The sequence below is a fragment of the Pimephales promelas genome, chromosome 11 (genome assembly GCF_988280905.1).
Source record: "Pimephales promelas chromosome 11, fPimPro1.hap1.1, whole genome shotgun sequence".
Classification (NCBI taxonomy): domain Eukaryota; kingdom Metazoa; phylum Chordata; class Actinopteri; order Cypriniformes; family Leuciscidae; genus Pimephales; species Pimephales promelas.
Window position 1 is genome coordinate 17,011,365 of NC_142779.1, and position 103,174 is coordinate 17,114,538.

At 36.8% G+C, this 103,174-nt stretch overlaps 5 protein-coding genes and 1 long non-coding RNA gene across 10 annotated transcripts in view; 4 read left to right on the top strand and 2 right to left on the bottom strand.

Annotated features, from left to right (window-relative positions):
• The window catches only part of cxcl12a (C-X-C motif chemokine ligand 12a), an 8,324-nt gene extending 2,165 nt beyond the window's left edge, over positions 1 to 6,159 (top strand). Inside the window, exons 3-4 of the mRNA XM_039672180.2 lie at positions 2,215 to 2,298; positions 5,077 to 6,159. Coding sequence (XP_039528114.1) covers positions 2,215 to 2,298; positions 5,077 to 5,107 — 115 coding nt within the window. The 3' untranslated portion in view covers positions 5,108 to 6,159. The remainder of the gene's footprint in view (positions 1 to 2,214; positions 2,299 to 5,076) is intronic.
• A 28,037-nt stretch (positions 6,160 to 34,196) lies between these two features.
• Positions 34,197 to 40,549, bottom strand: LOC148977158 (uncharacterized). Of its 2 annotated transcripts, none has more exons than XR_016145648.1 (3): positions 40,438 to 40,549; positions 34,462 to 34,617; positions 34,197 to 34,336 (listed from the first exon to the last, which is right to left on the bottom strand). It is a non-coding gene; the product is annotated as an uncharacterized LOC148977158 (long non-coding RNA). The 2 variants fall into 2 exon arrangements; XR_016145647.1 differs by having other exon boundaries at positions 40,434 to 40,547.
• A 765-nt stretch (positions 40,550 to 41,314) lies between these two features.
• Positions 41,315 to 59,769, top strand: ercc6 (ERCC excision repair 6, chromatin remodeling factor). The gene is made up of 20 exons (XM_039671763.2): positions 41,315 to 41,467; positions 41,924 to 42,319; positions 42,438 to 42,558; positions 42,734 to 42,845; positions 43,485 to 44,190; positions 45,770 to 45,901; positions 46,853 to 47,011; positions 48,749 to 48,884; positions 49,674 to 49,844; positions 50,220 to 50,396; positions 52,163 to 52,279; positions 52,519 to 52,614; positions 54,314 to 54,532; positions 54,972 to 55,082; positions 55,186 to 55,305; positions 55,428 to 55,522; positions 55,947 to 56,092; positions 57,429 to 58,095; positions 58,575 to 58,653; positions 58,744 to 59,769. Exons 2-20 carry the CDS (start codon positions 41,934 to 41,936, stop codon positions 59,173 to 59,175), a joined length of 4,182 nt encoding a protein of 1,393 aa, XP_039527697.2. The 5' UTR covers positions 41,315 to 41,467; positions 41,924 to 41,933; the 3' UTR covers positions 59,176 to 59,769.
• A 1,732-nt stretch (positions 59,770 to 61,501) lies between these two features.
• On the top strand, positions 61,502 to 66,600 carry drgx (dorsal root ganglia homeobox). Its single transcript, XM_039671768.2, has 7 exons — positions 61,502 to 61,744; positions 61,869 to 61,964; positions 62,452 to 62,552; positions 63,113 to 63,214; positions 64,879 to 65,048; positions 65,144 to 65,256; positions 65,527 to 66,600. The coding sequence occupies exons 2-7, from the start codon at positions 61,907 to 61,909 to the stop codon at positions 65,844 to 65,846; spliced, it is 864 nt and encodes a 287-aa protein (XP_039527702.2). The 5' UTR covers positions 61,502 to 61,744; positions 61,869 to 61,906; the 3' UTR covers positions 65,847 to 66,600.
• Positions 66,601 to 69,772: 3,172 nt separating this feature from the next.
• c11h10orf71 (chromosome 11 C10orf71 homolog) lies at positions 69,773 to 80,794 on the bottom strand. 3 transcript variants are annotated; one of them, XM_089117110.1, is made up of 4 exons: positions 78,103 to 80,794; positions 77,183 to 78,012; positions 76,617 to 76,632; positions 69,773 to 76,107 (listed from the first exon to the last, which is right to left on the bottom strand). In XM_089117110.1, exons 1-4 carry the CDS (start codon positions 80,792 to 80,794, stop codon positions 70,445 to 70,447), a joined length of 9,201 nt encoding a protein of 3,066 aa, XP_088973236.1. In that variant the 3' UTR covers positions 69,773 to 70,444. The 3 variants fall into 3 exon arrangements, with proteins under 3 accessions (XP_088973236.1, XP_088973235.1, XP_088973234.1); XM_089117109.1 differs by having other exon boundaries at positions 69,773 to 75,855; positions 76,405 to 76,623; positions 77,125 to 80,794; XM_089117108.1 differs by lacking the exon at positions 76,617 to 76,632 and having other exon boundaries at positions 69,773 to 76,109; positions 77,145 to 80,794.
• An 8,698-nt stretch (positions 80,795 to 89,492) lies between these two features.
• Positions 89,493 to 100,440, top strand: vstm4a (V-set and transmembrane domain containing 4a). 2 transcript variants are annotated; one of them, XM_089117111.1, is made up of 9 exons: positions 89,494 to 89,682; positions 89,969 to 90,254; positions 90,459 to 90,854; positions 97,046 to 97,099; positions 97,589 to 97,696; positions 97,853 to 97,886; positions 97,985 to 98,109; positions 99,078 to 99,136; positions 99,942 to 100,440. In XM_089117111.1, the coding sequence occupies exons 2-9, from the start codon at positions 90,212 to 90,214 to the stop codon at positions 100,101 to 100,103; spliced, it is 981 nt and encodes a 326-aa protein (XP_088973237.1). In that variant the 5' UTR covers positions 89,494 to 89,682; positions 89,969 to 90,211; the 3' UTR covers positions 100,104 to 100,440. The 2 variants fall into 2 exon arrangements, with proteins under 2 accessions (XP_039527698.1, XP_088973237.1); XM_039671764.2 differs by lacking the exon at positions 89,969 to 90,254 and having other exon boundaries at positions 89,493 to 89,682.
• Positions 100,441 to 103,174: the final 2,734 nt, after the last annotated feature.

A 103,174-nucleotide genomic window follows, 5' to 3' on the forward strand; every position in this document is an offset into this window, starting at 1 on the left:
TCCGTTGAGTGAAGTGTTCAAAATAGCTGCTTTATTTGGATTTTTTAACAAGATTAATGGCAGTGGCTTGTCAAACTCCATTACAAATGTCACTTATTTTTCCATACCATAAATGCTCGCCAAGACATAAACAAAGACTTAAACAGTGTCAAAGGGTCAGCGAGATAAAAACAGCTGGTTAGACTCAAAAATCACAAGCCGACAAACGATTGCCACAAAAGCCATTGGCGAAACCCTGGAGAGCAGATCAGAACCTGAATCCCAAAGCTCAAGAGCCCTTGATACTTCAAATCTGCACTGATGAGTGATGCTGGTAACACTATCTACCAGTGTTTGCTGTTGGCCTTGGCTTGCTGTGAGGTAATTACTACCTGCTGTTCGCAGTCCAGACCCTCTCCAACTCCCGCTGACTAGATCGAGATATACCAACAAATGCCGGGCCCTGATAAGCTGCAGCTACTTCAAAAGAGTGAGCTAACCAAATTAGAGGGGATCTGTGAATTGAAGATAAGAACTGATTACTTTAATGATACCGATATGTTGATAGTGGACTCATACTTTAAAGCTAATCTTGTCTCAGATGAATGTTCTTATCCTCATCAACTTAAAAGTATTTACATTATGTAGTAAGAAGAGTAATATCTGCACACAGATTCAAAAACATAAATAATTCTTCATAAACTGGTGCCCGGTGAAGACCTGATGGTCAAAACGTTGCACTGTTACTTCTGTGATTGTCATCTTTTTGTCCTGCGTCTGAACCCAATTAAGGTTTGGGATGTGCACACCTTTTTTTCTTACTTTATATTATGTAGTGCGGTGGCTCCTTAAGGAATGTGTACTCACAGGATTATGAGAACAACTCACATTCAGCTCGGTTCAGCAAACCGTTTGTGTGAGTGTGTGTGTCACATCCAAATCATCACATGAACTATAATGTATGAACTTTTCATAGTAAGCATTTATAGCATCAACACACGCATCTAAAGAAGACAAACATGTATACAAAACTTTTTTTTTTTTCAAAAAAATTTAACAAAAACAAGATGCTAATAATAGTAATTATTACTATTATTAATACATTCATCCATATCAATTATCTAAAAAGTTTAAATCATTTATTTGATAAATTAATTCCAATTATTAATACAAACACAATATTACTTAACACTTTACAATAAGGTCTCATTTGTTAACATAAGTTAATGAAAAAAACTGTAAAAAAAAAAATATGTATTACAACATTTTTTATTTTGTCAAATCAACTTAAATAATTTATGTGGTTCAGGTAACATGACATTTTGAGTTTCTGATGAATAAATCAATCTCCTTTATTGTATTAACTCAATTTTTCCATTTCAATGAACTTAAATTTTTAAGGCAACCAGGTTACTTCATTTTTTAAGTTAAACCAATATTTTTTTACAGTGTGTATTTGTTCATCTTTGTTAACATTAGTTATTAAAAATACAGCTGTTCATTGTTTGTTCATGTTAGATCACAGTGCATTAACTAATGTTAAACAAATTCGACTTTAGATTTGAATTATGTATTAGTTAGTAAATGTTGAAATTAACATTAACAAGGATTAATAAATGCTGTAGAAGTGCAGTTTATTATTAATTCAGGTTAACTAACTAATGTTAACTAATGGGATCTTATTGTAAGTGTTACCAAAAAATGTTGGTTGTTAAAATTTTAAAAATGGTATTTTAACCTGATTCATTTTTACTTTACATTGGAAAGAGTTTAATGATTTGTTTTTGTCAGTTGTAGACAATTTGAAAACAAATGGTTCACCTGTGCTGACAAGACACCTATAGTTTAATCTTTTTGCTGAGAGCTACAAGGAAGATTGTGATCTGACAATCTGTTAAGACCTGTTGGGAAATAGGGAATGCAGATGCAGGAAAAGAATACCTAGGGTGATGAGAGAGTGCAGTGTAATATCACTTACTAGAGAGAGGAGTGACTGAGAACCAACTGCTTGGCTGAGCTTGAATGCACAACTGTTCTGCCATTGTATGGCTGATGCTGACTACGGAGTTTCCTTTGTATTGCATTCAGAATCTGCTCACAATGGGCTCTTGGAGCTTTATACTTAGCTTAGCTATGATTGCTTGCTTATACTGCAATTTGAATGTCTAAAAAGTTCAAATTTCAGCACCGTGATTCAAAAAAGATATAATGAAAACTTACACTTTTCACCTGCAGTGCCAAACTGAAGAGCAACAAGGAAGTGTGCATTAACCCAGAGACCAAGTGGCTGCAACAGTACCTGAAGAACGCCCTGAACAAGTAAGGAAACCTTCTTGACAAACAGGAGCTGAGAAATGGGAGAAACAGGAGAGGCAATACAGGGAGACAATGTTTAATTTGTTTGAGTAAACTGACTCTGCAAGGCTATTCATATTGCATTTGTGGTTCACAAATGCAATATAAATAGCCTTGCAGAGTCAATTACAATTAACCAAATTAGACTTTTAGACAAATTTTAATTAGTCACCCAAAAGTCACCCACACTTTAAAATACTGGTCTTTCTTGTTTCTCACACATCTCTAAATGGTTTGTTTCTCAGATTTCTTTTGAATGTTTTTTGTCAAGTTATAGTGCTCTGAAATATTTATCTGAAGTTGATGTGCAAGATTAGCAGCTACTGCAGAGCTAATGAAAAACATGTCCAGGCTTTTGCGGCCTTGCCTTAATAGTTCCTCCGCTGATTGTTATCGTGAATGTCCAAACAAAGTAAAACAAGCTTTTGTTGCACTGAATTCATGAGAAGAAGGAAATTTCCCACATTTGATCATGAGCTTGATGTATTAGATCATGGGACTGGTTGCCATCATCTTTCATTTCACTGCTAGCTGGAATATTGAATTTGAGAGGAGGTGGGTGAATATAAAGCGTATGGAAGTATGGCAAACCAGTAGGCGCTGCCTTCATTGGTGTTGTTCTGCCTCTTAAACAAAAAGCATTGTCTAAAGAGGTAGAAAAGTGTGAACTGTCCGGTCTGCACAACAAAACATTAGTAGCTAGAGACGAACGATGGCTCCTTGAGGGCTGAACACCCATGAATGGTCTCTGGACGCTAATGAGCACATACTGTGCGGTCTTTAGTACAGCTCAATAAGTGAAAAAGGAAGTTGTACATCTGCAGGTAGTGAGGGAGGTTTCTGCCATCTGCAACACCTCTGGTCAATGAGCTACAAAACAGCTCAGACATTACGGTCATGTGACTTACTTTAAAAATGTAATTAAAAAAAATTGAGATACATTAAAACACTTATCAAACCTAATATTTTGAGACTGTAGGTACTGGAAGCCTTCTTTATAAGTTTATTCACCCAAAAATGAAAATTAAGTCATTAATTACTCACCCCCATTCTTATGACCTTCGTTCATCTTCGGAACATAAATGAAGATATTTTTGATTAAATTTGAGAGCTGGATCACTACCACATTGGAGAGACTTCCTTAGATTTCCACGACGCATGCGCGAGAATTGCGATCTCCTTCAACTAGTTCAGTTCAGTTCTCGCTCATGCGTCGTGGAAATCTAAGGAAGTCTCGTTTCAGGCCAACAAGGAAGAAAAGGAATAGTCGAATAAAGTCGCTATTTTTGTTTGTTTTTTCGCACAAAAATTATTCTCGTGGCTTGATAAACTTATAGTTGAGCCACTGTAGTCACTTGGAATATTTAAACATTTTCTTCATTGACTTTCTGGGCCGTCAAGAGCCAGTCCCTTAGGCAGCCAATGTGGTAGTGAGACAGATCTCAAATTTAATCAAAAATATCTTCATTTGTGTTCCGAAGATGAACGAAGGTCTTACGGGGTTGGTACAGCATGGGGGTGAGGTTTTTTTAGGTGAACTAACCCTTTAATAATTTTCAGGCAATCTCACCCCCATGCAGTACCAACCCCGTAAGACCTTTGTTCGTCTTCGGAACACAAATGAAGATATTTTTGATTAAATTTGAGAGGTGGATCACTGCTACATAGGCACCCTAAGGGATCGAAACGTGACGGCCCAGAAAGTCAATGAAGAAAATGTTTATGTGACTACAGTGGCTCAACTATAAGTTTATCAAGCGACACAAATACTTTTTGTGTGAAAAAACAAACAAAAATAACGACTTTATTCGACTATTCCTTTTCTTCCTTCTGGGCCTGAGACGAGAGTCCAAGAGATTTCCACGACGCATGCGCGAGAATCGAACTGAAGTAGAGTTGAAGAAGATCGCAATTCTCGCACATGCGTCATGGAAATCTCTTGAACCTACTGTACATCTCAGGCCTACAAGGAAGAAAAGGAGTAATCGAATAAAATCTTTATTTTTGTTTGTTTTTCGCACAAAATAAACTTATAGTTGAGCCCCTGTTGTCACATGGATTATTTAAACATTTTTTCATTGACTTTCTGGGCTGTCAAGTTTCAATCCCTTAGGGTGCCTATGTAGCAGTGATCCACCTCTCAAATTTAATCCTCTCAAATTTAATCAAAAATATCTTCGTTTGTGTGCCGAAGACGAATGAAGGTCTTACGGGGTTGGTACAGTATGGGGGTGAGTAATTAATGACTTAATTTTCATTTTTGGGTGAACTAACCCTTTAAGTTAAGTAAATAAACTTCATGCGTAATTGAAAAAATTAAGTTGTGGAATTCAAATAACTTAAATTTTTCAATCGCATGAAGTTTATTTACGTAATAATTTTAAGACAACAGGTTTCCTCACATTTTTAAGTTAAGTCAAAGGATCACTTTTTCCATTTCTATAGTAAAAAATTTAAAAATTCACTTCAGCTTGAAATTAGAGAATTTTTAAGAGGCAGCTTCAGCCCAATTAAAACTAACAGCATGTAGTTACTTATAGAAACTGCCTATAAAAAGTGCAGACATGTCTGTTACATTCTTGGCAGATGCAAAGGTTTATTGTTTTAATCACTGTGGAGATAAAGACTATTTAAAAATGTCCTGCTACTATTCACGAGTCAGTTAAAATAAGCGTAATCAAATAAGTTCAATGACTGTGTGTGACTTGTCATATTGTAACATTTTGAGTCTCTTCATTTCAGAATGAAAAAGGCTCAACAACAGTCGAACTAAGAAGTCTGGCAGATGACCCGGGAATCTGACAGCCCACCGTCACAGATATGTACCATATAGTCCTCTGGCATGCTTGCTGATCCAGCACTTAACCAGCCAAAAATGCATCCCCAGTAAATGACTCAGCAAAAGACCACCAGTCCATCATCACCACCCATGTAGTCTCCTCTGTTAGCGCCAAGTGCAATTATATATGTATGACTGTGTTTTCTTTTTTACGTATGATATGTATATACAATGTTTTTTTTATATCGTCTTAAAAACAGTAAAGAGATATTTTTGGAGTCGTGTTTGCTCCTTTGTTTGTTGTGTTATGTTGGGTTAGGCAGAACAGCATTGAGATAATGAGGTATTTTGGAGCAAACATTCAAAACTCTGAATATATATTTTAATCTTAGATGCAAAACAATATGTGACTTCACATTAGCAGGAATGAAGTTCTGAAAATTCATATGCATGCAAGTTCTTTAACAAAAAACAAGAAGGGCATTGATTTTTACCTTGATTTTTGTTATATATTTACATAGTTCATAATTTAGATATCTGTAGCAGCATAAACTGCTTGTAAACTTTATATTCGGAAACTGGAAGGCATTCGTGGGCCAATAGAGAGTCTTTTGCAATGTTCTGTTGGTACAAAAACATATATTTCCTTAATTGACCAATCTGAGTGTGCGTAAATCACTCAGCAGAATTATGACATTAGAGAGAGTTGTGCTTCAAAACAAAGTTGTACATCAATTAACAAAGAAAAAAGAGGTTGGAGAATTTACAGCCAAGTACCGAAAAATGTTAGGCATGACCTTTTAAAAAAGCAGTGTTAGTGGAACATCTGAGGTAGACCTTGAAACAGAACTAATTGACATAATTACTACCTATATATAGATATATAACAATGCACTTTATAATCCCTTGTGACATTTATGGGAAAAAATCTGATTGATGATGTCCACTACATAATGAATAGTTCTAGAGCCTAAAGTTTTCTGTGTTTAGACATAGTTATGACTGTATTGCCAAATTGATTAAACATTTGTATCTTCAGCATCAGATTTTATTATTTTGAGTGGGTTTGTTTTTAAATATTTTGTGGATTATTTCACATCTACGTTTAGGAAACAGTCAGATTATTCATTTGAACTTTAACAATAGCTGAATAACTGACATGTACATCCCACTTTTCATGTAAATACATTTTTAAAAATCTAGCTAGCATGATTTGTGATTTGATATCTGACTTTTGAAATAGAGGCACAAAAATATTTCACCCGAAAACACATCTCAAAATCCTATCAACATTAGGGATGCACCGATATAACATTTTTATGAAACTTTTTACCAATAACCATTTGTATTTAAAAGCTGAACCGATTTATTGGCCGATAAATCTAAATCCACATTTTTTGATAATGTAATAATGTTCTCATTAGAATTTTATGACAGACTTGCGCTGCACTTAAACTTATTTTCGATTACGATAATATTATACAGATATGGTGGTTGATATCTTGCATCCCCAATTTTGAACACAACTGTTTGGTCTAGGAATACACATAACGTGAACACCAAACAATTAGCAAAGTATGTCAATGCCTTGTGCCTCTCCAATGAAAATTAGAGTATGGAATTTGTCTGTTACTACTGCCAATTTCATAATGTTGAGCAGTAAAAAGCACCAGGCCTCATTTACAAACACAACCCCGGGGCACAAAATCTATAAGGAAACTTAATGCCTACTCTGTGCTTCCACTGGAGCCTGTGTGCTGGGCAAAGGGTTAGAGCCCCACGCTAGAAAGCTGCATTCCTATCAACATGGAGGGGAAAGATATCTTGCAAAAATATAAAAAAAATAAAATAAAAAAAAAGATATTTCAGAATGTGTTTTTTTTTTCTTTTAAAAAACATGCCCCAATGTAGTGATGGCATTAAATTTTTCTTAAACATTCCATCAAGTTGTCTATTTTCAACACTGTATAGTTAACTGTAGCATATCCTGTCCTTCCATTCTTTTTCCCACTTAATGTGAAGATTACTTCTATGTATATGGCAGCTTATGACAGCATAAAGCACATCTGTTGTTATTTCTTTTGTAAGTCTGTACATTGGTTTGAGTTAGTCCCTAAGTGTTTCTTTTGAAATAAATCATTATGAAGAATTCTGTATGACGTTTTACTAATGGATGCATATGAACATCAGTCATGTCACCTGTGATTTGGTTCACACCAAGAGAAAAGGGGTAACCTTCCACCTATATTTCTCCAACCATTAGAATCTAGATGTTAAATGAGGAAAGGGGAAATTAAGATTTCAAATAGGGGTCAAGAATTGCAGGCAGACTCAAAAATCACACCTTGGTTTCACACAGCTCTTATAAATAATCCTGGGAGCACTTTTGAGATTTACATGAGACACCGAACGACTTGTCCATACATCCAACGAGTTTTAGTGTAAAATCAAATATTTGCCTTGTACATTTTATAAGCCGTCATATTCAATTTCCCTTAAAAATAGAAAAAGAAACCCAATAAAACCCTTACTCTCAGAAGAAATAATCTCTTGCACAGCAGGGAAAATGCAGTCATATTACAGCTTCATATAGCTGTCAAAATCAATATTCGCAATAAGGGCAAAGTAAATTAATAATATTGGCAGTCATATAATCTGCTACAGAGTTGTTATGAAACACGTATACTCTGAAAGGTGCAAAAGATATTAAATCACATTTATATTATAGATACTGATTCAAAACAGAAATTGAACTGATGATCCTAGCATGCTATAAAAGGACATCTTGTACTACATACATTATGCCATTTGCATAAAATGTAAAGCTTATAAGGTCAGATTTGTTTAATATGTCTAATACCTTCTAAACAGATACTTTGACATAAATATATAGATATATACAATAGATATATGGGCCAACAATAATTTCGAAAAGACAAATGGGATGCAAAACTAAACAATATATGCACAATGTGATATGAAAACTGTAGAATGATAAATTACCAAAAATGACAAGAGATAACATAATTCAGAATGAAAAACTTTTTTTTTTCTTATCCTTTTAACAACTAAAAGCTTTATGGACAATTAGAAGTTTTAGTTCAACGCAACTTCTGACATCAATCTCACTAAAGCCACAGGGAGACACTTAAAGGCTAATTTGATGCTTCTAAGGCCCCGTCCACACTAAAAATGGAGAATTAAAAAAAAACTACGATCTCCGTCCACACCAGCATTTTATCTGCGTATTAGAACTGATCTCTGTCCACATTAAAATGACTGAAAACTTGGATCACGTGACCATTCACCAACACTGGGCATGCGCGTGCCGGCTGACAAATCAGGGAAGGACACGTCATGACTGATGACACCCAATCATAGAGCCGAGCGTGAGCCTCTGCATCGGCGTTTCTAAAGTCCTCCGTTTTGTCCCGTCTTCACTAAAACGCCCTCCGGAGATTCAAAACGCAAAATGAAGCTGCAGCATTTCTAAACTTCTCCGTTTTAGGTCTTTGTTTTTTCCGTTTTAGTCTGGACGGGAGATGCAAACATAGCAAAAGGTTTCTGTTTTTAAACGAAAAAGCAGTAGAGTGGACAGGGCCTAAAAGGTCATAATAGTTGAAGTCTCTAGAGATTAGCTGATAGATTCAGCAATAATTCTTTGAATTAAAGGAAAAGTTTTAAATTGAATACAGGAACTCAAGTTTGCCTGAGCAACTCCGAGTAAGAATAATACACCAAGCTATTTCGAACTAGCATAAAAATGAGGACACTTAGGCCGCATTTAGACTGCCGGATACCCAGTTCCATTTGTTGACAATCAGCTTACATCTTTTAAATGTGATTTATTTGTGAAATCTGCATTTACAAAACACACTTGGAAAAACAACCAAAGGTAGACGTACTAACCCAGAAAAGCTTAGGCTGAAAAAGAAGCAAAAGCGGTGCGATCTGCAATGAAAAGCAGACAAAATGATAATACAAGACTTTGCTTTGCCCACCATCTTTAAAAGTCAGCAAAACATTAAGTTGAGCCTTCGTCCCTCATTGCGCCATTGAAAAAATTAATGTGATCACGGTTGGTGTCCATCTGAGTTGACTTCATTCAGCAGAATCGACACCGTGGTTTCAATGAAACGACTAGCATTGTCAGGGGAATATACAATCTGTCCACTTACATGGTAGATGCACATCCGATTCATATCAGATTTATTTCCAAATATGAAAGAGGCCTGAAACTGATCTGAGAGTATTGGAATCCATGAGCTTTTTTCCTCTTTACGTTCACTGTTAGAATTATTATTTTTTTATTATTTTTTTTAGTGCAATAAACTTGGATGTTTAAGTCATTTGAACTTACTGGTACATTACATTAAACTGACTTAAAAAAAATGTTGAATCTTGTATATAACTAATAAAAAACCTATTTTGATGTGTTAAAGCAATTGTCATAACTTACATAATCATACCATTTTATACACAAATGGATCCATGTAATGTAAAAGCGGCCTTACAGTTAAAATTGCTAAAATTGACTTCTTGATGAAATCACATGCAAAAATGCATAGAAATCCTTCACAGAAGATAAAATAATTATTAAACCAACAGAAAAGTCAATACGTGTTCATTAATTCCTAAAACTTGCATGTATAGTGAAAGTGATTGATTTAAGATTATTGATCAAGTTGTCGTTGCGTGGTGAACATATTTATGTCAGATCTACAGTCTAAAGTTATTGTGTAAATCTGTTTGAGGATGCCTCATTTTACAGCCTATCATTAACTACGTGGAATGAGTTACAGTATTCAAAGAGGAAGCTACAAGATAACATCAACCAGATCAGTGGTTTGTGTGTTGCTGTGAAGACAGATAAGATGAATTCGAGTGTCAGTTTAACTACACCGCAGGGGGTAAAGAATGTACTTCAAAAGGTGATAAAATAATATGGTAAAGAAAAAGTTATATATATATATATATATATATATATGAATATATATTCAGTGTCAATATTTTGTTTAATCACTGTTTGCAGTAATAACCATTTAACTTTCATTTTCAATTAAATCTTTTGATGCTTGAATTGTGCCATTTAATACTCTCGTTACTGATATACTTAAAAATAATAGATAAAATCTCACTTTTTAAAACTGCTATTGTTCCACTACACTTACTTTAATATTTGTTTAACACAGCAGTCAAAAGATTGGCACATTTAGGATGGCAAAACCACTGATTAAGTCCCAAGAGAACAAAAAAAAAATCTGTCACTCCGAACATAAGTTAGCATTTGAATGTGCAAAACAAGTCCTGTGAAACAATAACAAAAAGCTGTCAAAAATATGTTTAAAACTGAAAAAGCGAATGTATCACATATACATGAAGCATAAATGTATAATAATTCCACATGGCATTAGGAGTCAGCAACAGTTTGTCAAATCTCAAGTCAACATTTTATAATCTATTTCATTACATTTCTAGAGAAAAGGCGACGGCACAAATACTAACATGCATCATGTCTGAAATATTCGTTAAAAAGCTTTTACCGCCATCTAAACATTTGTACTCTATTTAGAGGAAGGAAATACGTTATACAAGTTCAAAGAAACAAAGAAGTGTGTCTGTTTTACATAGTCATCATCAAGCTAGCTTTGCTAATTTCCAGTTCCTGTCACTTGACCTCACAAAACAAGCAGTTAAGGTTCTACAGTAACATGTAATATAATCGATAATATGTTTTGTATCATTCCTGAATTAAAACGAATTTGAGCATGCGCTTGAATTATTACAAAAAATTAGCATGGTAAAAATTATTCACATCAGTGATAGTTCACAGCGGTTAATTCTCATATGGTTTCTGCATAAACCCCAGCGTTACATTTTGTCTAATCTTTCAAATAGTTTGAAAACCCTTCTAATTCGTTCCCCAGAGGACAAACAGCAAGGGCTACTGCACTTTCTCATCACAATCTCTCTGAAGTTGTACGACGTGGCCTATGGCCATTTAACTTACTCCATATCATTGCCTTATTGCAAGCATGTGCTCAAATACTTACACAAGGTTGTGTGACAACCACTTAGTCACAATCCACGGGGGAATCGCTGCGCATTGGCGAGCACTTATTGTTTCAGTATCTGATGACCCTTTATGATACAGCATGCAAACGCTTCGCTGAAAAGGGGCAATAATGGTTCCGGAATGGCTCCATTTGAAACTTTTCCTGATTGTACATAGCTGAAAGCCCATTTAATGCCTTTAACTGTGCTCACACTGGATAGAAGACATAAATCAATTCTAGAAGGAAACAATTCTGCTGAATTTCTCCAGGGAAGAGCGACGACTGAACAGTGTTCTTGTACATAACATCTGCAGTCCCTTCACTCTCAGAAAAAAAAAAAGGTACAAAAGCTGTCACTGGGGCTGTACCTTTTCAAAAGGTAAACTTTTAGGTGCTAATATGTACATTTTAAGTAATATGTCAAATTTAGTTGCTAATATGTACATTTTAGGTGTTAATATGTACATTTTAGGTGCTAATAAGTACATTTTAGGTGTTAATATGTACATTTTACGTGCCAATATGTACATTTTAGGTGCTAATATGTACATTTTAGGTGTTAATATGTACATCTTAGGGGCTAATGTCCATTTCAGGAGCCAATATGTCCATTTTAGGTCCTAATATGTACATTTTAAGTGTTATGTACATTTTAGGTGCTAATATATCCATGAGCTAATATGTACATTTTAGGTACTAATATGTACATTTTAGGTCCTAATATGTACATTTTAAGTGTTAATATGTACATTTAGGTGCTAATATGTCCATTTCATGAGCTAATATGTACATTTCAAGTGGTAATATGTACATTTTAGGTGTTAAGCACATTTTAGGTACTAATATGTACATTTTAAGTGTTAATATTTAGGTGCTAATATGTCCATTTCATTAACTAATATGTCCATTTTAGGTGGTAATATGTACATTTTAGGTGTTAAGTACATTTTAGGTACTAATATGTAAATTTGAGGTCCTAATATGTACATTAAGTGTTAATATGTACATTTAGGTGCTAATATGTCCATTTCATTAACTAATATGTCAATTTTAGGTGGTAATATGTCAATTTTAGGTACTAATATGTACATTTTAGGTGGTAATATGTACCACTAAGGTACCAATATGCAGCCTTTGGGTACAAAAGTGTACCTTTTGAAAAGGTACAGCCCCAGTGACAGCTTTTGTACCTTTTTTCTGAGAGTGTTCAAAATATAATAAAAAAGCACCCAATAGTTGATTTAGCTATATTTCAAGTGTTATTGGAGGTTATTAGATTTAATGCCACACATTTCCATAGTATAGAGTCCGAGGGATTAAACACTTGTGGGCTTCAACAAGGGTGAACAGAGGTTGGCGAGAGGTCTGAACTTCAGACAAAGCAATGCACAGCCAGATTCTTTTGGAGTGACTCAGGCTCTGATGGAGATTCCCCATCCTCCAACCATGTGAAATCCCTCTTTCAGATGGCTGGTGTTCTTTTTTGATCACAGATATTCACAAGACAATACATTCTATTTCATGTGGTGAAGCGACCAATAGAAAATGATTACTGAGGGGCCTAACGAAGGGTGAGGGGTCCTGTTTTTGCTTCCCTACACACCTAAAAAAAATCTGAAGCCACACTGAAATTACTCTCTATTCATTCATTCCACTGTACTTCATAGCAGTAATAGTAGAACATATTCTTGTGCTATCGTGACTCGAAATCTCAAGAGGGTGAAAACAGTGAGAGCCATCGGTGACTAAACCACTGCTGTCTAGACTAAGTACTGGTGGTCTTATGTGATTTTTGAAACATTATCCAAAGAAGCTTTAAATCATTAGAATCAGAAACAGGCAAAGATGTTTGCCTGTTGGACTGTATTATGTCTGGTCACGAAATTACCATGTTAAGACTTTTCAAGAAGGATCAATTTGTTAACTAATCAGTTCATTAGGTACCACAAACTAACAATGAACAATTACAGCATTTATTAATACACCATACTGTTGAAAAATGTGGGGTTAAGAGGGGTTTTTTTTAAGAATATTTTTAAATGATTTTGAAAGAAATATCTTATGCTCACCATAGAAATTTATTTAAACTGCATTAATTTGATAAAAATACTTCAAAAACAGTAATATTTTAAAATGTTATATATAAAAAACACAGTTTGCTTTTTTAATATATTTTAAAATGTAATGTAATCCTGTGGCGGCAAAGCTGAATTTGTTTACAGTCTAACCTATGTATAGTCAATGGCCCAAAACGGCAATGCCCTGAATGATTATTGTCCTTACAAATTTTTGCATTAGTTTACAACCAAGCTTTTCTAAATCTGTGCTGCAGACAATGGGACAGCACAATAAACACTTAGACCAGACAATATTATCTGTCTTCTCCAAGTTAAACAAAAACGTATGCATGACCAGCCAAACTCAAATTTTTGGATTCCCTCAGGGTTTTGAAAGTGAAGCCTTGAAACTGTGAAAGTGTGGACAACACAACGCAGAATGTGACGTTCAGCCCATTTAAAATGAATGGTGATTACTGCAGATGAAATGAAATTAAGATGACAGATATAGAACATAGGAACATGATAGACTGGAACATTAGTTTCATAATAGGGCTCATTATATGCAATTTCATTAGGTTCACTTTTACATTTTTCAGTCTTTATAATAGGGCTGCAGCTGAAGAGATGTGAGTGTTTTTGTTTTTCGAACTGGAATGACCAAATGGTGTTGAGTTTCTTTACTTTGGAGTGATATTAATCAAAAGACATGAGAAGCCAAGTTGGGTCAGAGCTGTACTGGCACAAACATACTTATGTAATCATGTATATGGCTGTTGATCAGTTCATCTATACAGGTTTCAGTTGTGAAAGAATAATTTGTGCTGATCCTCGAAAATGAAATTCCTCTGGATCAACAAAACCAACAAAAGCGGTTCAATTATCAAAAGGACCTTTACACTAATAAAAAGCACAGACACGGCTGGGAAATGTCTGAGACAGTTGAAAAAGAGAGAGTGCAGGGCCGGTGATTATTTGTAGTTTATTGAAGTGAGCTATTCTGGGAAGAAATGGTAATGGGATGCTGTACATAGTCTTGCTGTACATATGTAAGGGATTATAAGAGAAAGAAAAGTAAAGTGATATGTATTGGACGAAAAAGTAAAAAGATTGGAGATTGGAGTAAAAAGATCTAATCAATAGGGCAACATTTTTCAAGCTGATTTAAACTAAACTAAATAAATACAATGAAAACAAAGGATATGGTACATCAACTACAATTTAAAGAAACATTTGCAATTTGTGTTGCTTGCAAAATATACAGTATTTCATTAGGAATACACAGATACACTTTTAAATAGTGTTCAAAAGACAGACATGAAAACGGGTGAGGGTGAAAAAGGTGAGAAGGATATTACCCCTGTAGGCAGGTCCGGGGGCATGCTCCCCCATAAGAAAATTTTAAATATTCCATATTTTAAAGCATCAATCTGATGCATTTTGAGATGCATTTTTTGCCAACCTGGGGAGAGCTGGAGAAACTCACTCTTTTGTGTGTTAAACACAATCTACTTAATACAGACAACTTCCTTATAAAGAATATATATATATATATATATATATATATATATATATATATATATATATATATATATATATATATATATATATGATCATAACCTATGAAAAATTATATTATAAACTAGATTAGTGGGTAATTCTGTAAAATATAGTCTAGAAAATTAATAATTGTATAAAATCAGAAAAAAAAATTATTTAGTGGGGAACAAATAAGAGACAATAAGTGTAGCACTAAATCTGGTAAAACGTTACACATTGCTCTAAATACATTCATGAAAAACAAGATAAAAATCAAAAAGATCAATTATTTTATAGTCTACTATAAAATTAAGAAAATATAAAGCACATATATATATGGCACAAATATATAGCACAGCTGTTTAATGATGCAGCATAGGACAGAACAGAACAAAAAGAACTATTAATAATCTTTCATTGCAAAAAAGTATTATTTGATTATGAAAGACATGATTCACATAGGTCACCTATTTTGGTTTCAAAACGGCGAATTTCGCCGAAAGGTGAGTGATTTTCATGTCTGAATAGAGAAAGATACTTTTGCGACTAGATGGTGTAATGGTGCGTTCGAGTCATGTCGAAAAAGACCTTTTTTATGAGTTGCACGCACATGGATGCCACCACAATATGAGTCGGAAGCTCTGGATTTTCTTTAAAAGGTTAGTTTACCCAAAAATAAAAAATCTGTCAGTAATTACTCATCCTCATGTTGTTACAAACCCATAAGACTTTCGTTCATCTTCAGAACACAAATGAAATCTGAGAGCTTTCTGTCCCTACATTGACAGCAATGTCATTACAACTTTCAAGGCCCAGAAAGGTGGTAAAGAAAGGTAGTTAAAATAATCCATGTGACTACAGTAACGTTATGAAGCGATGAGAATACTTTTAGTGTGCAAAATGTTCATTTTTGGGTGAACTAACCCTTTAAACCCAGATCATTACGAGTTGGGGGCTTGTCAGTGAGAAACTTGGCAGAATATCACAATATTTATAAGTATTTAGCAGTGACATTGTCAGGCTTTTTACTAACAACAAAATAAGCTAATTCCCTCCAAAAAAATATATAATAGCATTGTATTACAACAATGTAATATGTAACAAAGTTCACAGTGGCGTTAATGTTAAAAATATGTTAAAAAGCAAAACACACACATTCTTAATTTTCTATCAATAAAGTTTAAAAACCTTGCAGTATTTATTATAATTACAAGACCTACCAACAGGGTTTATCATGCAACTTGTTCATGCTAACAATCCAAAGTAAAAAAAAAAAAATAAATAAAAATAAGCAAGCCAAATCTTAAACAATTAAACAAATTAAACCACTTACCTCATTGGTATATTTGATATAGTACTATCTTGGTAGATCAGAACAAATCTCCAATCTTTTACAATTAAGCTGTCTTTTCACAGAACAGGAGTTGTACTGTTGTGAAAATAAAATGGTTACGTATGAAGAGTTTTCAACAAAACATAACCCGGATCCCTCAGAATAATATGACCTGAGTCCATTGTATAACTAATAAGCAGAGACAAGCTACTGGAACACATTTTACGTCATTTACTTTTTGGTCTCATTCATGTTCTACTGTGCATCCAGCATTTTAACTGACACGCTGATTACCATCCAGATTCACCATGTATTCATTACGTACAGACACAAGCCAAATAGATTTCACAATCAAGCACTTTAATATGATGGGCTGCTTTTAAAGATGCATGTGTCTTTTTCATGTTGAAGCCAAAGATAATAAAATTGATTTTTCAACAAGGTGTGGAACTGCGTAATCAAACAAGTATTTAAAGTACATAACAGCATGTGTTATTGTGATCGGACAGATAAAAACAACTTGTTGACGTTCTGCTGCGTACTTTTGCAAGTTTGCATATTCTCATGGAATATTGTTTATTTTTTCTGTCCAGACTGAAATGATCTGCCATAATGGTTCATCATGTGTCTGCTTTGGCATCCTTTTAATGATTTCTAGGTTTTAATTTAATCCATTTGGATTTAGTTTCTTTTCCAATTGTTTTGTATGACCTCATACTCATAATCTCATACTTTATACGATAGTAGGTCTAAGTTTAATGTTCGCCATACAGTAGCTGTAAGTTGCAGTTTGATACTAATTATTTCTTGTACATTACCTGTTATTATTTTTCATGAGTTTCTGGCTTCAAGACTCTCTACATGATTGGATCTACATACCAAAAAGATGTGGGGTCAATGGGCACATGAAAATCCCCCAGATGGCTCTTCATATAATGAAAACCCTATGCATGTCAATCTCTCAATGAAAAACCCCTGACATTTTCACATTGATTCTGACAATGTGGACTAATGGCATGGGTTCAAACAGAATACACTGGCAATATGCTTTAAAGAACAGCAATCTTTTTCTAATGTTTCACCAGCAGCGGAAATGTGTTATAAGGCTGTAGAAATGGCTCTTGCTCTGCTCATTCTGATTGTTAAAAACCCCACTGAGGACTATGCAAGTCAATGAGAACCAAACTTTGCCTTATGAACTGTCAAATATTCCAAGGAAATCCTATTTGTTATCATGAATCAATGGTAAAGCCAAACCACACAACCAAACCGTTTGTTTAAATGAGACACAGACAGAAACAACTGTCCAGATGAGCAATGTTTTGTGGAACATCCCAAAAGACGCAAATCAAATCAATTTTCATTAGTCCAACAAATACAAGGCAGAAGTGCTGTTTAAACATGGCACCATCACTAAATTGTGTATTATGTTTCAAGCACAAATATATTGTTAAAATCATTAGGGATTTGGAACTAGAATCGCTAACATGCTTTAACACTTTTTCCTGCTCAATTGAAAACATGCACATGCAAAACACACTCATTCAAAAACATGAGTGTCTGAAGAAACAGCCTGCAGATGTTTAAGTCCTTCATCACTTCCTGCCCCAATGAGACGCCACCAGGTTTCCAGGCCTAATTAAAAGGTAATTGAGTTGGACCGGTTAAGATCTACCTAACCACTGAGCACACATTCCAGACATGCATGTTTCACCTCTTGAAGAAACAACAAAAAAAAAACTTTGATATTTAGAGGCGTGCTGTTTTGTCTTGGGTGGGATTACTTTGACAAACAACTGCAGGGTCATTTAGTTTTAGAAGACGAGTCCAAAATTATTAACCTTAAATCTCACAGCGTGAAGGATGCAGTTTCAAATTTTCAAATTTTTAATTTCAAGAAATGTTTCAGCCTCTTTAACCATAAATCACAGCAGTGATTATGACACTTAATATAATGGTAGGAGTCATATTATTCACCATGAAAATCTTCTGACTCAAACCCTCAGGGTTTCTGGTGAATGTGGACTTGTAAACTCCCCCGGTACAAGGCTTTGTGCAAAGTGGAACTAGAAAATTACGTCACCTCTGTATTTAGGACATTTGAATTATGGATTCTCAATACAACATTCTAGAAAATATCTCACAAAAGAAAATATACAGTATTTTCAAACTTGGACTGAGAGAAAATACACAATGCGTCAACTGTTTAGAGCAAACAAAAGAACTCTACATTGAGAAATGAATAATAAAATGAAAATGATAGAGCGGAGAGGGTAGAGAAATGAAAGAAATAATTGAAAGGACAGAACAAGAAAGGAGCAGATAAGATTCAGACGAGAGAGGGGGTTGGTAACATTAAATCAAGATGGAAAGCAAATACATAACTTGGCAGACTCTTGGGAATTATGGAAAGAATTGTGAAACTAAAGACTGGAAGAAGTCAAAAAAGGTTTAAGAGTGTAATACACATACTTTTGAGGGGTGAGAAACAAATGAGCAGTTGCCAACGTTTGGGGAGCAGTTTTAACCCAACAAGAGGAATAGATTCCAAGAACATTCATCCTCTGATGTTCTCCAGCAGTAAATCTACCCGAGCTCCCTATTCAAAGGTTTTCAGATTTTAAGACTCGCACATTAAACTCAAAGCTCACTCACAAGGGTCAAATAATTCATTCCCCTTCACGCTAGACAGCTATTTAAAAATAATTAATGACCAGTTTAAATATCCGCCTAAAATACTCTCGGGTTGAAATACCTGCAGTCCCAGATATCATAATCTGTCTGTGAAGCTTTGTGATGTCATTACTGCACTGCAGTGCCTTAACCAATTTAAATGCAGCATAAAACATTATGTAATACAGTATAATTCTTTATAGATTAAGCTATGAATGATATCCCTTGATGAATGATATATTGACCATTAATCTTTTGTGCATTATGTGATTTTTTTATCTAGTTTTGAGATTTACACTGCATTTGCATTAACTTTCATGAAAATAATCTGAATGTATAAAGAGGTGGAAATACAGGTGGAAATACTCATTGACTGTATAAATGTTGTCCTCTCACTTGCTGTTGGCATACATACAAAAACAAAAAAAGCCAAGCAAAGGGTATAATTTCCTGAGGTGAGAGAGCAGTTCACACCATTGCTGCTTTATTATTCCAAAGGTGAGAAGTATGTACTTTAATTTGATCCTGAGAGAGCAGGGGGATATTAGTTACACGGGTTTTATTGATGTTCAATGAAACTGACGGAACAGTATGTGCGATAGTCACATTCACAACTGTTTTAGAGAAACACAGGATAATTAGTTTAATGTGAGAACCTGCTTGAGAATAAACGTTCTGAATAAACTTCTAACACACAATTGGTTATTTATACAGTCTTCAATGCATAACAACCCTATAGCGGAACTCTTTGGATAATATTATAACATACACTCACCGGCCACTTTATTAGGTACCCCATGCTAGTAACGGGTTGGACCCCCTTTTGCCTTCAGAACTGCCTCAATTCTTCGTGGCATAGATTCAACAAGGTGCTGGAAGCATTCCTCAGGGAGTTTGGTCCATATTGACATGATGGCATCACACAGTTGCCGCAGATTTGTCGGCTGCACATCCATGATGCGAATCTCCCGTTCCACCACATCCCAAAGATGCTCTATTGGATTGAGATCTGGTGACTGTGGAGGCCATTTGAGTACAGCGAACTCATTGTCATGTTCAAGAAACCAGTCTGAGATGATTCCAGCTTTATGACATGGCGCATTATCCTGCTGAAAGTAGCCATCAGAAGTTGGGTACATTGTGGTCATAAAGGGATGGACATGGTCAGCAACAATACTCAGGTCGGCTGTGGCGTTGCAACGATGCTCAATTGGTACCAAGGGGCCCAAAGAGTGCCAAGAAAATATCCCCCACACCATGACACCACCACCACCAGCCTGAACCGTTGATACAAGGCAGGATGGATCCATGCTTTCATGTTGTAGACGCCAAATTCTGACCCTACCATCCGAATGTCGCAGCAGAAATCGAGACTCATCAGACCAGGCAACGTTTTTCCAATCTTCTATTGTCCAATTTCGATGAGCTTGTGCAAATTGTAGCCTCAGTTTCCTGTTCTTAGCTGAAAGAAGTGGCACCCGGTGTGGTCTTCTGCTGCTGTAGCCCATCTGCCTCAAAGTTTGACGTACTGTGCGTTCAGAGATGCTCTTCTGCCCACCTTGGTTGTAACGGGTGGTTATTTGAGTCACTGTTGCCCTTCTATCAGCTCGAACCAGTCTGGCCATTCTCCTCTGACCTCTGGCATCAACAAGGCATTTCCGCCCACAGAACTGCCGCTCACTGGATGTTTTTTCTTTTTCGGACCATCCTCTGTAAACCCTAGAGATGGTTGTGCGTGAAAATCCCAGTAGATTAGCAGTTTCTGAAATACTCAGACCAGCCCTTCTGGCACCAACTATCATGCCACGTTCAAAGTCACTCAAATCACCTTTCTTCCCCATACTGATGCTCGGTTTGAACTGCAGGAGATTGTCTTGACCATGTCTACATGCCTAAATGCACTGAGTTGCCCCCATGTGATTGGCTGCTTAGAAATTAAGTGTTAACGAGCAGTTGGACAGGTGTGCCTAATAAAGTGGCCGGTGAGTGTAAAAGGAAATGGTTTATTTAGAGCCAGCGACATATGCTTAGCATCAGTGTTGGGAGTAACGCATTACAAAAGTAATACATTACAGTAACATATTACGTTTTGCTGTAACGCAGTAGTGTAAGGCATTACTAATCAATTTTCAGTAATATTTTACTCGTTACATGTTCAGTGAGGCTTGTATTACAGTTGTATTACAGTGTATTGTCTGCTTTTACTTCTTAAAGGCAACAGACTATGTGAAAGTTTTAAAGCAGTCTTTTAGTGCCAGTTCAGAGCGGTCGCGTCTGTAACATTGTTTTTTCCTCATAAATGCGAATATGAAAACTAAAATAAAATGAATATTTTAAGTTCTATGGAGACTGGAGAGCCAACCCTTCCTCATCTGATTTGCGCAGTGTAATTAACAGAATTACAAAAAATATATTTTGCCTCCTATTTTTTTGTCACGCATGAATGTGTCTTTTCCCTAATATTAAAAATAAAACACAGACTGATATTTGTCTAATGTCTGGAGTCCTTTAAGGAAGTAGCCTATATACGTTTCAATACATGAATTTTCTGAAAATTTTTATTTCAAGTTTTGACTGCAAATGTCATGTCCATAATGCTGGACTTCCCCAATTTTAAATAATTTATCCTCAACTAGTTTTGTGGTGTAGGTCTACGTATTTTATAATGTTAACTTCAAATAATACTAATAGCCTAATTTAAAGATAAGGCAGCATTGGATCTGGACGGTAAGGAGAATAACGCTGGGAGTTGGAAGAGGTGTGTCGCGATTCTGTAGGTTCGTGGATCTGAGTCGTGTGGCGAATCGCGATTTCGGTTTCATATTGCATATCGTTACAGCCCAAAAGTTAAGTTCTACTTAGTTATTTTGGTGAAAGTAACTCAAAAGTAATACATGAGTAATGTAACGCATTACAATTCTGGGACAGTAATATTGTAAGGTAATGAATTACTTTTAAATAACAGTAACAAGTAATACCTAATGTATTACAGTTTGGAAGTAACTTGCACAACACTGCTTAGCATAAGCTTGTTGTCTTAAATATAGATCTCAGATTGATCTCACGATATATCCCTCATCCCGTTTATGGTACAGTCCTCCTGTCCTCTTTGCAGAGAAGCATATGATGTTTCCACCTCCATGTTTCACAGTTGGGATGGTGTTCTTGGGGTTGTACTCATCCTTCCTCCAAACACGGCGAGTGGAGTTTAGGCCAAAAAGGTCTATTTTTGTGTCATCAGACCACATGATCTTCTCCCATTCCTCCTCTGGATCATCCAGATGGTCATTGGCAAACTTCAGACGGGCCTGGACATGCGCTGACTTGAGCAAGGGGACTTTATGTGCGCTGCAAAATTTTAATCCATGACGGCGTAGTGTGTTACTTAATGGCTTTCTTTGAGATTGTGGTCCCAGCTCTCTTCAGGTCACTGACCAGGTCCTGCCGTGTAGTTCTGGGCTGATATCTCACCTTACAGTGTCTGAGGCTCTTGCATGGAGGTAGATTGACCGTCAACTTGAACTTCTTCCATTTTCTAATGATTGCGCCAACTGTTGTTGCCTTCTCACCAAGCTGCTTGCCTATTGTCAAGCCTAGTTACTAGTCTAGTAATCCCAGCCTAGTGCAGGTCTACAATTTTATCTGATGTCCTTACACAGCTCTCTCTCGTCTCGGCGTTGTTTGTTGTTTGATTGAGAGTGTGGACAGGTCTGTTGTTTGATTGAGAGTGTGGACAGGTGTCTTTTATACAGGTAACGGGTTAGGTGCAGTTAATACAGGTAATGAGAAGAGAACAGGAGGGTTTCTTAAAGAGAAAAAGGTCTGTGAGAGCCGGAATTCTTACTGGTTGGTAGGTGATCAAATACTTGTGTCATGCAATAAAATGCAAAAGAATTACTTCAAAATCATACAATGTGATTTTCTGGATTTTAGTTTTAGATTCAGTCACACAGTTGAAGATTTAAAAAACTACAGACTTCTACATGCTTTGTAAGTGGGAAAACCTGCAAAATCAGCAGTGTATTAAATATTTGTTCTCCCCACCATATATCCAAAAATAAGGAGCAGTTGAATATAGTTTTTAATTCGAACCTCTAATATTATAGTAATATGTAATGAGAGGGTTCCCTGTATAGTTTTCAGTTGGGACTTGGGAGTGATTTTTTTTTTTCCTTCAGAAAATCATCATGTTGGCATTGGCAGTTATCATTCTGAATATCAGTATTGGCATATCTCTAATATATATATATATATATATATATATATATATATATACTTAGTATTCACATATATAGGCTACATAAGTTTAGATTTTTTTTAAATAGTTACACCTTGTCATATAGTTACATTTAGTTATATAGTTAAATTATAAAAAAAATTATAAAAAATAAAAAGTTATACTATATTATAAATAATTTATTTAATAACATTATCTTTTAACAATAAAAAAGCTTAAGATTATGTCAAATAATAAAACTCATGTTATAATATGTATGATAATTGAGAGTATATGCATGAATATACATAATACTAAATGATCGGTGATATTTCAGGACTGATCAATCTGAAAAGATCGTTTAAATGACAAATGAAAAAGCGGATTAAATATTCACTACAAAGTGGAAAAGTTCAGTTTCCTTTTATTAGATTGTTTGTTACAAGACCGTAAAGGTTTCCAGTGAATTCCTGAATGACAGAATCATTCTAGCTCCCTTAGTGCTGAGCTAAAGCAGAGATTAGTAATCAGCCTGAGGTCTGACATCAAGTCATCCACAACTAGTAACTATTTTTCACAGATCGTATGATTTTGACAACAACGAATCTCAACTAGAAATGCAGAGAACAGATAAATGACCAAATGACCCATTAATGCCCCACACTGAACAAACAGTTGTGAAAATATTTCACCAAGCGATTGCTTCACTGAGAGAGATAAACGAGCAGCCACCCCACTGAGAACACTGAAAGCTGTTTATGTTGCTTGTTGTTCTGGGCCTTGAGCTCATTTGTGCTCTTGACACTAAAACCGGATGAGACCGCAGAGATCAGATACTTTATGATAAATGTGTTCTGAAATACACACTGCTTCCTGCGTGACCTGCTTAATCGGTTCAAAGGCGATCATGTGGCTACCGATAACCAAACTGCATCAAGGAAGCCATATGGAATGCATTGAAAGGGTTCTGTAAGCAAAACGCATCATATGTTTACAATAATTGTGGAAAGAACACTTCTAGCTGCTAGCAACCAGAATGAGATCCAGCAAACACAACTGACTACTAATTTCTCAAATGGTAAACCGTCATTAAAGGGAATTTAGCAGAATTGAAAAGAGAGCGCAGCTGTACTGATTAAAAGTACAAGTGCACACTAAAAGACTAAAGCTTTTCCACATTCTTTGTAGAAGTTTGTAGAAGCTTATTACTTGGTTACAAATACAATATGACCAACATATTATTTTGACACAAAAAAGCTTGCCTGATACTTCCAAATCAATGATGTAAAGCTGGTTTCTTTTCTTCGTTTTTTTACAAGTTAAAACAGTGAAATTATAGACCAACCAAATGTACGACCAAAGATGTCACCTGGCTATACCCAATGTTTAGATATGTTGTGTTATTTATGCAAATTAGCACATACGTAGTTAGATTTTGCACAGTTTGCCCATGTTAACAAACAATTAAAAAAAAAAACTTTAGTTTTTTGTTTGTCTTGATGCAAGAAATCAACTCAGTAATTTTCACGATGATATCTAAAGGTTAAAAGTTTTACCCTATTCACGTGAGAAAACGAATGAATAGGCTATTTGGGTCTTTTTCGAAACTTTGCCCAATGCGATTCTTTGGAGATTTTTTACCTTACTCATGACATGAGGATACAAAATCAGCTGAGTTTGCTTCTGTTGCAATTTGTTCTAGATTGACACCATTTTGGCTTAAAATGACTGGACTATAATTTCATTCTTTACCTCAGATTAAAGACCGTAGTCACCATTCACTTTTACAATAGAAGAGTGTGATCCAATCACTTTAAACATTCAAAGGGTGATAAGTTTCACTTTTGCAGAGTGTGCATGCTTTAGATTTTCAATGTTCCCCAGCTTACGGTTTAGTTTGTTTTGATTGCTGTGTGTGTGCAGAGGAGAGGAAGGTTATGATTTCACCCTGAACGGCAAGAGGTCAGGAGAGATGTGTATTTGTCTTGCTCTGTATGTGAAGTCTGGGGATGTTATTAATCACCAGTGTTTTACTTTAATAGAGTTGGTGCTATTCATCATGATCGCCCACTGAAAGTTACCTGTTGAGAGTGATTAATTTAGAAAGCGGCCACCGGAAGAGGAATGAAACTCTTGTTATTTCAACAGAAGTGAGGGAAAACATATTAGAACCTTCAGTTTTGGAGATTTATTATGTTTAATCTTTAAAAAAAAAAAAGAACCACTTCAAGAGTTTAAGCACAGATTACATTTAAAGTTTAAACAAATTTAGGTGGGAAATGTTGTAGTGTTACAGCATTTGATGAATCCGCTCAACCTGATTTAGACCCTTGTGTTACTTTTGCATAAACATCAAAACTAATCCAAAGTGTATTAATACAAAGCATAAAATCAATTAGGTTTACCATAAAAAAATTAAAATAAAAACCTTTTTAAGCCTCCCGGTAAAACTCCTCTCTTTATCCCATACAAGAAATTGGGAGGAAGTATCGACTCCTTTCAAGCCCCAGCAAAATATCTGTGGGGCAACCTCGTGTATGGGACCTCCAAGGTCTTCTGACCTTTGCCTCTGTATGCTTGGGCTTCTAAAAACACCAATGCTCAGGGATTTCACACGCTCATAAGAGGGCCTCAGAGCAGAAGCTTGTTTTCATGAGTTAGATTCTCTTTAAAGAGCTTTGTGCTGGTCTAAAGGTGTGAAGGATAATAAAGCAGGGCTTACAGCTTGTTTGGTAAGGCTGCAACCTTTTTAGCAGCATTACAAATTGGACCTGCATTACTCAGTGTGCTCAAATAGAAACATTTCACTAAGCCCAGCTGAGTCAACAGTATAAGGGCGGGATATCCAGCTACCTGTTAGAGGTCGGACAGGAAGTACTGCAGAGATGACCAGCAGGGCACATCGAAGGTACATTTATTTATCCAAACTCCTTCACCAAAGTACATAAGGTCAAATTCATCAGAAGGAAAGTTTGACTTTCATATGGCAAGATATTCCAAATACAACCCCAAATCAGAAAAAAGTTTAAACGTTTTGTAAAATGCAATAAAATCAAGAATCTGTTAACCTTTTTTAACTGACAAAGGTACACGTTTTCCAATGTTTCACTGACCAACATAATTGTATTTTGTAAATATGAACAAATTTGGATTTTGATGGTTGCAATACACCCCAAAAAAAGTTGGGACAGAGACCACTTTTAAAAAGACCACAGAGATCCTTTTAATTACACTTTAGAATCATTTTGGAGTTGAGCATACTAATTGGTTGAGTTTTGCTAGTAGAATATTTGCCCAATCTTGTCTGATACAACACAGCCGCTCAACAGTCAGTGGTCATTATTGCCTGATTCTGCTTTTCATGATGGGTCATACATTTTCCATAAGAGACATATCTGGACTACAGTAAACAGGCAGGCACACCCCTTCTATGGTGCAGAGTGTCTAACCACTCAGTTGTAGTATGTGCAGAATGAGGCCTGGCATTGTGTTGCTTCCCATGAAAGATGTCATCTTGATGGCAGTTTATGTCTCTGTACAATCCAAATATATGCCTCCATGTTAATGGTACCTTCACAATATTGTAAGTTACCCACACAGTTTGCAATGATGCACCTGAATACCAGGAAAGATGTTTGCTTTTGCAACTGACGCTGGCGAAAGTCTGGTTGGTCCATTTCGTCTTTGGGACTGAGAGCTCGATTCCAATTTCTCCCGAAAATAAGCTGAAACATGGATTCATCTGACCACAGCAGACATTTCCACTTTCTTCTAGACCATCTGAGATGAGCTCAGGCCCAGAGAACTTGTCGGCATCTCCACATAGAACTGATGTAAAGCTTTCTCCTTGCGTGTGAAAATGGTTTTCCAAATCACTCCTGAGCACATGTGGCTGTATTTGACAGAGTAGCATGATGGTATCTTGTGCAATGCCATCTGAGGGCTCAAAGGTAACGCATATTTAACAAAGGTCTACTGCCTTACCCAACACAGACTTTTCTCTTGATTCCCTGAATCTTGTGACAATATTATGTATGGAAGATAATGAAAAGCATAAATGCTTTGCAATCTTGCATTGAGAAACTTGATTTTTTAATTGCTTGACAATTCTCTCAAGATATTTGGCACAAATTGAGAAGCACTTTTATACCCAAACATGATACCCTCAACTATTACCAATTCACCTGCTCATTGTGGACAGTTTCAAAATAGTTGGATAATCTAATTTGGACAATCTTTTCACTTTTATTTGGTCTTTGTCCCAACCTTTTTGGGGTGTGTTGCAGCCATCAAAATCAAAATTTGATCATATTTACAAACTATAATTATGTTGGTCAGTGAAAACATTGGAAAAATATTTCTTTGTACTTTTGTCAGCTAATAAAAGGTTTAATAAAATTAATTTGGTTTGGGGTTTTATATATTATATTTAACAACTTACAAAATAATGCTAGACTGAACTGACCAATGTGTTCTAACTCCATTGCTTTCCTGATACTCTAAACATGAGTAGATCATGGGAAAAAAGACCAACTGACAGAATAATATATTGTCAGCATAAAGGGCCCCACACATTATATACACATACCTTAAGCAAGCAAAACTAAATCTAATGTTGGAAGGGGTAACAGTGTGCCACATATATTTTTCTCTGGCCCCATGGGATTAGTAAAGATTGTAGTCAATGTTTGGTCTAATCTGATAGAGACTGATGGATTTTGGTTCTCTGTCAAGTTTTACTTGCAAATTCCATGTTCAGCATTTTTTTCTTTGTGAAAGGTCAAAGAATATAATAGATAACACATTCCTGCATATGCAAAAACACAATGTAGAATTATCAGAAAGCTTACAATACAAATGACTAGGTTTGCAGTTTTTACAGAAATCTCTTGCTGAAACTACAGTCAGCTTCTACGAACCTGGGAATGGTTTGAATGACTTCACTTGAAAAACTAGCTGTGAGCGGCAAACTCGAACCCAGACACTTTGATGAAATTTATACAAGAATAGAATGATTGCACAAATAAAGCAAAGACACAGCCAATTGCTATATTTCACCTAAACAGGAAAAAAATAAAATCCACCTCCTCTTATTTATCAAGAAGGAAAAATGTGTTTTGTGAATATGAGTAGAGGTAGACATTTTTACAAAAGAAATTAAGCCCTTTCTGGCACATTCTCAAAGAAATGTGTACGTTCCTGTGCGGTTCTAGATGAGAAATGTACTCCATCCCTGTGGCAAAACATCTGGTCCTCACATATGAGTTGAAATCTGTAGTGTTTGGAATGGAAACCCAATAGAACATTTGTCCCCAACTTCTCACCTCTCATTGACATGAACAGGATCTATTCTATCAGATTCAGCTAAACAGACTCTATGGCTTTACATTTAGTCTCTGAGAATCTCGTTACCGGCCAATGCCCTGGAGGCCTGACTGCTGTCAATAGGGAGAATGAAGGGTGGCGACTATATTCTCAACAGTTTATATGATATAAAGTATAGAATAAAGACTTCAGTGCCCTGAAGGCCTTAGATCAGTCAATGGACAACTGTATACCACACTATACAGTGGTTTCCATTTTCCATTTTGTCCAAATATAACATGTCACATCCTGACCTGCTGTCTGTCACTCTAATTATCAAATGTAACAGTGCAAAACTGATAGAGTGTAGTTGAGTTCATTTTATTTACTATATATATATATATATATATAATGTTTAGTTCAAAACGGGACGCCCCCTAAAACAATGGTAGGGGAAACACTGATAAATACACTGTGTATATATATATATATATATATATATATATATACATACATACACACACACACTCACCTAACGGATTATTAGGAACACTATTGATACTGTTTTTGACCCACTTTCACCTTTCAGTCCATTGATTCAACAAGGTGCTGAAAGCATTCTTTAGAAATGTTGGCCCATATTGATAGGATAGCATCTTGCAGTTGATGGAGATTTGTGGGATGCACATCCGGGGCACGAAGCACCCGTTCCACCACATCCCAAAGATGCTCTATTGGGTTGAGATCTGGTGACTGTGGGGGCCATTTTAGTACAGTGAACTCATTGTCATGTTCAAGAAATCCAATTGGAAATGATTCCAGCTTTGTGACATGGTGCTTTATCCTGCTGGAAGTAGCCATCAGAGGATGGGTACATGGTGGCCATAAAGGGATGGACATGATCAGAAACAATGCTCAGGTGCCCAATTGTCACTAATGGGCCTAAAGTGTTCCAAGAAAACATCCCCCACACCATTACACCACCACCACCAGCCTGTACAATGGTAACAAGGCATGATGGATCCATGTTCTCATTCTGTTTACACCAAATTCTGACTCTACCATCTGAATGTCTCAACAGAAATCAAGACTCAGACCAGGCAACATTTTTGCCTGGTCTGTGCGAGTGTCTGTGCGGTTATTTCAGTCAAAGTTGCTCTTCTATCAGCTTGAATCAGTCGGCCTGTTCTCCTCTGGCCTCTAGCATCAACAAGGCATTTTCGCAAAAACATACTTAATGAACATAACTGACTTTTTACATGTGAAAAAGTCAGTTATGTTCATTGAGTATGTTATAGGCAGTCTTCTTGACCTTTGTTCTCACTGCTATGTACAAATTCATAATTGTTTTGAAGGATAATGTGCAAAAATAAATATTTCTTTCTTTTCGTCAAAACGAATAGCAGCAAGTGGGCATATTTATGAAGTGATCATACAACCGTCTCTTTATAATAACCTTTTCCATGTACATAAATAATATATTGAGGAGTGTTCTATGTCTGCAGTTCTACTCTGGGCTATTTAGTTACCCAGAAAAGAGCTGCTATTCCCTCCACACTTGTTGTGAGTTCAGTCAAATTATTAGTGCACTGAATTTGACATATGATCTGATTCATCACAAAAACAATTTTCTCAGAAATCTTCGCCAAGTCACAGCAGAACCCAGAGTTCACATATCCTTCACTTGATTAGATTCAACTAAAACCAGCAAGACTGTTAAAAAAAAAAGGAAGTCCCAATAGGTTTAAATGATCGTCTGCCAAAAAGGACAAATTGCAAGAAATAAACTCTTGCTGCTAAAAGTAAATTAGGAAGTGCAGTGTAAGCTGACATTATACAAATGCAATGTCACCAGGCCTAAAGCATGATAACAAGGGTCCTGGGAAAAGGAAACCACTCAAGTGGTTTTCCTGCAAAGATTTTTTTTTTTTTTGTGAATGAATGAAGGTACAGCCCGGAATTTACAATGATCTATTTGAACCTAACTGGCACCAGGTGCTTGTCCAGGTGCTGACAGCAGCTACGTTGGGTGCCAAGGAAGAAAAACAAAGAATGAAGCCAAGAACATGCTCTGTTTGTAATGCCAATCCAACCCATGTCAACATGATTTCCTTCCTGACTGCTAGAAAACTAAAAGTACATATATTGTATTCCTCTTAGTCACGTTTTATTGAAATAAAACAACAAAGGTGTTGACAGTCATGTAACACACAGAGCAGGTAATGCTTTTTGGGCTTTGGGACTTTCTTGCACTGTGTTTGTCTCAAATCTGTCCAAAGGAATCCAGTGGTCAGTTTTGGACATTCCGTAACACAGTAAATGAACATTACATAACTAGAATGTATGCCCTCCAAAGAACCATTAATCATTCCCTCCAATTTCGATTTACTGTTTACTTTTGATTACGCAAACTTATTTCTTTATAATCCTCGGGTGCAGTGAACCTATAAGATGTCAAAGGCAAAAGACACTTTAATCTTAGACCTTTGCCATACATACCTTCTAAAAAATACAGCACATTCTGTTCACGTTTTCAAACTATTATTAAATGTGGCCAGCTGATTCTTGACTTTATTACTCGAATTCCTGATATTCCACATTACACAATGTCCCTTCAAAAAAATGATGAAGAGCATCATGTTTCTCCCAGAGGTGATTGTGCAACTGATACAAATTTAAGTAAGATGCGAGATCCATCTCAATACGTCTTGCATGACCTGCAGTTGATTTCTGAAAGCTCCAGTTTTCATGCACAATAGGCTATATAAAATGATAAAAACGAAAGCAATTGGACCTTTCACAGGCTGTGACTCTGTCAGGGGAGATTTGTAGCTGGTTAAACTCATTTAAGTGTTAAACAGGTCTTCCCCCTGGGCCGCTAAAAGAAGGTTGCACAGCTTCAACCTTAATTCTGTATGACATTACAACCATTGTAGAACATGACTTTATTGTGTTGAAACAAATTAAGTTTGAACCCTAGAAGTCTAGCTGAGGTCTGGTCTCTCTAGTTGCTTAACTGACAACACTGTCTTCATCTACATGCTGGAATGCAGCACCCTAAATATTTAGGCAAATATATTAATATAGCATAGCCACCCTTGTGGGGCTAGGCCCAGCAACTGTGCACAAAAGCCACTGGTTATGTATTATGAACATGCCAGTTCTAAACATGCAGAAACATGAACAAGATCCAAGGCAGAATGTCCTCTATTATACTTCCAAATTATATATTTTTTCTATTTTATAAAACATCTACCAGCATTTTTCTTGTGCTTGACAAAAGCAGCATCTGTTTCAGCGTCCAAGCGGGGCACACTGAAAAATGTACTAATGCTGGAAGTGAGGACAGAACTTTGGATTGGTGCTTGGTTGAACTTTTAAGGTCTCTTGTAAATGATCTGTGACTGCTCATTTTCTGATTTGGCCCCCTGAGTTAAATAACATCAACCTCAAGACCCATGTATGTGTTCTGCCCTGGGCCAGACAGTCAATCTGTGAGCCTTCAGTCTCTTCCAGACTTTAGAAAATATCAGTGGCTCCACCAGCTGACATGGGCAAAAGACAGAACGATACGGGGGGACAGTTCTTTTGACCCGAGACCTTTGTCTCTCGCTGAATTCTGGGAAAACAAAAAGCGCAAGTCTTGATTGAAAGCTCAGGTCTGTCCCTGTTCAATAGCATAGACTAATTGTCCAAACCCAAGGTCAATGCTTGAGAAAACAGCCAAAAAAAGAAACACTGACCTCTCCAAACTGCAAAGACACCGCATCAGTTTGTTTTCCTCAACAAAATAACCTTTTTACAAAAAGGATGTAAGCATCAGACCAGGGCTACTTCTGTGTTGCAACCTACCACAGTTACATTTCCTGTACTCTATGCATGGGATCTCCATTGGGACGCTTTATTTTTGCTGAATAAGTCACTGCACTGCTGTAAAAAACAATGCCACACACATCTGTTTGTCTCATTAGAGATAATAGAGGGGCAAGGTAATATCAGGGCAATGAACTCCTCAAGTTTTTCACAGCTGCCCGAGCATCAGCACTTCTGAATGATGAAGACCCAGTTCTCTTGCTTACTGTAAAATGCTAATTATTCTCATAAATGTAATAGCAAAGCCTGTAATTACTTGAGCTTTCTGTAATGCATCAAGACGCCTCTTTCCCCAATAGTGCTACATGCTTGTGTTTATGAAGGGGGGAAAAAAAAGTATGAATAATCAGTCACGGACAGACACTGTTAACATTAGAAAATTATGCATACTCTAAAACCTTTTACATATAGATGAAATAAAGAAAATCTGATAATGTATATTAAAGAAATTGTCTGGAAGTAATAATAGTAATGCTTTCTGATTCTATGAGTTTGATTCAAAGTAGAATGAACTTGGTTAAGTTCGACTTATTTTAAGATTTAGCCTATTGCAACAGATTTAGCCTCTTTAAATTAATGTAAATATCCTGGGATTGCATGCATTTGCTTTTAGATACTAAATATTGTGCCAAAAATAACGATTCTGGGAGAGAAAAACAAGTGACTCAGTTTGAATTACCTTCCCAGGTCACAAGCTGACCAGTGTCCTAATGAAAATAAATAAACTAAGATATGACTGAACAAAATACTAATTAATAACAATAAAAAGATTTATTTAAAATATCAGCCCATTCTCACCCCCAAGGCGTCACTTAACTGACGCCTTGGGAAGCATTTAGACATGCTTCAATATCTGACGCTTTAGGCGCCCTTTAGCGTCAGTTAGATGACGCCCTAGGATCGCGTGTACCCTACCCCCACCCCACACCTAAACCTAACCGCGTCCTCTAACTGACGCTTTCCTTTAGCGTCAGTTAGATGACGCCGTAGGATCGCGTCATGTAAGTGACGCTAAAGGGCGCCTAAAACGTCAAATATTGAAGCATGGTCAAAGGTGACGCCTTGGGGTGAGAATGCGTTGAAAATATCTATCTATCTATCTATCTATCTATCTATCTATCTATCTATCTATCTATCTATCTATCTATCTATCTATCTATCTATCTATCTATCTATCTATCTATCTATCTATCTATTTATCTATCTATCTATCTATCAGTGGCATTTGCAGCTAAATCATAAATAAGCCTTAGCCCACAATATGCTTATGATTCATTTGATTCTTTAGAACTCAAAGAGTATGTCAGTCGGCTCAGGGAGGCGTGACGGCTCATTAATAGTGTTGACACAGTGAATTCATTCTCATAAAGGGAGACATGAACACAAACGGAAGGTGGCACACAGGAGAGAAAGGAAACTCAGTGAAAGCATGTTTCCTACCAAAGGAACATAAGGCCTGTCTGCAAGACTATAAAAGTGCCAGAGCCGCATTGAACACACTGATCTGATGGAACATCTATATATGCAGTCTTACTTATATATTTCTCCACATACTTTCACAAAGCTGACCTCATATCAGAAAAACAGGGAACGGAGATAAATCTAAAATCTAAATTATAATTGACTACTAAATACCTCAAATTGAATGCAATTCAAATGCTACACTCTCCGAAAAAGGGTACAAAAACTGTCACTGGGACAATACCCCTAAAAAGGTACTAATACTAATATGTTTCACCCTTTAGAGATAAATAAGGTACAAACGTGTAGCTTTTGAACTGGTCCTGTCCCAGTAACAACTGTTTTACACCAAAAAGAAACTGTAATCATTAACTCAAACTCATTTGTTCTAACACATATATCATTATTTCTTATATGGGAAACAAATGATTTATTAATGGCATAATATCAAAGTTACTAATTTCAACAGATAGGGTGAACTATTGCATTATGACGCAGCAGTTGCTTTGTCCTTCTTCTAACAGGTACTAAGCCCTTGCCTTCACTGTATTATGCATCTGTACCTGTACCAGACAGCAGCTTGGACGGACATGTTGTGTTTTGGTTGTACGCTCATTTCTGTGGTTATTAATCTCAGACCTTCGACTCCTCCAAACTGGAAACTGCAACCCCCCGGAGCTCTGCCTGGGAGTGGGATCCCCGATGCCATTTCTGAAAAAAATACAGCAAACATTGAACACACACACAAATGGAATTCCAGACACATTTTCACCAGCCTGCCCACATGTCTACTCATCAGGTTAATCATTATTTTGAACACAGATGCTTTTTCTTACACAACTGGGGCTATGATGTGATAGTGGCCAGATCGGTTCCAGTAAACTGTCACACATGCAGTGGATGATTAGAGCCCTGTGAGATTGACTCCAGAGAGAGTGAATTGCAGTCTGATGCCGACACCTCAACGCCAGCGGTCTCCACACCTTCATGCCCTGTCAACACATCAGATGCGAGCATTAGTTCAGAAGAGGATATAATGGTCCCTTCAATTGCTAAATCACTTACAGATGTTTTTTTAACTCAATACCGCTTAGCTAATGGACGTGATGCTACCAACTCATCCAAGCTAAATATGAAGCAAGTGCTCAAGTCATTTATCATCATCAAAATCATGGCAAACTGTTCTCTGTAGCCATTCCATACGAAGACTGAGGACTTTAATTACTACCATACAAGAAGAAAGGACATGAGCCTTAGAGAAGACATGTTATGATGCAATTTCAGAGTAAATTATGTCAATACAAGTACAGTGAACGGCAGAGTCAGCTGTTGATAAATGTCCAATCAGTAAACGTAATTGTGCAATCAGGAACAAGTGATTATCCCCAGTGTATAAACAATTAATCCCTGTGAATCGAGACCTTAATATGAAATAGAAAGCTAAATTATTTTTACAGGAAGTCCATCCATTTGGTCACATAAACATTTTGTGCATTTTTACTGCATTTGTAACTCACATCTAAGCCAGAAATATTAGATCCCGGCAGTTTTGTTTATGATATGAGAGGGTGAATTATCCCAGTGATCTTTTTACAATCCGCCTGTCTGAACTGAAGTTCATGAAGAATGTGATTAAAGTGGAAATGTTTTGCTGAATGCCTACAGATGTATGAGTCTCATTTCCTTCCCTAAAACTAATCTTTATACTGTCAGGGTGCTATGGATCCATATAATGACATCTCACAAAAGATATAAATCTCAAAGGACAGTTCCCCAGCTCTGATTTCATAAATTTTTATCTGCACATGATATAGCAGAAGCACTAACACAGCTGGCTTCTCATTGGAGTCTAAATCTAGAGTCTTGAAGGTTCAGAACAAATTAAACTCAACAACACCTGTTGTAAGAAACAACATCTATTACCACAAAAGACAACACATTTTCGACTTAGTTTACATTGAAATGTGAATGGGACCAATTCACAAAAGTTAAAATACAGTTTCAATATGATGTTAACAGTATGCATGATTTCAGTGTCAACTAATCCCTTACTAACATTTTCAATTTTCCAAATTCACATCTTCATAAAAACCTAAAAATGATTAAAAAAAGCTTTATAGCTAAAATAAGATTTGATGTAAATGCATTTGTAAAATTATAAGTTTCACTTATGCTTTTAAATCAACTTTCCCTTTTTTCTTTGTACCTCACTATAACCCAGAATGGCAACTTAAATTTAAATATCTGATTAAAAGCCCCAGTTGATTTTTGTGTCAGGGGTCTAGGCAGGATTTTCTATTCGGGTTGGTTTCCAAAATTGTGCATTTGTGGCTGGGTGGGCACGAATGCAGGTCCATGCTAGCCCACCCATTGTTACGTACATGCTTTGTACGCACAGTTCTGGGTAACTGCTCAATGCATCTGTGATGTGGTGGCAAGGATCTTTAGGGACTCATGGGTCTCCAAACACATTATGTTCCCATGGTGACAAGGGCAAGCAAAAGGTAAGAGAAAAAAAAAATAGAAAAAGACTTTCGGTTCACTTCATTTGCTTCAAAGAAATCACATATTAGTCTTCCATCTCCCCTACTGTTGTGGGAATTTTGGCAAGACTCAGAAGTGCTGAATTAAGAGGGCAGGGAATAGGCAGCAGATGCCAACTCGAGCTCTGACATTAGAGTCCTGTCATGAAACAGCGACGCATACACATACAAACTAGTACATGATAATATTTCTTTGTTTTTATTGTTATATATTAGAAATGGGAGGATGGAGGGAGTATATCCTGATTACTATGTGGTTTTAAATTGCCATTCAAAAATGTGGGTTCAGTATGTTAAAAAAATATGATGATGGCAAAGCTGAAATTTCAGCATCATTACTCTAGTCTTCAGTGTCACATGATCCTTCAGAAATCATTTGAATATGCTGATTTGATGCGCAGGAAACATTTCTTATTATAAATGTTGTTACATGCCTGCTTAATATTGTGCAGCTTAATATTTCTGACAAAATTGTGATAATTGCAGGATTTATTTAAAATAGAAATATTTCATAACATTATAAATGACTTTACTGTCACAGTGTCACTTTTGATCAATCAGTCCATTTTTGCTCAATAAAGGCATTTATTATTATTTTTTTATAGTCAATAATTTATTATTCTCAAACAATATTTACAAATGTTTACATTTAAAATTTCAATTATAAAATAGAATATATAATTTATTCAAAATGTATATATTTTTATCATTTATAATTGATTTAAAATGGAAATACATTTATTTCTAAAAATGATCAAACTATTTATTCTTAAAATGATCAAACTATTTATTTATTTATTTTTTCATGGCAGCATTGCACTTTTTTTTTTTTTTTTTTTTACAAGATGTACATGCGCTGCACTTTAATCCACCAGCACCAACAGGTTTCTAAGGACATACGTAGCCATTACATCTATTCAGGTAGTTGCCCAATTTGTTGGCTACCATCTTAAAGATTCAATAACTGGCTCAGATATGCAGGCAAGTCAGATCAGGGAAAATCCTCCAAGTATGGAGCAAGTTTACATTCCTCTTTACAGGTCAGCCTTTGATTCCAAACAACATTAAGAGCATATCACTTGCTGAGGTAATTCATTTGTGGCTGCATGGTTTATTTGAGCAAGCTTTCTCCACTACACTCTCCCCCGGAGCAACTTGTAAAGACTTGTGCTGGGAGCAATTCAAACTTAAATTTCCATTTCCCTCCTCCAAGCTTTCCCCTTTTCATCCACTGTACATGCGGAGTAAATGTTTTAATTGCTCATCCACCTTCAAAAGAATTCACACAGAGGGTAGGGAGACGTAAAGCAGTGATTAAGTGATTTCGTCATATACTTACACATTTGTTCATGATGGCAGGAGATTTACAGTGGCCTGTAGTGCCATAAACATTTTCAGTGAATTCTGATAAACATTAAAATATTAACAAAATGTAAGGATGCAAAAATATCAAAAGATTCACAAAAGTAGTCATGCAACATATTTCAAGTTTGCTTAGACAAACAGACTGAAATTACAGTTTTTCTCAGTCGCTTTGGTGCATTTCTCACATCACTATTTACATTTTCACAACAGTTAGTTCAACCTCCACAACATTTTGTCATTTGTGCACATCATAGTAGCAGTTTCTCATTCCTTCCAACAAATTGCAAATGCTTTTGGACATGCATCAATCGCTTTCATACAACTCACTGCTGTTTTATAACATTATCATTTGCTTAAGGCATATCAGTCCAAATTAACTATACTTGTGAATGCTGAATAGTCATTCCATATAAAACTAATAGTCCTCATTTCATTGCTTGAGTCATCACATAGAAAGACCATGCAGTAGAAATGTGAAACATACATATTAAGTGTCTTGTACTCAGTTACTGTACCTCACTCAATACAGTAATGTGAAACTTTACTGTAGTTTTCAAATGGCTGTGCAAATAGACTGTCTTGAGCATTTTCAGGTATGGTGTCACCAAGATCTGACTTTTTTTGCATTGGCAAACACTTACAGAGTAAACTGTCATAATGAAAACATGACAAAGCCATTTGACTATCTTGTTCATAAACACTGGTGTAGGACTTAGGGATACTTGCTTTTGATGAATGAGTTATCAATTTTGAGCAAGTGAGGTTATCAACTAAGTTTTGCAGTTTGTAATTGTTTTGAGAACTGCATTACCTGTTGTGCAAATGTAAATAGTGATGTAAGAAATGCACCAAAGTGACGAAGAAAAACGATGAAAACTTTGACCTATGTCCAATTCAGGTTGATTAAATTAATCAAACTAGTCTGTGTGATTCATATGTGAATCAGTTTGTTTGCGTGTTAGTTCTCAAGTTGAGCTCACTGACACAATGATGAAGCCACAGTGATTCCTTAGTTCACCAGAGAGGAAGATTAACAGAGAATAGTATACACTCTAAAAAATGCTGGGTTGTTTTAACCCAATTTTGGGTCAAATATGGACAAACCCAGCCATTTGGTTAGATTTTTAAATTACATTTTTTACCCAATGTTTGAGTTTGTCCATAAAACAACCCAGTATTTTTTAGAGTGTACCTTTAAACAAATGTATTGGTTAAAATATAATGAAATTATAACTAAAACATAATGAAAATAGAAAATAACTTTTTTTTTTAAATAGTGTTTGCTTTATGCAGCAAATCTGTTTACAGCACCAGCAAGTTTAACTTTGTATCTTAAACTTTGTTATTTAGTTTAAGCGTAAACTCTTATAGATATGCAATAAGTTATTCTGCCTCTTCTCAGTGGGCCTACGTGACTTTTAAAAAATCCATTCACAATGTACTAACAAAAAAAATCTGCCACAACACGCTGCGTATATTTTAACAACTTCAATGTTTGGTTAAGATTCCTTTGCTTTTGTGAATGGCTGAGCGGAACGTGGATACAATTTTAATTAAATCCTCAGTTTGTTTTGAAATGCACTGTAAATAAACGCTTTGCACATAGACCGTCGGCTTTGCGTCAGTTTCTGTTCATAGTATAGAAAACTATACCAATAAAATAAACAGAAAAATCATATCAAGACATTAGGAACAAATTCTGTAAAATATACAGAGCCGATGTAGCCGTATCTATTTCAAGTCAGGTTCCTGAAGGGTTCTGTGAAAAAGGAAAAGTTCATTTGAGGTTTATCCATTGCACTACACTTGCTCACCAATCAATAATCATCTGAAGCTCCAAAGAAGTAACATTATCCTTCATATTGCGCAAAGATCTAACTTCGGGGGTCAGAAACAAAAAAAAGTAAGGGAAAGAAGTGACAGTTTAATTTATAGCATCATCAGAAGAATGGCCTTTAAAAGCAAGCTTACCTAAGATTCATGCACAGGAACGCTCAGGCTGATCCACTGAAACCTTCCAGGTGTGCACAATATGTGTATTTTACAATATGAAGTATTGCATATGATGTAATTCATCACTTAAGCCTAGATTCATGTTTCTTGCGCATGACAGAGGGAATGTTATACTATTCAGTTAATTTCTGAATGAGGTTTTATATATCTAGATTTTAAAAGTTTAACCCTTAAATGATCAATGGGGTCAATCTGACATTGCTTTAATTTTTCTTTATTAAAAAACACCTCTAACTTTATCTCAGATTTTATAGCTTTTTTTTTTTTTGTTTATGGTCCTTAGGGTCAAAATAACCCCAGACTGAAAATAAATAGAAAAACGGGCAATACGTTTCATATCTGCTTTTATTTACCTTTTTTTTAAATAAATAAATAAATAAAATTCTTCTTCTAAAGTAACAATTTTTTTAATACACTACTTAAAAATAAGAATAAAATCATGCCACAGACTACATCATATGGACTAAGCACAATAATAGGCTATAGGCCTATCAGATATGCAATTCAGTTTAATGATAAAAACACTTAGAAGAGGATATTAATAAAACACTGGATATATCAGTTAGTACCTCAGTAATCCCAGGTTGACATAACGCCATAAATATAATATGATTTCCTTTGGGCTTTTGGAGGAAGAGGAAAACATGCCATATGGAAGAAACCTTTTGGCAGCAAACTCAAGGACTAAGAACAATTAGATTTGGCTGGCATGGTATCATCAGGAAAAAAGTAATACAGTATCAAAGTTGTGCGCACCAAGCACATGGTATAATGGAATGGCTGTTTTCCTGATCGCTTGCTTTGATGTGTCATAAACACTGTCACTTATTCTTTCATCGGGCCATTGAGGAAAAACACGACTGGAAAACAGAATAAAACTATTATACCTACGGGTTTTACTACTTGGTTACACCACACACGTCTCCAATCCATGTTTCCTTTGTGTTTAAATATGACAGCACTTCATCGCAGCTCTGGAAGTTTGGAGGTAGTGACTGAAGATTGAGAGTTTGAAATATCAAAGCGGTTCGCTTCCGCCATCTACAGTTCATTCACCAGTATTACCAGCCTGTTTAACCTACCGAATCAACACTAAACAAGAGAAAAATTGTTTTTCGATATTAAAATCAACCCCTTAATAATGTTTACTGTTGCTACTGTAAAAATCAAAAGGTACCAAGAGGGTTCCTGTGGTAAATTCATGGAAGGGATTGTAAAAATTCTGATCTCAAGAGGGCGCTGTGTGATAAGAAACGTTTAGGGCTAACGTTGCGTTGGCGCCTTGACATTTGTTTTCATATAGATATTTTTTAAAGATTTTTTTTTTTTTTTTTTTTTTTTTTACTTATTTTCGCTATACATTGCTAAACATATAAAAATCCTCCAGCATACTGTCAATTTATGACAACTAACTCAAAAAAAAAATTATAAGGCTTCAATTCAATTATATTGTTAAAAAAAATATTAAATAAAATTAATTTCAAATTCAACGGTAGATGTAAATATTCCACAATTTATGATAACACAATACATACTCCAATAACATTTAAATATTTGGGAGTGCTTTATGTTCTGTATTTTCAGAGTTCATTAATTAATTTAATTAATTAATTAATTCAGAATTCAAGAAAAACGCACTACCATTTAAAGAAAAATGCATCCAAGTTATTATCATTATGTCGGAGGTTTATGAACCAAGTACGAAGGAATTGTTTGACTTTTATTTTGGTATGTTTCCTAAGCCGGGGACATTGATGGTGCCTTAAACTCTCTTCCTTCACAGTTTATTATGCATTGATTGTGTAACAAGTTCATATGCTATATAACGTTAGTAGTACACAGCGAAACAACGAAAATCGAGATCTTAATGGATTTCACATTAAACGAATAAATCATTTGAAAGAATCGGGTCGTTGTAAAGGTTTGTTGTTTATTGCTGGGCAGTTGAGGAGTTCAGTTGAGGACAAACAACAATAATAATAATATGCTAGCAGTTAGCATTTAGCACATAAGCCAATACTATTGCTTAAAACATTCTTTAAATTGTTTTATTTGTATATATTTATAATGAAATATCAATATAACCACATTTGTCTTCAAATTAATTTGTCGCGTTGTTATTGTGTGCTGTAAATCGAAGCTGTCATAGCATTTAGTTATTGTAAATCTCTTTTGTTGTGTTATCCAGTGACTGTAACTTAATTGATCGGTGCATATGTTTTATCATTTATAGAAATAACTACAAAAAAAAAACTTTATGATTCTATATATAAGCCATTATTACTGTAGAGTTTCCCTGTTATTAATATAATACTGTTACTTTGGTGTCTAATTCAATATGTCCAAAATCACAGTCTTAGATCATCCTTATTCACAGTTCCTTAACAATGCCAGTAGAAGGTAACAAGGACCAGACCCTGGCTCCCATGTCCAGCCCTGTCAGTGCCCTTACTCCTGGAGTCCAAGAAGACAATGGCCTTTCCATCCCAGGAAGCAGTAAGGAAGAGCCAGTGGCTACATGTCCGGAGAATGTTGGGGCACAGAATCCTAGAAAATCGCAGCCCCTACTCCATATCAACCGTCAGGAGATCCGATCAGTGGACCACAACTCTCAGGCTGCTGAGCTGCAGGGATTGGGAGTGGATGTATATGACCAAGACGTTCTCGAACAAGGTGTGTTGCAGCAGGTGGACAGGGCCATTCAGGAGGCCAACCAGGCTGCAGCCAAAGCAGAGGCAGAGAAAGAATACGAGTCTGTACTGGATGACGTCAGGTAAATTTATGCTTCCTTTGTTGCTCTTGAAACTGAACATGTAAATCTGTCATGAAATGTCAGTGTGAATGCTGGAATGTGATGTCACCTTTTGCAATTGTCTTTTAATGTATTTCAGGTCATGTACAAGTGCTTTGAAGCACATCAACAAAATTTTAGAGCAGTTAGCCCCTCATGCTGCCTCCAGCAAGGACATCAGTCGGAAAATTGAGTCTGTCAAACGACAAAAAGAAAACAAGGTGAGCGTATCCTGGATTGTTATTAAATCATTTTCATATACCTCAATAGATTTTATGTTGTTGGAAATTTATTAGGTATCTACCATCTCATTTTTTAAAGCAAAATCCTTTATATATACCTTTTTTCTTAAAACCCTTACCACACAATACTTCAGAAGCCTGTTATCTTTTACAGGAGAAGCAGTTAAAAAAGATCAGAGCCAAGCAGAAGAGATTGCAATCTGTTCTTGGTGGAGAAGACATTCAGAAGCTTGAGGCAGAATTATTGATTGAGGATGATGACGAAGGTAAGTTTGAAGCACAATCCTTTGCAGAAGCTTTACATGCATTATTAGCCATATCATTGGTGCATCATATACTCCTTTGATCTAGCTGAACAATCACTTTGCTTATATGCCATGGGCGCCATAAATTATACAGTTTCAGAATGTCTGCATCTTGGATGTTTGTTTTAATTTGCTATTGTGGGACCAGTAGTGGTACTTTTTAATGTGCAACGCTGGCACCTTGGGATTGTTTTAAAATGCTCTTTTTTTTACCTTATTTTCCATATTACAGCATAAAACTGCACAGCACATTTTAAATGTTTGACCACTGGCTCAGTCAGTTGAAATAAATTATAATATTGACAATTATTTCTTTTAAATATTATTTAAAATTATTTTAAGATTTATGATAACACAATAAATTCTCCAATGCAATTTAAATATTTGGGAGTGCTTTATGTTCAGTGTTTTCAGAGGTTATTTATTAATGATTCATTGTTAAAAACGTCTTGTATACATTTAAACAAAATGTTACGGAATGGCTGTATCATTGAAAGTGTCACTCGGATCATTTCTCTCATTGTGTTCCTTTGAATGTTTGCTTTAAAATGCTTTTATGACAATAGTGGTACTAATCTATACCCTGTTTGTCTCTGTTAGAACCAGGCCCATCCACTCTGGGCAGCATGCTCATGCCAGCTCAGGAGTCCGAATGGGAAGAGCTCATCCGCACAGGTCACATGACCCCCTTCGGTTCACGGATCCCTCAAAAGCCAGAGAAGAAAGAGCCGCGGAAGGTTATGCTCTGTGAGAACTCAGGATTTGACAAGTACCTTAACGATCAAGCCATGTTAGCGGAGAGCAGGAAGAGACCCGTCCTAAAGAAGAAGATCACTAAGAAGCTCTCACGAGAGACGACGCATGGCAAAGAGCAAAAAAACGGATCCCTCTCCAGCAAAGATAAGAAGCTCCAAAAGCGAATGCGAAAGCTCCAGAGGACCGCCTTGAGGGCTCACCCCAAAGCTAGGCCCAAGGTGGAGAAGGAGCTGTCCCAAGCCAGGAGGAGGAAAGGCGATGGAGAACAGGCGTCAGATAGTGAGGGTTCAGAGTATGTCCCGAGTGATGAGCTGATGGATCCCGAGGAACCAGAGAGAGATGATGATGAGTTCTGGGTGGATAAAGATGAGGAATATGAACTGAAACCGTACAAGAAGAAGAACCAGGCCAAAACCAGGAATTCCAAGAAGGAGGACGAGAGTGACGAGTACATCCCTAGCAGCTCGGAGGATGAAGACTCTCAGAAAGGCGGAAAAGTCAAGAGATGTAAAGATGATGGAGATATCGAGTGTTACAGGCAAAGGATTAGGTAAGTTTCGTCTGAATCCATCATTTCCTAAACTGTCACAGTCATTACAGTCTAAGGCCATTCGAATGTTTAGTTACTTTGCCTAGCATGTATGCTAGAACAGATAGCCTAATCCACTGATGAAATTGGCTGCTGTTCCTTGACTAAGCAAATTCTATGCCTATTCATATTTTCTCATTATGGTATGCATGTATTTATTCCAGTGTTAATGTGCAAATAGATGGACGCAAACCTAACAAGATTTATGCATTCATATTTATAGTAAGCAAATTGAGTTGGCATGCTCTCTCTCTCCATAGTTTCCCTGCTCTGGTTGGTTTAAATGTGAATGCAGCCACTCTCTTCTGCTATGGTGGAGCCGTAGCAATGCTGAGTGGTGGAGGAAAGGGGGGAAAAACATAATTAACTGAACCAATGCTTAGTCTTGACTTAATTACAAGTGCAGTCTCGGAAGCCCCAGATAAAGGGAACAGTTTCATTGCGGAGTGACAGGACCAACCCCAAATGAAGATGGATTTTTTTCCCTACACTCCTCTCTCCATTCCTTTCTTGAGGAGCTCAAACTCCTAATTGTCTGTATCAATCTTAATTTGCTTTTCTGACGACACTACCACTAACTGCTCTAGCTTTCCCTGAAGCTAGAAGTGGGTCAATTAAATCTGGCCTGCTGGAGTGAGGGGCAGAGGAAAGGAAAGGTCTCTCGCTCTTGCTCTCACTCTAGACTGTTTCTGTCTTTGTCTGTCTATAGTTCTTTGGCTAGGAAATTAAAAACCGAGGCCAGGGACTTTTGGTATTTGACTGTACCTTGCCGACTTTCCCATTGGAGGCATCTTTAACGGAGTCAAATTTGAAATGTCAGCAGAAGACTTGTTTTAGTTTGAGAAGATCGTTAATCAAATACGTTATGTGAATTCTTCAGCATGGGGAATGTCTCGACGGGGTCTGTCGTTTAGCGTGACATTGTGTCCACACCAGTTTGTGGCCTCTTTCTATTTTTTAACAGGATGACGCACGGCTACTCAAGCCATTTTGTCACTGAACCTTGTGCTTAGTGGTCGGCTGATAAGGATTTTTTTAAGGCCTTGCTGATATCTTGGAGAGAAGAGTTGTATATATACAGTATGTCACACTTGTATCACCTTTCATTTCAAAATTTCACATTTCATTTATTTGAAATCTTTATGGGGAAAAATCTGTAAAATACACAGATTTTTACTTTATATAGCCGATGCTGATATCTTCGAGTGCAAGGTGGCCAAAGGCCAATGTAAAGTCGATATATATAATATCATGCTTGCATCACGTTTTATTTAAAGATTGGAAATGTATGAATGCAATGAAATTAATATTTTTACATGATATTATTTGGAAAGAAATCAACGTGAACTGAATAATTTACAGTTGGAAAAAAGGCCTGTAAAGTAAACAGGTTTATTCATTAGATAACAACTTCTTGATTCTGTAGTCCTAGTTGATAGTACTGTGATTATGTGCAGCTTCAAAAGGCTTCAAGCTGATGCCGGTTGTGAAGAGAGCATTTCAAATATAGTGCTAATGTTGTGGTTTTGTCTTCTTGCAGGAAGTGGAAAAGGCAAAGACTTCGGGAGAAAGAGGCAAAGAGAGAAGCAGGGGAAGAGGAGACTGAGGAGAGTGAAGCAGAGTTTGATGAAGGATTTAAAGTACCTGGTTTCCTTTGGAAGAAACTCTTCAAGTACGGCTCGCACAAATCACACATGCTCTCATAGTGAAAGAAAACAATCCATAACTTACACATACAATGGCTGCGTCCAAAATATTATATGCTTTTATCGTATTGTCATCATATTATATTACCGCCCATTATCTGATTTCATTGTGCAGAATGATTTCCAGGTGGTAGCATAGAGTGGACCTCAACTCTAGTCTACATTAATGGGAGGAGTAATGGAAGTGGCCTGCAGAGCTGAGCATTGCAATGCACTATGGGGATTGTTGTCTACAAGTCATTTTCTGCCTTTTATCGGCTAAGAAGGACCCAAATTAGAAATTTATGATACTATTCTACTACATACATGACCTACTATCAATATGTATTCATGTCTCCACCGGTGGAATTACCCTTTAAAAAGGCTGCCTTCGGAAGATGCGGGATCATGGCCCGCCTGAATAAAGCTTTAAACTTTTGATGTCATTTATACTGAGAAATTACTATTGTAGTAATTAAATATTCTTAGTTTTCACCAAAGCTCTCACTTTTTTTTCTGAGGATCATTACCTTTACCATTATGTTTTCGAAGTCTCTCCGAAATCAGTTTCGTGAGGTACAAAAGTTTCCTGGCTGCAAAGTCATCGCCTGATAATTTAAAGCAGCGAGGCAACAAGTCAGCTGCCTAAGTTTTCAGACACAGCCAATGTGAAATATTAAATGTGTACAGAAATGACTCACAATTTTGAATTAATGAGACCTGAAAGCTGAGCTGTGAAGTGCTTTAGGCTTAGAAAGAAGTACTCAGGCTGTTGTGTTCTGGATGTGTTTTACAGCACATCAGTTGGGCAACACTTATGGCCCATTTATCCAGAATCAATAGTGATAATGGCCCTATGATTAATTCATCAGCCACTGTGTTTGTGTTTGTGCTGTGGCTGCGTTTTGTGTGACAAAACGTTTGCTTTTGTTGTCCAGGTATCAGCAGACAGGTGTCAGGTGGATGTGGGAACTGCACTGCCAGCAAGCAGGAGGCATTCTGGGAGACGAGATGGGTCTGGGCAAGACGATAGAGATAATTGCCTTCCTGGCAGGCCTGAGCTACAGCAAACTAAGAACACGTGGCTCCAATTACAGGCAAGGGACTTTTACTGTATTTATCTAATTTCATTGATGAAAATCTTTTTCCACCTCAGAATACAAATAATTTCTACGCAATGAATCATTTCTATATAAGAATAAAAATGATTTATATATTATAATTACGTAGATATAATTTAATACCTAATATCTGAGGTGGAAATGGGCTTCCATAGTATTTATACCTTCTCTTGCTCTTTTTCTTTCTTCCTTACTTCTGTCTTTGTGCGTTGAGTCTCTTCCTTTCCAAAACACGCTCATCATCATCAGCCACCGAGTCCAACATGCACCCATACATGTGTACAAACAGTCATAAACACGAGCACACATAAACACAGACGTCAGCTGTCTCCCCCACCCCTCCCAGACTCAAAGTCTCGATTGCGATGAATATTTCAGCAGCTGGATTTCTAGCGGAGAGAGGTTTGCCGTGAATTATTAAAGACGTTTCAATTATGATATTCCTCTAATTCTCTTAGTGGCGACATCAAAGGAGAAACAAGAACGTGACATGAAATAGAGACTGCTTGTTGGGAGGGGAGGGTGGAAAATGAAACATGAAAGATGTAATTAAACACGTTTAAGGTAGTAGTGCCTTTTTACTTTTTTTGCTTTTCTTGCCAAACACTCTCGGGGTGGAGGCCCTCCTGGCTAGTCAATAAGCTGTCTGGCGTCGCCCATCAGCAAATTGATTGTTTGCAAACTCGATTATAGCTCGCTATCAATGGCTTTCACAATCCGGAATATCATATCAAGCCATAATGCTCCTAAAGCCATTTAGTGCATGTTTTTTCAGTTCATTTCTTTAGTGAACACTCATATGGAGAGGAAGACCGGAACAGCTGTGGTGTAAGCTCATGGGGTTCATCACCTTAAAGTTTAATGTATAATTGCAAGACATTTTAGGTGGATTTCTCCAAAATGTAAAATGGACAATCAGCCAGTAATTATATTGACACAAAACGTACCCTCATTTATATAAGGAATATGATGTAACTTATTCAGTAAGTGAGTCACATGATGATTCACTAACTGCTGTGATGGATTCAATTCAGTGAGGAATTGGCCCACACTATGTTTTACTGTATTTGTGTGCGTGTGTGTGTATAAATATACATACGTACATACAGTAAAACAGTGTAGCCCAATTCCTCACTGAATTGAATCCATATACATTTATTGATTCATTTAAATGTCATATATTTCTGTGATGGCAAAGCTGAATTTTCAGCAGCCATTTCCCCAGTCTCACATAATCCTTCAGAAATCATTCTAATTTGATAAATAAAATAAAGTAAAAAGAACAGCATTTATTTGAATAAATTAAACAATCCATTTATGACATTATAACTCTTTACTGTCACTTTTTATCAATTTAGTGCATCCTTACTGAATAGTATTATTTTCCTACTTACTATATATAAATAGCTCCAAGTAATTTCCAATTTAAAAGATCATACTTACCCCAAATTCATATATATATATATATATATATATATTTTTTTTTTTTATTATTATTTTTTATTATTATTATTATTTTTTTTTTTTAATTTTGGGCAAGTATGATCTTTTAAATTTGAAATTAATAATCATTCCTATATGTATAGGAATGATTGATTTTTAATCAAAGGCTTTCATTTACCCCAAATGAAAGGCAGATGACTTATTGCATATTAATTGCCTTGTAAAAACACAGTTTCTCCAGTGTTGTGACCACATTCCCTTCTCCTACAGGTATGCTGGACTGGGGCCAACGGTTATTGTGTGTCCGGCTACAGTCATGCATCAGTGGGTGAAAGAGTTCCACACATGGTGGCCTCCTTTCCGTGTTGCTGTCCTCCACGACACGGGCTCCTTCACCAGCAAAAAGGTGAGACACGCTCTGCTGGAGCTGAGGATGTCCATTCTTGAGACTTTCATAATGTAAACTGTTTTGTTTACTCTCAACATATGTAATCTCAATGCTCTAACTTTTTCTATACAAGCAACATGACAACAAGATTAAGATGAACTGTGTCGCTTCGGCCTGTAACGTTTATGCCAGCGTGAGATTTTTCCCCTTGTCAGCAAATATCCAAGTGTGTGGAGTCGAATTGGCTCCAAGGAAATGTTAAATTAATTAAAGCTAAGGTAGCAGGAGCTGCTGTGGGGCGGCTGTGAAGTGTTTACTGTGAGTGGTCTTCACTGCCCCCCTCCCCATCCTGCCTGACACAGTGATTAATGGGGGTTGTTGTCTGGCAGTCCGTGCTTTGCCCTCTAGGTGGAGAGTTGGTCTCAAGAGCTTGTGGGAGAGAGACAGAGGAACGTTTATGCAGTGTTGGCACCTAATGATACCGCCTTCACGCTAACACTAACACTCCTGTAGAGCAGATGTACCTGATTAATTGGCTACAAAGTAAAAAAAAAAAAAAGAAGTGTGGAGGGGGGGTTGGGAACAGAGGTTAGTCGCTTTGCACATCTATAATTGGAACACTCTTGAGACCGTTCATGTGAGACGTCAAAGCAGACGTATAGACTCGTTGTTCTGATGAAGATGCTATCACCAGAGGCCTGATACCGGCAACCTATTGCAATTTCCTCAATTTAATTAACAGCCAAAAAAAGACATTGTTGTGCGAGTGAGTTTACTTTCCGGTTTTACTTTATTCCTTATTTTCAGGAAAAGCTCATCCCGGAAATAGTGGCAAGTCACGGCATCCTCATCACTTCCTACTCATACATACGCATTATGCAAGATTACATCCAGAAGTACGACTGGCATTACGTCATCCTGGATGAGGGCCACAAGATTAGGAACCCCAACGCTGGGGTGACTATGGCATGCAAGCAGGTGACCGTTGCTTTCTTTTCCTGCATTTTACACTCAAGCTGTTGAATAAAGACTTGCGGTTATCACAAAGCACGGAAGTAAAGCTAATTGACCTTTTCGAAATTAACATAGTTCAGTCTGCATCAAGTTATATGAGCTCCAGAGCTATCGATCGCTATATTAAAAAAATCAATTGGAAATTTCGCAACACTTTGATTTAGTATTGAATAAACTGAAGCTAATGGAGCTTTAAAACCAAATCCATCTTAAATGGGGTTTCATTGTCAAGTATCTGACCGCGTGCACGGGTAGGCTTCTAAAACTATTTTGATTACTTGATTAACTTACATCTTATCATCAAGGATATTCACTGATTTCTTTTTTCCCCGTACTCAGTTCCGGACACCCCACCGTTTCATCCTCTCGGGCTCACCCATGCAGAACAACCTCAAAGAGCTGTGGTCGCTCTTTGACTTTGTGTTTCCAGGAAAGCTGGGGACCCTGCCCGTCTTCATGGAGCAGTTCTCTGTGCCCATTACCATGGGTGGATACTCTAATGCGTCTCCAGTTCAGGTGAACCACTCATCACCCGTCAGTGCAGTTAAAATTCTCTTATTATTCATATATAAACCTAGAATTTACATCAAATATAACTGCGTAATGAATGCAGAACACACTCTATATTACACGGAGATGGAAGTGCCTGTATTAATTCAAAGGCATATAAAAACCTTCTAACAGCGTACTGATGGCTGCATGGTAAATGGAATGTAGATGTGCCATTATTAGGAAACCTTTTTAATAGCACGCTTACTTTATGGATTTCATTTCTGAACTGCTTTAAAAGGCTATTGATGTTTCCTTTGCCAATAATAAAAACCTTTACTAATTATTAACGTTATTAAATGGTTGAAGATAGCTAACCCCTGACTCATGGTGCTCTCTCATTTTTCCAGCTGTCTGCATAGTCCTGCTGACCAGCCCCGTACATTCATAAATTTTCTTTTAGTGGATATTCATTTGAGAAATGAGGGAAGACTTTACAACCTTGCAATTAGAATTTACACACTTTATGCAGTACATATTTCTTTGCATCCAAAATATGTGAAAAATTAACTAACGTCTGTCCTGTGCACTAATTAAAATCGTGTGTGTGAGACATTCTACTTTAAAAATGTGTTTCATTTTTAAATCTACTTTAAATCTGGAGGGTTTTTTTTTTTTTGTAAAAAAAGAAAAAAAAAGAAAAAAGGAAACAACATTTTGATATTATAGAAATTTTTAAGTGCCTTTTAAACAACATGTATCTAATTCTTTTATAATTATGCATGCAGCTTTATGACCATATATAAATTCAGAGACACGTTTACTTTTAAAAGTACAAATATTCTTTCACATTGCGGGACCATTTAAAACGGACTAGGGAAAAATAAACGGGTCTTTAAAATTGGTGAAAACCTTAAAAATGATAATGCATTTATTGAAGAAATGAATGAAAACTTACAGGTCCTGAAACATGAAGTCTTGAGCTCTTTTGCAGCCAGCTCTATTATGAAGCATATGCTGTATCACAACTTATTCACACATCTAACCTCTGCTTCTCTGTCTTTCTCTTGCTCTCTCTCTCTCTCTCTCTCTCTCTCTTTTGTCCTCTCAAATGGGCCCTAATCTGGGCTCGTTGTATGCCCTGCAGTGTTGTGGTTCCACTGTAGGCTTTCTTTTGATCTGCAAACCCCTTTAAATTACAGCTAAATGGCATTTGGCCTAACGCTGGATCAGGAGAACATTATTGATAAAAGAGTGTAGCCCCCCTCTGGAGTCCAGCAGCACTCTTATGAATCTTTAATGTGTCAATCTGCTGATAGGAGGAGAGAAAGAGAACAAGCGGCTGTTGACATGCCTCAGGACACACTCATTTGTTTGGCTTTCATAAAATGTATTGAAGTGGATGCTGGTTATTTAGCCATAAGGCAAGCATAAATATATTTAGAGTAGTTGGTGTGTTTGCTCGCAAAAAGTTCACTACTGTAAGTTTGGGGTCTGTGTTTTTGAAAGAAGTCTTTTATAGCTGCATATATTTAATAAAATATTATATTTAATCAAAATAATATTGTGAAAATAACTGTTTTCTATTTTAATGTATTTAAAAATGTAATTTTATTCCTGTGATTACAAAGCTTCATTTACAGCAGAAATCATTCTAATATACTGATTTGGTGTTAAAGAGTCATTGCTTATTATTATCCGTGTTGAACACTGTTGTGCTGCTTAACATTTTTGTGGAGACCTTTTTTTTTGTTGTCACAAATGTATTTATTTGTTTTATTTATAATCCTCAGGTCCAGACTGCCTATAAATGTGCTTGTGTTCTTCGTGACACGATTAACCCTTACCTCCTGAGGAGAATGAAGGCTGATGTGAAAGCAAACCTCTCTTTACCTGACAAAAACGAACAGGTGCCCATGCAATACTTACTAGTCATCTTTGTATTTCTTGCATGACAACATCACTTGCATTTTAGGCACAGTTTGGCCAGTTAGTTCATATTGTTTTATCTGAAAAAGTAGTTCCAAAGAAAGTCAAAGCATCAAGCTTGTAACATTGAAACTTCCTAGTGTTGAATGAACAATTATATGGCGACTACAAGCCAAACATCTACTCAATTACAGCCCATAATGTTTTATTGTCCAAACAGGTCCTGTTCTGCAGGTTAACGGAAGATCAGCGGCAGGTTTACCAGACTTTTTTGGACTCCAAAGAGGTTTATCAAATTCTGAATGGAGACATGCATGTAAGGGATACATGTGTAAAACATCAGTGTGATCAATTTTTAAAATTGATGATCTTCTATTCCCCACTATGTAAAAAGCCTCATTCATTATTCAGTTCACTTGAGAGTGGTGACATCCCCTATCATTATATGTTCACATACTGTTGTGTTCAAATAAATAGCAGTGCATTAATAAAAGTGAATAACGTGCTAATATTTTTCAATAGCTTTTATTTCCATATTTCAAATGTTGAAAACATTACACATTCAAATCCAAATTAAAGCATATCAAGTCGGCGTTATTCTTTTACAGGAAGCGAAGAAAAGGATTATTATTTTGAACCAATACTGAACTAATATTTAGTTGCATAACTTGTTGTTGATAACTTCTGTTCATCTGCGTTGCATCGAGTCAACCAACTTCAAGCACCTATAAACGGGTATTTCAGCCAAGGATTGACAAATTACATTACATGGTTCTTGTGAATTGTTGGGTTATGCCTCAGAAACTCCATTTTTAATCTCACCAATGGGGTTGAGGTAATTTTCTTGTGCGTGTTTCAGGTTTTTGTTGCCATTTTAAAGCATTTGGGAACATTTTAGCTGAGCATTCTATAATTTGCTGCACTTTGTTTTATACATTTTCACCTCACCAATCAACTTTTTAATCAAAAGTCATGACAGTTGGGTTTGTTGTTTTTCTATTACACTATTACATCTACAAGTAAATTTTTTGCAGTGCGGAAATATCACTACTATTAATAACAATGGTTAATAAGGTTACTGATGTTGTACTGCTATTTTTTTAACACAATTGTGCTTGTTCAAAAGAGTGTAAGAAAAAAAAAACATTTAGAGAGCTTCTGGAATTTATATAGTGGGTTTAAACACTCAAATCCAAATAGTGGCATTCAAAAGCCCACATTGGGATTCAAAATCTTATTTAAACCTAAAAAGTTTGTGTTTTAAGGCATTTTATCATGTAAAATGAATAAGGAAAATGTATGATTTGCCATTATTTCTTGGTCACTAAAACGATCATTCTGTCAAGTTATCAACAGGTTTTCAAGCACAGCTCTCATAACGGCAAACATAAGTCAAACTATACTAATACAAACTTGCTAAAATGTTCTTTTACTTCTTTTCACGCAAATTTTTATGCTGACAATAAAGTACTAAATATGTAAAACTAAACTGCAACTATTACTAATATATGTACAGATACTTTTGCTTTACTGTGAATTACCTTATTGCATGGATGCAGAATTGGTTTAATTGGCAAATTTGTCAGCCTTACCTGTGAAGATGCTTGCCTTGTTGCATAAAAAAAATAGTCCTTGTGAAATACTGACCCTCTTTATGTGCAAAGTGTCATAACAAGGAAAAGCTCCTTTATACAAACTATTCATCACAATGCTCTAAATGTGTTTTGAGCAGACGAAAGCTGTGGGTTGCAGAGCAGTTTACAAACCCCTCTTATGTGGTCACAAACTCCATTAAGCCACATATATAATGCAACGTCTGCTGCATTTACTTCAAGGAAGAGACTTTACTTTGCTCTGGTCAATTACCTTTATTAAATTAACCAAGTTTATTAATATTAAGATTTGTGTTTCCTATTTCTTACATGGAAAGAGAGAATTGTTTTTCTCCCTCCATTAAAAGTATTACCAAATCCATCCGGTGTATTAATCTCAACCCCCCCACCTTGTGGTTCTAGGTCTTCTCAGGCCTCATAGCTCTGAGGAAGATGTGCAACCACCCGGATCTCTTCACAGGCGGGCCGCGGCTGCTCCGAGGCATCCCTGACGACCAGCTGACCGAGGAGGAGCACTTCGGCTACTGGAAACGCTCTGGGAAAATGATTGTGGTGGAGTCACTGCTGCGCCTGTGGTTCAAACAGGGCCACCGAGTGTTGCTTTTCACCCAGTCCAGGCAGGTCAGTAAGAAAGGACCGGCGAAAAGAAGGATGGGCGAAATGTACAACAGCCAAGATGTGATTGGGTCATTTCAGCCAAATTCACACAAGTAGATCCATCAGGCCGTCGCTGAGATAAAGAAGTGCGAATAAACCCACAGTATTGATGGATAAGCTGCACTCTCACCATCTCCAGCAGAACCACTAAAGGACCAATAAAGTTATTATGTAATTTTGCCCTCTAATAGAATTCATTAGGAGATCTTATTGCATTGTAGGGTGTCTGTCAGGACCCAGCTGTCTTTGTTCAATAGAAATGAGATTTGGCTTCAGAGAGAACCTAAAACCCACACAGTTGGTACTTCTGTACATGTAATATTAATCTCACTTAATCCTATTAGCACTAATCCTGTTCTTTATGCTCTGTCTGAAACCCTTTCTCCCACACACACACGCACAGATGCTGGAGATCTTGGAGGTGTTCGTGAGGGAGAATGGTTTCTCCTATCTCAAAATGGATGGCACTACTACCATTGGGTCCAGACAGCCTCTCATTGCTCAGTTCAACCAGGTAAATGTGACGTGGCGGGGTGTGTTTTATGTTCTCTGTGATGGTACTGGTGCTTTTGAACCAATTTATTGATCCATTCAGTTGTTTCCCCCACTTTTTAAAGAACAAGGACATCTTCGTCTTCCTGCTGACAACAAAAGTTGGAGGTTTGGGAGTCAATCTGACTGGAGCAAATCGGGTTGTAATCTACGACCCGGACTGGAACCCTAGCACAGACACTCAGGTCTGCCGAAGCTGTATTTCACATCCCAAACGCATCTTCTTGCTGTACCTGATGCAAAATCTTCAGCTTGTAGCATGCACTGCTGATCGGTAATGATCTGAACTATTGACCTCTTCCCGTAGGCTCGTGAGCGTGCCTGGAGGATCGGGCAGAAACAGCAGGTGACGGTTTACAGGCTGCTGACAGCTGGAACTATTGAGGAGAAGATTTACCACAGGTTAGTTTCCTGGGACTGGGCATTGAGATGGAGCTGGTAATGGTGAGGAGGACTATTACAATCCATAATGTCCTACTTCTGTCTGCAGGAGCTCAATAGACAGTAATTGAAATGCATTATTTTTTTAATTAGATATCAACACAAATTCGCTAATTGGTCGCTAAAGGCTGTCGTAGACTACTGGGTTATTTGTAGGGAGGCAATGGGAATTTCGAAACGCTGCGAAGAGTGGGATTGTCGACATATTAATTTTGCAATTTCAAACTAACCTGCATTTGTTAAGCTGATAAAATGTCCAGCAGGGTGAGATTTTGGCATGCCAGTGTTTAGGCTATAAAGGAAGTAATTCAGGAAATGTGGGGCTAGAGTGTATCTTAATGGCGATTAAAAAAACAACTACAGTATTTCTTGTCTCTTTCCATAGACAAATCTTCAAACAGTTTCTCACCAACCGAGTGCTGAAAGATCCTAAGCAGAGACGGTTTTTCAAGTCTAACGACATTTATGAACTTTTCACACTGAGCAGTCCTGATGGCTCCCAGGGAACAGAAACCAGTGCAATATTTGCAGGTAATTCATGGATATGATAACCATTTGAGCATATTTTATTTGCAAGCACAAATAAGCAAGAACAAAGAGGAGATGTGTTAAAATCAGGCAATGTAAATAGAACAAAATTGTACATTTTAGGGCTACAGCTGCAGCTTGTTACTGGGGCAATACCCTTAAAGGGACAACTTTGTACCTTTATCTACTCCTAAAAGGTGTATATTATTACCTTAAGCCGTGTGTCCACCAAAGCGTTTTTCCACGCGCCAGATTGTTTTCAATGGGAGCGCCGCGTTTTTTAAACGCTATGAGCGTAATGAGGCGCTGAGTGTTTTTTACTGGTTGCCGGGAGTTGAAAAATGTTCAACTTTAGATAAAACGCAGCGCTCATCACTGTCACTTTACCCAGCCGTCCAATCACAGTGGAGGAGGGGCGGGACTAAACCACACTGACCAACTGTCACAACATTCTTTCTGTACAATGACATCAACCAGCAGAGCTAACCCAACAAAATGGATGAAAAATACATTTTTAGTATGAAACAAATTGTCTGCGAAATCAGTTTCAAGTAAACTGCTGAGGATATTCTGTATCATAGCAAGTAACGAAACCTCTCAACGGAAAAAAACACTGCTGACAAAACGCTCTCAAGCGCCCAAATCACGACGTCTTCAGCAGATTGTCTGGGGGTTTTCAGTTGGCTAAAAACGTTTTGGTGGACACATGGCCTTAGACCGTGTGTCCACCAAAGCCTTTTTCCACGCGCCTGGCGTATGTTTTCAATTGTTTTTTAATGGGAGCGCCGCGTTTTTTAAACGCGATGAGCGTACCGAGGCGCTGAGCGTTTTTTTCACGCTGAGGCGCCGAGCGCCCAGCGTTTTTACTGGTAGCTGGGAGTTGAAAAATGTTCAACTTTGGATAAAACGCAGCGCTCATCACTGTCACATTTTACCCAGCCATCCAATCACAGTGGAGGAGGGGCGGGACTAATACCACACCGACCAACTGTCACAACATTCAACTGCTGCGGATATTCTGTATCATAGCAACGAAACGTCTCAACAGAAAAAACCGCTGCGCTGCCAAAACGCTCTCAAGCGCCCAAAGCACAGCGTCTTCAGCAGAACGTCTAGCGTTTTCAGCTGGTTAAAAACACTTTGGTGGACACACGGCCTTAGAGTAATAATAGGAACCCTTAAAGTACTAGAATGCACTTTTCAGGGGTAAATAAAATACAAAGATGGCCGTTTGAGGGTACTGTCCCAGTGACAAGCAGGTATACTGTCACATTTCTTCTGAATGTAGATACAGTACAGAACTCTTCTGAATTGTGTTGTATCTTTTATTATTTCATAGGCACAGGATCAGATGTGCAGGTTCCAAAAAGACATAAGACCTCCCGTCCATCTCAGGGGACCTTGAGACCATCTGCATTTTGCGCTGAAGACCAAGATTCCACATCAGGAAACAAAAATGCTACCTCAGTCAACGGTCTCTCAAACAACAGTGCTGCTGAGCCACCGAACAATAACCTTCAACCTCATTCCATTGCTGACCGTTTGACAAACAGCACTAGTAAAGATCTTTCTTCCACGAACAGCCCTCAAAAGCACAGAGAGAAGAAAAAGCACTGTGAAATGCAAGAAAAGGGCACGTTACCCTTAGACGGACTCAAGCGCAAACATAAAAAACGCAAGCACTCTGAGGATGTCAGGTTTGAGGGCTGCCGTATTTCTCACCTGGTGAAGAAAAAGAGATACAAGAAAGAGGAAGAGGAGGAAGAGGCAAAAAATGAGAAAAAGAGTGACGATTATGTTCTAGCCAAACTCTTTAAAAAATCAGGGATACACAGTGTCATGAAGCATGACACCATCATGGAGTCATCGAACCCTGACTATGTACTTGTGGAAGCTGAGGCCAATAGAGTTGCGAAGGATGCGTTGAGAGCTCTGAAGGTCTCCAGGCAAAACTGCAGGCTGCCTTTCTCAAGAGGGTCTACGACAGCAACCCCACCTCCAGTCAAGTACGTCTCCTTTAAAGGTTTAGTTCACCCAAAAATGAAAATTCTCATTAATTACTCACCCTCATGTCACTCCAAACCTGTAAGACTTTCATTCATCTTCGGAACACAAATCATTAAATGCCACGACGCAGAACTTGTTGCGTGGACGTGTGTTTGAGATTATATTTTGTAAATAAAATACTTAATTGTGGTGTTGTTTTTTCCGCAAACAAAACTCACGTCACTTCATAAAACTGAGGTTAAACCACTGGAGTCACATGGATTACTTTTATGCTGCTTTTATTAACTTTTAAGATCTTCATTTGTGTTCAGAAAATGAACAAATGTCTTATAGGTTTGGAGCGACATGAGGGTGAGTAATCAATGACATAATTTTCATGTTTGGGTAAAGCAACCCTTTAATTTTATATAACCGAACAATATTATGTGTCTTGTAATATTATAAAATAAAGCTGTTTTAACATAAATTTCTCTCTTAGGAGAAGGTTTGGACAGAAGAAAAACACTCTTCTTTCTCAGTCATCTGGAACAACGGGAAAAGCAGCAGAGAAATGCAAGGTACGTCTACATGGGTACAATATTCTGTGAACCCCCTATAAAATAATAAATTATGTTAAGCTAGTTTTTTTTTTTTTTTTTTTAATATAGGATGCAGCTATTATAAAGAAGTCGGTGGAGAAGAAGCCAGGATCTGCTGCTCACTTCAGCGGTGATGGAGCACAGGAGGAATCTGCTTCTCTCTCCTCGTCCGCTCTTCTCGCTAGAATGAGAGCCAGGAATCACCTCAATCAACCACAAAGACAAGAGGATGAGGAAGAGGAAGAGAGAGAGACTCAGTCTGCCGCCGTGCATGCGACTCCTACAGAACACGATGAGCTTCTGGTTGACCTGAGGAACTTTGTGGCCTTCCAAGCTCAGGTGGATGGCCAGGCGAGCACCAAGGAGATCCTGGAGTACTTCACCCCAAGACTCACTTCCACACAAACACCAGTGTTCAGAGAACTGCTGAGAAATATTTGTGAGTTCCACAGACTTTCTGGGCAGGAAGGGATGTGGAAGCTTAAAGCTGACTTCAGGTAAACGGAGCGGAGATTACGAAATGTGCAAATGCAAGTCGTTTCAGTAAACTTTCCAGGTTGGCCATAAAAAGTACAAAAATAATTGTATTGGCCCTATTATTGTAAAACACTCTTATTGTATGAACAAAAATTGTCTTTTATTACTGTTTGCTGGTTTTTGTTTGATTTTGTAAAATTCCTGGAAATTACTTGAACTTGGAAATTTCCTGAAAACTGTGTGAGTCGGGTAACTATTGATGAGACCATGCGGTATCTGTTTTGCTGTACTATATTACAATACTATTGTAATCTTTTTTTAATAATGGAAAATATACATTTATATAGTGCTTCCACCCTAAAGGTGCATGGTGCCAAATTGTTTACATGACGTTTTAGTGAGTAAATGTGGCTTTGAAAGTTATAGCCAACATTATTTAATGTCTTGAGAGTATCTACCTCTACCTCCCACTTAATGTTTGTTCATTGGGAACAAATTAAGTTTAATGTAATTGCAATGTGTAAAGCCAGTAATGGAGTTTAGGGAATACTGTTATACGTTTGAACAATTAAATGTATTCATTAAAAGTTACCTAATAAACATCATCCTTTACATCAACTCCTTAGTACATTTTATTAATATGATCTAGGAAATGTAATGCATCACTTGATGAGTCGGATGACGCACCACCTCACGAGGGCTTATCTGAGCTCATTTTGAAAAGAACAATGATTTTCTGTTGTTGCACATTAATCACAATGCCATGGGCTCTCGGGGACAGGGTTTTATTTCTTGTAAGTTAATGTGTCAGAAATTAGTGTTCGTCTTATATTGTTTGCCAGCGCGATTTAGTACACAACCAATGAAAAAAAAACCGACCTCTTCAATTGTATAATAATAATAATAATTAAATTGTGCTTTTGTGTAAATACTTTTCTCTTCAAACTATAGCAAATGAATCATTAAAATAACTAACTGCTTGTTTGAAACAATATAAAAGAAAACAACAGATTGAGTTTACGAATCATCCAACCTCATTAAAACTTTATTTGTTTATGTAGTCGTTAATGAGCTCTGAATAAAAAATATATATATTTTCATGATTTGCAATCACATTTTTTTCTTTTGTCAAATCAACTTAAATAATCAATGTAGTTCAGATAACATAATATCTCCTCCATTGTATTAACTAAATTTTTCCATTTCAATGAACTTAAAATTTTAAGGCAACCAGGTTACTTACGTTTTTTAATTAATCCAACAATATTTTTTACAAGTTACTTCGTTTGTAGTCTATTGACTCAAAGTTGTCTTTTTTAATGGTGGATATTTGTGCGCGAGATGTCATGTCGCTGACCGTGGTCCTGAAAGTTTTTCCTTTTCTTTTCTTGAGGCCTCGTGCGCACACAATTATTCCGTTAATTAAAAATTAAAAACAGCAATTGTTGACTAGCACGTGGTGCATTCTAAAGACAGCGCTTTATGACACTCGTTTCAGCTGGCACATATAATTCTTTAATACACTCACTCTCCTCTCTCCCATTCGTGAAAATCACTTGATCTATTGGTTTGCTCAATCTAAATATATCTCCGTTTCTTATAATAATACAAATGTCAGGAAGTTATACAGAGCTCATCCCCCAGTTTCCGATGCATTTTGACGATAACACCAACTTTATTTTCAGCAGTGCATAAATTAATTACACGCATTTAATAACTAAAATATCATTATATTCCCCTCTTAATATCATAAACGTTCTACGCCAGGGAAGCACTTAATAGTGCAGGGGGCCATAACAGGCTATTATCCTTGTGTAATGCTATTAGAGAACCAATTATGCACCATTACACTTGCTTTTTTGCCGTTTATGTGATTTCATCCAATACCGGCCAGCACTTCAAAATTTCAGCTGCTACTCGGAGCCTCATTTCCAGCAGCAGAGGAGCGGCGGTGTCTGCGCGCGGCGTCCCGCGTGCGTTTTAAAAGTAATTGAAAGGGTCCCGCTGCATATCATTTACGCGAGAGTGGGAAATAAATCCTTGGACCCCTTGCTGTGAACAAAATCAAAATTTGGACCTGCGAGCGCGCAGCCAGTGGATTCTCGTATAAAGTGGACCCCTAACCCATATAATGAGCAATTACTGGTCTGACATCCAATTTTAAATCCAAAAACAGTCATCTAGATTTTTAATATAAAAAGCAACTGTGTAAAAAAAAAGTGCATCGTGCTTTGTGCCAGTGTGTTCGTGATTTGGGAATATGCATGCATGCATCGAGCTAAAGTTACACCTTTGGAGTATAGTCTGATGCCTTTGGGGGGGTTTGACGTTTACCACCGCGTGCGCAATCCGTTTGGGCGCGGAGAACCTATCCAAATGTCCTGAAAACGAAAATGTGATTAATTGCAATTACGCGTGAGATTATAAAGGCGAGTGTTGTCATGCTCTAAACAGTCTCTAAGACATCTGGTCACTCCCTCCTTGTGTGCGCGAGAGCGGATACACTGGAGCGCTCAGTGATTGACTGTGGGAGTGCGATTGCTCTACTGAGGTTGAGACACGAGAATCGCGATTGCATCAAGACCAGCTATTGGTAGAGATGCTTTTTTAAACTTTATACACTTCAAATCGGTTGAAGAGAAGTATTAGTGTTGTTTAATGTTATTTTTTAAGACGCGGTAAGAGTGTTGACGTTTGACTATTTTTTTTCTATGCAGAGAGAAATATTCTCTCCACTCGCAAAACACCGGGAAACATGTTTTACTTTCACTGTCCTCCACAGTTAGAAGGAGAGTGCTGCAGGACCAATACATGTAAGTAGGCAGTGCTTAATTTATTCTGTAAGAATTGAGTTTTATGTACAATTTTAACTTTGTAATATTAAATATACAGGCCTGTATTAAAAACATAAATATTGAAACGCTTCTTTTTTTCGCCGTCTATTCTTTAGTAGGCTATGCATTAAATTACCCGATCAAATATAGTTAATAATCACCCTGTTTGTGTTTTGTTTGATGGTGTTTAATGTTGTGACCGAGAGCTTGACAGCCGCCCAGCTGAGACTTTTTGAGAACAGATGTTAGATGTCATGCTTTTCAACTGGCGTTTTGTTGGTCATGGTTTAATTGTGTAAAGTGAGACCATTCAGTTCTCTAGCAGATTATAATGAATTAACGGTTCCCTGTGAATAAGGCAACTGGGGGAAATCCTATTTTCATTATTATTTAGTGCTTTAAGAAAATGCATTTTTATATCCCAGAAATATAATTTTTAATAGTGTCGCGTTACTCTTTTAAACAGTGAACACAAGTGGGTTTGGGAATCACGCCTCTGGAGATTTTGATGACGGGTTTCTGCGCAGAAAACAACGCAGAAACAGGACAACCTTCACTTTACAACAGGTTAGTGATGACAAAATAGCTACCCCAGTGCAAAACAGACTGTCCTGATACTTATTTGCATTGTAATTTTGTTTTATAGTCCTGTTTTTACGAGGCATTCCGCGTGTAAAGTAAATGCACGTGAACATAGGGCTACATTAATATGACACCTTCATAATCTTTTGGAAGTAAACTTATAAGCAAACAATAAGAGCTTTTCCTTATTTATGCTTATCAATGTTGAATGACAATTGAAAAATGTAGGCTAAAAGACGTAAGAAAAGGCCGATGAAGAGCAGCCTGGCCTACAGCTAATGTAAAAAATGTTTTCATTAGAGCAGCACCTTTTTTATCCATTTAAATTGTCGCAATTATTCCTTCATTTTAATCAGTAAATACAACGTTTTAACCACTTTGCCAACACTTTAATTTAACTTTAAAAAAAATAAGGCAACAGTTTTGGTGCGTGTTTTACCCATGAAAAAGCATTCTCAGCGAACGCAAAGAAAATCAGATATTTCTTTCTGAATTATAAAGCATGCATTTAAGCAATAATGCCAACTAAAATGTTTCACACACAGCTGGAGGCTTTGGAGGCTGTTTTTGCACAGACCCACTATCCAGACGTGTTTACTCGAGAAGAGCTGGCGATGAAAATCAACTTAACAGAGGCTCGTGTTCAGGTGAGACACTTTTCACAATTGACCCGATCCAGAGATACACGAGAAATAGCCTACATCACGTGGAAGCGCTCAGACTCAGAGCACCTTTGGCCGAAGAAAGTAAATGAAGCCACTCTGTCATTTCTGTGATGCGCTTTAATAACATCAACATAATGTGGAATATTAGATTAGGTTGATTAATCGGTCATTCATAATTAACTAGTGGTAATGTTCTACACTAATTTGCCCTCGTCTCTAAGGTCTAAAATTGCTAAGATGCACTGCCATTTCCGCGTTTCAGCAAATGGAGAGAGGGTGCAGTGCTTTTTGAAGAAGACAAACGTCCAGAGAAGGACGATTCTTCTAAAGCGCTCGCGCACCTGAAACCGTCGATTTCATATTCTGAGGGCCTGGCAAAAACATCCGCCGTAATATCAAGTTGGCCAAGTGTAATTGCATTCAATGTGTCTGTATGTAATTTCCTGCATTCCAGATTTGCTTTTGGGTTTTCCTTCTGAGCTCAGATCTAATTGTAGGAAATATAATAGTTTCCCTTTTGTTCCCCAGGGTCATCTTACTATCGCTTAAAACCAATGACTGCGACACGATAATGGAATTCGCAGCTGTAAATTAGGGATTGTAAACAAATTATTTCTCTCTAATCGGATTACCCGATTCCTATTATTAAATCTGAACATGAATCGGTCGCAGCATGCAGGGATATTAAACTTACATTATTATTAGGAAATAAATGTTCTGTTTTGTTGTATAGCCATAGTGGGCGCCCACCGTTTTTAAAGTGTCAATTGGCTTGTGCTGCATTAAGAACAAACTGCAAATTGAGATTAATGGTGCAATTATCGAGCATTCAGTGCTGGGGGGATCATGACTTCTAGCTGGAAGGTGCAAGGGTGAGATAATGTTGCCACAATTACATTGTGAATATTGTTGTCCTGCCAGTAAACTGTTGTGTCATATTATGTGGAGAGAGCGGCTATATGTGTGTGGCGTTTTGTTTGTTCACATCATTGTACCTTTGCACAATGCTGGCCAGGCGGTGGAGATATGGCTGCATTATGCAACCTTTCCCATTCAAATATGATTAATGCGTTAGAGAGCACAGACTTAATCGAATCTGATGTTGTCAAACAATCACTAAATAGAGAAATAAACGACTTCATCATGGTTCTCTCTCAGAAGCAGGGAGACTGTCAGTAGGAAGTCATTAAAAAATGATAATGAAAAATTGCTCAATTAAATGTTGTTATAGGCAATGACCTTCATTCAATTAACATACAAGAACTTCACTGCATATGCTCAGCAGTTGTGTTTGTGAAGTTTGACATAAGTCACTGGCTTGTTAGATCCTGCAGCACATTTCAGAAATGAGCATTTTATGCAAATAATAATATTTTTTTAAAATGTATGCAGCTAACAATTAATATGAATCATTAAAGGGATAGCATACCAAAAAAAGGAACATTTTGGCATTATTTATTCACCCTCATGCTGCACTTTTTTTCTTCTTTTTGAACACAAAAGGATATCTTTCCACAGAAGAAATATGTAGGTTTGAAATAACATGGAAGTGAGTAAAATGAGAACAGAGTTATATTTATTTTTTAATCAAGCTAAAAGAGAGGAAAATTTGAATCATCGTTTTTTCTCTCTCTCTTTTTCTTTAGGTGTGGTTTCAAAACCGGAGGGCAAAGTGGAGAAAAACGGAGAGAGGAACTTCGGACCAGGAGGGAGGCAAAGAGCAAATGAGTGAAGGTGCACCTCCTGCAAGAAACCTCAACCAGTCTCCTGTTGACCATGGCCGAAATAAGAAAGAACCAATGGAACTACAGCAAAAGTGTGTAGATCGTCCAATCAAATGCGACGTTTACAAATGATATTTGTTTGCTTTTCAAAAGAGATGTAATGCCAAATTCTTTCCTTTATGCCCAGTATCAATAGAGTCGTGGGTTCAGGCGGACCTTTTTTCCCATCTTGTCTGCCAGGGACTCTGCTGAACACAGCCACTTATGCACAAGCCCTGTCACAAGTGGCAACTTTAAAAGGTGAGATCCAGGATCTACTAGATGTCATCATGTCATGAAAACATGCACAAATGTATAAGATAGTTTTTATTTGTATTACTTTTTTTTCTGAAACTCATGTGGGTGAAAATGCAACATATTTACTGTGTGTTGTTGACTAGATAGATAGATAGATTAGATTGTCACATTAAATTGTTTTGTTACATATGCAGTGTGAAATAAAACATATTTAGAATGATAAAGGACATTGACTGCCCCATTATGACACATTATTCCGGTCAACCTCATTAGGAAGTCCATTGTGTTCCTGCTGTGTGCCTGACCCAATGGGCCTCTCCTTCCTGCCACCATATGGGTGCCAGAGTAATCGGACAGCCAGTGTCGCGGCCCTGCGGATGAAGGCCAGGGAACACTCAGAGGCCGTTCTTCAGTCAGCTAACCTGCTGGGCGCCGGGTCTACAACAGGCCCAGGAGTCGGTCTGGGACAAAGCACTGTTTCTGCAGGAGGAAGCGATTCCAGTCCTGCCACCGGCACCTCAAAGGTTACATCGTTACGAAGAACTCCAGACAAGCATCTGCACTGCCAAAAGGAGGGTCCAGATAAGAAATGAGGGAATCTTGGTTGTTGTTTAATTTTTCCTTATTGGAGGACACACTTTGGATGAAGGATTTATAATCAGACATTGAATGCCTGCTGCCTCTTTTTTGAGAGCACTGACATACCCTGGACAGGACGGTGTTAAGTGCAATCCCTTATTGTGCATTTTGTGTTTGTATGTGTCAAACTAATAATTCAATTGTAATTTTTCCTCTTCTCGTTCACTTTTACTCACGATTCTTGACGTTGTTTTGCCCTGTTCGGGTCTGTGTGGGCGCCTGGCGCTGCAATTCGGGTTTCAGTGGTGGAATGACTTTTGAACATGCTGCGTGGCATATGAAAACTCCCTGGTTGCTAATGTGAACATTTCATGATTTTTCACAACCCACTTTGATGTTTGACTTGTGTACTGTGAAGTCAGGTGATGATAGACAGTCTGCATTGTGTCAAGATATATGCCATGCTGAAACTATAAATGTACTAATGTGAAATAATATATGTAAGATTATATCAAGGACAGAACTGTATATTAAGTGGTTTGTCATGTTTTATGATATGATCAGGGTAACTCTTACTCATGCTGATGCGATGACAACTGACACCTCTCTTGTCATCACATCTGTACCTCCATGATAGACTGCAAGAGTCCACACACTGGTCCTGTTTTGACATGTTCTGCAAAACAATTAAAACATGTAGGCAATCATGTACATCTCCTGTTGCCTATTGCTCACACCATCTGGCTATGATCAATTATTAATAAGTTCTCAAGCGGTAGGGCTGCAAAAATGGAAGCAGCGGTTGGTCTTATTATTTATTTACTTCAAAGTACATTGTGACTTTCTCATATCACATAGCTATTTTACATGCTTCCCATGATGACAAAGATGTGATGGGTGCTAATTATTACATTATGCATTGAATAAATAACAAGGCCCTGTTGTCACATGGTTTAGTCATGCCGCTTAAATTCTTTTAATTTTCTTTAATAGCAAAAAGACAAATAAACAATGCTATTTTAGAACATCAGTGCAATTATATGAACCATCAAATTGGTATTAAAAGGAAATGCAAGTACTTGTTTTCAAAGAAACATAGCTGTGATATTGAAAAAAAAAAGAGCTACTTAGATTAAGGACACTTGACAGTGCTACCTTTGAAAAGGGGCTGGAGTTGGACTGATTAAATTCTTGTCCTTGAGGATTTTCAGGAAATTACTTTGATAGTCAATAACACAATTGAGTAAACTGCAAGCACATTAGCATTAATAATTGATGTTGAATTATGTATTATCACAAAGTAGTGATTTAATTATTCATGATGTGACACCCTGGTGACAAAGCAGAGCCAGTTAATGTCAAAAGTCCTGCCTGATGAAACAGTGCAGAATGGTATTTGCGTTTTTATGGTGACACAATAATACACTTTGCTCGAAATGTGTGACAATATGACAATAACTGAAAATGAGAATATTTTAATGTGTACAAATAAGGCTAAGTATGAACAGGCAATATTATTAATTAGCTAGTGACGGCATCTTTCCATATAATAAGTAGAATTCCTATTAAACATGACATTAAGTGACACAATAAACAGATTTACTGAATCTACAACAAAATATAGGCTACTGAAAATAATACGTTCTCCATACTTAGATTGAATTAAAATTGGATTAACTATAGCAAATACTAAATAAATATGACATCTCATAATAAGTCTAAATTTAAATATTAGATCAGAAGGCGCTCTAAAAATTTCGTTAGGCCTACGCAAAGTAGCGAAAAAGCAGCTAAGATCACGTGACACCAGTAAAGTCTTACGTTATGACCATTTCTTGAAATCAAAACGAAGCTTACGGACCACATTTCATTGTTTTTTTTTTGTTTGTTTTTTTTTTTATTTTATTGATCTTAGCTCAAACAAAAAGATTACCTGGTCCAGCTCACAACACATCAGGCCTAAGCAGTCTCAAACAGGTAAAGACAATGTGCTGCTGAATTCTGTCTTCACAGCACCCTCTAGATCGATATTTTTGTCTAAATTTATCCCATCATCTGCATGGACGGGAGGGCTGATGGCTGACTGACGGACACGTTTTCACCAATCTGCTTATAAGATAAGTATTAATGTCTACTTTTTTTACTTATTCTTTAACGTAGAGATTTAAATATAAATATTTACCTAAAATATTAAGTCTAATGTATTTAAGATGTAGTAATGTGCTTAAATGCCTGCATATTAATCTAAATGTTTTAAAATGCCGTTTTTTTCTTAGCGGTGTTGATATAGTTCCTATTGTATTCTATGTTGAAGGGCTTGTCCTTATTTTTAATAAACACTATTTATTTACATGTCCGGGGCTGGGCAAGTGGGCATGCTGCTCATTCTAGACAGCTTTTGATTGGACGTTCAGGATGAGTCATTAATATTTTTACTCTTTTTTTATTTTTATATAAATTTAAATAGAAATGTATATAAATACGTTTTATATTTTCCCGTAACAGAAAAACTGTGAATTTAAAATGACGCAAATCTTTAACTCGTAGTATGCGTTTTTTATTGGTCAATTGAGTAATGAACCATTTATATTATTTGGCCATTTGTGGATGTGGAAGAAGTTGAGGAGTGTGTTCATCTAATCCTGTGGATTGAAGTGCAAATTATGTTGTATTAAATATATTAATTGATGAAATATGGTGTATTTATTTTTTTACTAGTTAAGTAGTCCATGGGGAATTTTGAAATTGGGTTTAATGATATCCATCATGAACAACCTTGCAATGATTAAAATGTGAACTTGTGAATGCTAGGCAAGATGTGGTTATAGCGATCACAGTTTTCTTGATTCTAAACCTAAAATAGTTTGCTGCTCATACATGACCTGTAATCCTCTGTATGCTTCTCTCAGCCAATAGAAATTATATAATTGCACATTGCAACGGCTGATAAAGATGTCTCAACTTTGAGAAAACCCAACTCAGGGGGAAAATCAATTTAGACACAGTTGCTGTTGTTAATCTTTTTTTTTCTTTTCCAAAATGAATTCTCGCACAGCAAGCAACCCGAAAAACAAATAGCCTGTGATGGTTTTAAGTAATTTAGAGTTATTGTAGTAGTATTTTTAGAAGATTGTTCGTAACATTCATTGCACGTGGATTATTGATTATTCAGTGCAGTAATTCATTCTATTATGAGAAGCATTGTTACATCAAATTAACTGGAGAGAGGCCAAGCAAGCCTTAAAAACCCCAAACTAAACTAAATAATAACACAAATCATTTGTTTCAAATTCCGTTTGAATGAAGTTAATGAGTTCTTTTGTTGCATTAATGATACATTGTCAGTGAAGTCATTTCCAAACTCCAGTGCTCCAGTTGTTTGAGAAATGGGCTTCCTGCATAGGTCAAGATACGGTCAACATCTGTGCAGTTATCACAGCTGCCCGCACTTAAGTAAAAAAGAGATCAATAAGTCTGAGAAAGTTAAGACAGAAATATTGTTAATGGATCTGATGACGCTCAAATATTTTCTTACTTGGTGCTGAATATTTCTTATGCCCACTGGAATTAGTAGTTTCACAGAACGTAAAAGATAAATAATAATAAATAAATAATTATCAGACATATGTTTAGAGATATGTTGGTATATATAACTGACTGATTTACAAGGGAATATACCGGTAGTTTGTACATACAAAGTGCCATGCACCCTATGTCCACTAGAGTGGTCTATTGTGCAGATACTGAAATCACTCAAACCCACAAATATATCAGTCTAGAGCCATGAAGCTCGTTCTCATCAAGTTTGTTACATCACTCAGATAATACCTTCATTTTTTAACGCGTTATCTTTTTAATGGGTTCTAGGTGAGGACACAGCAGCCAGGCACAACATTTTGATTTCAAATCTTTCTTTAATGATGATGAAATGAGCTCCTGAAAGACTGTAAAAGTAGTAGGCATTGCAAGTAGTTGTTTATAAGGCAATCATTTCATAGTCATACATCATCAACCATGGCAAGGTAAAGAAGACAGACCACTAATATGCAACCTGCCAAAGCACATCAAGGGAAAAGTTGGCACTTTTTGGCACAAGTAGGCTATTTCGTTTTATCTCTACAAAACTTCATAGTGTACAATTTTCATGCATATTGTGGGTCGACTGGAAAATCTGATTAAATAAACGTAGCTTTAAGTTTATTTTGATAAAATGCTCAGTGAAGGTTCTGGCTGGGTCTGAGGATGATAGCATTTAGCACTAAAGGGTTATAGTCACTTCAGAAATGTACTTCCCTTGAATGTACTGGTCTTTGTTGTATTATAAAAAAGTACACTGCAAAATAATTTTTAGCTTAACATAACTCATTGGAATGCTTCACAGTTCTTCCCTTGACTTTTTCTGACAATAAAGAGTCCCTGCCCGGGCTCTTTGCGCTTACCTTAGCTACAAAACACAGTTTAACAGCAATCCTTAAATACAAATCAAAAACAGTTTTAAGAACTTTTTTAACTTATTTAAAAGTCACAGTTAAATAGCTTAGATATACAGTCATGTAACTAGATTTGTGTACAAACAAACAGTATTTACCTAATATCTAAACAACTTTACTCGTCACGTGCTCTCCATTGCAAAGTCCTCTAATTCACTGATAGTTATAATATCCGTGTGTCTTTCATTGGTGTTAATGCTGTTTTCCACATTCTGCGGATAAACATTCTGTCTCCACAGTTCGCTACCTGTCTCAAGCATATCTTGTTCGTCTGTTAACCCAGCCGGTGTTGACATTTCGGACGATGACCTCAAGGGTGGTAATGAAGACGCAGCCATTGGCAGAAATCCACGATACAGCATGTAGGGAGCGTTTAACATCTCTACTGGTGCTGACTGCGTTAGAGCACCTTGAGACCTCTGACGGACATTCAACTGTACGTATTTACCAGTTTCTGGGTCATAAAATGTCTTTGTCTTAACCGGTAATGGTACGTCCACCATAAAGTACTGCCCTGAGTTTGGGTCTTGCAAAAGCTTTCTTTGAGTCATGGGGAAAGGTTGGGCTACTACACTGTGTGTTGGGTGGGTGTAATTTGGCTGGATGTCATACTGTGAAAGAGGAGGTGAGGCTTGTACCGCTGGATGTGTTGACAGTGTGTCCGAAGGTGAAGAGGGCATTTCGGCGACATCTCTGATTGATTTGGACTCTAGCTGTTCTTGGTTTTCAGGCGGCATCTTGGGGGTATCTGCCTTTTTCATACGCCTCGTTGCGAGTCTTTGTGCTCGTCGAAGAGCTTTTTCAGATTTGGGGGGCACCGTTGGAGGTTTACCCAGTGGCCTCATATCGCTACAGGCTGATTCGGGCCTTTCATAGCAGGCCGACTCTGGTCGTTCATAGCAGGCAGATGCAGGCCTTTGGTAGTTGTCTCTGTAGGTTTCTTTCCTAGGCATGAAGGCCAAACTTATGTCAGACAATTCTGTGAGGCTTGCTGTACAGTTGTCCATATCCTCTGACATTGTGCTGATGACAGAATGAGTTTCTTCTTCATCAAAAAGTTGGCTTCGTCTCTGATGGCTCTTTGATTGTTTTGTTGTGTATTCTGCTGAGGAGAAATTGTTGTGCGTTGTCTCTTTTACTTTGTGGGGCCGATGGACAGCAATAGCTGGTTCATGTAAGACTGGAGGGTTAGCGGACTGTTTTGGGAGAATTTCATCTTCTTTCTCTGAACCGCTCAAGTGTTCCTTTGGTGAGCCAACCCTGAAGTCATCAGAGAATGACCTGTGAAAGAGGGGTTTGACGGTTTTGGTCACAGAAGACGTTCTCATGGTATTATCCTTCACTCTGAACATGTTGGGTTTCCCCATCGCTGGAGAAGAAGAGTTGGATCGCGGTCCTGTCGTATGAACTTTACCATAGTCTGTTGGACTTTGCAAAAACAGTCTATCTTCCTTTTTCTCTTCCTCTGAGTCTTTGTTTTGAGACATTTTGAAACTTGGAGGAGGTGGTTCAATTGTTTCCTTTGGCTTTAGTTCAGTGTCAAGAGCATTTACTGTGTAATATTGTAGTTCTTCCATTTCCTCTCCAGGTGTTGATGTCATATTTATTTGGTTGTGTGCCAGTTTTACAGTGCTAGACGAAGGCAAGTTTGCAAGGGATTCTTGCCTTCCAGAATGAGAAATATTGCCCTTTTCAGTTGTTTTGTCATGAGTAAGTCTTACTCTGCTTATTGTACCTTCGGCTTGCAATGGTACAGTATTTGTACCTTTGGGATTTTTGGGTTGATACAATTTAGGTATTTCTCCTCTATTTGGATGCTCCAGGAAAGCTGGTTTAGTGTTTGATTCCTTGTGGTTTGGTAAAGCCCTCAGTTGGGTGCCCATTGATGTGGCTCCACCTTGTGAACCTGAAGCTACCAATGATATAGGTTTTGCTTGAGCTGTACTCATGCTGGGATTCAATTGATTGTGATTTTGTGAAAAGGTCTCTTTTACTGTTTGTTTATTCAATTGCGATTTCTCCTCTGAAATTATCTCTCTTTTAGTCTCTCCCCCTGTATCTGGCACATTTACTTGTGAATCTTTATGAATTATTAAAACCGACTGATCATAGAAGTCTAGTTTGGGGAATATATCATTCTCTTTTGTATCGTCTTCAGCAGCGATAACTTTCAATCTAGCATAGTCTGCGATAGCGGATATTTCAGGTCTAGTCCCCTTGTTGTTCCTTTGTGTAGCCTCTGATTTGGATACTATACCTTCTTTATTTGTGTTCTGTTGATTTAACTGAGAATTATCTTGAGAATTACTATAACTTGCGCTTCCTTTTGTTTCGGGGACAAAACTTCTCCCTGGCTGAGATTGGTTTGTATTAGTCCATTCAGCCTGTTTTGTCTCCGTAGCTTCAACGTTTCTTTCTTTCTTCCCTCTGAAACTGTTTCTGTTTTCATTAACTTTCAAATCACCATTATTTTGTTCAACCAGACTCAATACAGGGTCTTCTTTCTTTCTTTTGTCACTGTTCAGTGTAGGTTGTTTATTATCATATATATTTATCTCTTGTTTCCAAACTGGTCCTTGACTGGCCTTTTCTGATTCACTTGGACCATTTTTCTTAGGTGGTGTGATTTCTTTTCCAACACCACATGTGAGTTTTGGTGTCGTTTCACTGGTACCTTTCAATTTATCCACAGTTTTGGGTTCATTTTGGGCTGTAGGGGTCTTCAATGGTAACGTCTTTTGCCCTGTAAAGTCTTTTTCACTCACACGGTCAGTCACGACAGCTGCTTTCTTTCCATTCAGATGTTCCCTCTTTATCACTTCATGTTGGTTTTTGTGGCTTGCCATGAATTCTTTATTTGATGATACTTCCTCTGTAGACACGTTTATGTCCTCTAAGTTATTTTTTGGGACTTCAAAAGAGGCCTGGTCTTGTTTTACAACAATACACACATCCTCACCAATACTGCTGACTTTATCCTTATAATTACTAACATCTGTGGCAGCGCCATCTTTTAAAACCATCTTCTTCCTGTTTGTAACTTCATTACTCGTTTTAAATTCAACTTGTAACTTTTCTTGTGCCTTCTTTTCCCTCAAATCCCCCTTTCCATTATTTTGCAGAGTTGGGGCATCTTTGTTTGAAACAGACCCTTGTTTCATAACTATTATAGAATCCTCTTGTTTTGTCTCATGTGTAGTTTTCTGAACGTTTAAGTTAAGTGTTTCTCTTCCATTTAATGTATTCTTTTGCGGCATAAATGTATCAGTATGATTAAACATTTTGTCTTCACCTTCCACCATTTGAGGCTTCTTTTTAGGTTTTATCCATCCAGGAAATGTAATTTCTGTGAGTTGGTTGTTTGCCATGGATTCGTTAGAAATGGGTGCCTTAACAACTTCAGTATCTGTTGCTCTTCTTGATTCACTCATTATTGCAGGTTGTTTAGCAGTCAGGAATGCATTCTCAGGTTTCTTTGGGGACTTTCTAGAATTAGATGCATCATCAATAGTGTTTCCTTTCATCCTCAGACTTTGCGTTTTCTCAGTGTTTCCCATTTGCTCTTCAACTTTCTTTTCCTTTGACTGAATATAATTTCTCCTACTTTGCATTGATGGGTCAATATTATGAGTATCTTGATCTTGTTGTTCAACATTTTCTAAGTCTTTTGCCATTAGGGCGGCATCTCTTGTAGAATGAACAAGTTTTGGTATATCGTTTCCTGTAATCTGTTGCTTTTCAGCCATGTTGTTGGAACAAGTTATTGAAGGGATATCCTGTTGTGCTTGTTTGATTTCGCTCTCATTCTCTTTTAAAGGTTGACTTGTAATGGATTCCTGTGGAATGGGTGCATGTCTTGTGTCATCTAGATGTGTTTGTGTGTCATCTAAGCTTTTCTCTTTGGATGCCAGAGGTTTGTTGATTCCATGTTTTATTGTTTTCTGTGAATGGTGAGTTCCAGTCTCCTCCTTTTCTTTTCTCTCTCTCTCATCCTGCATATGTTTTGATGGGAGATGAACCGGATCTCTTACTGAAAGCCCATATTTAACTAAGAGATCCTCATATGATGTACTGATTCTTCCCATGACACTTGACTTATCCGTGGTTGCAGGCGGTTCACATTTTCCAATCTTGTCTTCTTTTTCTTCAATGTTTGAAGACACTTTAGTCTGTGTCTGAACGTCATCATGCAGATTTTCTGCTTTGTCATTTTTAATATGAAAGCTTTTATCCTTCACACATCTCTTAGTTTCATCAGAACTCACTTCATCTAGTTTTCTTGTGTTTTGTTGATTATCAATATGAGAGTTACTTGACACACAAATACTGTAGATCATAGGTTCATCATCTGAAGGTGCTTCTGTTTTTCTTGACACGCAGATACTGTAAATCATGGGTTCCTCTGCAGGCTCATTTTTGCTAGGTGTAAGAATGGTGATGTTTGATATATCTGCTGAATATTTTTCAATCTGTGTTGAAACAGGCTGTCCATTGTTCTTTTGATTTGCACCCTCATCTACTAATAATTTATGCTGGGAGAAAACATTTGGTTGTAGTTTGTCTTCTGCTGCTTTTTGGGGTTCGGAATTGCCCGGATTAACTTCTTGAGACTCTTTTGTGGACTTGAAAAACTCTTTGTTTTTCTCAAGAGATATATCTAATGGTCTTGGAAATCCTTGTTCTTTTTGTTTTGGACTTGCACTTTCTGTTTTTTTCTCTCTGGGTTGACTGTTCTTTACTGCTTCTGAATCGTTTCTTATTCTTGTCATACTCTGATGGCTCCTGGGGAGTTCATTATTGTCAAATGAGAGCAGAGTCTTTGTATTTTTATCATCTTGATGAAATTCTTCTTGCTGACAGCTTTCTTTTGCTTTATCTGATGCTATTTGTGTTAGTGATTGTTTATTTGTTCCTGGTTTTGACTGACTCTCCATCATTTGGTTTGCAGAGGTAGTTTCCACAGCTTTTACTTGTGAAATATTATTTTGTTGCTTAGCCAAGTCATTTTCCTTTGTTGTAATGTTTTTTTCATTATTAAAAGGTTTCAGTGTTTCTGGCTCCCAGGTTCTTTGTGGGGCTGGATTATTTGCTGGTACAGAGTTGATTCTGACCATATTTTCTGTTGATGATGCCTCTGAATCTGAACTGTCCCCAGAATTATGTTTGTAGGTTCTATTTAAAAGCTTCTCTGCATCTGCAATCAATGTATTTGTTTGAAGGTTTGAGGTGAGCTCTGATTTGGCAGGTTCCATTAGTCGTTTAGAAGGTGGAATTCCATTTTTAAACTTCATGTCACTTGATGAGGATGTCAGTTGACTAGCTGTAATCACGGAGCTATTTTTAATTGGTTCATCTTTAGACTGCTCCACAGTAATCTTACTTTTATGATGTACATTAGGTTCCTCTGTGTTTCTGTCCAATCCCAAGAGAGAATTTTTCTTCAAACTGCTGTTCGATTTTGTTGTCTCCGTGCTTGTAACTTGTAAGTCTTTTTTGGTTTGATCAGCAGGTTTAGTCATAGCTTTTTCAGAACCTGAAGTATGCTGACGTCCATACAGATTTTCTTTCTGATCATGCTGAATTGTTTGTTTTTCATTAAGGATTGCTGGTGGATTATGGGAAATGGAGTTTTCTTTCTTGATTGCTGCTGTCAAATGACCGGACATCAACTCACTTGGTGACATTTCATGTCTCTGCTTTTCAGATACCTTGTTAGTGTTTACATCCTTTGGTGAGATTCGGGATGGCTGGTAGTTTTTCTGGACATCATTTTTTAGATTTGCCGCTCTTTCTGCAGTAAACATTTCTTTCTTCATCTCTTTATCATCTGCTGGATGTTTGTAATTTTGCCTTTCTATTGCCAAATGTTTATGTTTTATGTTCTCGCCCTTCTGTTCCAATACTGCTTTCTGATTATCTTCAAAATGAAGAGGTTGTTTTTCCATTGATGGTGGAGATCCATTCTTGGGATGATCATTGTATGTTTTAATGTGTTCATTGTTCTGGGTAACACTGGAATAGGTGATATCTGGCACGTCTTTTTTGGTTTGATCAGCAGGTTTATTCATAGCTTTTTCAGAACAAGTATACTGAAGTCCATACATATTTTCTTTCTGATCATGCTGAATTGTTTGTTTTTCATTAAGGATTGCTGGTGGATTATGGGGAGTGGAGTTTTCTTTCTTGACTGCTGCTGTCAAATGACCGGACATCAACTTAGTTGGTGACATTTCATGTCTCTGCTTTTCAGATTCCTTGTTAGTGTTTACATCCTTTGGTGAGATTTGCGATAACTGGTAGTTTTTCTGGACTTCATTTTTTATATTTTCTGCTCTTTCTGGAGTAAACGTTTCTTTCTTCATCTCTTTATCATCTGCTGGATGTTTGTCATTCTGCCTTTCTAAAGCCAAATGTCTCAGTTTTACGTTCTCGCTCTTCTTTTCCAATACTGCTTTCTGACTATCTTCAAAATGATAAGATGGATGTTTTTCCATCGATGGCGGAGATACATTCTTGGGATGATCGTTGTGTGTTTTAATTTGTTCTTTTTTCTGGGTAACACTGGAATAAGTGATATCTGGTAAGTCTTTTTTGGTTTGATCAGCAGGTTTAGTCATAGCTTTTTCAGAACAAGTATCCTGACGTCCATACAGATTTTCTTTCTGATCATGCTGAATTGTTTGTTTTTCATTAAGGATTAATGGTGGATTATGGGGAGTGGACTTTTCTTTCTTGACTGCTGCTGTCAAATGACTGGACATCAACTCACTTGGTGACATTTCATGTCTCTGCTTTTCAGATTCCTTGTTGATTGGGGATGGCTGGTAGTTTTTCTGGACATCATTTTTTATATCTGCCACTCTGTCTGGAGTAAACATTTCTTCCTTCATCTCTTTATCATCTGCTGGATGTTTGTCATTCTGCCTTTCTATAGCCAAATGTTTATGTTTTACGTTCTCGCCCTTCTTTTCCAATACTGCTTTCTGATTATCTTCAAAATGATAAGATGTTTGTTTTTCCAATGATGGCGGAGATCCATTCTTGGGATGATCATTGTGTGTTTTAAATTGTTCTTTGTTCTGGGTAACACTGGAATAAGTGATATCTTGAAACAAGTGATTCAGCTTGTCTGCTGTGATTTCCTTCTTAACAGAGTGACCTTCTTGACCATCGCTATTGATATTCATGCTTGTTTTTGTTGTATTTCTTGCAAGAATGCCTTGTTTGGCAAGTCCCTTTTCTTTAATGGCAGATATTTCCTTTTGAGCATGTGCTTTCAATTTCGACGTCAGTATTTCTTGTTTGCTTTGGCCTCTTTCCTTGTAAGAAAACACTTTTGTTGTGACCTTGTCAGGATCTTTAATCATTATTCTGTCTTTTCTGTCATTGTTAATATTTGTTTCATTTGTATTGTGGAAATCCTTTCTTATATAGCCAGGTGATGGACTTGTGACATCCTGCACTTTGTAGCCTTGTTGTTCTTGCTCTTTTACAGGCTCTGAAATGGTTAGTTTATCAGCTGTGTCATATTTAATTTGATTTTGTGAGTGTTCTGATTTAGCCAAAACAAATGTATTATCCTTTACTCTCCTTGCTTGCTCATTATCTCTAATGGCAAGAATATCATTGATGCTGAACCTGTTTTCTTGTTTAGTTGTATTATTTTTATCTGAGGTGTCAATTGGTACGACTGTAGGATTCCATGCACCGTTGTTGTTGTTGGAAAACTCATTATGGTTTATGTGTTGGGTACTTGATGATGTATTGGACATTTTATAACTCCGTGCAACAGTTTGTTCCATCATCTCTGGTTGTTTTAGTGTCCATGCTACACTTTCCTTAGTGTGCCTATCTTCACTTGTCGATGCAATGTGCCACTGTTTGTTAGGCTCATACTTATATGGCTGATGTGAGTACAATCCTTCATTCTTTTGACCTTTATGGTCTTGTAAAGGTGCACTCTGATCAAATGTATTTTGCGTTGCCATGCTGTTAGAAGATGCCATTGGCTCAAGATCATTGTTGACATTGAAGCTTTGTAAACCACAATAGACTTCCTTTAGAGGGGATGTTTTATTCTGGAGAATGTTTCTTGATATTCCATATGATTCAGTAGGCTTTGGAAATGTGTTTAATTGTTTGTCATGTACAGATTTATCACTGTAAGGTGTTTTCCTGGGTGATATTGTCTCTTCCTCCTTTGCAAGTCGACCGAGTTTTATGTCTTCATTGACTTTTTGCATATACGTTTCCTTTCGGACAGAATAACTGTCATTGGCAGAGTATTGCTTGGCGGTTGCCTTCCTCTGTTTGTCCATCTCAATCAGAGCTGCTATTTCTCCTCCGAATGGCCGTGATTCCGATCTTCCATTTGTTTCCTTGACAGAACCAATGTGGTCCCAAGAACATCTTTCTTTAATGGCCTCATTTTGGCTATATTCAATACATGGTTTTCTTCCAAAGTCCTTTCTTTGTTTTAGATCATTTTCACTCATGTTATCACTCTGACCGTATCTCTCTGATGTCTGAACAGGCAGAGAATGTGTCGGTGGGTAAGCCTTTGGAAGCATATTTGCTATTTCTGGCCTAGCAGGACTAAAAGTACCGTTGAGATCTTTTAATTGACCTTCTGAAGTCAGAGAGCTTTTACTTTGTGCTGAAAGATTGTGTGTTGAGAGCTCTGTGTTAGCCAGCGGATCTCTGCTGTGAGGATGACCTTCTGAACTTCCACGGAACGATTTGTAATTAGCGACTCCATCCTGAATTTGAGGTAACATTAATGTCAAATTATCATATGATCCAAAGCCATCTGTATAATCTTTAGGGGTGATGGGGGCTGCACTGGGCTCTCGGATTAGGTTACATGAGGCCCGTGAATCCGTTCCAATAAAATTCTCCTGAGCCGTTTCTTGGGATACAAGAATATCCGAAAATCTGGATTCACGGCCCTCCAGCCTAGAGGTCTGCTTATGTCGATCTGTTATTTCTTGCCCTTTGAATCTAGTTGGACTGTATGTACTCTTGACTCTTTTTCGGTTGTCTTTGAGGTTAAATAGCAAACCTGAAGCTTTGGATTTGTAGCTGTCACGCAGATGTTTGAAATCAGTCTGAAGTTTAGGGTCAGTTTCACCCTGAGAGGAATAATCAGAAACAGAAGGAGTGTGTGCAAACTGCAGTATCTCAGACGTCTCTGTTTCTTGTCTTGTGTGAATAACCGGTGTGAGGAGCTGAGTGATGTTGAATGGCGTCACACTGCTAGGCACCGTGCTCTCGACCACTAACTCGTGCGTAACTTTGTTGCTGCTAAACAAATTCGAATCCGGCCTGCATGTTCTCTCATTAGAAGGTGAGACTGTGGAAGGTCGGTTGCCTGGAAGTTTGTTCCTTACAAAGTTATTGTTTTTCTTCCAAGGTGGATAGTTGGAAGCCATCTCAGATTCACACCTCTTCTCAATCGCTGAGGCTTTCTGGACGACCGTGGACCTGGAACGTTGACTGACCACAACGTCCTGAATGTGTCTCTGATTGAAGAGTCGACTTTCGCACGGAGAGTTAGGAATTCTATTGTTGTCTTTCAGCTCTTTGTACATGGGAGAATCGTACCACCTTGGGAATTCACTAGGTGACATAAACCCTGACACATTCGTACTTTCAAAGGGGAACCTGTTGTACTCTTCCCATAGCTGGAAGGGACTGAATTCGCTATGGAAAAAACAGTTTGTGGAGTTCAATTCTTTGATCTTTCTTTTTGAAGAATTCATCAGGACTTTTGTGTCCATTTTTGCCACCGCGGCAGCCACGTCGGATGTGTAAAAATGGTTTCTGTAAGACTGAAAGGGGCCTGACTTAATATTGTGATGTCCTGAGAACTGAGAGAGTTCTCTCTGGATGGTTAGCAGAGCTGATCTGTCCCATGATTCACTGTCAAAGTCTCTATAGCTATCCCTTGCCAGATTAGCGTCACATGTCCCACTCTCATGGTAACACTCCCCTGAACTAAAGGCTTTGATTAGAGACGACACTCTGGATGTGCTCCTGCTCTGCTGCCACGTCACCTCCTTGGAGCCATTGTTCATATAAGACAAGCCTCCCTCCATAAAAGCCTGTTCCTGATGGGTTACATCGGTGTAAGAATGCTGGAATGTTGAGGCCATCTTGGACTGTTCTTCTGGCTCCCCTGAATCCTGAATTCTGTATGAAAATGTCTCCTGGGAGACTATCTTTTGCTGGGTTTCCTCCACAAAAGCATCATGTCGTTCGGTCGGAGACGAGGGGAATTCCGAGTCATTGTAAATGGCCTCCTCTCCAATGCACAGGCTCCTGAAGGCACGGTCGGTGAGGTTGCTCACCTCCCTGTCCGTGTCATCCATAAAGCTGCCGCTGCTGGATGTGTCACTGAAGCCAGCTGAGAATTTGTGGTGGCCCTGCATGCTTCCCCGCTGGTCTGTGTGGCGCTTTTCCAGGGAGCTCATTTCACACTCTTACACTCATGGACAGGTCACAGTTGTCCCTGTCAGTCTTGGAGATGGCTGACGCAGAGTGTCTTGCATTTAAGTAGTTCACCTTCTAAAAGGTGATCAAAATACCTTCCTTTCCTGCAAGAGTAGCAGAAAGGTCATAAACTTGTAGTTCACTGCAGTTGTAGTTCAACAAAGTTCTCGCAAATCACACTGCTATTGCTGAGTTATTCAGATGTCTAGTGCACAATTGACATTTTATAAAGTATGACATCTAAACCGTTGAGCTCCACCTTGCATACTGCACATTCATATCACGTGAAGTATATTTAGAGAAGGAAACTGCTTTCAATTCTTACACAGGATCACAAAAAATTAACCTTCTCTGACACTTGCTTACATGCACATGGCTTTCATATGGTAGTATTGGTAGAATTATAAAGCATTTGGTTAAAGCATAACCATGGAGGTTGAGGAGATTCGCCCTTCCATTATTATTATTATCCAATATTGAATCGTTTGGCCTTTATATGTTTTAAAGTTAATTGTAAACATTTTTGATTTTCCATATTACAACAAAAGGCATACAATGTTTATTACAGTTGTGATAATTAAAAAATAAGATCTTCAAATATTTAAGCTTCTTATGCAGAGCAAGATTCAGTACAACAAATGCAATTACAATTATTTCTAGATGCTTTGTTAATTCTGGGGAATAGCTATAAATACCCCCTATTATTATGGTTACAAATTTAAACACGCAAGTAAAAAATAAATTCCCCTGATGCTTTGAAAATTGCAAGACATTTTAGCATGAATAACTTTTGAATACCCTTTGCTTTTTGTTGATCTAGTATATTGATAAAGTATAGGTCTTGTAGATTATATATATATATATATATATACACATACACATTATTAATCACTTGCTGGGATGTTTGTGTTTGTCTGAATGATTAAAAATAGAGTAATGGTTCTCAGTCTAATCTTTAGATTAAATTGTGATTTATTATGGTTTTTAACAAGCAAAATGGGGTATTTGTTTGAAGCTGATTTGCATAGTCCACACAACTCTTTTTATTCTTGTCCCTGCCTGCCCTGCCTTCACATAGCAGTTGGAACGCTACTTTAATACAGAACTATTTCCATAGACAAATCCCCTTAATAATCAGATTAGTGTTCATCTAAGAAGACAGATTCTTAAATTGCAACTCCTACATTTTTAACATTTGGTTACATCTTTGCTTTTTACAAGTAGTATGAAAACATTTTAAATAGTAGTTAGGGTTAAACTGCATGATCATCATATGTTTTATTTAAAATAAATTAATTAATTATTTAGTACACTAAAAACTCATAGGTTGGATGCTAAATCACTCAAATCAAATGTGTTTAGCATTGCAGTATCCTTTACTGTTTTAAATGCAGTTTTTTTTTGCAGTACCTATGGTACTCATGTCCACAAATAATAACACATTTAACATTATGTTGTTTATTTACATATTTCTATAAACCATATAATAAGAATAAGAAACACATTTTCAGTTTGATATTTTTATAACAGCTTGCATAATAAACTATATCCATGTAACATTCTCAAACTCAGTTTTTTTCTTACCTTTTGCTCTTATATCTCATTTTTTAGTGTTGAAAATATTTCTTGTGCTTCAGAAAGAAGCCGTTCCTTATCCGTAGCATACTATATGTGGCAAACAGCAGCAAAAATGTTGCTAATATTCTCCACAACAACACTTTTGGTGGGTTCTCCTTAGAGTTGACAAAGAGCAGATGTAAAGGCCACTTCGTGCAAGGGCCCCGGCGGGGCTAAAGCAACGAGGGTTCAGAAGCAGAAACACGCTGAAATAGCACTGGCATCAGGCAGATACGATCGAGCTGGAAACATGGGTTGAAGGCTTGAGACAGCACACGTATTGGAATAACCATGTGGTGTCAAGTGTCAAGCAGATAAAAAAAAAAAAAAACAAGCCTGTATTTCTGTTGGGCCGTGCCAGGCCTTAATAACCAAAATTATATTTCAGCACCATTGGAGTTTTTAATCCCAACATGAAATGAAATGAAATGTATCCACTTGTGGAGTTGTTGTGGTGGATAGCATGTATCTAACCAGATGAACATATGCCCACGGTCTAAAAATAGCTTGTTGCTTCACTAACAAGTGTCACCCAGTTCTTTTGGCTGAATCGTGCCTTAGACTTGTCAACAGATTATATCTGATCCCTCCTTGGGATTTTTAGCCTTTTTCAATCCTGTATTTTTATCAAAATGTTTAATTGTACCTAATATAAAACAAGTCCAGCAACTGTCAGTTATTAATGTTCAAGAACATTTTATAAACTGCACAGTCTCTGTCGTCATTTATCTTTAATAAAAGTGGACAATAAGTGGGTCACAATAGGGGTATTTTTTGAGATTGCTCCTTCCCCCTAGGTCAATTCATTTTCAAATGTCCTCCTGATGTCAAGCTGTCTCACGCCAGTCTTAACTTTGCAGCCAGGCACTGCTATAATAGGACATGGATGCAGTGAGCTCTTTCCCAGGAGTCTTGGCTGCAGCGAGGGCTTGGTGTGTAAAGGTGATGGACACTCACATATGGAGCAGCAGGGCCGCCCTCTCTCCTTTATAGAGCTCTGTTGCTAAGCTCTCGTCAGAGCTGTTCCACTCTCGCTCACCACTTCCTCACCACTCACAGCTGTAGTTTAAAGTACTGCCTTATATCCTCAGCTGAACAAGATGACATGGTATGATGAAAACAAAATGAGTCTAACAGCTGAGAACATGAGTGATATACATGAGTGATTTCAGCACTAACATTTAGACAGAGGTGGACAACACAACTACCTTACTTGAGTGAAAGTACAGATACTAATTGTCAAATATTACTCCGTTACAAGTAAAAGTTTGTAAAGACTGATTTTTACTTAAGTAAAGTACTTGAGTATCAAAAGTACAAAGTAAATGTCAATGCATTGTTATATTATTGTTGCATTATTACAGGCCTCTGAAGCAACCACCAGTGAATACATTGACCAGTTTGTAGTTTTGTAGTGTGGAGCTTGAAGAATGTCACAAAACCTATAGAAATTAAACAATTGAATATATAAAAAAGATAGCCATAATCATCTTCATTTTTTTATCTAACACTCCTACCACCCCAACAAAAGAAGTACATTTACAAATTACATTTATGCACATTTGAACCAATGGTCTGTAAATACAAAAAAAAAACTAGCTATACAACCATAACAGCAATACTGCTTTAACAAACAACACAACATAAATACTTATTTGCCATGAAAACAAAACTTTCAAAACAATACTTGTGACAACAATACGGTCTCTCACAGATCAGAGAAATCGTACTAAATCGCCAAACTTCCCAACACGTGACCCTACAGGAGTGATCACTGATTGGCTGTCTGTCTGTCGCAAAAAAAAAAAAAACAATCACGTTTTAGAGAAGGAAAAAATCATGCCATGACTAACATCACTACTTTCTACTCAAGGACTTTGACAGAAATGTAGTGGAGTAAAAAAAGTACGATATTTGTCTTTCAAATGTAGTGAACTAGTTTCCAGAAAAATAATACTCAAGTGATACTCAAAACGTGTACTTAAGTAGCCTATACAGTACTCAAGTAAATATACTTAGTTAAATGCCTAATTTTATATGTATTTTTCATGATTTTTGTGCAAATAGTCATATTTTCTTGGATTTGTTTTAGACTATTAAAAAGGCATGTTTTTATACTGCAATTATATTTCATGTTTTCCTTAAAAAAAAAATCTAAACGACTACAAAACAAGATTTACATAAGATTTACAACAAAATATATATTTTTTCAGGTTTCCAGTTTAAAATAAGACATTTTTAGGTGTAATTTCACAGAAAATGTTAGTTTGAGAAGCCCAAAACAACACACACACACACACACACACACACACATATATATATATATATATATATATACACACACACACACACACACACACACACACATAATTTATTTTTATTTTTTTCAGTGTAAAAACCATACATGTTCTGCCACGTCGAGGATAGTGGGAGCAACTTTCGCTATCATGGGTAGATGAGATTTAAGGGGGCTCAGATACTGCACTCTTGTAAAAGTTCTGAGATCAGGTAGGTGCTGAACCCTATAACAGGCTGGAATAGTCTCTTCCAAGCACTGGTTATTCCCTCTGTGAATCACCCCACATGACATTTATGGGATCGTACTGCAATTACAGACATTCTGCTCGTCAAATATTTCGTAATGCTTTAAAAGGTACGTTGGTTTAATACACTCTCAGTTTATTTTTGAACAAATGCAGAGTTATTGTCAAGACATTGAGACCACTGCTTGCACAGCTCTCTCTTTTTAGCTATATTTTGGACCAAAAACATCAACAAACAATAATGCCTACATATTATCTATTGTCAATATAAGCACATGAACGCTGTTTGTTGGAGTAGCCCAACACAGCAACATCCGCTCAACCAATGGTGTGAGTTTGGGGGCGAGGCTATCTCTTTATCTAACCAATGGCAGGCGGGGAGAGTGTTTAATCATTTTGTCATTATATGAGGTCCACATGATACAAATAAAATGAATCGATAAGGAGTTTTTGAATCTTCATTGAAATGACAGCTGAATTATACAAACTCTGTAGTGTGGCTTCTGGTATTTTCCTATCAAAGGCTTATAATTAACACCGTCAATAATCACAGCCACTGAAGTACTTAAACCATCAAATATTAGAATAACATCACTACTCCCAGGCTCATTTACAAAATCCCGTTGAGAGAAAATAATGCATAGCCCTTCTTATGGCCTCTGTAATGTTCTGGGATATTGATTGTATCAGGGATATTAGCTGGTCTGTGACTTAATCAGCCACCGCCCCCATCTGAATAAAGCTTGAGCTAAATGACTCCCTCCTGAGGGGCCTGCTCAGTCTCTTTTTATTAAAACCCCACAGTCATTTGAATGAAAATGTCAATAGATCTTCCCTTACATGCTTTTACAAGAGAAGGAACTGAATTGTGATGAATTCATGAGTGACAAAACGCTTTTATATACAGCCCTATCTATTTGATTTAATTCATATCTTATGGGATTTTTCAAAAATGCTGATCCACTGGGCCTACTACAGTATTTCAGTGGTTCGCAGCTAATAAGCCTTGTTCCAAATTCCCAAAGATCATGATTCGAGAGTTATTCCCAGAAATTTACGTCACGGTTTACTGACACTGTGAGGCTGGTGCGGAACGGCAACAGGCTATAATATGTAAATAATCTAGGACATTAAACAGTCCCATTTCCACGCTGGGTCTTTTTTAGAGTGCCACAATGTTGGTCCTCTGCATATCCAGTGGTATAATTATAAAACCAATTAACTGAGAATAATTTGCCCTAATGGCAGAGCCAATAAACAAACAAACCGAGCGAGTGATTTAATGGAAGGGTGTCTTTGTGTTGCTTTGTTGCCTTGCGAGTGGCCCAAATGAGTTTAACAAGAGCTCCCTCGAGATGCTACATATACCAGAGATATGAGAGAGCATCTCCTTTTGATTTCCCCTGATTCTCGACTCCCATTAAAAACTTTAAGAGGCATCTGTGGAGGTCGGTCGAGCACCTTACTGTACCTATAGCACTGACCATACCGGAGATGTCCTAAGTAGAGACCGGACCTGAGGCTCTTGTGTTCGCAGAGATGTTGTTGTGCCTGTTATTCCGTATCTCCCGCTGACTTGTGTATTACATTAACAAGCCACTTACTGATTGACTGAGAGCTTCTCTCCATGAGCCCTTTTAATCTACTCTGATATGAAATGCATGATTTCGCTGCAGGAGTCAGGTCTGCGGGTGGGCGATGTCTTAAACTGTAATTGAATAAGTGTAAGAATCACTGTCTTACATTATCTACAAGGGTAAAATAAGTGATAATGGTTCACCCTTTTTTATTGGCACACTCACACAAACATGCACACACTGGTTTATAGCCTACACATTAGGAGCAATTGGGATGTAAAATATATGTATATATGTACAGTGTAAAAATTAATATGCTTTATCGAATCAATAAAATTGTGGCAACAGATTACAAGCAATATTATTAATTAAATGGAACAAATTAGAATTGAGTAATAATTAATCAAATTATTCCTTAAAGGTTAACCATTTAAAATGAGTAAAGTTTACACCAAAAATTTGACAAAAATATCTCACTAACAGACAGATGTCAAAGATTAATTAAGAAGTCTTTATTTTATATTGCCAACATTGAAGACACCTGATATTAACAAGCAGAATCACTGAAGGAGAAACCCGTAATTTTAAAACAAACCTAAAACAAACACTGATCACCATAATGGTGACTTAAATGTATGTTTTTTTTTTGTTTTGTTTTGTTATAAGTTTTACTCATTTTAAATGGTTAACTTTTAAGGAATTAATTTGCTTAATTATTACTCAATTCTAATTTGTTAAATTTACTTAATAATACTGTATTTCTTGTAATCTGTTGCCACAATTGTTTTTGATATTATTCATTTTTACAGTGTATGTATATATGTGTGTATGTATATATATATATATATATATATATATATATATATATATCCGTGTGAGTGGATCTGGCATCTACTGTTTTGTAGCCACATGGAGTCAGTGTAGAGTCCTGAGAGCAGGAATAAATGTGGTATGTAATTATTTTACAATGAATTGAGTTTCTCTTGCATTTTGCTGGCCTGATTAACTGGTTAATTTAAAACAGTTTTGCTAAACCTGATAAATTAGCTTAAAAAACTAATTTTAACTACAGTCGCAATGTTACTACTTGTATTGTCTAAGGTGTCACATCATACTTATACTTCTGAAGGACATATAAGTATGAATGCTTAGATTGACTGTTTAGGTTTCAAGTATGATGAAGGAACCAGATATGGTATCAGCTGTGATGACCTATTCTGTTTCACATGTTACTTATAAAATATAGATGCAAAATATTGCACAGGATTGAGTTAAGCTATTCTATAGTGTTCCAATTTCACAGCCAATTCCTACATGTTTTGACTGCTGAGACTATGATCATGCGTGCTTTGAAAGATGGAAAATGTCTGTAGATTAATGTAGAGACCGACTGATTCCAGCATATCAAAGTTTACTAATATAACTGGCATTTTCTTGCACATGCTCCTTTGGTTGAGTTCAACATGTTTCATAAATTATCGTAGACTGTGAAATTCTCAACAGGCTTTGTCTCCAGACACCATTTAACATGCTGTATATATGCTTTAAATTTTTCCTTAATCCAGTGAGAACAGTGGAACGATTTTTTTCCCCCAAACAATACAGAGTTAAAGACAAAAGCTGTACAAAACTTGAAGTATGGCACTGGCAGAACACGTGTTAAGCTGTAGCCATATACTCTGTTGCTATATATAAGCACATTGTGTAATTCAACTCCTCTTGGCAGCAGTTCTCAGTAGGAGAAACCACTAGCTCAGCACATTACTCTACCCAATAAACCATTATGCTTCCAACCACGAGATGGGTGGACAAGAACTGTGTGCCGAAGACAGAAAACTGCATCACAACCCCAGCCCGTGGTGGACATATTTTCAATAGTCAAGGTTTAAAGTCTGTCATCATTTACTCATCATGTCATTCCAAACCTGTGACTTTCTTTCTTCCATGGAATACAAAGTATGAATTTTGTCAGTTTGAAAATTGTTATACAATGATTTTATAGATGTTATCCATGGTGCGTAAGATGTATAGACTATTTTTAATATACTTTAATGATAGTTTTGCATCCTTTTTTAAAAAAAAAAAAAGTCCCTACACTCTCAGAAAAAAAGGTACAAAAGCTGTCACTGGGGCTGTACCTTTTCAAAAGGTACACATTTGTACCCAAAGGCTGCATATTGGTACCTTAGTGGTACACATTAGCACCTAAAATGTACATATTAACACCTAAAATGGACATATTAGCTCATGAAATGGACACATTAGCACCTAAAATGTACATATTAACACTTAAAATGTACATATTAGGACCTAAAATGTACATATTAACACCTAAAATGTACATATTAGCACCTAAATTTTACATATTACTTAAAATGTACATATTAGCACCAAAAATGGACAAAAGTTTACTTGTTGAAAAGGTGCAGCCCCAGTGACAGCTTTTGTACCTTTTTTTCTGAGAGTGTATCATTTAACTGCATGGAAGAAATGAATCAGTACATTAAAATATCACCTTTGTGTTTGACAGAAGAAAGTTTGGAGAGTTTGGATCAGCATTAATAAAAAATATATTCAGCATTAATTACAATATAAAATGAATAGCAGTAAACACAATTTTTACCACTGTCTCTAATAAATAAATGTAATATTTATATAAAGGGGGTTTTGGACTCTCTGAAAATGAGTCATTGCGAGACAGTCTTCACACATTATCTAAGCTGAGTTCTTTAACCCCACTAAGACCTGGCCGCTGCTGCTATATTTTCATATGCTGTAGGTCCAGCTGAAAATTTGTGCTGCTTCCAAAGGCTATCTCAGGAAATGACATTTCCTACGTACTTTTCAGTTCAGGGGGAGTGATTTCAGGATAGAGAAAGAAAATGAGTGCGGGTGAAAAAAATAAAGACTGGGAAAGAGGGGTGTTTCTAACTGGGAACAGAGCACGCACTGTTTCAGATTGCACACACACACACACACAGTGAGAGGGAGAAAGAGAAAGAAAAGGAGAAAAAAAATCCCAGGGACTCCTTTCTTTTCTTGACGTTTAGTTGGGTTTATGGAGCCTGCGGGTCTGCAAAATGAAGCTCTCCGCTGTTGCGATAGTTCTCCTGACTAGGGCTTTTATTGGAGGTAAGGATGTGTGTTTATGTTGGCCTTTTAATATGCAGGGACGATACTTGCAAAATTGCTTTCAAGGGATACATGGTCAGTGAGCTTTTTCAGATGACTGCTTCACGTTTGTCACATATGTACAGAAACTGCAGTCTTTATCTGGATAAAACTATTTAAGCAAAACTTTTAGACCTCATTTTACTCTATATTTGTGTATTTTTCTCCAGTGCACTTTACTAAATAGTCTTTTTTTGTTGTTTATGTCCAAATCTCTCTTGTGATGTGGTTTTTGAATTGAAAACAGAGCCCCGGTTGACCCCTGAGGGACTCGAGTATTTGGGACACAACATAAACACGACTGAGGCTTTTAACAGCTGGATGCAATCTAGTTGTCGTGTTCCCTCCTCTATCCTCCAGTTCAAGAAAGCAGACAAATGTTTTTCACCTGTAGTTTCTGTTTGGCAGAGCATATTGAGCCCAGATGCATTCAAAATATTTAACACCCTTTAATGGTCATGGATTTAGGCCAGAATAGGAGATATCACCAATGAAGCTCCAAAGAAAACTGAATACATTTTTACAAAACAATGGTAAATCTAAATTAGCATCTTTTTCATCTCTTTCAAGTTTTCTGTTCATGATTAAAATCTCTTTTATTTCTCTATTCTTTACACACATTTAAATTAGGAATGACTTTCTTGGATTTAAATCAATATCACAAAATCAAATAGACTCTTTTTAATATAATACATTTAAAAGCATATAGAGAAACATGTTGTTTTTTTCCCCCCCAGAGCTGAGTGCCGCATTAAATGTGTCCGTCACCCCTGGGCCAGTCAGCATGTGTATGGAAGGAGACAACATCACTTTGTCCTGCTTAGTGTCTCAGAAGAAGAGAAGCAGCAGTGTCCTGGTGCTTCGTTGGCTCTACTTCCCCACTCCTGAAGACGAGCACCTCGTGGTCAGGATGGGCATGAAGAAAGCCAAGTATTACGGCAACTACAGCAAGCACTTTCCCCTGACAAAATTCCTCCTTTGGGAAGAAATGGACGGACAGATCTACCGTCTGCTTATTCTGAATGTGTCCCTGAAAGATGGGGGTAACTACACCTGTAAAGTGCAGGAAATACGGAAGCACAGAAACAAGTGGAGGGCCTCGTCGAATGGAACAGGGAGCATGGAATTAAGAGGTAACGAGGATTTTTTTTTAATTAAACGATGTAAAATACATTATGTACTCAGCCATTGAGTATATGAATTCTGAAGAGTAATGTTGTCTCAAATGAAACAATTTTTCTATATACCTTTTTCATTTGTCAAATGTGCATCCTCTCATTTAGTGTGGTCATTAGCTTCAGCATGTTTGTAAAACTGAGTCCAAGCACCTAAAAATTTTTTTTTTTTACTTATTGCACATGTTAACTTATACGTATATTGAATGATTACACTGTAAAAAATGCTAGGTTGTTTGAACCCAATTTTGGGTAAAATATGGATGGACAAACCCAGCCATTGGGTTACATTTTTAAATTACATTTTTAACCCAATGGCTGGGTTTGTCCATCCACATTTTACCCAAAATTGGGTTCAAACAACCCAGCATTTTTTAGAGTGAAACCACATTTGCAATGTGTTTTGGTAGTTGACACGTTTGCCATTTTTTTTCTAGATAACTTTATAGCTCTTGATGCATACAAAAACAGAGCACTATGTACTATGAGTACAATCTGGAAGTTTGGACTCTTCAACATTCAACTCATCTGAATTATTCTTGTGAGACATTATGGGCTTCATTTATAAAATGTTGCATAGAAACCATGATCCTACATTTGATGTTACGACCATTTCTCCAATGTGCGCAAGTTTTTGGCTCAGAGAAAGAGAAGAAATCCATGCACAAAAAAGCCTTTCAAAGTTGATACCGTGCATTAACACAAATCGTTGACACATGCACACTAGAAAGTTACATTTTTGTTCAGTGTCTGTGCTATTTCTCTCCGGAAGTTATGACCGATACATATGCACCTTTTTAAACTAGATTAGCTATTTTTGTTAAGCCCCCTCATACGTGGGCATTGTTGTTGCTGTGTCTTCTGTAGTTTATTGTTGTTGTTGGACCACCTCCTCCATTCCTTTTGGACAAATGAATCAATGCATGCTTGGAAAAATTGCATTAATGTAAAAGCTTTTTATGCAAGTAAGCAATCTGGAGTATCTGCGTTTAAAACTAACCGTTCAACTCACTAGTGCCAGCGAACATTGTGGTTGAGTTGGATGTGGTGTAAGAGTGATGTCTTTCCACGGTCAGGGCTAACCACACAACAGCTGTTTCCTCCAGTTCACTAATCCTTCAGTTCATCCAGCACAGGGTCAAATCCAATTCCACAATTAGTGACAAAGTTCATTGTTAGCTATTTGTAAACCTCTTTTAAAGAGGGGATGGTCTGTCTTTTCAGAACATCTCAAAAGAAGGACTATGTCAGATTCACAGTGACATTTACTCCCTGTCAACGGTTCAAAGCCCTAATCCAAATAGTGTTAGAATGGTCCATAAAACTTTCAAATAATCAAGAAAATGAGGCGTAAACGTTCCCATTTCTCACGTTGTAGCCTTTTCTTGCTATCTTCGGTGTGTTTGTAAGTCTCACTACTTGACTGCAGTTCCACCTTCCACATATATATACATCAGTTCCACTATAAATGTGTTTTGGGCCAACACAAACAGACAGACCATGAGGCTGTTAATGAGAGCAACCTGGACATGCTGTGGGGATCGAGCGAGGAGGCTTGGCAAGGATGCCACTGAAAACATTTACTCTGGCTGCATTATGCGTTTTCCTGTGGTGTTCGGACAGCGAGTGGTCCCCAATACTTCAGCGTCCACTGGATTAATCATCTGCCTGATAAACGGGAATTGCCTGATTCTAGCAACAGTAAAGAGAACAAAGAAGTATTTGTTTGCACTTAAAGGGACAGTTCACTCAAAAATAAACATTTTGTCATTATTGACTTATTAAATGCCATATGACTTTCTTTCTTCCATAGAACACAAAAGATGTTCTGAAGAATGTACTGTACTAGAGCTTTTAAACTATAAAAAACATGCAAAAACACCATAAAATATCATTCATTAATATTTGATAAAGTATTCCATAATACTTGTGTGTTTTGCTGTAAATAAATCTTCTGAAATCACTTTGTGTGATCAATAGATTAAAATATAAGTTTTTCCACTGATAATCTTCACGGTCTCATTTGGATCAACTGAGTCATTTGAAAAGATCCAACTCAAAATAATGATGCGTTCATCTCTCTCATGAACGTGCCAGTGAGAACTAGAACAGATGTAAATATTTTCAGTGCGTAATAAATTACATTTCAATCCGTTCCTGACACAAAGCTGTTATTGGTTTTAGAAGACTAGGAATATGGCGCACAAGTCATATTTCTTTTTTTATGTTCCACTGAAGAAAGAAAGTCATATGGGTTTGGATGAGGGCGAGTAAATGATGACAGTTTTCATTTTTGGATGAACCATTTCTTTAAAGGAGCTTTGTACCATTCAAAAGTGAAGTTATTTATTATGCTTCATTATTGGGTATGAATAACCATGGCATTTTAGGTTTCTTTATATAACTGAAGCTAAATTCTAAAAGTAAAAAGTCTGTGAAATTTCTGTATATTTAAGCAGTTTAGTTTGAGAAGAGAAAAACAGTGGTTTATTTTTTTAAACCACCACATAAAGTCCACATATAGCTGATGATTTATTTGAAGAAAAACACCAGCATATCATACTGATATAAAGATGTGGGTTTGAGGGATATAAGCAACAGAATATGACTGTTAGGGTTTAGACAACCACAGATACCCCACTTTACCAGACTCTAAGACCAATACAAGAAAAAACAAACAAACAAGGAAAATAGAGGTCGTAGGTTGAATTAAACTGGGGAATTTGTTATGTACAACAAAACAATGTCAACTAGCTGACATCCCCCATAAACATAGACCAAAGCAGGACCACAGAGCGGGGTTAACCACTTCACCCTTCACTACAGCCACAGGGTCGGCTAGCAAATGACTTCATGCTTTTCCAAAACAAAAGCGGCACTCAAACATGTGCTGTTCCTCACCCGTTTGACTTCGGATGTAGTGTGCACTTTGTTCTCGAGTGTTATTGCACAGTGTTTCTGCAGATCTGAAAATGAGCTGAAGCCTTCAGTTTAGCAGGGGTTTTATAGAATGGTTTTGACTTGAAAGAAAATGCAGATCAGATGTGTAACTGTATATCTGCTGTAGACAGAGTGTCCATTTTGTTTGTTTTTTGAAAGGATTTCTCTAGAGCTCTGCTCTTGTGCCGTTCACTGCTCTAGTAATTTAGAGAATGTAAAAGTGTGTAATTAAAAAATACTTTCTCCTTGCTTAATATGCAGAGAGATTAATTTGTAAATTGATTTACCCTTCCAATCCATTTCTTTAGCATCTCAACCCTCTGGTCTTAAGTGACCCGGGAAGTCATTAACTACCCTCATCCTCATACATTTTTTTTGAAGTTAGACATAAACCTTCTAGGTATTCCTCAATCAATTCATTATAAAATGTTTAACTAGAAAAAAAACAACATACATGATTAAAATAATTGTTTTACCATTATTTATTTTTTTGTAAAAATTGTATAGGGTCACTAATGACCTGATGTGTGTAACAGTGTAAGTATATTTTTTTCTGCACAAGAATAATTTAATCTTTGATGACTGAATAAGTGCAATTCACCAATTTTCCACAAGTGATGTTTCACTCATTGTTACCGCAGGCATAAAACAAAAGAATAGGAAGTATCATCAGCAAAACTTGAAATGGCTCAGCGATTTACTGCAGAGCAAGTACTAAACGCAATCAAATATTAGTATCACTATCACTTGATGGTGGATCTGGTGAAGAAGCGGTCAGTGATCAAAATTTTGATTTTGAAGATGTTGAAAAATTATAGCTTTTAGAAAATGTTTTAGGTTGTGAATATGAGCCAGATGCTGGAAAATGAGCTCTGACGAGGACAGTGATGATGGTATAAAACATCTGCTCAAACTGAACCATTCCAAGCTCCAAAATGAAACAAATTATGCTTTATTTTATTCTCCTGTAATTGTTACGCTAATATCAGGAGTTTTATATTATTGAGAAGGTAGAGATCCATCTGTGTTAGATATAGATCCGGGTCGCTAAAGACCCGAATATGTAATAATGATTGGCGAAACATTCATGCATTTAGGACTAACATGCCCAACACAACAGCATTGACCCATACAATGGTATTGGTTTGGCGGCAGAACTATGTTTCTAGCTGACCATTGGCAGATGGAAGGGGTGTACAGGATATTTCAAGTTTTTGTCATGCTAATGGAACACAAATAAGAAGGTTCTTGCTTACACTTTTTATTGCGTTTCATCATTCAATCATCTACATTTTATTGAGCTCATTTGAAGTTTTAACTATCTTACAATTATCTTTGAAAGTAATTCTCTCCAACAGTGCCCTCAACATCTGCAAGCAATTTCCCCTGACCTGTTTTAAAAAAATGCCACGCAGCAAGCATTGAATGAAGAAAACTTAAAGAACAAATGAGAGAAAGAGTATGATTTTCCATGTATCCTCTAAAAACTTAGTTTCCCAGGTAAACTAATATTAACAGTAATTAATAGTAGACTAAGTTATTTAAACATTGATGTAATGCATGGTGAATGTATTAATAGCTGTATATAAGCTTTCTGTGATAGATTTATTAAAGCCACATTTCTCAGGGTCAAAGGTTAAGTATTTTTAAAGGCCGCTAATGCAACTTCACTTTAAACTAAATGTCCTTGCCAGGTCATATTGAAGGCTCATCAAGCACAACCCTGCAAAAAATCTCCACAGTATACAAGATGTTGGAGAGAATGATGACCGGGTTAAGACTTGACCCAAATTTTAAACAATATGATAATTTCCCCCTGGACTTAGATTGTAAAATTGCAATACAAATGTTTAGTGCAATAAAATCCACAACCACCCAAACAAGTTTGCAATTGAATAAATAAATAAATAAATAAATCCTGACCTAACCCCAAAGGTCAATAAAACTGATTCCAGTGCTCATAAGACTTTTAAACACTTTTTTTTTATTTTTACTTTGAAAACACGGACTGTGATGATGGTGGGTTATTATCAACATCGCAAATCTAAAGTGTTTAATATTTACATTTTTAAATATATATTTTGTGTTATATTACAATGGCAGTAGATTGTAAAAAGCAAAATAAGGCTGCTGCTGTTTCTAATACAACAGCTGAGGAAGTGACGACAAATTTGACATATTTCACTCTTCTGACTGCTGTAATCAATCCCTCTATACTTTTCCCTTTTTTGGAAAGTTGTGGAAATGCTATTGCAGATTTTTTTTTCTTTTGCTATTCGAGCAAATGCAAATTCAAAATTAAATTTGCCATTCACCGCTATAGAAATTTACCCGACTATGACAAATTCTGCTTCTGAGAACCCCGGAAATGTGAAAAGGGTCCATTGTATCTGTTAAATTTCCTCCTTCTTTTAGCGTACTCTCTTGTGTAGGTACTTATTTTGAAAAAGTAATCCCTCCACGGCCACTAAAAATTACATTCTACTGGTTTGATTACTAGTAGAGTACTTACATGAGTATATAGAGTAATATATGAGTACTTTGAATTCAGACATTTGTCACATACTGTTTTTGGCCTCCTAAAGTATGCGATTTTGGATGCAGCCTACAGTATATCGCCGCAGCGCTTTAGCGTATTGAGACAAATCTTGGTACATATAATCACGAGCATGACCAGAGGCAACATGCTGCATTTTGGCACAGCTACAGTTTAGGAGACATGAAAAATAGCTTTACTTGCTTATAATGGAACGGTTTGCCCTAAAATCACCATAAACTCTTTCAATTCAGTGTTTATTTTAATGAAACTGGACTTTATAGATTCCTAGAGTAAAACCAAGAACAATACTACTTTTTCAAACACATCAACAAATTTGATGGCATGGTACCAAGCTTATTTTTAAGCTATAAATCTGCAAAGCTTTGGCATAATGACCGGCTTAAACTTCATATGTGTCAGTGTCATTGTCTCCTCACACTGACCACACAACATCAATTTGGTAACAGTGCCACCTATGTAAAATCAAAGTGATGATTGTATTTGGGATTTCGACAAAATATTTTCTAAAAATGTCTTTAATTATTAATTGTTGCCATTAATCTGATACTCCCCAGACATGCTTGCATAACTCGTCATCATGCCTTTCTTTGTGTGTGTGGTTGGCCCTTTAATTGCATGCAATTATTTCTCTCTCTCTTAATGTTTTCAGTACATCATATACCAAGCCCAGGAAAAGCTGATGTCATATGGAGCATGTTTGAAGGTATGCTGTTGCTTCAGTATTGTTATAAAAGAGAGCATGTTTATTGCAGTTTGGTGTATGGTCTCGGTCACTGATAAAGACACACATTTTGTGTGCTGGCTTGGATCACAGCTTAGTGTTAAACAGCTTTTGGCTGGTGTGTTACATCTCCTCCCTTCTGGTGGAGAAAGACCAAACCAAATTCAACCAAGTCACAGTGATCACAGTGTTTGGTTAATTTTTGTGGTCAGCTGTGCCTAAGCTTTTATTGTAATAAAGATTCTTCCTTGGTTTATGACACTTTACAACATTTCCACTGCATTATTACAAATCCCACTATATGTTAAACACAAAATTACATTATTTTGGGTGTAATTTATTGTTTTAATAACATTTGTTAAAAGTAAAACTGTAATACTGATGAACGATTGTTATCATTATTATTTGCAGGGTATGTGCTCTTTGTAATAAAGTGTTTCCAGCACATTATTTTGCCATGATCTTTTTCAGATTTGTATCTGTGCGCTGTGCTCATCTGCTCTATCGGTCTGGTCTGCATGCTTGTCTTTGCCATGACTATCACATGTCAGCACCTACAGCACAAACGAAGACTACGAGGTGATGAGCTTTTTACACTAGAGTCCAAGTTATTTAACCGATACTTCAACAATACAATGTCATCACTCATCAGTGCAAAAAATCGTTTCAAATGTGTATTTATTTAATTATTTATTCATTTCTCATGTTTTTTATGCTTTTTCTGTCTCCATCTAGCCAATTATTACCTTGTAAAGTGCCCAGAAAACAGGTAGACCTGGTTGACCACTGTTTTACTATTATGTATGTACTGTATGGTTCATTATTCTTTGATTCTAAGTCTAACATTGTTCCGTTTTAAATGTCCAGCTCAGGGGAGACAGTAACCAGTGTGTCCAGCTCCTCTCCTGCAATGCACAGAAAAGAGAAACGACACAAACCTCAGCTCAGAGACTTCACAGAACCACTACCACCACCACAGATACCAGCTAAAGGTACTTTGAAACACCATGTACTCCCTGGGTACATATTGTGATGTCGAAATTATTGGGTAACACTGTACAATAAATGTATCAACCTTCAAATGGTCTTCGTTTCCTGTTTACACTTCTGGGCTTCGGGGTCTATGTGACCCCAACAATTGATTGAGCAGTTGTACAAAAAATATAAATTTTTAATCATACAAATTTTTGGTTTACTTCTCATCTATTCATTAATGCTGTGTTTTGGAAATATAAAGTATATACTTTTGTATCCATATACCACACAATTCCTCAACTACACCATTAGCTTGCATTTGAAATATCATTTTTGATGATACATTGCATTTACGCTGTAGTACTGTAAACATTTTCAGATTTATGCCGGATTTTTTTTTTTTTTTTTTTTTTTGACACGTAGAAAATATATTTTACACATTTCCCATTCATTTCAATGTGGAAAAAAAGACCAGAAGTGTAAATATTTTTTTACATACCTTCAGAACAACCGAATTAGCAGTTTTTTTTGTGTGTATAGATATATAATGTATAAAAAGTCACAAAATCACTGAGCTGAAGGGAACCTTTTTTTTATTAAGTAAATTTTGATTGGGGTTGTATAGACCTCATGACTCGATTGAGGGTTAACATTAGTTAATGCATTAGGTATCATGAACCAATAATGAATTTTTTAATTCCGTTTAATAACATGGGTTCATATTAAATTATAAATTGCATTTATGAATTTGGCAGACGCTTTTGTCCATTGTAATTCACATTCATTCAGTATACATTAATTACTGTTAATTTAACACTTAGTGAATGTAGAAATGAACATTATCCAAGGTTAATAAATGCTTTAAATAATTTTTTGATATCTATTCCATTGACTAATGTTACACTATAGATATTGTAAAGCATTTCCAAATGTTGATCCCTCGCATATATATTTCATATTATGCTTTCTTTGGTTTGTTTTTTAGCACCTGCACCAAGAAAACCACGTAGAAGCAAACTTTTAAAGCCACAACCTACAAAAACGGTATGAATGCCGACAAACATTATTTGCTTTCAAGCTAAAATGTTAAAAAGATTAAGTGATGCTGATATGGTTTCATAAGTGTCCTAAATATATATCTTGCTAAATTACTTTTATAATTTTTTTTATAATTAATTTTGTATGTGTAATCTTTTTATTCACAATTTTAAATTTGCATCTAACAACGCACTTTCTTTAGCCTCTCAATTGAATTTTCACTGACTAGAAACATGCAAGAGGGAAATAACGTAGCTTTCTCATAGAGCTCTATGTTCGCCACAGTTATTGCTATACCTACCTCCATTTATGGGTGTTATAATTTTATTTACTATTATTGCTTTCCAAAGCGTGATTATTTATTTAACATGCTTGATTCTTATTAGATTACTTTCCAGGGAAATAATCACAGAAATGCAGAAAAGCAGCAAAAAAAAAAAAAAAAGAAAGAAAGAAAAGATCCAGCATTGTGTTGTGAAATCCATTATAGATCAGACTTGTTTAAATGAGTGTAATTGACATCGGAGGTCTATGCTTCTGCTCTTTCCACTTGTGTTGTTTGCATTCCCTTTTTAGAAGCACTTGCTTTGACCATCTGAAATATCTGCTTGTCAGATGAAGTGCTTGTTCCTCTTTGAGACTCATGGTTACATCCGTCTATACGAACAATCCTAAAATGATACCTATAATTTCACGATGTTCTGTCTGACCCCACATTCCTCAGTGGATACTTAACGCCCCTTTTAGACCTCTGACCACATACTGTAGCGTACATATATGTGAAACGCCCTGTTCTCTTCTCGCCCTCAAGCCAAGGGTGGTAGAGGACAGTCTGACATACGCAGAGCTGGAGCTGGTGAAACCGAAGCCTGAGCTGAAAACAGACTCCACTGGATGTGCACAACTTGAGCCCAAAACACACTGCACGGGGACTGTTTACGCCCAAATACTTTTTGTGGAGAAGCAAGTGTAAATATGTATATTAAGAGTTTCATACCAAAATTATTTATGAGATTGTATAAAATATTTTTTACCTACATACTGATGTTCTGGTATTTCACATGTACTATACTAGTATAACTCTGTAATACAACAGCAGGATTTTCTTTTGATATATTTGGGCACATTTGTGTACCTCTAGATTTAAGACTTTGCTTTCTGTAGCACAAAGAAAGAACTACATTATGAATTTAACTCCAAACATGCATAATTTGATTATGCAATTTTGTAAAATATGTAACAATTTTATTTTTTTGCTATGTTGAAATAAAGATTTGTCCTCTAAAAGCAGAGGATGATACAGTATGAGAGCACAATTTATTGTCTCATTTATGTCCGCTTAAACAGGCAGTCATAAAAAGCATTTCAAAGACTATTTAACCCTCTGATGTAACCACAATAACATTTATACCCTTCTTTGTTTAACTTTCCATAACTGAAAATACGCATCAGCTGTAGTGTGTGTTAGATCATTTCAATTCAGCTTGAGTGTGACTATTTATAAAAAAAAAAAGTTCTTACAATATTTTAATGCACATTATTTGTGAACATTATTTGTTATTAATAATAGATATTTTTATATTTATAAAAATGTTTAATTATATGTAAATTCTATATATTTTAATTGCATCTGACATAAAAGTTAGTGCTTATATAAAAGGCTATGTGTGTGTGTGTGTGTGTGTATAAATATTTATATGCACATGTGTATGCTATGCATGCATGCAAGTGTATATATATATATATATATATATATATACACACACACACATATATAATACATATTTACAAATAGCCTATTATATAAACACAAACTTTTGTTATATGCGATTAATGGATTTGACTGTACTAAAAATAAATAAATGTATATTACAAATATAAACAAATTTTAAATTAGAAACAGAGCAATAGGGACTATATTTAGCATTTGCTATATAATGTGCATATATAAAACATTTTTAATAAAATCTGTAATATTTTGTAATTCAGTATTGCTCATATTTTTTATTATGTTTTATAACAGCTAAAAGCTCTATCTACATAATTAGGTTTGGACAAGTTATTATTATAAGCATGAAGCCACACATCCTGTCCTCCTCTCCTGTCGTCCGTTCTTGAGTTTAGTCTGTCTCTCTCTTTCTCCATTTCTCCCACACACAGTTAAGAACCAGTGACTGTGATGAACCCTTTAATGGTTACATTTATTAAAATCATACTAATTGTAATCATGCTTAATAATTAGCTTTACAGTGCATTATAATTGGGTTAGGCTACAAGATGGTTCTGCCTAGGTGCTATAATTTATTTGATTTAATTATTCAGAAGAGCCCAAATGGTTTGACATTTAATATCATAAAATCAGCGACGTATTAAAATTGAGATGGCTATTGTCTTTTCAGAAGGTCATTTGCTTCTCTTCGTGAGATATACGGTGATTATTTTCCAGTCTATTAAGCGCCTCTACTTAGCACAATTAGCCGCGTGCACAAAGGTTAAAGAGAGCGACTCTCCCCCTTCCTCTTCCTCGTGGTCACAGCGCATATTAATGATGATGCAGCGTGAGAGAAGAAGGGTGGCAGAGAGGGAGTGACAGAGCGAGATGCAGTTTCTCCTGCGCCCTCAGCTCTGGGTCTATCTGAAACATTAGCGTCAGACGTAAACACAGATCTATACTCTTCAAAGTCGGTCTGTGTCGTCGGTCTCATCAAAACTTACTTGGACCTTCTGCTGCCCCGTTTTGTTTTTGCTCTGCAGGAGTGCCCGAGCATTCTGACCGGGTCTTCTCACAGAGAGAGAGAGGAGAGAGAGAGAGAGCGAGAGAGACTTTACAAAACCCTTTAATTTACAGTTAAAAAATAGATTAACATTAATCGACAATTAAACACACACAAAAAACAAAACAAAAACAAAATTAAAAGAAAAGAAAATAAATTAATTACATTTTACAACATCTTTTCTAAACTCCCATCATTTATCTTGCAATAAATTCCATTTAAACACCAAACTTCCTCAAAAGTTACCAATTTTCCAACAAGTTTGTAGTAGGCAAATTCAACCATTAAACGAGCAGAAATCAGACCTTTACATGTTAAAACAGTATTGATGGAACCTTTTCCTTCAATCTTAGCTTTTCTTGTCAGCCATATACTTAGTTTCGCTTGTCCATACAAATTATTCAAAAAAACATCAACATCCCTTGATTTGTACCAATACTTAGGACCATAAATAAAACCTTGTTGACTAAAATATGACCCAACATATCACACCACTCTATCTGGAAAAGTGGCTCTAATCAGTTAATCAAAAAGGGCAAGTATCAGTTTCACTGGAATTCAAGTGAGCTTTGTGCCTAGGTTAATATTCCATCATGTATAATCCTCCACTCCAATTGCCAGTTCTTTTATCAGTGGGAATCTTATACAACGTTCTCCAGCTACGTTTGGGTGGGTGAACACGCATCACTTTCACACAGACATGATACATGGATTTCTTGCCCACTTCACGAAAGAATTTCAGTTCTGGAGTACAAAAAGTGAGCAGTTTTCCCTCCTCTTCCTGCCACAAAACACCAACTTTTACTTCCAGTTCTGGAAAGTCTTTAACAGTGTCATCATCATTTTGTTCAGATAACTCTTGATCCAGAGCACATTTAAAATCAGAAGGTACAGCAGCCACAATTTCAGTTAAAAGTCTCTCAGAAAAACGCAAGGACTTCACACCAATCTTTTTCATAATACTTTCTGGTGCTATCCACCCATCCCTTTCCAGAAAACATGACAGCTTAGTGAGACCTGCTCAGTTACAAGAGACCTGCTCTTTCTCATGGAAACAGTATAAACTTTTTACAGACAGCACAGGGTTATAAATGATAGGTTCTTCTTTACCCCAAAAACCAATGACAGACCCCCTCTAAGCATCGTCTTATAAAACGGCATTAAACCAGTCAAGTCCACTCCATCAAGGTCCATTAGAAAGAGATGTCGATCAAGTCCCAAATGTCCTCCTTTTCTCAACAATCCACATCTGTCCAGCTGACGTGCCTGT

Excerpts from the sequence above, each read along its gene's own strand:
- ercc6 (XM_039671763.2), top strand. The coding sequence starts at position 41,934 with ATGCCAGTAGAAGGTAACAAGGACCAGACCCTGGCTCCCATGTCCAGC. Across the intron at positions 47,012-48,748 it reads ACACGTGGCTCCAATTACAG|GTATGCTGGACTGGGGCCAA; the intron begins GCAAGGGACTTT and ends CTTCTCCTACAG. Across the intron at positions 54,533-54,971 it reads TTTTCACCCAGTCCAGGCAG|ATGCTGGAGATCTTGGAGGT; the intron begins GTCAGTAAGAAA and ends ACACACGCACAG.
- drgx (XM_039671768.2), top strand. The coding sequence starts at position 61,907 with ATGTTTTACTTTCACTGTCCTCCACAGTTAGAAGGAGAGTGCTGCAGG. Across the intron at positions 63,215-64,878 it reads TAACAGAGGCTCGTGTTCAG|GTGTGGTTTCAAAACCGGAG; the intron begins GTGAGACACTTT and ends CTTTTTCTTTAG. Across the intron at positions 65,049-65,143 it reads CCAATGGAACTACAGCAAAA|TATCAATAGAGTCGTGGGTT; the intron begins GTGTGTAGATCG and ends CTTTATGCCCAG.
- c11h10orf71 (XM_089117108.1), bottom strand. The coding sequence starts at position 80,794 with ATGAGCTCCCTGGAAAAGCGCCACACAGACCAGCGGGGAAGCATGCAG. Across the intron at positions 76,110-77,144 it reads GATGTCCAGAAAAACTACCA|AGCGGCAAATCTAAAAAATG; the intron begins GCCATCCCCAAT and ends TACTGCAGAAAG.
- vstm4a (XM_039671764.2), top strand. The coding sequence starts at position 89,631 with ATGAAGCTCTCCGCTGTTGCGATAGTTCTCCTGACTAGGGCTTTTATT. Across the intron at positions 90,855-97,045 it reads AGGGAGCATGGAATTAAGAG|TACATCATATACCAAGCCCA; the intron begins GTAACGAGGATT and ends TAATGTTTTCAG. Across the intron at positions 98,110-99,077 it reads ACCACAGATACCAGCTAAAG|CACCTGCACCAAGAAAACCA; the intron begins GTACTTTGAAAC and ends TTTGTTTTTTAG.